The sequence below is a fragment of the Mobula birostris genome, chromosome 4, assembly GCF_030028105.1.
Source record: "Mobula birostris isolate sMobBir1 chromosome 4, sMobBir1.hap1, whole genome shotgun sequence".
Classification (NCBI taxonomy): domain Eukaryota; kingdom Metazoa; phylum Chordata; class Chondrichthyes; order Myliobatiformes; family Myliobatidae; genus Mobula; species Mobula birostris.
In genome coordinates this window covers 86,492,636-86,636,814 of record NC_092373.1, presented here as the reverse complement: position 1 = coordinate 86,636,814, position 144,179 = coordinate 86,492,636, and the positions used below count along the sequence as shown (strand labels likewise).

Below are 144,179 nucleotides of genomic sequence, written 5' to 3'. Positions count from 1 at the left end.
ATATCAAAACCCATCATTTGTGGTAACTTCTCATAAATTTTACCACTTATTTTCACACTTAGGGCAATTTATCATGGCTAATTAACAAAAAAACATGCAAGCTTTGGGGAATGTGGAAGAAAATGGAGTATCCAAGGAGATTCACAAATTCACAGTAAGAGTATGCAGACTCTGCACAGGCAAAGTACATTCATTGGAATTATGAGACAGCAGCAGTTATAGTTGTGATCTCAACTTCTCCCTCCACATCTGCTGTTTGACTTGCGGGGCATTGCCAGTAACAATTGTGAGTTGTTCATTAAACACTAAACAAATCTTTACCTCCACTCACCCCTCTCTCTGCTTTCTGCAGTGATCACTCCCTCCGTGATTCCCGAGTCCGTTCATCCCTTCCCACTAATTTCCCTCCTGGCACTTATCCAAGTAGGCGGCCTAAGTGCTACACCTGCCTATTCACCTCCTCCCTCACCTCCATTCAGGACCCAGAAGTCCTTCCAGGTGAGTCAACAATTCACTTGTAAATCTACTGGGGTCATCTATGCATCCGGAGCTCCCAGCTTTGAGCAAAGCTAAAAGCACTTAATTATGGGACATGCGGGATTTCCCACTCCCTGTCTGTTTATCCAACTTCCTTACCAGGTTTTATGCACCCTCTTCTACCCACTCTAAACTGTGCAATATATTTATAGGACGACCAACAGCTGGTGCTATTAAAGACAGCACTATTCATTTTGTTTGGTGGCACCGCTACCCTCACCACATGTCCTATCATTCTAAAAGTTAATTCCACATCCTCTGACGGGCTACCACTATCACGGTATAATTCTGAAATAAGAGCCCACTGGCATAGAACTTTACTGCCCCTCTCTACTGTACTCTATTCTTCTTGAGGTTTTAAATTCCATTCATTAAGAGAGGGATACCGAAACTAACCGCTGCCATTACTCAATACCATAGTGATACGTTATGTTGGGATGAGAAACTCATTAAAGCACCTCTCTCTCTGTTCGATAGGCTCACTCTAGTACCTCCTTCATCCCATATCCTCAATAACCATGTGGCCAGAGACTCCGCAGGCTATTCTCTGAACCTATCCCCTGAACTCACCAATTTCTTCGCAGAGAATCCCCTTATCTCTGTTGCCTCGAAGGGCCATTGCACTATCCCCACATATTGCTGATTCTCCTCCCCTCCTCCTACTGAGAGGAAGAAGCCACGGTCCTATGCTCCCCATGGCAGGCATGGGAGCGGATGATCACCGGCCTGGCCATTACTCTTTCAGGTACCCATTGAAGAGCGTGATCATTGAAAGGGAATTCCAGAACTTCACTTTATTCCCTCTTCCCCATCCTCACCTTCTAGCCAGAACTCTCCATCTCCCAGCCCCAGAGTAGGATCATCACCCCGCCTCATTAAAGATTAAACCTTAACAAGGTCGGGCTGCCAACCAGCTTGGCAGTGTCTAAGTGTTGTTGCTTCATTAGCTGACAAGCTAGCTCGATATTCTTAGCCTCTAACTTTGCAGCTTAAGTCTGGGCCATCAATAATGATGAGGTCCTCGACCTCATTCTTCAGAGATGTTCTCATTTTATACTAATTCCTTACAATCCCTGCAAGGAGCCAGAGAGCATCCTGCTGCTATCCTTTCTCCTGAGAAAATCCAATGATTAAAATATGGAAACAATGTGATGTCCCATTTCAACCCTGGCAAAATTTAACTGGTCTGACCAATCCACTGGCATTCCATAACCCATCAGTAAGTTAGCAAGACTTCCGAAGCCTGTCCACCCTGGGTCTCTGTGTCTCTCATATGGGAGGGTGTTCTCTTTTGAATAGCCTTTTAAAGAAATGTGTTGCTGCTCAAAGAATGTAACCATGAATCAGGTCTGCGGGTCTGGCAAGACAGAAAACACTGACTGCAAATAATTATATTAATCATTTATTTCTAAACAGCAAAACTTCACCCAAACAACAATGTTCCCCCAAGTTACAGAAACTACAAAGCTGAATATTCAACAAACATATTTAGTTAAAAGTGCACGCACAGCATATCTACCCAATGGTTATGTGCACCTCTTGCCTTAAACAAAGGAGAAGACAGCAAGCCTCCCCCACGTGCTAATTTATACCCGGGATATTTGAAACTTGACACCAGGTGGCCAACCAATGGGAAAAGCAGCTGCTGTTTCCAAACCATCCAATCATGGCGGAAGCAGCTTTCGACAAAGAGAATAAGCCACGCCCCCACAGGAGAGTAGCCTCCAGCCTAATGGTGTGACTTTTGATTTTTCCTTCTGGTAACAAAAAATTCCCTCCCTTTCCCTTCGTCTTCTGTTCCCCACTCTAGCCTCTTTCCTCTTCTCACCTCCTGTCACTTCCTTTTGGGTCTGCTCTTCCTTTCCTTTTTCCAATTGTCCACTCTCCTCTCCTATTAGATTCCTTTTTCTCCAGTCGCTTACCTTTCCTACCCACTGGCTTTACCTGTAACCTTCCCCTCCCCTGACCCTTTTTATTCTGGCATCTTCCCCCTTCCTTTTCAGTCCTGTAAAAGGGTCTTGGCCTGAAATGTCGACAGTTTATTCATTTCTGTAGTTATTGCCTGACCTACTTTCTCAGCATTTTGTGTGTGTTGCTTTGGATTTCCAGCATCTGCAGACTTTCTCATGTTTATACTTATGAATTTTGTCTTATCAGTCCAGTGTTGTGTTTCCCTTTCTCGTCCCCAATCATCTCATCATATTTGCGCTTGTGCAGCTTGAACAGTTGCAAATAACAAGCCCTCACCACTGGTACCATCTATGTCGTTCCATTCTCAGTCTCCACCAGAACACATTCCTACACTCTTCCTTATTCTCTACAATTTCAAACATTGCTCAAGTTCCCACACTTCTCTCTTCTAATGATGGTTCCCTCCTGGAATCAGCAGTTTGTGATCTCTCCACAGATGAAATGCTAATAAACCAGGCACCAGGTTTAACTGACATATCAACGCTGGCTTCTTCTGTGATCCGGGTGTGACTAAGAACAGAGAAAAAGATGGATCCCTCATGGAATTTGCCACGAGGTCTATCAGTGGCTCGAACTGGGCAGTACAACAGTGAAAACAATGTTCAGTAGTTTCAAGCAAAGTCTGTTGTCAGAGTCAAATTCACTTTTCATTCTTGTTTAATGTAAATCACAACAATATGCTGTGAACCTTTTTAACTATGATTTTTTTAATAAACTCTTTTTCAACACATAACAGCTTTATTTCAGGACTCTTGAACATTCAAATTTCTTCAATACTTTCGGCATGTACTGTAGCACTGAGAAGTCAGGTCGGACGAGTTGTACTTTTTTACAGATTTTAAAGAAAGCTCAGATGTGACAAATAAAATACCTTTTCCTGAAATGGCAAGAAAACTATTACATAACTATAAAGGAAACACAACAGGAAAAAAAGAGGTCAAGGGAATGCATGGTCTCATTTTCTGACGAGGCACACTTCAGTCTTTGTGACTCAGAAGTGAACTCAACAATTTCAGATTACGGTCTGCTTTATGATGTTCTCATTCCTGGAAGTGGAGAAGTATGGCATAGATATGACGTTATCTTACTATCCCCAGCTATTGGCATGCAAATCCCAAATAAATTCTCCAGTGAAACTCCTCTCTTCTCAACTGTCTTCCTTGGTTGCTTGCAGTTCAACCTGAAGCTCAGGTGAGAGTGTGAGCTGCTTCCTTGATTTATTTTAAATTCCAGCGACAACATAACATGGCCACAATGTTTGGCAGAACAACACAGAGCACAACAAAACAGAACATCCCAAGCAATAAAGCAACAACAGAGAAAACAAGCCCATTTCCTTCCTCTCAGCCAACCACATATACGGACGGCCCTCGCAACTCTAAGACAAACCTCCTGCCTCCAGTCTCCAAGCTTCAACATTACAGAGACAAAGGAGTTCAAATACCCCTAAACAACCATTTTAGTTCGCTCTACCAAAGACATTTATTTTGTTCAAGCACTTGCACTTTCCCTCCCTTTCTGCTGCTTTCACTGACCTATTTCTCTTCAGCAGTTTTAATGGAGGATGCTAGACCCGAAATGTTATCTGTTTCTCTTTCCAAAGCTGATGCTTGACCTGCTGAGTTTTCCAGGACTTTTTATTCTTTTATTTAATGCTGTGTACATTTCCTGTTTTCCTCCCAAGGACCTGATGAGATTAGATTATTAGATTATTATTATTATTATTAGATTATGAGGACACACAGCCCTCTTTTATTGTCATTTAGGAATGCATGCATTAAGAAATGATACAATATTCCTCCGGTGTGATATCACAAAAACACAGGACAGACCAAGACTGAAAAACTAACAAAATCACATAATTATAACATACAGTTACAACAGTGAAACAATACCATAACTTGATGAAGAACAGTCCGCGGCACAGTAAAAAAGTTCAAAGTTTCTCAAAAGTCCCACATCTCACGCAGACGGGAGAAGGAAGAGAACTCTCCCTGCCATGCCCGACCACAGTCCGACTCTGAGTCGTCCGAAAACTTCGAGCTCTGATCGGCCCTCCGACATCGAGTACCGAGCATCATCTCTATCCGAACGTTTCGACCTCCGCCTCGGTCGCCAGCAGCAGGCAAAGCCGACGATTTTGGGGCCGACCCTCCGGAGATTCTCGATTGCACAGTAACAACAGCAGCGAACCGGCATTTCAGAAATTTCTCCAGATGTTCCTCTGCTTCTCACGTCTGTCTTCATCAGATCAGAATTGTCCACGGCCCCTATTTAACAGATACAATATCATTTCACCGGAGAGCTGCGCGCGATTACCCCAGTTTATTGAAGGAGTCAAGAGATGAGATTACTGGGGTCTTGACCGGTATCCTCCTGTTCTCTCTATCCACAGGCAAAGTCCCAAAGGACTGATAAGTGGCTAATTTTGTGCTTCTAATTAAGAAGGGATCAAAGGAAAATCCTGGGAACTATGGGCCGGTGAGTCTCCGGTCAGTTGTAGAGAAATTGCTGGAGAAAATTCTCAGGGAGAGGAAATGTGAGCATTTAGATACACATGGCCTAATTAGAGAGAGCCAGCATGGCTTGGTGCAGAGAAGGTCATGTCTTACTAACTTGATAGAGATTTTTGTCTGGGTGTTAGATTAATGAGAGTGGTCAGTAGATGTTGTCTACCACCCCACCAGCCTCTGTTTCCAGCACAAGTATCTCTGTAACTTCTGCCATCTCCAACGGGATCCCATTACCAAGCACATCCTTCCCTTCCCACCTCCCCCTACTTTCTGTTTTCTGCAAGGATCGCTCCTTATGTGATTCCCTTGTCCGTTCGTCCCTCCTCACTGATCTCCCTCCTGGCACTTATCCTGGCATCGGAACAGGTTCTACACCTGCCCCTACACCACCTCCCTCACTACCATTTAGGGCCCCAAACAGTCCTTCCAGGTGAGGCGACACTTCACCTGTGAGCCTGTTGGGGTCATCTACCGTATCTGGTGCTCCCGGTGTTGCCTCCTGTACACCGGTAAGAACAGATGTAGATGTGGCGGAGACGGAGGAATTGAAAGAAGGGGATGGCATTTTTACCAGTAACTGGGTGAGAAGAGGAATAGTCAAGGTAGCTGTGAGAGTCAGTGAGTTTATAATAAACGTCAGTAGATAAGCTGTCTTCGGAGACAGAGATGGAGAGATCGAGAAAGGAGAGGGAGGTGTCAGAAATAGAAATAGACTAGGTAAACTTGAGGGCAGGGTGGAAGTTGGAGGCAAAGTTGATGAAGTCAACGAGTTCCGCATGGGTGCAGGAAGCGGCACCAATGCAGTCGTCAATGTAGCATGGGGAGTGATGCCATGATACCTTTGAGAATGAGGGGCTGAGTGGCCTTTTCCTGTAATTGTTATGATCTTATGTTGAATGAATTATTTTCTGAAAGGAATACACTTTGTGCACCTGGGAGAAATCCGATACAAAAACAGTAAATGTTGGAAATAACCAGTAGGTTAGGTAGCATCTGTGTGCAAAGGGAAATGATTTACAATGTTTCATGTTGATGAACTTCTGCTTGAACTGGGATAGAACTACAACTGAACAGTTGTAGAGAAAGTGGAGAGGGGAATGAGAGGGCAAACAGAACAAAAGGAATGGGCCTTCCACTTGTACTGCCAATCCATAAACTAATGGTTGAGATTATAGTCTCCCTCTCCTGCACCAGGAAACCGTGTCTTCCTTCATTCACTATTTACATTTCTATTGATTCATCCTGAATTATGTTTCAGCAGAGTCTTCACAGCCATACTTGGCAGAAAATCCCAAGGATTCAGCATCCTCTCAATGGAGAGATTTCTTCTCAGTTCTGTCCCAATCTATTATCTTGAGGTAGCAATCACCTTGTTCTAGATACACAAGTCATCTTCATATCTACCCTGTCAAGCACTGCGTTAATCCTGGACATGTCAGGAAGATCACCTCTGGATTTTCTAAACTCAGATGAGTTTAGGCCCAGTCAAATCTGCAGCAAGCTCTCCATGTTGGGAACCAATTGGGATAGATGTTATTCTTTCTTGTGTGCCTGTAAGCTATTGTGTTTCGCGGGCTTTGGAGCAGAAGGCGGATGGGGACAGAGAGAGGAGATGCAATGCTGTAAGCTGGGTGGTGGGACTGACCCTGAGCGGGAGTCTGAGACTCAGGGTTTTGGGGAGGAGAACCAAAAAGGCCTGGACATGCTGGACGCGCTCTGTTCAACCACCATGGTTGGACCCAAGCGACGGGTCGAGGGGGCCAGAGGGGATCGAATGGTGGAAAGAAGACTCCATTAATTGAGCTCCAACAGTGTGCACAAAGTGGTTGAACTTTGATAAGTTTGGCACCTTTTATTTTCCTTTTATATTTTATCTCCATTAACTACATAGTTCCAGTAAGATGTATAAGGTGTAATCATTTAATCGCATATGGTGTACTGTCTGTTATTTGGCGGGGTGGGGTACATCACACAGCATCCACACAAACTTGATTACCCAGTTTGGCGGGGCCGAAGGCTGCTCCCCCAGATGGAACGAGCTGAGTGAGCCTGAGGCTTACCAGAGGGCTACATTTGGGGGCTTCGTCTGAGATTTGATTCAGTGGTGTGCTGTGTGATTGCCCTGTATAAATCAGTGCTGCTGTGTCTCTGTGGGATTGCGGTTAGTAATGTGTGTCTCTGTGGGATTGCTGGTTATTACTGCATGCGTGTTGGGTGGGGTGGCTGTTGGTACCCCGGAGGTCTTTGTTCGAGTTCAGACTAGCGCTGACGAGTTGGTGGTGAGACTGCCGGTGTCTATTGGTGCCCCGGGTGAGGCGGGACCATGGGCTGTCCATACTGTTAGGAGAGAGAGGATAGAGTGGTCTGATTCGGAGGTAGTGTCTGCGAATAAATGTTCCAGCTATGGCAGGCTCTGCCTGGCTTTTGGGATATTGTCCACCCCTAAAGGGGTGGAGACGTACGAGACATGGGCGGGGCAGATCTCTCAGTTGTCAGATGAGTGGCAGTGCTCGGATGATGGTGAGCGACAGGGATTGGTTGAAAGTTTGAGTAGGCGGCTGTTGACGTTGTTAGAACTGTCAGGGTCAATTACCCTATAGTGACAGCTGCCAGTTATCTGAAAGCGGGGGAAAATGCATCTGGTTCGACTGGAAGTAAAATGCAGCGGCTGGGGGGGCTTTCCATACCTGTGTCAGGAGATGGGGAAAAGCTTTCAGTGTATCTTCTCTGGCTAGGGGGGCAGCTAAATTGCTTGCAGTGCCAGGGGGATCATATAAGGGGATCAGCCCCTCCCTCACTTGTTCAGCTGATCAGAGAGGTGTCGAGAAACTTAGTGGAGGCCCAGTGGGGGGAACGGCTTGCAGTCTTTCGGGGAGCATGTTCCCAGCAATGTACCAAGGAACTTCCGAAAGGAAAAGACCCTATTCCTGAAGGCTTAGAGGGAGTTGTTACGGATAGATGGAAGCTATGCTAAAGCTATGCTCGACACCGGGGCACAGGTCAAGTTATTGTACAGTTCATTTTACAGCCGGTTTCTGAAGCATTTATCCTTGACAACATTAAGGGCACTGGAGATTTGGGGTACCAGTGCCAGTGATTATCCAGAAGAGGATTATTGGTCAGTGAAACTGGAGTTCATGGGGGCATTGTCTGTGCACCCAGTGTTTCGAGCTGCTTGTGAGGATGTGTGTAGCAGCCTTGGGCCAATACCGAATTTAGACGAGAGTTAATTGTGGTACAGCCTGGGGGAAGTATCTGAGGTTGAGACCCTCTTAGTAGACGCTCCGAAATACCATGAGGGAAGGGAGTTCACTGCTAAAGACACCTCGGTGAGAGAGGGGTCGCGACGACTGGACCCTGTAGTCGTGGAAGGCGTAGGCAGCATGTGTGTGGATTATAGGACTCTGAACAGGCGCGCTGTCATTGACCAGAATACGGCCCTGAGGGCCGAAGATGATATGGTCTGTTTGTGTGGTGCAACGTGGTTTAATGTGCTGGATCTGAGGAGTGGATGTTGCCAGATCCCAATGAGTGAAGTCGACAAGGAGAAGTCGGCTGTTATATGTCCCCTAGGATTCTTTCTGTCTGAAAAGATGCCACAGGGCATATCCGGAGCCCCTGCAACCTTCCCGTGGGGCATGAGGAAGACCATGGGGGATGTGGAGGTGTTTGGAGTTTTGGCGTATGTGGATCATTGCCTAGGGTTTGGATTCGCCTTGGCGGACTATGATGTGAGGCAAGTGCTGGAGCCCGGGACAACCATTGAAGAATTGGAGCTCACGCTCGTCAAAGTGGAGACGGGGAAACGTAATTCATAGATAGATAGATAGATATACTTTATTAATCCCCAGGGAAATTGGGTTGCATTATAGCCACACCAACCAAGAATAGAGCGTAAATATAGCAATACAAAAACCACAAACAATCAAACACCAAAATGCAAACTATGCCAGCTGTAAGATAAGTCCAGGACCAGTCTATTGGCTCAGGGTGTCTGACCCTCCACGGGAGGAGCTGCATGTTCGATGACCACAGGCAGGAACAACCTCCCGTGCCGCCCAGTGTTGTATCTCGGTGGAATGCGGCCGAAGTCCAACAGTAAAAAGTTCAATATCCAGTCTACAAACACGTTCCGAGCCACGACTACGGTCATGTACAGATGAATTAATCCAGAGAGACGAAACAATGACCGACCTTCAAAAGGTTGAGCAGAACGCAAGAAATCGATCCAGAATAAATTGGAAGAAGCTGGTGGTGTGAGGTCACGTGATGTCGTGCCATTGATCGGGAGCTTCCCTGAATAACTCCGACAAAAACTTCTTTACAACCTGTTTATAAGGCTCTCATATAACTTTAATAAAAGCAATGGTTAAAAGGAGAAATCGTGGAAATCCTACTGGCGTTATCGCTGCCGGCCTTGCATTTCTGGGAGCGTCTGGAGTTGAGGGACACAGGAGCAATGGTGATGAGGCCTGCTCGTCGGATAGTTCTTCTGAGCCTGTGGAAAGTCTGAGGATGTCGGCAGCGCGACGTGGTGACGGCTCGGGTAGTGACCTCGCGGCCGTGATTCATGAGTTGGCCGATCCAGTCCTGACATTAACTGGTAGGGTGGACAAATTCGAGAGTCACTTAGACCTTATCATGCAAGAATCTAAGGAAATGAAGCAGATTTTGGAATCTTTAAATTTGCGAACCCAGGATTTAGAAAATAAGTGAAGGAAATTGTGAATAGATTACAAAGCCTGGAAAAAGAAAAAGATCCCTGGAGAACTGAGAAAGTAAAAATAATGTATAAACTGGACTCCCTTGAAAACGATAGCAGAAGAAATAATATCAGAATAGTGGGTTTAAAAGAGGGATTGGAAGGAAGATACGCAGTAACTTTCTTTCAAGAATGGATCCCCAAAGTTATGGGGAAAAAGCATTTTAACAAAGAATTAATTATTGAAACAGCCTACAGGACTTTAATCCCCCGACCACCTCCAGAGCAAAGGCTGCGCTCTATACTTATACGCTCTTTGAAGTATCAAGATGAACAAAAAGTATTACGAGCTGCAGCAATAGAGGCCAGAGAGAGAAATGGCCTACTAGAATTTGAAGGGAGAAAGATATTCTTCTTTCCAGATATTAGTGTGGCCTTGTTAAGAAAAAGGAAAGACTTTGACATAACAAGGAGGTTATTAAAGAGTGAAGGTCTTCAATATTCTTTATTATATCCAGCAAAGCTGAGAATTACTCTGTCGGATGGAGGGAGGAAATTTTTTACTTACCCCCAGGAGGCGATAAATTTTATTAAAAAATATCTGAGACATCATGATTCAGAATATTCTTCTGGAATAAGAGGCCTAGAAAGATGTATTTTGGACAAAATATATGAAGAAAATTATTTGGTTTTCTTTATTAATATACATTAATTTTAACAACATTATAATCTTGAACTTTGAATCTATATGATTGTGGATGAAGACTATTATGATTTAAAATATTGATTATGGATGGTCTTTTTGAATTATACTACTTAAGAACTATATAGTTCATCTAATTTTGTTATAACTAGTATGAATAGCTTTGATTATATAGATGTTATCTTCTGATATGTTTAATTTTTGGTATGCTGGATATGCGTTGAGTTACAATATTTAGGGTTATATTTAGTAAGTTTCTTTAAATTCTCTTCTTTATTGGGATATATTGCTATATTAGAGATATTTACTTTCAACATTATAGATTTTGTTAGATATTTAGTAATTACGGGTGTTGAATATAATTTATTTTTACAGATGTTTAATTAAGGATTTATTGGGGCAGTGGATAACTTTTTTGTCTCTTTTTTTAAAAAAAATGATTAATTATGTTATATGTTAAAGAATGTCCATCTTTGGTGCGATGTTTATCAGACCCCACAGTAAGAGGGGTTAAGACGCCGTGGACTTGGAGCGCCAGTTGGGAGGGTTTTTCTCCCTTTCTTTTTCTTTTTTCTCTTTTATTTTCTTTCCTCTTTGGTTTCCTTTCTATTTCCATACTCTATTGAGAATGGCACCAAATATCTCAGAGTCACTCAAAGAAGTGGGATTAATTTATACGTTTTTTGTGGGAAGGATTTATCAACCAATAAAATCTGATAACTATGAATAGAGCAATTACATTTTTAAGTCTTAATGTTAATGGGATAAATGGACTGATAAAAAGGAAAAAGGTCCTGGCATATCTTTAAAAAAATCATATTGATATTACCTTTCTTCAAGAAACTCATCTTACAGTGACAGAACATAACAAATTAAAGAGAGGATGGGTTGGTCAAGTAATAGCGTCCTGCTTTAATTCTAAAGCCAGAGGAGTGGCAGTAATGATAGGGAAGAATTTGCCAGTGAAGTGGGAGGATACTATCATAGATCCGGCCGGGAGATTTGTTATGGTCAATTGTCAAATATATTTAGAATCCTGGACACTTCTGAATTTCTATGCCCCCAATTATGACAATGAGAAATTTATCCAAAATATTTTTTTGGAAGTTGTTCAAGGACATGAAAATATCTTAATTGTAGGAGATTTCACTTTTTGTCTGGATCCAACTTCAGATAGATCAGTTAAAAAAGTCGAGAAGGTCAGGGCAGCAAAAACCACCCTGGCCTTCATGAAGGACTTGAATATAATAGATGCTTGGAGATGGCAGCATCCAAGGGAAAGAGACCACTCTTTCTATTCAAAACAATATGATTCCTACTCTGGAATTGACTGAGTTCCAATATCAGCTAAATTAGGAAGTAGGATCATTCAAACAGAATATGCCGCTAGACTACTATCTGACCTTTCATTTTATCAATTGAAATGCCTGATAAACAAAAAATATTATATAGATGGCATTTTAATCCTTTTACAATAGACAATAGACAATAGGTGCAGGAGTAGGCCATTCAGCCCTTCAAGCCAGCACTGCCATTCACTGTGATCATGGCTGATCATCCACAATCAGTATCCAGTTCCTGCCTTATCCCCATAACCTTTGATTCTACTGTCTTTCTTGAAAGCATCCAGAGACTTGGCCTCCACAGCCTTCTGGGGCAGAGCATTCCATATATCCACCACTCTCTGGGTGAAAAAGTTTTTCCTCAACTCCATTCTAAATGGCCTACCCTTTATTCTTAAACTGTGGCCTCTGGTTCTGGACTCACCCATCAGCGGGAACATGCTTCCTGCCTCCAGCGTGTCCAATCCCTTAATAATCTTATATTTTTCAATAAGATCCCCTCTAAGCCTTCTAAGTTCCAGAGTATACAAGCCCAGTCGTTCCAATCTTTCGACATATGACAGTCCCGCCATCCAGGGAATTAACCTTGTGAACCTACGCTGCACTCCCTCAATAGCAAGGATGTCCTTCCTCAAATTTGAGACCAAAACTGCACACAGTACTCCAGGTATGGTCTCACCAGGGCCCTGTACAGCTGCAGAAGGACCTCTTTGCTCTTATACTCAATTCCCCTTGTTATGAAGGCCAGCATGCCATTAGCTTTCTTCACTGCCTGCTGTACTTGCATGCTTGCTTTCAGTGACTGATGTACAAGAACAGTTAGATCTCATTGTGCTTCCCCTTTTCCTAACTTGACTCCATTTAGATAATAATCTGCCTTCCTGTTCTTACCACCAAAGTGGATAACTTCACATTTATCCACATTAAACTGCATCTGCCATGCATCTGCCCACTCACCCAGCCCCTGTCCAAGTCCCCCTGCATTCTCATAACATCCTCCTCACATTTCACACTATCACCCAGCTTTTTGTCATGGGCAAATTTGCTAATGCTACTTTTAATTCCCTCATCTAAATCACTAATATATATTGTAAACAGCTGCGGTCCCAGCACTGAACCCTGCGTTACCCCACTGGTCACCACTTGCCATTCCGAAAGGGACCCGTTAATCGCTACTCTTTGTTTTCTGTCAGCCAGCCAATTTTCAATCCATGTCAGTACTCTGGCCCCAATACCATGTGCCCTAATTTTGCCCACTAATCTCCTATGTGGGACTTTATCAAAGGCTTTCTGAAAGTCTGCGTATTACCTTTTTAGTAACCTTCTGTTGCTCTTTAAAAGTTTCCCAATCCTCTGGCTTCCCACTCGTCTTTGCTATGTTATACTTCTTCTCTTTTATTTTTATGCTGTCCATTACTTCCCTTGTCAGCAATTGCCTCCCCTTACTCCCCTTAGGATCTTTCTTCCTTTTTGGAATGAACTGATCCTGCACCTTCTGCATTATTCCCAGAAACACTTGCCATTGGTGTTCCACTGTCATCCCTGCTAGGGTATTGTTTCTTTGAATTTTGGCCAGCTCCTCCCTCATAGCACCATAGTTCCCTTTTTTCAACTGTAATACTGACACTTCTGAGTTTCCCTTCGCCCTCTCAAATTGTAGATTAAAACTTATCATATTATGGTCACTACCTCCTAATGGCTCCTTTACCTCAAGGCCCCTGATCAAATCCGGTTCATTGCACAACACTAAATCTAGAATTGCGTTCTCTCTGGTAGGCTCCAGTACATTGTTCTAAGAATCCATCTTGGAGGAAATCCACAAACTCCCTTTCTTGGGGTCCAGTACGAACCTGATTCCTCCAGTCTACCTGCATGTTGAAATCCCCCATAACAACTGTAGCATTACCTTTGCAACATGTCAATTTTAACTCTTGATTCAACTTACACCCTACATCCAGACTACTGTTTGGGGGCCTGTGGATAACTCCCATTAGGGTCTTTCTACCCTTAGAATTTATCAGTTCTATCCATACTGACTCTACGTCTCCTGATTCTATGTCCCTCCTCACAAGGGACTGAATATCATTCCTCACCAACAGAGCCACCCCACCCCCTCTGCCCATCAGTCTGTCCTTTCAATAGGACGTATATCCTTGAATATTCATTTCCCAGGCCCTGTCCGCTTGAAGCCATGTCTCTGTTATTCCCACAACATCATACTTACCAATTTCCAGCTGAGCCTCAAGCTCATCTACTTCATGTCTTATACTCCGTGCATTCATATATTATACTTTTAATTCATTACTCCCCTCACCTCCCATATCAATTCCTATTTCACTTGGCCATACTGCATGATCCCTTCTTGAGCTTTCTGCTCTGTTGATTCTGCTGTCTTTCTTAACTTTTCTTATTCTCACTTTCCCTTTATCTCCATCCTTATGTTTCCAGTTCATCCCCTCCCCCCCACTACTTAGTTTAAACATACCCGTGTTGCAGAGGCAAACCTGCCTGCCAGAATGCTGATGCCCCGCTTATTAAGGTGCAACCCGTCCCGTTTGTACAATTCATCCTTACCCCGAAACATACCCCAGTGGTCCAAGAATGTAAATTCTTGCTTCCTGCACCAGTTCCTCAGCCACACATTCAGATCCATTATCTCCCTGTTCTTGCCCACTCCAGCACGGGGAACTGGAAGCAAACCGGAGATAACCACCCTGGAATCCTGCTTTTCAGCCTTCCGAGTTCTCTGAAGTCACGCTGTAGAATGTCTTTCCTCTTCTTCCCCACGTCATTTGTGCCGACATGTACCACCACTTCCGGATGTTCACCTTCACTCTTGAGGATTCCCTGCAATCGGTCCGTGACATCCTGGATACCGGCACCAGGGAGGCAACACACCATCCTTAAATCTCACCTGTTGCCACAGAAACCCCTTTCTGTACCTCTCACTTTGCTGTTGAAAAGACCAGAGTTTTGCAGTTTTATGAGAGCTCAAATAGAATTGTTCTGTGAGAAGAACTCACCCTCTACTGACAATAATTTCTTATTATAGGACACATTAAAAGCATGCTTAAGAGGACAGATAATTGGATATATTAAGGGTATAAATAATAAATATGCAACAGAATTAAATGAATTGGAGAAAGAAATAACACAATTAGAAAAAGACTGCCAGAATTTAACAAGTGGAAAATTATAAAAAAATATTAAATAAAAAATTAGAGTATAACACAAAACAAACCTATAGAATAGAAAAAATGATACTAAAATCAAAACAACAATATTATGAATTAAGAGAGAGAACCCATAAAGTACTATCTTGGCAATTGAGGGTGGAAGAAACCTCCAGAACAATAAATGCAATTCAAACAGGGGAAAGTAAGATTTTATATAAGCCAAAAGAAAGAAATGATACTTTTAAGCAGTTCTATTCGGAACTATATGAATCAGAATCAGTGGGTGACTCACTGAAAATTGATGATTTCTTGTCTAATTTACAACTTCCCAAATCGAGTCAACAAAATCAGGAAGAATTGAATGCCCCTTTTTCTAGGGATAAAATTGAAAGAGCCCAAGGCTTATTACAGGCTAATAAATCACCAGGAGATGATGGTTTACCTCCCTGAATTTTATGGAGAATTTAAGGATCATATGAGGGTTGTGACTCAGGCTGAGGAGACCCATACTCTACCAGAATCCTTTTCAACAGCAATTATTACATTAATTCTTAAGAAGGATAAGGATCTGCTAAAACCCACATCTTATAGACCTATCTCACTTTTAAATACAGACTATAAAATTATAGCAAATGCATTGGCTAATAGATTAGCTTGATATCCGCCAAAATTGATTAAATCCGATCTAACAGGATTTATTAAAAATAGACAATTATCTGATAATATTGGCAGGCTATTGACTATGTTACATTTAGCTAGGACGAAGGTGGACCCGACTGTAGCAGTGGCTTTAGATGCTGAAAAGGCCTTTGATAGACTTGAATGGGATTTTTTTATTTAAAACAATGGAAAAATTTGGTCTCTGCCAAATATTCATAAATTGGACAAGAGCACTTTACCATCAGTCTAAGGCCAAAATAATTATCAACAGGCAGATTTCACCAATTTCCCATCTACATAGATCTAGTAGACAAGGTTGCCCACTATCTCCAGCTCTATTTGTTCTGGCAATAAAGCCATTGGCTGAGGCTGTTGGACGGGATCCAGACATAAAGGGGTTTAAAGTGGCCCAGGAAGAATATAAAATTAATTTATTTGCTGATGACATTTTAGTATATTTTGCTGACCCGGCCGGCTCTTTGGTAAGACTTAGGGCCTTGCTGGATAATTATGGTATAGTCTCAGGATATAAAATAAATTGGAATAAAAGTGAAATTTTACCTTTAAGTAGAGGAGACTATGCCCAATATCAATTTGGCACTCAGTTTAGATGGGTTAAATTTGACATGAAATATCTGGGGATTAAGTTTAATTGTAATTTGGATGACCTTTAAAAACTTAATTATCTCCCCTTGCTGCGGAATGTCAAGGAGGGCCTACATAGGTGGATAAATCTTCCCATCACACTGATGGGCACGGTAAGCTGTATAAAAATGAAGATAGTGCCCAGACTTCAGTATTTTTTTCAGTCTTTACCTATCCCATTATCCAATAATTTTTTAAGATTCTCAATGGACGTATTCGTCTATTTTTATGGTTGGGTAAAATATCTAGAATCTCCATGGAAAAATTGACCTGGGACTATAAATTAGGAGGGTTAAAATTCCCATATTTTTAAAAATATTATTTAGCTGCACAAGCACGATTTATTGCTTCTTTTTTTGATGAGACAACTATTCCTTCTTGGGTTACAATTGGCTTACATATGGTAAGAGAAGAGGTGGCAGAAGAATTTATATATAAATGGGACTCCAAATTAATTAAAAAGAAAACAAACCATCCTCTACTGAGACATGTAATTTATATCTGGGAAAAATTAATCAATTTATGGGTCTAAATAAAGGAATATCCTCAAAGACACCTCTAACTCAGAACAGATTAATACCTATGACTCTGGGTAATAAATTTCTAGTCACCTGGTATCAACACGGTATCAGGTGCATTGAAGACTGTTATAATCAGTAGAAGCAATTTATGTCTTTTCAGGGACTTAAAAATAAATATAATTTATCTAATAACACATTCTTCTGCTATCTCCAATTACGATCTTTTTTGAGGGACTGTTTGGGTCCATCACTGGCCCTACCAAGGTGCTCAGACATGGAGATTCTAATTCGAAAGGGGAATACAACTAAGTTTATTTCTAATATGTATTCTTTATTCCAAGACCAATACCCAAAGCTTGGTGGATACAGATCGAGGGAGAGATGGGAGTCGGATTTGGGCATTGTAATTGATCATCAATGTTGGTCACATCTATGTTTGGATAGTGTTATCACTCTTATCAACTCTAGATACAGAATGATACATTTCAATTTTTACATCAGTTGTATCTCACACCTGAAGAAATACATAAAAATAAACCAGAAATTTCTGACCAGTGTTTCAGGTGTGGCATAGATGCTGGTACCTTTTTGCATTCCACCTGGCTATGTATGAAACTGAAACAACAGGAATTCTGCAGATGCTGGAAATTCAAGCAACACACATCAAAGTTGCTGGTGAACGCAGCAGGCCAAGCAGCATCTGTAGGAAGAGGTGCAGTCGACGTTTCAGGCCGAGACTCTTCGTCAGGACTAACTGAAGGAAGAGTGAGTAAGGGATTTGAAAGTTGGACGGGGAGGGGGAGATCCAAAATGATAGGAGAAGACAGGAGGGGGAGAGATAGAGCCAAGAGCTGGACAGGTGATAGGCAAAAGGGGATACGAGAGGATCATGGGACAGGAGGTCCGGGAAGAAAGACAAGGAGGGGGGACCCAGAGGATGGGCAAGAGGTATATTCAGAGGGACAGAGGGAGAAAAAGGAGAGTGAGAGAAAGAATGTGTGCATAAAAATAAGTAACAGATGGGGTATGAGGTGGAGGTGGGGCCTAGCGGAAGTTAGAGAGGTCGATGTTCATGCCATCAGGTTGGAGGCTACCCAGACGGAATATAAGGTGTTGTTCCTCCAACCCGAGTGTGGCTTCATCTTTACAGTAAAGGAGGCCGTGGATAGACATGTCAGAATGGGAATGGGATGTGGAATTAAAATGTGTGGCCACTGGGAGATCCTGCTTTCTCTGGCAGACAGAGCATAGGTGTTCAGCAAAGCGGTCTCCCAGTCTGCGTTGGGTCTCGCCAATATATAAAAGGCCACATCGGGAGCACCGGACGCAGTATATCACCTCAACCGACTCACAGGTGAAGTGTCGCCTCACCTGGAAGGACTGTTTGGGGCCCTGAATGGTGGTAAGGGAAGAAGTGTAAGGGCATGTGTAGCACTTGTTCCGCTTACACGGCCTCCTCTACTCTAATCTATCCACGGCCTCCTCTACTCTAACGACGCAGACTGGGAGACCGCTTTGCTGAACACCTACGCTCTGTCCGCCAGAGAAAGCAGGATCTCCCAGTGGCCACACATTTTAATTCCACATCCCATTCCCATTCTGACATGTCTATACACGGCCTCCTCTACTGTAAAGATGAAGCCACACTCAGGTTGGAGGAGCAACACCTTATATTCCATCTGGGTAGCCTCCAACCTGATAGCATGAACATTGACTTCTCTAACTTCCGCTAGGCCCCACCTCCCCCTCGTGCCCCATCTGTTACTTATTTTTATGCACACATTCTTTCTCTCACTCTCCTTTTTCTCCCTCTGTCCCTCTGAATATACCTCTTGCCCATCCTTTGGGTCCCCCCCCCTTTGTCTTTCTTCCCGGACCTCCTGTCCCATGATCCTCTCGTATCCCCTTTTACCTATCACCTGTCCAGCTCTTGGCTCTATCCCTCCCCCTCCTGTCTTCTCCTATCATTTTGGATTTCCCCCTCCTCCTCCAACTTTCAAATCCCTTACTCACTCTTCCTTCAGTTAGTCCTGACGAAGGGTCTCGGCCTGAAACGTCGACTGCACCTCTTCCTACAGATGCTGCTTGGCCTGCTGCGTTCACCAGCAACTTTGATGTGTGATGTATGAAACTGAGATCTTTTTGGATAGATCTGGGGGAGGTACTGGGAAAGATTCTGTGGATGGATTTCCCTCTAGACCCAGAATTGTTTCTTCTGGGGAACTTAGCTGTTTTGAAAGTTAACCTCCTGACAAATAAATCCAAATTTATTAAAATTGCATTGTCAGTAGCCAGGAAATACATAGCGGTAACATGGAAATCCGTTTCCCTTGTACATATTGATCGTTGGAATAAAGAAATGCAAAGTTGTATACCCCTTGAGAAGATTACTTATACCCTTAGGAATGGATACACTATGTTCATTGAGATTTGGCAACCATATTTGGATTACTTAAATGCCCAGATTGTTTAATCTATTTATTTTAATTTTTTTTAATTAATATTATAAGCTAGTTTCTTTAATTTGTATTTTAAACTGACTCTGAGAGCTGTACAACATATCCTCCACAATCTCCATCAGCACAGGTGCACCTCAAGGCTGCGTGCTTAGTCCTCTGTTCTACATGCCTTAAGATTATGACTGTGTGGCTAAGCATAGCACAAATGCCATATTTAAGTTCACTGATGACACCACTGTTGTTGGTCAAATCTAAAGTGGCAATGAATCAGCATAAATGAGGGAAATTGAAAATCTGGCTGAGTGGTGATACAGCAACAACTTCTCACTCAATGTCAGCAAGGCCTACCGTGGCAGCTGATTGTTGACCTCAGGAGGGGGAACTGTACATTCCTGAGCTAGTCCTCATTGGGGGATCAGATGTGGAGAGGATCAGCAACATTAAATTCCTCAGTATTATCAATTCAGTGTGGCTCTCCTGGGCCCAGCACGTAAGTGTAATTATAAATGTCACACCCTGGGAAAGGTTTCACGGCTAATGTAATGGTCTTTCTGTAGAAGTAGTGTTTGGGTTATGGTTAGAGATAACGGGTGCTTTGGAATGTGAACCATCCAATGACGGGAGCGTGTTTTCGTGTTGTGTGCCTGACAACAGGGTGAGCTGAGTCCTTTTATTTGGCAGGAGATAAAGGGGGAAGATGGCAGAGAGAAGAGATCGTAGGACTAGACCTGGAGCGGAGCCATGATTCGACAAAGCCCTGGGAGATCGAAGGAGGATCGGCGAAAGGGAAACCGTGAGCTCCAACTTGTGCACATTAGATTGTTTCTTTAAAATGAGTCCTCTTCTTTTTTTTTTGCTTTTTATTTACTAACCCTGTAGTCAAATTAAGAATCACAAAGCCAAATCGTTTAATTGTACGTGGTGTACTGTCTGTGATTTCATGGTACTTATTTATAACAAGGTAGTGAATTTCACAGCATCCACACAAACAGATGATTTCAGGGTGAGCTCACCCCTCAATCTTACATGTTTAGTGGGCCAGAGATTGTCTTCCCGAGACTCAGACCCAGAGTGCTTCATGAAGAAAACACAGCCTCTACTTGCTCAGCAGTATGTTAAAATTCAGCATTGTTATGTTATCTTAATATATTTGTTCACGGTAATGGCTGTAGCTGAACACAATCTCACGCGAACAGCTCATGGTTTCAGCCCAACCCGAGCATGTGAGATCACTTCACCAATGTCACTTCTGGTTCCGGGGTGAAGAGCAAACATTGGATGCTGGGAACAGAAATTCTTTATTATGTGCGTTCATATCTTCCTCCTTAAAGAAAGCAAACACAATACTATGCCCTCATAAACCTGCAAGAATCAATAATGCTTTCCAACAAACGTTGCTGACATTAACTTCAATTGTAATGAGATTTGCAATGCAGATATTTACATTAACTTCAACCGTGATGAGCAAATACAGTTCTTTATTCACTCACAAATCTCAATCAGTCTCTAAGGTGGTTTGATGATCCTTTTTGGTCTGCTATTTGTGTCCACAGATGTACTGCCATAATATTAGTGTCTTTTTGAGAACTCTGATCAACATGTTCACTTCTTTCACATCCATCTGCCAAGATCCTGTCTGTTTATATCTGTCCTTGTTCTTGCTTGGTAACCATAATTCACTCCACTTGCCTCATAATCGAGCCCTGGACCTCATCCATGTGATCAGTGAGTCTTTGCACAAGTTCCACTTGATCCTGTCTCAATCAACAAAGCTCCTTTTCTTGACTGCATATCATAGATAGCAACTCCTCCTGTTGGTTTATGTTGAACTGTTGTTGTTATTCTGACCTTGGGGTCTGTGTGGTCTCCCCATCTTCCTTTTTATTTTCCTCTTCAACTTCAGAGAGGATCACGGAGACATTTTTGATTTCTAGTCTTTAACTGGAGGTCGATGAGGGACAGATTTTGAACCAAAGGTGCATGACTGGCAACAGCTTCATCATGATCGCTCTGTTTAGCACTGGCATCCTGATTGTCATGCCGGTGTAGCTGGTACCGATGTCTACGGAAGATGGACTTCTTGTGTTTCTCTGGCATAAACTCTCTGGAGCTCTCATGGATGCTGTTACAAGTTTTGCAAGTTGAATCAGGTCAGCTTCTGAGCCCCTCAAAGACATCTGCATACTGGTTCATGTGTGAAGTGTGGTCATCTTTGGTCTGTGAAGCCACAACAAAAACCTTTTTCACCAGGTTGAGCTTTTCACATGCACTCAGAACTAATGTTGGCTATATTCCTTTCTTCTACAATCAGTAACTGTGCCTTTAGGTGCTGTTCCCTGTGCTTAAAAGTCACTAGACAACTCCGTTTTACTGAAATGTTCTCTCCAGTGTATCCGGTCACTTTTAATCTCACTGGGTATTTCTGACCATTAACTTTGAGAGTCTTGCAATCATCACTCAATAACAGATTCACCCAAGCTCTGGTGTCAAGCTTGAGTGGAATTACTGTCTCATTCACAGTCACTGGAACGATCCATCCTGTCTTACCAGCATCCACAGTCTGTAAAGAATTACAAGGACTTCCTCCATTTCTTCAGCAACAGTGTGCAACTTTCTCTTGGTATTCCAGCACTTTGCAAAAATGATCCTTCTTCCTACAATTATTGCAAAACTATCTATAAGCCAGATACGTCTTTGGGATGTGCCTCCCTTCACATTCACTGCATTTGCTTTTTGAGTCTACCTCTCTTCTATGTGGTTGCTTTGAGAACCATCTTGTGTTCAGCACTTTTTTTTCACACTGTGCCCTATTGTTGCACCCCTGTGCCGCTCCTTAGCTTGAGATTGTGTGTTCTCCACTGCCCTACATATATTCACAGCCTTTTGCAGCATTAATTCTTCTTCACAGAGCAATCTTGCTCTGAGAACATTATTTGGGATTCCACCAACTATTTTGTCTCTAACTGGTGAGTCTCTCAAATCTCCAAACTCACAGAACTTACTCAGTGTATGAAGCTCAGCTCAGTATTAGTCAAAGCTAATACCTTGTTTCTGGTCACAGGAAAATAGCTTACATCTTTTAAACATGGTGTTTTCACTTGGGGCAGAATACTCCTCGAATATCGTCATCAGAGCATCCAATGTCAAAGCTGTCTCATCAATTTGAAAGCTGTTGTAGATATCCAAAGCAGTTTTGTTGATTACATGTAGAAATATTGATGCTTTCAATTTTTCATCTGCCCCCCCTTCACCTCCTCGGCTTTACTTACTGCTAAACATATATTGAATTGCTGTTTGAAGTGTTTCCAATTATCAGTTAGATTGTCGGTAAACTTCATAGGTGCGGGAGAACTCAGCTAATCCATGACCGAATTTTCTAGCTCTCACCTGAATCTCTCTTGATGAATTCAGTGAACAACAGCAGTTTCGGGGCGCAATGTGCCCTCTGGCAGGTAGCTTCTCTCTGTTGGAATCTAGTGTCTCTTTCCCAATCGCTAGCGGTATACTTACTCTCCATGTTTCATCCTCACGTTGACTTCTGTCACCGTGTTATGTTTGTTCTTAATAAAGACAAACAGCAAGGGTAAAGACACTAACACATGAAGGCGGAGCTTAGGAGGAATGATGGCGCCTAATGGCGTTTCCTTTGCTTGCATCTCCGGAAATAGCTTTATTTCTACCTTTAATATCTTTATTTTTCCCTTTCAGGGCTCTTTTGAAGTCCCTGACCTGGAGTTACAAGCAGGCTTCGGTTCTTTGTGGGAATGAGACCTGTTCTTGGTGTTCCACGACTGGCTGCTACTCGGCATGCCAAGGGTTTGGCCTGAAATTCTCGATCGTGTTTGGAAGCCTAAGATCTCGGAGCTCTGGAGACAGGCAGATCGAGGGTTGGTGTCACAGCCGGAGACTCGTGTCTTGTTGGAGAAGCTGGAAAATCTTTTGCAAAGACCTGAGGTCTTTGCGATCTTTGGACAGAGAGCTTGAAAAAAGCGACAATACTGACTTTTAACATCGTAAACCAGTGATCTGTTGTTATGTCTTCTGCTCGCTATGAAAATGGGGACACCTCCTTCTCCCTTGCCAGGGACAGAGAGAGAACCTGTGGGTTGTCGAATTTTGGATGAAATGCAAAGCCTTTGGGGTAACTTTGGTCTGTGTCTTTGCTATCGCTTAGCTCACGTTTGAGTGCTTGGTCGTGGGTGTGCCTGTTTTTTGGCGGTGGGGGGAAGGGGATTGTTGCTTGTCACCGCTTACACAGGGTGGGGTAGCTGGGGGGGGGTACTTTGAGGTTCTCACGTTTAACTGTCATTGGTTCCTTGGGACAGTTCTCTGTTTTTGTGGATGTTTGTGACGAAAAAGCATTTCAGGGTATACTGTATATTGTATACATTTCTCTGACATTAAATTTGACCTTTGAGCCTTGAACGTTTGAACATATTTTATCTACTGGACACTCCAGTCATGGTTTCAGCTCAACACGAGCACATGCGATCAACTCGCTCACGTCACTTCCAGTTCCAGTGTGAGCAGCACAGGGAAATGAAGTTCTTTATTATGTACACACATAATACCACCAGCATGACATCTAAAACTGACAAACTTCTATTGATGTGTGGTGCAAAGTATATTGACTGGTTGCATCATGGCCTAGTATGGAAACACCAATGGCCTTGAATGGAAAATCCTCCAAAAAGTAATTGTCCTGTGATTTGCCCAGGATTAAATTGCTGGGCGTGGCTTAAATGACCAGAGGCCCTTTTGCACACTATATCTCAATAAATAAATAAACAAAAACAAATCTCAGGGTTATTGTTAGTGACATGTATGTACTTTAATAATAAATTCATTTTGAAATTTGAATTGTGAACTTTTGAACTTTGAAAGAATAGATATTTAACTGAGAGTTAGAGGGATTGTTGCAAAATCCTGAGAACAACAGATTACAGATGCTTAGTCAACAGATCAATGCACATGCACAGACCACAGATCAAAACGCATGCATGGATAACAGATCATACACAGTGCGAAGGGGAGTCATTACTCAAGAAGTAATAAAATCCATATATTACTCTACCCCCACTTTAGATTAATGCAACATGAAACAGTATACATACGAAAGATTCAACTATTTCCCTTTTACAAACCATATTCAAATAAACATGCTTTCCATAACTAACTTCACTATACGAAAGGTTCAGTCTTTTGTGTGGCACTTTGCTTCTTTCCAGATAGCGCCCCTGGATCTGTGGGGTGGCATCAGGTTTGGCAGGTGTCTTGTCAACAGTAACATTCTCACAGTGTCTCTGGAACTGTGGGGTGGCATCAGGTTTGGCAGGTGTCTTGTCTAAGACGATGTTCTCAGTTGCCGGCGTCACGTTTCGGTCAGTGACATCATAACTGAGAGGCAAGTCCGGTGGCTGTCATTTGTCCTACTTTTTCGGATGAAATCAACTCAGGTGTGTTCTTCAGTTGAGCATCCTGTATCTGGTCCACATGACATCTCCATGTATGATCTCCAACATTCACTGTGTACATCAGTGTTCCAGTTCTTGTAGCTATGCTACTGGGTGCCCTCTTGTCTTCCTGTCCAATCTTGAAGTTCCTTGCTGCTTCACTTGACAACTGGCTGATCTGTTTATTCTTTTGTTCCCCAGACCTGGAATACCTGGTGCTGCTGTGCAGACCCTACTGGTTGCCTAGGGAGTTCACGGCTGTTATCATCACAGCGGTGCACATTCCGCTGCAGGCTGATACTGACCTGCCTCTCAAGGAACTGTACGAGATCATCAATACACTGGAGACTGCACACCCAGAGGCTGCTTCATCATCGCAGGTGACTTTAATCGAGTGTCGCTGACAAAAGTCTCTCCGAAGTTTTGTCAGCACATCCAGGTGAGCACTCGTGGTGATAAGACACTTGACCACTGCTACACTCCCTTCCACAATGCTTACAAAGCTCTCCTTCACCCAGCTTTTGGAAAACCAGATCATTCTTCGATCCTGCTTTTGCCAATGTACAGGCAGAGACTAAAACACGGGGTAGCCATAGTTAAAAGTGTTCACTGTTGGTCCGACCATTCGGCGTCCATGCTGCAGGACTGCTTCGATGCCATCGACTGGAATGTCTTCCATGATGAGGATGCCTCCGAGTTCACTGATAGAGTCACGTGCTTCATCTGGAAGTGCATCGACGATGTTGTCCCCCAGATGTTGGTCAGGGTCTTCCCAAACCAGAAACCCTGGATCAATATTTCCATGCAAGCAGCACTTATCGCGCGACACTGAGCTGACACTGCCGGCAATCAGCAGGAACTCAAGAAAAGCAGCTGCGATCCGTGCAAAGCTATCAAGGCTGCAAAACAACAATACAGGGACAAGATTGGGTCAAGATTCACAATGAATAGCATGTGTGACTTGTGGCGAGTGTTGCATACTATCGCAGACGTCAAAGCCAAACGTTGTGGTGCCGCCAACATTGTGGCCTCTCTCCCAGATGAGCTCAATAGCTTTTACACTCAGTTCGATGTCGCTAACTCTGAGCCTCCGAGGAAAGCCACCGCTACAACCTGCAACCTGGTCATCTCTGAGGCTGAGGTATGCAGACGTTTCCAAAGAGTGGACAGTCGCAAGGCAGCGGGACCAGACGGCACCCCAGGATGAGTACTCAGGATGTGTGCAGCACAACTGACAGGTGTGTTTACTGATATTTTTAATCTCCCCCTCTCCCTCTCCCAGTGTAGAGTGCCCTCCCGCTTCAAATTATCCACCATTGTCCCTGTACCAAAAAAGACCAAGGTAACATGCCTGAATGACTGGCGTCCTGTTGCACTCACCTTAATAATAAGCAAATGCTTTGAGAGGCTGGTCAAGGATTACGTCTGCAGCTTGCTACCACCCAAGCTGGACCCCTTACAATTCACCTACCAACACAACCCATCAACAGACAATGCAACAGCCACTGCTCTAAATACCGTCCTTACACATCCGGAGCAGAAGGATGCTTATGTGAGAATGCTGTTCTTGGACTACAGTTCAGCATTCAATACCATAATTCCATCCAAGCTCGACAGGAAGCTCAGAGACCTTGGCCTTGACCCTGTCTTGTGCAGCTGCATCCTGGACTTCCTGTCAGATCGCTGGCAAGTGGTAAGAATGGGCTCCCTCACCTCTGCCCCTCTGACCCTCAACACAGGCTCCTCAGGGCTGTGCACTAAGTCCACTCCTTTACTCCCTGTATACCCATGACTGTGTCGCCACCCACAGCTCTAATCTGCTAATTAAATTTGCCAACAACACTACATTGATCGACCTAATATCAAACAATAATGAGGTGGCCTACAGGGAAGAAGTCATCTCTCTGACACAGTGGTGTCAAGAGAACAGCCTCTCCCTCAATGTCGCAAAAATAAAGGAGCCGGTTATGGATTACAGGAAAAATGGATATGGGCTGACCCCTATTGACATCAATCGATCTGGGGTTGAGAGGGTAAACAGCTTTAAGTTCCTCGGCATCCATATCACCAAGGACCTCCTGTGGTCTGTACACACCAGCCGTGTGGTTAAATAGGCACAACAGCGCCTCTTTCACCTCAGGCAGTTGAGGAAGTTTGGTATGGGCCCCCAAATCCTGAGAACTTTATACAGGAGCACAGTTGAGAGCATCCTGACTGGCTGCATCACTGCCTGGTATGGGAGCTGTACCTCCCTTAATTGCAGGATTCTTCAGAGTAGTGAGGACAGCCCAGTGCATCAATAGTTATTAACTTCCCTTGATTCAGGACATTTACAAGGACAGGTGTGTTAAAAGGCGCAAAAGATCATTGGGGACCCGAGTCACCCAACCACAATCTATTCCAGCTGCTACCATCCGGGAAATGGTACCACAGCATAACAGCCAGGACCAACAGGATCTGTGACAGCTTCTTCCACCTGGCCATCAGACTGATTAACTCATGCTGATTTGAGTCTATTTCTATGTTGACTGTTCTATTTATTATAAATTATTATAAATTACTATGACTGCACATTGTAACATAAAGATTTTTACCCCTCATATATGTGAAGGATGTAAGGAATAAAGTCAATTCAATTCATTTCAATTCTGCACTTCCCTCCATAGATCTGGATTGAGGAGGTCAATGCGAGATCTCAGATTCCTTCTCATGAACAGCATTGCAGGTGTTTGATTTGTCATTGCATGAACAGAGTTCTGATACACTCAAAGGAAGTTATACACATTGTGCTGTAGAGCAACATCCTCCTTGTCCATTGCTTTAATGGACTTCTTGAATCTTTGGATAAACCTTTCAAATAACTCATTCAAATGTGATGTTTTTACTAGGGACAAAATGCTCTTCAAATTTGTCATCAGAGTGTCCAATGTAAAGGCTGTCCATCAGTTTGAAAGCTGTCATAGATGTCCAAAGCACCTTCACATGCCAAAAGATAGATGCCTTCCTGGATAATACTATTAAACAAGTTTTTATTCCTGCCACTGTCCATCAATGGATTACCCAAAACACTAAAATTAATGAAAGTAGTTGTTGCCCCCTGTCAATCTGGTTCAGCCTCATTGACAATTGATATGTTACTTACATCTTGGAGCTCTGACCAGAAACCATTTGGCATTTTGGGAACTCTGACCAGTGACCATTCTGGACATCAGAAGTTTGAGAGGAGGGGATGTCACTTAGATCCACTGACCGAGCAGAAAAATGCAGCAGTGGATCACAGCAGCTTATTTGAGCTCTGACCAGTGGCCAATCAGTGTTTGAGATTGATTAGTGAGAGCAAATTAAAAGAACACAGGAGCATGCACAGCAGCCATCTTTGGAGTGGACAGAATTAGAGTGGTGAGCCTTTAGCTCTTCAAGACTTCAGGGAAGAGAGGCTTTAGTCCCAAAAGGCAAAAAAGTTAAGCTCTAGGTAACCTTGTCCCGGAAGCGTTGTAGTACATTCATGTGGTCTATTGCGAATTAGGACATGTAGTGATGTTTTTTTTTTGAATTGTAGTGGTTTCCACTGTGGTATCCTTCCAACGAACACCATTCTTGTTCACTGTTTTTCTTGTAGTGGAATCGTGACCAGAGACTTTAGCAAGTTCTAGAGATTTTTCCAAGTCTTGATGTTACCCTTGGGTACTTTTTCACCTCTTTCATCATTGCATATTGTGCTCGAGGTGTGATCTTTGCAGGACACCCACTCCTAGGGAGAGTAGCAACAGTACTGAGTTTCTTCCTTTTGTAAACAATTTCTTTTACTGTGGACTGGTGAACATTCAGGTCTTAAGGTCTTTAGAAATGCTTCTGTAGCCTCTTCCAGCTGCATGCATCTCTACAATTCTTCTTCTAAGGTCCTCTGAAAGTTGTTTTGATCGAGGTATGGTGCACATTAGCAGATCTTTCTTAAGAGCAGGCTCTGTCAGTAGCCTGACTTTGTGTGTCTTTTTTATAGGGCAGGGCACCACTACAACGCACACCTCCAATCACATTTCATTGATTGGAATACCTGACCCCAGGCAGCTTTTGTAGAAGATTCACATACTTTTTCCAACAAGTACATGTAAAACTGGATCATTTTTCTCAATAAATAAATGAACAAGTGTAATGTTTTTGTGTTATTTATTTCATTGGTTTCTCTTTTTTCTAGTTTTGGGACTTATGTGAAGATCTGATCACATTTTAGGTCATGCTTATGCAGAAGTAGAGAAAATTCTACAAGGTTCACAAAGTTTCTCGCAAGAAGGATTGTAGGAAACAGTGAAACAGCACACCCTAACACTTTCACCATCGTTTTGGGAGATTTTAACCAGGTCACTCTGAAAAAATCACTGCAATTACCATCAAAATCACTTGCAATTCCAGAGGAAACAACACACTGGACCATTGTTACAGCACCATCAAGAATGCCTACCGTGCTATTCCACACCCTCTCTTTGGGAAGTTTGATTACCTGGCTGTACTTCTACTCCCTGAGTATAGACAACAGGTGCAGGAGTAGGCCATTCGGCCCTTCAAGCCAGCACCGCCATTCATTGTGATCATGGTTGATCATCCACAATCAGTACCTCGTTCCTGCCTTCTCCCCATATACCTTGACTCCGCTAACTTTAAGAGCTCTATCTCACTCTTTCTTGAAAGCATTCAGAGAATTGGCCTCCACTGCCTTCTGAGGCAGAGCATTCCACAGATCCATGGCTCTCTGGGTGAAAAAGTTTTACCTCAACTCCATTCTAAATGGCCTACCCCTTATTCTCAAATTGTTGCCTCTGGTTCTGGACACCCCCAACATCGGGAACATGTTTCCTGCCTCTAGCGTGTCCAATCCCTTAATAATCTTATATGTTTTAATCAGATCCCCTCTCATCCTTCTAAATTCCACTGTATACAAACCCAGTTGCTCCAATCTTTCAACATATGACAGTCCCGCCATCCCAGGAATTAACCTCGTGAACCTTGTATCGGCAGAGACTGAAGGCTGCAGCACTAGTGGTGAGGACCAAGAAGGTCTGGACAAGGGAAGCACAGGAGCGATTACAGGACAGCTTTGAATCGGTGGACTGGACTGTATTCAGGGATTCATCTTCGAATTTGGATGAGTATGCTGCAGTTGTTACCGACTTCATTAAAATCTGTGTAGACGAGTGTGTGCCCACAAAGACGTACTGTACATTCCAAACCAAAAGCAATGGATGAACCAGGAGGTACGTCATCTGCTGAAGGCTAGATCTGTGGCATTCAAGCCTGGCAACGCAGGCCTGTAACAGAAAACCAGGTATGTTTTGCGGAGGGCTATTTTAAGGGCGAAGAGACAATTTTGAATGAGGTTGGAGGTGACATCAGATGATTGACAACTCTGGCAGGGACTGCAAGACATTACTACCTACAAAGCAAAACCCAATAGCATGAATGGCAGTGATGCTTCTCTGCCAGATGAACACAAAGCCTTCTATGCCCACTTTGAAAGGGAGAATAAAGCTACAGCTGTGAAGATCCCTGCTGCACCTGATGACCCTGTGATCTCTGTCTCAGAGGCTGATGTTAGACTGTCTTTAAAGAGAGTGAACCTTCGCAAGGTGGAAAGTCCTGATGAAGTACATGGTAAGGCTCTGAAAACCTGAGCCAACCAACTGGCAGGAGTATTCAAGAACATTTTCAAACTCTCATTGCTACGGGTGGAAGTTCTCACTTGCTTCAAAAAGGCAACAATTATACCAGCGCCTAAGAAGAATTATCTGAGCTGCTTTAATGACTATTGTCTAGTAGCACTCACATCTACAGTGATGAAATGCTTTGGTTGGTCATGACTAGACTTAACTCCTCACAACACACTGGAGGAACTCAGTAGGATGGGCAGCATCCGTGGAAATAGATGGGTCGACGTTTCGGGCCGGATCCCTTTGTCAGGACTGTAGGGGGAAGGGGCAGAGGCCCTATAAAGAAGGTGGGGGGAGGGTGGGAAGGAGAAGGCTGGTAGGTTCCAGGTGAAAAACCAGTAAGGGCAGAGTTAAAGGGGTGGGGGAAGGGAGGCAGGGAGGTGATAGGCAGGAAAGGTGAAGAAAGAATAAGAGAAAACACAATGGGTAGTAGAAGGAGGCGGATCCAAGATGGAGGTAGTAGGCACCTGGGGGAGTGGGCACAGTGGCATAGGGATAGGGGAAGAGGAGGGAATTACCAGAAGTTGGAGAATTCTATGTTCATACCAAGGGGATAGAGGCTACTTAGATGGTATATGAGGTGTTGCTTCTCCAACCCGGGTTTAGCCTCATCATGGCAGTAGAGGAGGCCATGTATGGACGTATCTGAATGGGAGTGGGAAGCAGAGTTGAATTGGGTGGCTACTGGGAGATCCTGTCTATTTTGGCGGACGGAGTGGAGGTGCTGGACGAAGCAGTCCCCCAATCTGCATTGGGTTTCACCGATGTAGAGGAGGCCGCACCGGGAGCACCGGATGCAACAGATGACCCCAACAGACTCACAAGTGAAGTGTTGCCTCACTTGGAAGTATTGTTTGGGGCCCTGAATGGTGGCAAGACAGGAGGTGTAGGGACAGGTGTAGCACTTGCGCTTACAGGGATAAGACTTAACTCCTGCCTCAGCAAGGACCTGGACCCATTGCAGTTTGCCTATTGCCACAGTAGGTCAACGGCAGATGAAATCTCAGTGGCTCTTCACACGGCTTTAGACCACCTGGACACCGCAAGCACCTATGTCAGACTGCTGTTCATTGACTATAGCTCAGCATTTAATACCATCAGTCCCACAATCCTGATTGAGAAGTTGCAAAACTTGGGCCTTTGTACCTCCCTCTGCAATTGGATCCTCAACTTCCTAACTGGAAGACCACAATCTGTGTGGATTGGTGATAACATATCCTCCTCACTGACGATCAACTCTGGCTCACCTAAGGGGTGTGTGCTTAGCCCACTGCTCTCTCTATACCCGTGACTGTGTGTCTAGGCATAGCTCAAATACCATCTATAAATTTGCTGATGATACATCCAGTGTTGGTAAAATCTCAGATGGTGATGAGAAATCACACAGGAGCGAGATATGCCAACTAGTGGAGTGGTGTTGCAGCAATAACCTGGCACTCAATATCAGTAAGATGAAAGAGCTGATTGTGGACTTCACCAAGGGTAAGATGAAGGAACACATACCAATCTTCATAGAGGGATCAGAAGTGGATAGGGTGAGCAGTTTCAAGTTCCTGGGTGTCAATATCTCTGAGGATCTAACCTGGTCCCAACATATTGATGTAGTTATAAAGAAGGCAAGACAGTGGCTGTATTTTATTAGGAGTTTGTAGAGATTTGGCATGTCAACAAATACAGTCAAAAACTTCTATAGATGTACCGTGGAGAGCATTCTGACAGGCTGCGTCACTGTCTGGTATGGCGGGGGGGGGCGCTACTGCACAAGACCTAAAGAAGCTGCTGAGGGTTGTAAATTTAGTTGGCTCCATCTTGGGTATTATCCTACAAAGTACCCAGGACATCTTCAAGGAGCAGTGTCTCAGAAAGGCAGTGTCCATTATTAAGGCCTTCCAGCACCCAAGGCATGTTCTTTTCGATCCATAAAACCATAGAACACTACAGAACGGAAAACAGGCCATTCAGCCCTTCTGGTCTGTCCCAAAACATTACTCCGCTAGTCCCATTGACCTGCATCCAGTCCGTAACCTTCCAGACCTCACCCATCCATGTACCTATACAATTCATTCTTAACACTTAAGAGTGAGCCCACATTTACCACGTCAGACGGCAACTCGTATTTATCACTCCTAATCTAAGTGGAAAGAGCCTATTCACATTTACTCTGTCCATACCTGGGATTCCTGGGATGTCCGGACTGTCTTACGCAGAAAGCTTAGAGAGACTGGGCTTGTACAGGCTGGAATTAAGGAGATTGAGGGGGGATCAGATTGAGGGGGGATCAGATTGAGACATACAAGATTTTTAAGGGATTGGACAAGATAGAGGCAGGAAATATGTTCCAGATGCTGGGAGAGTCCAGTACCAGAGGGCATGGTTTAAGAATAAGGGGTAGGTCATTTAGGACAGAGTTGAGGAGGAACTTCTTCTCCCAGAGAGTTGTGGAGGTGTGGAATGTGTTGCCTCAGAAGGCAGTAGAGGCCAATTCTCTGGATGCTTTCAAGAAGGAGCTAGATAGGTATCTTATGGATAGGGGAATCAAGGGTGATGGGGACAAGGCAGGAACCAGGTATTGATAGCAGATGATCAGCCATGATCTCAGAATGGCGGTGCAGGCTCGAAGGGCTGAATGGTGTACTTCTGCACCTATTGTCTATTGTCATACCCCTCATAATTTTGTAAACCTCAATCAAATCTCCCCTCATTCTTCAATGCTGCAAGGAATAAAGTCCTAACCTGTTCAATCTTTCCCTGTAACTCAATTCCTGAAGACTTGGCAACATCCTAGTAAATCTTCTCTGCACTCTTTCAATCTTACTGCTATCCTTCCTATAGTTAGGTGACCAGAACTGTACACAATACTCCAAATTTGGCCTCACCGATGTCTTATACAACCTCCCCATAACATCCCAACTCCTATACTCAATACTTTTTTTTATGAATCCCAGGATGCCAAAAGCCTTCTTTTCAACCCTGTCTACCTGTGACGCCACTTTCAGGGAATAATGTAGCTGAACTCCCAGATTTCTTTGTTCCTTCACATTCCTCAGTGCCCTACCATTTACTGTGTATATCCTACCATGATTTGTCCTTCCAAAATGCAACATCTCACACTTGCCTGCATTAAATTCCATCTGCCATTTTCTGGCCAATTTTTCTAGTTGGTCCAGATTGCTCTGCAAACCTTGAAAGCCTTCCTCGCTGCCCACAACGCATCCAATCTTAGTGTCATCAGCAAACTTGCTGATCCAATTTACCACATTATTATCTAGATCATTGATAAAGACAACAAACAACAATGGTCCCAGCACAGATCCTTGAGGCACACCACTAGTCACAGCCTGATAAGCAATCATCCGCTACCACTCTCTGTCTTCTCTCACACAGCCAATTTCGAATCCAGTTTACAACCTCTCCATGGATACCTAGTGTCTGAACCCTCTGAACTAACCTCCCATGTGGGACCTTGTCAAAGGCCTTACTAAAGTCCATGTAGACAACATCCACAGCCTTTCCTTTGTCTCTTTTCTTGGTAACCTCCTCGAAAAACTCTACGAGGTTTGTTAAACATGATCTAACACGCACAAAGCCATGCTGACTATCCTTAATCAGTCTTTGGCTGTCCAAATACTTGTATATTCAATTTCTCAGAACACCTTCCAATAATTTACCTACTACTGATGTCAGGCTCACTGGCCTGTAATTACCTGGTTTACTTTTGCAGCCTTTTTTAAACAATGGAACAACATGAGCTACCCTATAATCCTCCAACACCATACTTGGCTAAGGACATTTTAAATATTTCTGTCAGGGCCCCTGCAATTTCTGTACTAGTCTCTCTCAAGGTCCGAGGAAATATCATGTCAGGCCTGGGGGATTTATCTACCTTTATTCGCTGTAAGGCAGCAAGCACCTCCTTCTCTTTAATCTCTATATGTTCCATGACACTGCTGCTTGTTTCCCTTCCTTCCATATACTCTATGTCAGCTTCCTGAGTAAATACTGATGCAAAAAAATTACTTAAGATCTCCCCATCTCGTGATGCTCCACACATAGACGACAACTTTGATCTTCTCGGGGACCAATTTTGTCCCTAACTACCCTTTTGCTCTTAATATACTTGCAGAAGCCCTTCTGGTTTACCTTCACATCATCTGCCAAAGCAACCTCATGTTTTCTTTTTGCCTTCATGATTTCCTTTTTAGTATTATCTTACATTTTCTATACTCTTCAAGTACCTCATTTGTTCCTTGTTGCCTATACCTGCTGTACACCTCTCTCTTTTTCTTAACCAGATCACCAATATCCCTTGAAAACCAAGGATCCCTATGCCTGTTAACTTTGCCTTGAATCCTGGCAGGAACATGCAAACTCTGCACTCTCAAAATTTCGCCTTTGAATGCCCTCCACATACTAAACACATCCTTGCCAGAAAACAAATTATCCCAATTCACTCTTCCTGGATCCTTACTCATTTCATCAAAATTGGCCCTTCTCCAATTTAGACCCTTAACTTGAGGACCAGACCTATCCTTATACATAATTAACTTGAAACTAATGACATTATGGTCACTGGACCCAAAATATTTGCCTACACATATTTCTGTCACCTAGTGTCTGAACCATCTTTTGAACCATATGAACCATACTTTTCTCACTGTTACCATCAGGTAGGAGGTACAGAAGCCTGAAGACACACACTCAGCAATTCAGAAACAGCTTCTTCTTCTCTGCCATCCGATTCCTAAATGGACATTGAACCCTTACACACTATCTCAATTTTTTAATGTATATTATTTCTGTTTTTGCACAATTTTTAATCTATTCAATAGATGTATAATGTTATCTATTTGTTTATTTAATTATTTATTTATTGTTATTTTATTTTGTTTTTTTCTTCTATATTATGTATTGCATTGAACTGCTGCTGCTAAGTTAACAAATTTCATGACACATGCCAGTGATAATAAACCTGATTCTGATTTGGAAAGATGAGTGAGCTAAGGGCACGGATAAGCACCTGGAATTATAATGTTGTAGCTGGGTGGGATTAAAGGAGAAGGGCTGACGTTACTAGTCAGCGAAAACGTTAGAGCTGCTCTCTGTCAGGACAGACTGGAGAACTCAACTAGTGAGGCGTTATAGGGGGAACTGAGGAAATAAAATGTATGACCACATTAATGGGACCATATTATAGACAATCCAACGGTCTGTGGGATTTCAAGGAACAAATATGTAGAGAGCGCAGGCTGTTTCAAGAAACATAGGGTTGTTATCGTCGGTGATTCTAACTTTCCACTTATTGACTGGGACTCCCTTACTGTAAAAGGAGTAGTTTGTCAAACGTGTTCAGGAAGTTCTCCTCGATTAAAATGTAGTAGTCCCAATGAGACAGTGTGCAATACTTGATCTGCTACAGAGTAGGTGACAGAAATTTGTGTAAGGAAATACTTTGAATCTAGTGATCATAATGCCATAAGTTCCAAAGTAAATATGGAACAGCCACTAGGACTCTGAGCCATGCAATTACAAGCCAGTTCTCCAGTGATAACCCATCCTTCTCATCTGTCCGTCAGTTGCTTGAAGTTCAACCTGTAGCTCTGATGAGGTTATGATCTGCTTCCTCAATTAATTTTAAACGATCATAATAATGTACTGAATTTCTTTTTCTCGATAAAATGCTTTTGATGGTTTTTTTGTTTTGTTTGGGCATCAACACACACAATTGATATTTCAGTATTGCTGATTGCCAAAATGTTTTTCTTTGCTAAACATTGTGAAAACTAATCAGATACTTGTTCAACTTTGAATCTATCCACAGTTTGCTCACTGGTTAATGGGATCAAAAGAGATCATTGATGAAAAATTAAAACACATTTTTCTCAAAATAAAAAGCAAATCCCAACATAATTACAAAGAAAATGTATTAAAATTGACTGGCACCTCCCTATCACATGGGATTCAGTCATACCTGCTTGTCTGTCTGAAAGGATGTTCCAGGATTTCATCTTGTCTGTACACCATTATTGTAATCTGTGGGTGACACGCCCAAGGTGCTCTGCCATTAATTAGGTATGCTGAACCCAGCTAAGGGTGGAAAATGAAAATCATAAATAAAGCAACTCACGCAAAATACTAGAGGAACTCAGCAGGTCAGGCAGCATCTATGGAAACGAACAAAACAGTTGGTATTTCGGGCCGAGGTCCTTCTTCTGGACTGGAAAGGAAAGGGGAAAATGCCAGAATAAAAAAGTGAGGGTGGGAGGAATGGGACTAGCTGGAAGGTGATGGGTGAAGCCGGCTGGGTAGGAAAGATAAAGGGCTGGAGGGGATGGTATCTGATTGGATAGGAGATTAGACTATAGGAGAAATGGAAGGAGGAAGGGGGACCAGTTGGATGTCATAGGAGCAAAGAGGCCAGACTAGAGAATAGAAGAAGAGGGGAGGCAGAGGGAAATTTTTTCACCAGAAGGAGAAGTTGATTTTCATGCCATCAGGCCGGAGACTTCCCAGATGTAATATAAGATGTTGCTAGCAGCTCAGAGAATAACAGTTCAGGTCAACAGAATTGAATGAGAATGAGGAATGTCAGAATAGTCAATGGAAAAACAGAAACAGGAATTGGGGATGTGAAAACAGCAAATGGCAATGTAAGACTGCTTATTCCTCTTCACAGATACCAGACATCACAAACACAAGAAAATCTGCTGATGCTGGAAATCCAAGAAACACACATAAAATACTGGAGGAATTTAGTAGGCCAGGCAGTAAACAGTTTATGTATTGGACCGAGACCCTTCATCAGGACCGGAAAAAATGATGGGAAGTCAGATTAAGAAGGTGTTAGGTGATAGGTGAAGGTTGAAACCGAGAGGGGGATGGGGGGAAGTAAAGAGCTGGAGAGTTGATTGGTGAAAGAGATAAAGGCTGGAGAAGGAGGAATCTGAGAGGAGATAGTGGAAGACCATGAAGAAAGGGAAGGTGGAAGAGCACTAGGAGGAGGTGATGGTCAGATAAGGAGATAATGTGAAAGAGGGAAATGGGAATGGGAAATGGTGAAGGAGGGGAGGGTGTGGCAATTACTGGAAGTTTAAGAAATCTTATGTTCATGCCATCAGGTTGGAGGCCACCCAGAAGGAATATATGGTGTTGTTCCTCCAGCCTAAGTCTGGCCTCATTGCATCAGCAGACGTGCGCAATATAGAAGAAATGCAGGTAAGAGCAGCTTTGATGGTGAAGGAAGGAGGATATCTCATTAGTGAGCCTCTTGACTTTCCAAACATGGGACTTACTCAGTGTGTAAAGCTCAGCTAAGTATTGGTCAAAGCTGACACCTTGCTTCTGTTCACAGGAAAATAACTTATCTCATTCAAATGTGATGCTTTTACTTTGGACAAAGTACTCCTTAAGTTTTGTCATCAGGGAGTCCAATGTAAAGGCTGTCTATCAATTTGAAAGATGCTGTAGATGTCCATAGCACCTTCACTGATCACATGTCAAAAGATAGATGCTTTCCCCAATGATATTATTAAAATCATTTTTATTCCCACCATTGTCCATCGATGGATTATCCAAAACACTAAAATCCACAAAAATATTTGTTGCCCCCTGTCAATCTGGTTCAGCCTCATCGACAATTGATAAGTTACCTATATCTTGGAGCTCTGACCAGCGACCATTTGGCATTTGGGAATTCTGATCAGTGACCATTCGTACATCAGAAGTTTGAGAGAAGGGGATTTAACTCAGGACTACTGACCAAGTAGAACAAGATAGCAGTGGATCACAGCAGCTTATTTCAGCTGTGATCAGTGACCAACAGTGTTTGGCATTGATCTGCAAGAGCAAATTAAAAGAACGTAGGAGCATGCACAGCAGTCATCCTTGGACTGGACACAGCTAGAGAAATCTTTGAGACTTCAGTGAACAGAAGCTTTAGTCAGAGAAAGCAAAAAAGATAAGCTCTCGGTAAAGTTATTTTTCCTTCTCTTCTCTACATCTGCTCAGTTAGGACAGTAGAGATGCGAGGCAGGATAGTTGAATGCTCATCTTGTGGGATGTGGGAAAGCAGGGAGATCTCCAGTGTCCCTAACTACAACAACTGTGAGAAGAGCATCCAGCTGCAACTTCTAAAAATCCGTGTTATGGAGTTGGAGCTGGAACTGGGTGAACTACAGATTATTCGGGAGGCTGAAGGAGTGATAGATGGGACATACAGAGAGGTAGTTCTACCCAAAGTGCTTGACACAGTTAACTGGATGACAATTAGGAAGGGGCAATGGGTTAAGGAGCCAGTGCAGGGTACCCCTGTGGCCATCCCCTCAACAAAAATTTATTATTTTGAATATAATTAGAGGGGAATGACCTATCAGAAGAATATCATAGCAGTTTGGTCTCTGGCATTAAGTCTACCTCGAAAGGGAAAAAGAGAGAAAAGGCATTAGATTAGTTTACATTAGATTAGATTATGAGGACACAGTCCTCGTTTATTGTCATTTAAAAATGCATGCATTAAAAAATGATACAATGTTCCTCCAGTATGATATCACAGAAACACAAGACAGACCAAGACTAAAACTGACAAAATCCACATAATTATAACATATAGTTACAACAGTGCAAAGCAATACCGTAATTTGATAAGAGCAGACCAGGGGCACAGTAAAAAAAAGTCTCAAAGTCCCAATAGCCCCAACATCTCACGCAGACGGTAGAAGGGAGAAACTCTCCCTGCCATGAACTTCCAGCGCCACAAACTTGCCGATGCAGCACTCTGGAAGCACCCGACCACAGTCCAACTCTGAGTCCGTCCAAAAACTTCGAGCCTCCGTCCAGCCCTCCAACACCGAGCACCGAGCACCATCTCTGCCGAGCGCTTCAACCCCAGCCCCGGCCGCCAAGCAACAGGCAAAGCCGAGGATTCGGGGCCTTCCTCTCCGGAGATTCTGGATCACACAGTAGCAGCGGCAGCGAAACAGGCATTTCAGAAGTTTTACCAGATGTTCCTCCGTGCTGTCACATCTGCCTCCATCAAATCAGAATTGTGCACGGCCTCCTACTTGACAAATAACAGATATTCATGCTGTGGTCAGAGGGGATTCATTAGATAAGAGAACGGATAGGAGGCTTTGTTGGTAAGAACGAGATTCCAGGATGGTATGTTGCCTCTCGGGTGCCAGGGGCCGGAATATCTTGGGTGGAGTCCTCAGTATTCTAAAGTGGGAGGGTGAACACCCAGACAATGTGGTCCACATAGGTACCAATGATATGACTGGGATGATTGACAAGGTTCTGCGCAGAGAGTTCAGGGCATTAGGTGCTAGCTTAAAGGGCAGCACCTCCATGGTTGTGATCTCAGAATTGCTACCTGTGCCACGAGCTAGTGAGGCTAGAACTAGGAAGATTGTACAGTTTAACATGTGGCTAAGGACTTGATGTAGTAGAAAGGGCATAAAAGTTTTGGATCATTCGGCTCTCTTCCAGGGAAGGTGGAACCTGTAGAGAATGGACAATTTCCACCTGAACTGGAGGCAGACTAATATCCTAGCAGGATGGTTTAAACTAGAGTTTCAGGGGGATGGGAACCAGAGTGTCAGAACAGTTAGTGGAGAGGTTGTGGAGACAGATGTTGAGAAGACCATAGACAAAGTCAGGAATCGAAAAGTTGAGCATGGTGCAACTGGTGTCCTGAGCTGTGTATATTTCAATCGTAGAACAGATGGGTAAGCTAAGAGCATGGATCAACCTGGAATTATGACATTGCGGCCACTGGTGAGAATCGGTTGCAGGAAGGGCAGAACTGGCAGTTCAATATTATGGGGTTCCAGTTCTGTTGTTATAGACGTGACAGAACGAGTGGAATTAAAGGAGCCAGTGTGTTGTTACCAGTCAGGGAAAATGTCATTGCAGTGCTCCGTCAGGACAGTCTGGAGAACTCGAGTAGTGAAGCGTTATAGGGGGAACTGAGAAATAATAAAGGTATGACCACAGTAATGGGGCCATTTTATAGACAACCCAACAGTCCGTGAGATTGCCGACTGCTGCAAGAAACATAAGGTTGTTATACTAGGTGATTCTAACTTTCCATGTATTGACAGGGGCTCCCATTTTGTAAAAGGAGTAGATGAGATAAAATTGTCACGTGTTCAGGAAATTCTTCTCAATTAAAATGTAGAAGTCCAATGAGGGAGTGTACAATACTTGATCTGCTACAGAGTAGGTGACAGAAGTTTGTGCAGGGAAACATTTTGCATCTAGTGATTATAATGCCATTAGTTCCAAAGTAAATATGGAACAGCCACTAGGATCCCGAGACTTCAATGGACTCATCATTCCTGACAGACATGAGAAGTTTTATTTAGTTATTTTTAATCAGTTGATAGAAACTGGGCAGTGCTTTCATAATGTGTGACTTTTCCATGAACAGAGCTGTAAAAATATTAGTGAGTGAGATTATCCCCAGGTGGGCCATGCTGGTGCAGATTGACAGTGAGAATAGAACACATTTCCCTGTAAGATAATGAAAGAAACTTGTTAACTGTTGGGAGTCAGACAGGAGGACCAAATTCCCCTTCAGCCACAGAGCTCAGGAACTGGAGAGAAAGAACCGTACGGTAAAGCAGGTGCTTTACAACTCCAAAGGAAAGAATACTGTACTGAGTTGAATGAGAAGATAGAACATAGAAGATACAGTACTGGAACAGGCCATTCTGCCTCAACCATTAGACACCTGAACAAAAGGGAAAAGCTTCACTCATTTGCCCATCCATTGAGATGTTTCCCAATATCTGTTTCCCAGGGTGGAAATGTTCTATTACCAAACAGCATGCAACTGAAGGTGAGAGGGGGTAGGTTCAAAGGGAATTTGAGGAGTAAATCTTTTACTCGGAGAGTGGTGGATGCCTGGTATAGTGGTAGAGGCAAATACATTAAAGGCTTTTAAGAGATGCTTGGATAGGCAATGGGTGTAAAGAAAATGGAGGGATATGGATATTGTGTAGGTAGGGGGACTAATGTTTAGGTGGTTTTGATTTGCTTTTTTGCGGCTTCAGTTCTTCAACCTGCTGGAGTTAAGAGAGTTGTTGAAATACGACAGAGAAGAACAGATTACATACAGAGAACACCAATTTCTGTATGAAAATATGCCACTGTTCCCTGTTTTGGAGAGCAGATAATAGGCCAGGGGATTGATTGGAAATGATTGGGTCTCCTTTGGAAACGACATATGAGGGTTTATTTACAGCTCTAACATGTTTGTTTAAAAGATGCAACTGGGGAGACATGGAGACCTTGATTGTAGATTAAGGTGTATGATATGAAACACCCATTGGCACCTCTCACTAACAGAATGTACCGCTCCAGAAATTAACAAATTAGACCTGGCCATGCTCCATTTTCCCCTGAGAACAAAGTTGATAAGCTGAACAACACTCTGGGTTGCTGTGCCATTGATCCTACAAATGATGGGAGATGACAGAGGATATTTTCTTGTAAGAGTAGACAGAACACAGATCACACTTGTTGGATAAGGCTTGCAAGCTACGGGTGGACCAAGCAAAATGGAATTAATCATGTATATAGCAGCTTTGAAGATTTATTACTTTTGCTGAAGGATTTATGATTCAATTACGATGGCTGATCCTCGATTTGGAATTGAATTAAGAGGTGGCAAAAGTCTTCCCGAAGCTGAACAAACAAAGAAATCAGAGGAAGCCTCTACTTCAGAAAGAATGCTGTCTTTAATAGAAGCCATAGATGCTAAGATCGGTATGGGGGACAACAAAATCGATAAGCTGACGTACGCTAATGAAAAGCTTGAAGAAACGCTTTTTGCTGTTCAGGCATCTTTGAAGAATCTGGAAGATAAATATCAGATGCTTAAACAGAGCACTCATAGAATTGAAAGAGAACAGGAGTCAATGAGTCAAACTATTAAAGAACAAGAACTGAAGCTATCTTCCATGGAAAAGAAAATTAATGAGTTTACTTTGGTGTTATCAGGAATTAAGAAGAAAACGATAGATCTGGAAAGCAGACGTCACAGGATGAACATCAAAGTTGCTGGTGAACGCAGCAGGCCAGGCAGCATCTCTAGGAAAAGGTACAGTCGACGTTTCAGGCCGAGACCCTTCATGAGGCTACGAGGGAGATGTCCTCCTTTTTTAAAGAAAGGGGCTTCCCTTCCTCCACTATCAACTCTGCTCTTATCATCTCCCCCATTTCACGTACATCTGCTCTCACTCCATCCTCCTGCCACCCCACTAGGAATTGGGTTCCCCTGGTCCTCACCTACCACCCCACCAACCTCCGGGTCCAACATATTATTCTCCGTAACTTCCGCCACCTCCAACGGGATCCCACTGCTAAGCACGTCTTTCCCTCCCCGCCGCTCTCTGCTTTCCGCAGGGATCGCTCCCTACACGACTCCCTTGTCCATTCGTCCCCCCCATCCCTCCCCACTCATCTCCCTCCTGGCACTTATCCTTGTAAGCGGAACAAGTGCTACACATGCCCTTACACTTCCTCCCTTACCACCATTCAGGGCCCCAGACAGTCCTTCCAGGTGAGGCGACACTTCACCTGTGAGTCGGCTGGGGTGAAATACTGCATCCGGTGCTCCCGATGTGGCCTTCTATATATTGGCCAGATCCGATGCAGACTGGGAGACCGCTTTGCTGAACATCTACGCTCTGTCCGCCAGAGAAAGCAGGATCTCCCAGTGGCCACACATTTTAATTCCACATCCCATTCCCATTCTGACATGTCTATCCACGGCCTCCTCTACTGTAAAGATGAAGCCACACTCAGGTTGGAGGAACAACACTTATATTCCATCTGGGTAGCCTCCAACCTGATGGCATGAACATCGACTTCTCTAACTTCTGCTAATGCCCCACCTCCCCCTCATACCCCATCTGTTATTTATTTTTATACACACATTCTTTCTCTCACTCTCCTTTTTCTCCCTCTGTTCCTCTGACTATACCCCTTGCCCATCCTCTGGTTCCCCGCCCCCCCTTGTCTTTCTTCCCGGACCTCCTGTCCCATGATCCTCTCGTATCCTCTTTGCCAATCACCTGTCCAGTTCTTGGCTGCATCCCTCCCCCTCCTGTCTTCTCCTATCATTTTGGATCTCCCCCTCCCCGTCCCACTTTCAAATCTCTTACTAACTCTTCCTTCAGTTAGTCCTGACGAAGGGTCTCGGCCTGAAACGTCGACTGTACCTCTTCCTGGAGATGCTGCCTGGCCTGCTGCGTTCACCAGCAACTTTGATGTGTGTTGCTTGAATTTTCAGCATCTGCAGAGTTCCTGTTGTTTGCGTCACAGGATGAATTACGTTTACTGGGTTTGCCTGAAAATACGGAAACCGGTGAGCCAATAAAGTTCTTTTCGAACATGTTATATTCACATTTTAGTGAGATTCTTGAAGCCTGTCCGCTACTGGACAGAGCTCACTGAATTCGACGTCCCAAGCTTTCAGCTGAAATGAAACCTTGTCCTTTTTATAGTATGTCTGCATTATTTTACAACTAAAGAAGCTATTCTTCGGGATGCGAGGAAAAGGGATAAGCTAATTTATGACGGAGCAAAGATTCGTATAGTTGAAGATTTTACCACAGAGATTTATGCTGAAAGAATTAAACATTGGGAAATCATGGCTGAACTCTATAAGATTAACTGTCGTCCCTCTCTGTGTTATCCGGCTCGTCTGATAATTACTTCACCAAATTCTCATTCAAAACGGATTGACTCCCCAGAAGATGGTCGGAAATTTATAAAGGAGTTTAAGTCCATTTCATAAGCAATTTGAATAGTTAATCCTTAGCTGGGAGCTGTTTGTACCGGCTTTGATGAAAGTCCACTCTATGTTTTATGAATGCCCAGATATGGAGTTAGCTGATTTACTCAGATCCGTTGTTGTTTGCTTTAATAGCTAATATAGTTTTGGACTTAATATACGTATAAATACGTATTCTTTCTTTGATTTGTCAGTCTTTAACATTAGTTGTAGTTTATTAGTTGGATGGATTTATCTTTTTTGAATACATGGTTATGTATTTTAAATAAATCTAAGATAGCCGTCGTTAGTTCGGTGTTAACTATTGTTAGACATAATATGAAAATATTTGGAATTTGTTACTTATGTACCTTTCGTTATGTCTTCCTAGTGGTGGCAATGTATTACTTTGTAAGCAAAGGCTGCTAACTGCAGACAGGGGTCAAGGGTCATTAGAGCAGCATGCCATCTATCTATTGGACAATTTCCGGGCCTTTGGGGGAGGAAGGTGGGTCTAAAAGATTAGTTTTTTCTTTCCAACTGGGCAGTCCTGTGAGTTTTTTTTGTCAATTATCTTGTTTTTCTTTCTAATCGAGTCATGCTTTGTCCTTTCTTTGGATTTAGTTAACGCCTGCGCATTAGCTTACTTTATAAAAATTTTAAATTAAATTTTAAATATGGATTTTAATAAAATTAATATAATATCATGGAATCTGAATGGTATGAAGCAACCTATTAAGTGCAGAAAGATTTTTAAGAAATTAAAAACACTTCATGCCGATATTATTTTTATGCAGGAGACTCATATCCGTAGGCAGGATGAAAATCGTTCCTTTTAATTTTGGAAGGGACCCTTATTTCATTCTTTATCAGTAAATAAAATAAGAGGGGTATCTATTTTTATTAATTCTAAAATCCCTTTTGTACATTTAGAACATAGAACATAGAACATAGAATAGTACAGCACATTACAGGCCCTTCGGCCCACAATGTTGTGCTGACCCTCAAACCCTGCCTCCCATATAAGCCCCCACCTTAAATTCCTCCATATACCTGTCTAGTAGTCTCTTAAACTTCACAAGTGTATCTGCCTCCACCACTGACTGAGGTAGTGCATTCCACGCACCAACCACTCTCTGAGTAAAAAACCTTCCTCTAATATCCCCCTTCAGCTTGCCACCCCTTACCTTAAAGCCATATCCTCTTGTATTAAGCAGTGGTGCCCTGGGGAAGAGGCACTGGTTATCCACTCTACCTATTCCTCTTATTATCTTGTACACCTCTATCATGTCTCCTCTCATCCTCCTTCTCTCCAAAGAGTAAAGCCCTAGCTCCCTTAATCTCTGATCATAATACATACTCTCTAAACCAGACAGCATCCTGGTAAATCTCCTCTGTACCCTTTCCAATGCTTCCACAACCTTCCTATAGTGAGGCGACCAGAACTGGACACAGTATTCCAAGTGTGGCCTAACCAGAGTTTTATCGAACTGCATCATTACATCACAACTCTTAAACTCTATCCCTCAACTTATGAAAGCTAACACCCCATAAGCTTTCTTAACTACCCTATCTACCTGTGAGGCAACTTTCAGGGATCTGTGGACATGTACCCCGAGATCCCTCTGCTCCTCCACACTACCAAGTATCCTGCTATTTACTTTGTACTCTGCCTTGGAGTTCGTCCTTCCAAGTGTACCAAATCACACTTCTCCGGGTTGAACTCCATCTGCCACTTCTCAGTCCACTTCTGCATCCTATCAATGTCTCTCTGCAATCTTCGGCAATCCTCTACACTATCTACAACACCGCCAACCTTTGTGTCGTCTGCAAACTTGCCAACCCACACTTCTAACCCCACGTCCAGGTCGTTAATAAAAATAATGAGAAATAGAAGTCCCAGAACAGATCCTTGTGGGACATCACTAGTCACAATCCTCCAATCTGAATGTACTCCCTCCATCACAACCCTCTGCATTCTGCAAGCAAGCTAATTCTGAATCCACCTGGCCAAACTTCCCTGGATCCTATGCCTTCTAACTTTCTGAATAAGCCTACTGTGTGGAACCTTGTCAAATGCCTTACTAAAATCCATATAGATGACATCCAGTGCACTACCCTCACCTATATGCCTGGTCACCTCCTCAGAGAACTCTATCAGGCTTGTTAGACACGATCTGCCCTTCAGAAAGCCATGCTGACTGTCCCTGATCAGATCATGATTCTCTAAATGCCCGTAGATCCTATCTCTAAGAATCTTTTCCAACAGCTTTTCCACCACAGATGTAAGGCTTACTGGTCTATAATTACCTGGACTATCCCTACTACATTTTTTGAACATTCGTCTCCCTCCAGCATGGTACCTGATTTAATTGTCACTGATCTGTTATGTGGACAAAAGGTAACTTTGGAGTGTGTTTATGTACCTAATATAGATAGCCCTGAATTTTTTAAGAATCTATTTTCTGTTGCAGATTTTAAATGAATATAAGTTGATTGACAAATCGTCCACCAATATATCGCTTCCTAATAAAGCTGTGACTTGTATTAATTCATTTTTAATAGAATACGGTCTAGTCGATATGTGGACATTTATGTACCCTAAAGCTAAGGATTTTTCTTTTTTTTCACTTGTATACCATAAATACTCAAGAATTGATTATTTTTTGTTGGACACGTGTTTGATGCCCTCTGTTGCTGATCGTGCGTACGATGTCATTGCGTTGTCGGATCATGAAATTAACTTTGAAGTTTTCTGATAATATACTGAAGGTACCTTAGTGGAGACTTAATGCTACATTGCTACAAGATTCAACCTTTGTAAGTTTTATGAAAGAGGAAATTTCTCTATTTTTTGAATTAAATGCAACCGAGGAAATGTCAAATTTAGTTATTTGGGACACGATGAAATCTTTTCTTAGGGGACAAGTAATTTCATACTCAATAGGTTTAAGAAGGAAAACTAAGGCAGAACTTTTAGTGATTGCTAATAGGATTAAAGAAATAGACAAAGTTTATAAAGTAAAGACTGGTGAAGATCTCTATAAGGAAAGGGTGGAACTCCAAACACAGCATGATTTGCTTTTGACTTTTCCCATTGAGCAGCAACTTCTGAAATCTAAAAGCCAATTTTATGTACATGGGGACAGGTCAGGCAAATTATTGGCTGGTCAATTAAAAGCAACTATGGCTAGAAGACAGATCTTGAAAATTTGAAGACCTGATAGAACCGAAACGGTAGATCTTTATGAAATTAATAAGGTATTTATGGATTTCTACTCTAACCTTTATAAATCTGAATTTTCAGAAAATGTTACTTTTATGAATAGATTTTTGCAAAAATTGAATATACCTAAAATTTCTATCAAAGATATGAACACATTAGATGCACCTATTAAACAAGAGGAAATAGCAAGGGATATATCCTCTTCCCAACCAGTCAAGGCTCTGGGACTGGATGGATATACAGTGGAATTTGATAAGACTTTCACTAAACACTTACACCTTATTTATGTCAAATTTTCACTGATTCTATATCCTCTGGGAATCTCCCGAAAACTTTTTATGAAGCATCAATCTCACTAATTCCTAAAAAAGAAAATGATTTATCTGAATGCATTTCCTATAGACCAATCTCTTCACTGAAGGTGGATTTTAAAATTCTTTCTAAGATTTTGGCTATTAGATTTGAGAGTATCTTACCTAGTGTTATTTCCAATGATCAAAATGGATTTATTAAAATAGGTATTCACATTTTAACATTCAAAGATTGTTAAACATTATTCACTCCTCTCCAACTAAAGAATCTGAATGTGTTGTTTCTCTTGATGCGGAGAAAGCTTTTGATAGGGTGGAGTGGTTTTACTTATTTGGGGTTTCGGAAAGATTTAATTTTGGTCCGGGATTTATTTCCTGGATCAAATTGATCTATCAAGCTCCTATGGCTGCGGTTATAACTAATAATAAAAAATCTCCTTACTTTACATGATACAGAGATATTTGGCAGGGATGTCCTCTTAGCCCTTTAGTATTTAACTTGGCTTTACAGCCCCTTGCTATTGCTCTTAGAGATTCTAATACTGTTCAGGGTATTAAGAGAGGGAACTAAGTACACAAGGTTTCGTTGTATGCAGATGACCTGTTAGTTTATATTTCAGATCCTAGAAAATCTCTTCCTTTTATTTTTTAGTAAAGTCTGTCCCAAGCCTTGTGGTTTGGTGCTTATGCCGGTTTCAGTGGCGTGAAGCAACAGAAAGTACAAAATTCCCCCCCTGGATAGGATCACGAGGTTAACCCCCAGCATTTGCCAATACCCATTTTCACCTGGGTGGAATGGAGCAGTGTGTGGTTAAGTGCCTTGCTCAAAGACACAACACGCTGCCTTGGCCAAGACTCGAACCCACGACCTTCAGATCGTGAGCCCAACGCCCTAACCATTTGGCCACACACCACTATTCCTTCTATGCTATCTATATTTTCTGAATTCAGTAGTTTTCCAGGATATAAATTAAATTTATATAAAAGTAAGTTATTTTCCATTAATAATTACTCGGATCGATATCATCAAGTACATTTTAGTTTTGCTAAAAATTACTTTCACTTATCTTGGTATTAAAATTACAAAAATTTTTAAGGACCCAAATAAATATAATTTTCTCCCATTAATTGATTACACCCAACAAATGCTTTCTAAATTGTCACCTATGACTTCATCATTAATAGGTCGAATTAATGTTATTAAAATGATAGTTCTACCAAAATTCTTACATATATTTCAGACAGTTCCTACCTTTGTTCCTAAAACATATTTTGATAGAATAGATTCGATAACCTTATCTTATATTTGGAATAATAAAAAACCTAGATTGAGTAAACCTTTATTACAGAAAAGGATGGTGGTATGGCTTTGCCAAATTTTAGAATGTATTATTGGGCAATTAATATTTGATATATTACTTTTTGGATTCATTACTCAGACATACATGAATGTCCTTTGTGGTTGGATTTGGAGGAAAACTCGGTGAAGGGGTTCTCTTTGGCCTCTTTACTGGGAGCTCCTATTCCCTTTTTGTTTTCTAAGATTATTTGACAAGACTTTAATCCTTTAAGAATTTACTTTAAGAATTTGGTTTCAGTTTCATAGATTTTTTGAGTTAAATAATTTTGTTCTTTCTAGTAATATCCATTTTAATTATTTTTTTAAACCAGCAACTTTGGGCAAGACCTTTTTAATTTGGAAAACCAAGGGACTAACAATTTTTTTCAGATTTGTTTTTAAGGGACCGTTTAATGTCTTTTTTCAGTTAGTTCTTAAATACGGTTTACCTAATGCACACTTCTTTAGATATTTACAAATGAGGAATTTTTTACGTGGTTTGCTGCCAAATTAACCCTTCTGCTTATCTACCTAATATGACAGATGCTCTTTTTCAGCTTAAACCACTTCCAAAAGGGTTGATAGTTATAATTTATAAATGGATATTGAATTTATGAATGATATCTAACAATAAAATGAAACGTGCTTGGGAATTGGAAGTTTAAGGGTCATTTCCAGATAATCAATGGAGTAAAATTCTTCATTTGGTTAATAACTCATCTATTTGTGCCCCTTATTCCTTGATACAGTTCAAGCTAGTAAATCGGGCCCGTATGTCAAAGGATAAACTAGCACGTATTTTTTGCAACATCAATCCTATCTGTGACAGATGTAATATTGAGGTGGCCACTTTAACTCATATGGTTTGGTCTTGTATAAAGCTAGACCATTTTTGGAGAGATGTTTTTAAATCATCATCAAAAGTCTTGGATCTGGACCTACAACCTAATTTACTTATGGCAATATTTGTGATTACCCCACCGAAACCAGGAAATATTCCTGTTTCTGCTCAACGTATGATAGCCTTTTCAACTTTATTGGCTAGGAGAGCCATTTTACTGAAGTGGAAGGATTCTAATCCACCTACTGTCTTTTATTGGCTTTCCTCCATTATGTACTGCTTAAGTTTAGAGGAAATAAGAAGTCGGACATTTGATACATCCATTAAATTTGATCAAATCTGGCATTCTTTTATTCGATATTTTTATTTAATGTGATTTATTACTCTTCCAATGTTTTTTTCAAAGTTTAATATTTGATCAGAAAGTTTTTCTTTTTTTTTGGTCGTATCATCAGAATGGACTGCCCAGTCCCTTTCTTTTCCTTTTTTTTGTGTAGTGTAGTGGTCTTTTTTCATTTAAAATTCAAAGTTTTTTTCTTTCCTCTTCATGAACTGATGAGGAGAATTGCTGTTTTCTTTTTTTATTATATATTATATGCTAGCTTAACACTATGTATGACTTTGATAATGACTATTTCAATATCTGTTTGTATTGTTATTGATATATATATTTGAGATAATTCTCCTCTTGTTTGTATTTATGTTCCTTTTAAACCAATATACAGATTAATAAAGAAAGAAAGATGATGAGAGGCATTGATTGTGGGGATAGTCAGAGATCTTTTCCCAAGGCTGAAATGGTTAGCACAAAAGGACACAGTTTTAAAGTGCTTGGAAGTAGGTACAGAGGAGATATTGGGGTAAGGTTTTTACACGGAGAATGGAGAGTGCGTGGAATGGGCTGCTGGTGACTGTGGTGGAGGCAGATAGGTTAGTGTCTTTTAAGAGATTCCTGTCAGGTATATGGAGGTCAAAAAAATAGAGGGCTATGGGTAACACTAGGTAGCTTCTCAGGTAAGGACATGTTCAGCACAGCTTTGTGGGCCGAAGGGTCTGTACTGTACCGAAGGTTTTCTATGTTTCTATGTTGCCAGCTGGGTGCTGTGGTCTGAGACCAACAAGATATCCTCCTTTTTGATTTCAGGGAGTTATGTCCTAAGTTAAAGGGCAGGATCTCCAGGTTTGTGTTTTCAGGGATGTCCCCTGTGCCATGTGCTTGTGAGGCCAGTAAAAGGAATATTACACAATTTGACACATGTCTAAGCAGTTGGTGTTAGAGGGATGGCGTGAGTTTTTTTAGATCATTGGACTCTCTTCCAGGGAAGCTGGGTCCTGTAAGAAGAGACATTTGTCATCTGAACTGGAGGGGGACTAATATCCAAGCAGGAAGGTTTGCTAGTGCGGCATGGATGGATGAACTAGAATGCCAGGGTATATAGTTGAGCGCTTATGGAGACAGATGTTGTTAAGATATCAGGAAATAAAGTCCAGAGCTGCATAGATTTCAATGGAAGACATTTTGTAGGAAAGGCAGAAGATCTCAGGGTGTGGATCAACACATGGAATTATGATATTGTAGCCATTGTGAGATTTGGTTTAGGAGGGACAGGACTCGCAGTTCAATATTCCAGGGTTCCATTGCTTTAGGTGTGACAGAGAGGGGTCAGATGGATTAAAGGATGAGAGGTGGTGTTAATAGTCAGCAAAATGTCACGGCAGTGCTCAGCCAGGATAGATTCTATCTTGCCGTGTACTGACTGAGTCCCCCATACTGTAAAAGGACTAGATGGGATAGAGTGTGTCAAATGTGTTCAGGAAAGTTTCCTTAATTAGTATGTAGAAAGCCCAGTGAGAGAGTCTGTGTGATACTTGATCCACAGATCAAGGATGAGACAGGGCAGGTGACAGAAGTTTGTGCAGGGAAACACTTTACATCTAGTGATCATAATGATCAAAGTAACAACGGAAAAAGATAATTCTGATCAGTGGGTTGAAATTTCTAAATTGACGAAAAGCCAGTTTTGATGATATCAGAAAAGATCTGCAAGTGAGGATTAGGACAGGCTGTTTTTTTGGCAAATGTGTACTTGTTAAGTGGAAGGCCTTCAAAAGTAACATTTGAGAGTATAAGGTTTGTATGTGCCTCACAAGCCTGAATGAATTATTTGAGGATGTGACAAAACATTGATGAAGACAGAGCAGTGGATGTGATGTATATAGATTTTAGTAAGGACTTTGACGAAGTGTTCCATGGTAGGCTCATTCAGAAAATCAGAAGTAATGGCTCCAGAGAAAGCTGACTGTGTGGATTGAAAATTGGCTTGTGCACAGAATGCGAAGGGCAGTGTTTGATGGAGCACAATCTGCCCAGTGTGCTCCACAGGGATCTTGGTGATTTTTATGAATGACTTGGGTAAGGATTGGAAAGTGTGGGTTAGTGAGTTTTCAATGACACCCTGAGCTCTTCAAGTTATCACTTCCCTTCACTGTATTCCATCTGCCACTTCTTTGTCCCTTCTCCTCAATCTATCAATCTATCCAAGGCTTCTGCTTCCTCAACAGCTTCCTGACACAAACTTGGCAACAAACCCTTCATTTACATAATCCAGTTGATCAAAACATTAATTCAAAGCTAGCAGTTCCAAATCCAACTCTTACATACCACCACTCATCACTGGCAACTGTGTGAAGTCATTCATTTTGGAAGGACAAACTTGAAAAGCAGAACACAGCATTAATGATAGGATTCCTGACAGTAAGGAAGGACAAAAGGAACTTGGGTTTTTAAGAAGGCGTATGGTGTGTCGGTCTTCATTGTTCAGGGGTTGATTTCAAAAGCCAGGAGGTAATGTTGCAGGTCTATTAAGGTCTGTTTTGCCAGCACTTGGAGTATTGTGTTCATTCCTGCTCGCTGCATTATCAGAAGGACATGAAAGCTTTAGGGAGAGTGGAGGGGAGATTTACCACAATGATGCCAGAATTAGAAAAGATGTCTTATGAGGATAGGTTGAGTGAGTTAAGTCTTTTTTTTAAACAGATAGAGAAAGAGAGGTGACTTGATAGAGTTAGACAAGAAGTTAAGAGGAATAGATCAAGTAGACATTCGGAGACTTTTGCTCAGGGTGGACATGGCCAGTACAAGGGGCCATTTCTTTAATATATTGGGGGAAAGTCAGAGACATGTTTTCTATATAGAAAGTGGCAGATGCATTGAACACACTGGAGATCTGTTGGTAGAGGCAGATACATTATGGGCATTTAAGAGATTCTTAGATAGGCACATGGAGGAAAGAAAAATGAAGGACTATGTGAGAGAGAAGGGTTAAATTGTTCTTCAAGAAGGTTAAATGATTGAAACAACATTTGGGCCAAATGGCCTAAATTGTGTTCTATAGTTTTATTTCAATGTTCTATGCTCTAAATCAACAAGGTATGATATAATGTGACACCCTGATCCAACTAGGCCTTGAGGAAACATGGAGGTGAACAAGGAAGACAGATATTACTGGAAGATCCACCAGAGGCCGTAGGAGATGACTAATGCTTGTATGGCAATTAAATTGTACAATAATGTTACAAATTAAATTTAGAAGTTACATTAATCAAAAATTACAACCTGTAGTAAAAATAAACAGATGTTCTACAGAAACTCACACTGGTTTTCAAGCAGGTCGACAATATATAAGTAATCTTCATCAATGTCACTGAGACTTTCACTGCAATCAGTACTTCTGACCAGATGGTGTAGAGAACTTTGAATTACCCATTATTTTCATACACTGCACACAAACTGCTATTCGGACAATCTGTCAAGTTTGGAAAATCTGCCAAGTTAATTATGTCACTCATTGTGCAATATCAGGTCTTAAATCAGGATCTGCTATTGCTGGATTGAATTAAGTTTTTGTATGTAGTTGGACAATGTAACTGGAAAAAATGTTCAAGTAATGATCCACTTCCAGCAACAACTTTGCTTTTCTTCTGTTTATTCATAAAGTTCCAGACATGCACACCATACGAATCTGAAAAGGCCCGTTCTATATGCTCTTTTTCCCAGTGAACATAATACCTCCCCCATGCTTGATATGGGATTGGATAGAAACGATTTGTGATCCATATAGAGATGCCATTGCACTCCTTGCCAATGAAGGTGGCTAGATTATTAATGTTGCACCATCTCTTCAGCATACGGGTAATCAGTCGAGGACCCTGTTGACCCCAAAGATCTCCATTATAACGGGCCACAAAATCTTCCATGCAATTCCACAAAAAGGTATGGTGCTTATAATGGAAACCGAGTGCTGCATTATTGAGAGTTCCTGGGCTCTCCGGACATGTAAAGTTCGCAAACGGTATAGACCTCAGTGATATAATGTCAGTATCCAGGTAGATTCCTCCATATTTCCAGATCAACGCTAACCTGCAGCTATCAGCAAGCACGTGAGTCCAATACCTCTCCTTTTTTGGATTTACCTGTAGTATAAATGACAAGGAGAAGTTTCATGCATTAACCTAATTTCCTTTCCTGCTAAACATCATTTCTCTGTCTCTACATCTATATGATCAGTGGGTCTTTGCATTAGTTCCAACTGAAATGTCTTGTGCTGTGCCCCTCCGTTTCCACATCTTGCAGTTTTTTTCTGCACTGAGTAGCTCCTTAGCTCGTGCTCATGGTCTCCACCGCCCTACACATACTCATGGCTTTTTCCAGCATCAAATCTTTGTCACGGAGCAAGCTTTCTCTGAGAACATCATCTGCCATTCCACAAACTATTTTGTCTCCAACTAGTGAGTCTCTCAACTCTCCAAACTCACGGGACTTACTCAGTGTGGGAAGCTCAGCTAAGTATTGGTCAAAGCTGACACCTTGCTTCTGTTCACAGGAAAATAACTTCTCATTCGAATGTGATGTTTTTACTTGGGACAAAATACTCCTTAAATTTTGTCATCAGAGTGTCCAATGTAAAGACTGTCCATCAATTTGAAAGATGTCGTAGATGTCCAAAGCACCTTCATCGATTACATGTCAAAAGATAGATGCTTTCCCCAATAACACTATTAAAATCATTTTTATTCCCACCATTGTTCATCGATGGATTATCCAAAACACTAAAGTCAACAAAAATATTTGTTGCCCCTTGTCAATCTGGTTCAGTCTCATTGACAATTGATATGTTACCTCTATCTTGGAGCTCTGACCAGCGACCATTTAGCATTTGGGAATATTGACCAGTGACGATTCGTACATCAGAAGTTTGAGAGGAAGAGATTTCAACCAGGTCCACTGACCAAGTAGAAAAAGGCAGCAGTGGATCACCGCAGCTTATTTGAGCTCTGACCAGTGACCGATCAGTGTCTGGGTTTGATTAGCAAGAGCAAATTAAAAGAATGCAGAAGCATGTGCAGCAGTCGTCTTTGGAGTGGACAGAGTTAGAGAAATCTTCAAGGCTTCAGTGAAGAGAGGCTTTAATCAGAGAAGGCAAAAATACAAAGCTCTAGGTAAAGTTTTTTTTTCCTTCCCTTCTTTACATCTGCTCAGTTAGAACAGTAGAGATACCAGGCAGGTTGTTGAATGCTTATCTTGCAGGATGTGAGAAAGCAGGGAGATCTCCAGTGTCCCTGACTACGACAACTGTGTGAAGTGTATCCAGCTGCAGCCTCTAAAAATCTGTGTTACCGAGTTCGAGCTGGAACTGGGTGAACGACAGATTTTTGGGAGGCTGAAGGCGTGATAGATGGGACATATAGAGATGTAGTTATAACCAAAGTGCTTGGCACAGGAAACTGGGTAAGAGTTAGGAAGGGAAAATGAGTTAGGAACAAATGCAGGGTACCCCTGTGGCCATCTAGCTCAACAACAGTTTATTAATTTGAATATTGTTTGGGGGCGATGGCCTAACAGAGGAAAATCTCAGCAGTTCGGTCTATGGTATTGAGACTACCTCAAAAGGGAAAAGGGGAGAAGAGGTGTGCTGTGGTAAAAGGGGATTTATTAGTTAAGGGAATGGGTAGGAGGCTCTGTTGGCGATAACAAGATTCCAGGATGGTACATTGCCTCCTGGGTGCCAGGGTCTGGAATATCTTGGGTTGAGTCCTCAGCATTCTTAAGTGGGAGGGTGAACACTCAGACAATGTGGTCCACGTAAGTACCAATGACTTGGCTGGGACAATTGATGAGGTTCTGCACAGAGAGTTCAGGACATTAGGTGGGAGCTTAAAGGGCAGGACCTTCATGGTTGTGACCTCAGAATTGTTACCTGTGCCATGTGCTAGTGAGGGAAGAACTAGGAAGGTTGTACAGTTGAACATGTGGCTGAGGAGTTGATGTAGTAGAGAGGACATAAAATATTTGGATCATTTGGCTCTCCTCCAGATAAGGGGGGACCTGTAACCTGTACAGAATGGACAGTTTACACCTGAACTGGAGGGGCACTAATATCCTAGTATGAAGGTTTAAACTAGAGTTTCAGGGGGATGGAAACCAGAGTGCCAGAACAGTTAGTGGAGAGGTTGTGGAGACAGATATTGGTAAGCCCACAGACAAAGTCAGGAATCAAAATGTTGAGCATGATGCAACTGGTGTCCTGAGCTGTGTGTATTTCAGTTGTAGACAGGCAGGTAAGCTCAGAGCATGGATCAACCTGGAATTATGACATTGCAGCCACTAGTGAGAATTGGCCTGCAGGAAGGGCAGAACTGGCAGTTCAATATTCCGGGGTTCAGGTTCCGTTCATGGAGCACGTGGGATTAAAGGAGGAGGGGTGTCATTAATAGTCAGGGAAAATGTCATGGCAGTGCTCTGTCAGGACAGACTGTAGAACTTGACTAGTGAGCCATTATAGGGGGAACTGACAAACAAGAAAGGTCTGACCTCATTAATGGGGCCACTTTACAGACAACCCAACAGGCCGTAGGATTTCAAGGAACAAATATGCAGAGATTGCAGACTGTTGCAAGAAGCATAAGGTTGTTATACTAGGTGATTCCTAACTTTCCATGTAGTGACAGGGGCTTTCATTTTGTAAAATGAGTAGATGAAATAAAATTTGTCACATGTGTTCAGGAAATTCTTCTCAATTAAAATGTAGAAGTCCAATGAGGGAGTGTGCAATACTTGATCTGCTACAGAGTAGGTGACAAAAGTTTGTGCAGGGAAACACTTTGCATCTAGTGATTATAATGTCATTAGTTCCAAAGTAAATATGGAACAGCCACTAGGATCCTGAGACTGCAATGGACGCATCATTCCTGACAGACAAAAGAAGTTTTATTTAGTTATTGTTAATCAGTTGATAGAAACTGGGCAGTGACTTTCATAATGGAAATCTTTACTTTAGACATTTTCCCTGACTAGGGAAATACTTTACATCTATTGATTATAATGATCAAAGATAAAAGATAGTTCTGATTCGTGGGTTGAGATTTCTAAATTGATGAAAAACCAGTTTTAATGATATCAGAAAGGATCTGGCAAGTGAGGATTGGGACAGGCTGTTTTCTGGCAAATGTGTACTTGTTAAGTGGGAGGCCTTCAAAAGTGACATTTGAGAGTATAAAATTTGTATGTGCCTCACATGCCTGATTGAATTATTTGAGGATGTGACAAACATTGATGAAGGCAGAGCAGTGGGTGTGATGTACGTATATTTTAGTAAGGACCTTGACAAGGTGTTCCATGGTAGGGTAATTCAGAAAATCAGAAGTAATGGCTTCAGAGAAAGCTGACTGTATGGATTGAAAATTGGCTTGTGCAGAAAATGCGAAGGGCAGTGTTTGATGGAACACAATCTGCCCCGTGTGTTCCACAGGGATCTTGGTGATTTTTATGAATGACTTGGGTAAGGATGTGAAAATATGGGTTAGTGAATTTCCAGATGACATCATTAGCCCAGCAAGTCTGCACTTCCCTTCACCGTATTCCACCTGCCACTTCTTTGTCCATTCTCCTCAATCTTTCCAAGGCTTCTGCTTCCTCAACAGAACCTGTGCCACAAACTTGGTAACAAACCCTTCATTTACTTAATCCAGTTGATCAACACATTCATTGAAAAGTAGCAGATCCAAATCCAACTCTTACATACCACCACGACTCACTGACAGCCCTGTGAAGTGATTCAGTTTGGGAAGTCAAACTTGAAAAGGCAGAATACAGGATTAATGACAGGATTCCTAACAGTGAGGATGAACAAAAGGAACTTGGGACCCAAGTCCATAGATCCCTCAAAGTTGCATCACAGGTTGATCGTGTTGTCGAGAAGGCATATGGTGTATTGCTCTTCATTACTCATGGGTTAATTTCAAAAGCTGGGAGGTAATGTTGCAGGTCTGTAAAGGTCTGCTTTGCCAGCACTTGGAGTATTGTGTTCATTTCTGTTTGCCTCATTATTGGAAAGATATGAAAGCTTCAGGGAGTTTGGAGGTGAGATTCATCACAATGATGCCAGGATTTTTAAAAGATGTCTTATGGGAATAGCTTGAGTGAGTTAGGCCTTTTCTCTTTGGACAGAAGGAGAATGAGAATTGACTTGATAAGAGTCGTACAAGATGATAAGAGGCATCAATCAAATAGACAGCCAGGGACTTTTGCTCAGGGTGGACACGGCCAGTACAAGGCGACATAACTTTAACGTACTGGGAGGAAAGTATATGGTGGAAAGTTAGAGGCAGGTTCTCTATGCAGAAAATGGCATATATATTGGACATATCGCTAGGTGTGGTGGTGGAGGCTGATTTTTTAAGGATATTTAAGAGAATCTTAGATAGGCGCATGGAGGAAAGAAAAACGAAGGACTATGTGGGAGGGAAGGGTTAAATTGTTCTTCAAGTAGGTTAAAGGATTGGAACAACATTGGGGCCAAATGGCATATATTGTGCTGTATTGTTTTATTTCAATGCTCTATGTTCTAAATCGACAAGGTAAGATGCAATGTGACACCCTGATCCAATTAGGCCTTGAAGAAACGTGGAGGTGAACAAGGAAGACAGATATTACTGGAAGATCCACCAGAGGCCACGTGAGATGATCAATGATGATCAATCACATGAGATGATCAATGCTTGTATGGCAACTAAATTCTACATTAATGTTAAAAATTAAAGTTAGAAATTAAATTAATCAAAAGTTAGAGCCTACATAAAAATACGATGGCCTACAAAAATTCACACTGGCTTTCAAATTGGTCAACACAATGTAAGGAATCTCTATCAATGTCTCTGGAACTTTCACTGCACTTAGTATCTCTGACCAGATGGTGTAGAGAACTTTGAATTTCTCATTATTTTCACACACTACATGCAAACTGCTATTTGGACAATCTATCAAGTTTGGAAAATCTGCTAAGTTAATTATGTCACTCATTGTGCAATATCAGGTCCTAAATATTAGGATCTACTGTTGCTGGATTTAATTAAGTTTTTGCATGTAGTTGCACAAGGCTGAAGTGAGAGCAATAAAGCAATACAGCTGTTGTCTTTGGTCACTCAAGGATGAGCTTCCTGCAATCAACATTTGGAGTTTAAATTCTGCCGCTGTCTGCAAGAAGTTTGTATGCTCTCCCCCAGGACCACTTACAGTTAGGGTCAGTGAGTTGTGGACATGGTATGTTGGTCCCAGAAGCGTGGCAACCTTTGTAGGCTTCCCCCTACACAAATCTCCTTAATTTGAATTGACACAATGATGTCACTGTATGTTTCAATTTGACAAAGAAATCTAATCTTTATCTTTAAGTGAATCACTTGAATGTTTCAGGATTGAATTCCAGCTGCAGTCACTCTGCCAACTTTCCAACTGATCTACAACTTGCTGTAGCCTCAGACAACCCTCCTCAGTATCACTGATATCCCTAACCACTCCAGTCTTATGTATCATACTGTTGATCTGATATTTATATCAAAGTCATTGATGTTAATCAGCAGAAGTCCCAGAATCAATCTTTTTCACACACATCTAATCAGAGAAGCAACCCTCCACTTCTACCCTTTGCTTCCTAACACACAGCCAGTTGTAAATCCACTTTAGCACGAAGGACCTTCACCATCTGGGACATGCTTCTTTTCCTCATTATTACCATCAGGGATAACAAGAACCGGAGGACCCCAAATCAATGTATTTGGAATATCTTCATTTCTTCTGCCATCAGATATCTTGCACTGTACTGTTGCCACAAAACAAATTTCACAACATATGTCAGTGATAATAAAGCTGATTCTCATTCTGACCCTCTCCCTGCTCCAATCTGAGGTTCCTACCTGCATTAAGACCACTACAGGAAAGTAAGTCCTTCCTTAAGAGGTAAGTAAAATGGGAACCACGAGAGTGCCGAGAGTCGACAGCACGTGATACTGTATAATACTGTCATGGTCCGGTCCGTGAAGTCCGTATTCAGGTTCACGGTCCAGTCCATCGACTCTTGCTCCAGGTTTTCCTGTCTACCCTGTTTCTGTTCTTGTTGAGCTCTAATTGAGGCAGCTGATGCTCGTGGGGGCTGGCTGCATAAATACTTTCAGAGACCAGGGTATGGCTGCTGGATTGTTCTTGTCCTTACTCCTTGTATCCCTTCCTCTGCCTTCTGTTTCCTCGTCTGAAGCCCTGCCTTGTCTTGCCGGTAACTCTCGCCTCACCTGAAGTTCTCGTTTCGCCTTGCATTGCCTGAAGCCTTGCCTTATTTTGCCGGTAACTCTCGCCTCGCCTGAAGTTCTCGTTTCGCCTTTCAGTGCCTGAAGCCTTGCCTGGTCTTGCTGGTAACTCTCGCCTCGTCTCGCCTGCAGTCTTGTCCTGATGCCACCCCGTACCTAGCTCCCTTCCTAACCCTTGCTTCCGTCGGGTAAGCCAGGCCGTCTTGCCATTACCTGCGGTTGGTTCTGTCCCTTCCTGTCCCTTGCCTCCGTCGGATAGTGATCCGCACCCTGCCCAGGAGCACCGCGCCCTGCCCAGGAGAAGACCCTATGACAAGCTAGAGTCTTGACATCACAAACTACCTCGTTATGATCTTGCTCATTATAATTTCTCAGTACTGCACATTCTCTGTAGCTGTTATGCCTTTTTCTGTATTGATATTCTTTTACCTTGATATACCTCAATTTCCCCAGCTATGGGTAATTAGCCCCATTGCTTCTGGGCAGCCTCAGGAGAGACAAAGTCTACGGGAGTAAACGAGACAGAAAAGCTGGAGTGGAGGTCCTCAGGCAGCTGGATGTCATTGAACATCCTTCCGGAAGTCCCTGCAGCCAAGCTGATGCCAATCATATTGCTTCATAAGCTTTCCTTTGGTCTGCATTGGTGAGGCCGAGAGGGAGATCTTGACGACTGGGCATCTCAGAATCTGCATATCTTCGTCCAGGCTTGTGATGATGAGGATCATCACCCGTTGTCCTTCGAGACAGACAGATGCCAACAAACACGCCTCAATACACTGATAATATTTTCACCTTTATGTACAGTATACAAGACAGCCTCTTCTCTGTTTATGGTATAAATCACAAATAAAAACCAATTCCAGTACCATTAGCAATTAAGTTTAATGATGCAGGGAAGAAGCTTTATTGAGTGTGGGACTTCAGGCGTCTGTACGTTGTTTTATCGCTGATTGGTCAATGGTTTTCAGCCTGCATTTGTCAGACAGAGGTGGCTAGGAACGGACCCGAGTGCAAGACACAGACACTGAAGTACTAGGGATAGGACGAGGATACATGGTGAGGGGCAAGGACATGGATACAAAAACCGGGAACCTGGAACAGGACTGGACAAGAGAGCTAGGAGCCTGGGCTTGGACTCCGAGCCAGAGACTGGACAAGGACCCAGTACCTAGGTCTTGCCTCTGGCTCAGTTCCCAGAACTAGGCAAGGATGAGGCTTGGCTGGCAGGCAGGACGAGGCTGGAGTCTTAAGGCTTGAGGCTCGAGACTAGAGGCGAGGCTTGGCTGGAGTCTTCAGGCTTGAGGCTAGAGGCTGTAGACTTGAGGCGAGGCTTGGCAGGAGGCTGGAGGCTGGAGACTTGAGGCGAAGCTTGGCAGGAGGCTGGAGGTGGGAAACTTTTAATAGTCTTATTGCAGTAGATAGAATTTTGCACTCAGCCTGCTGGTTCAAGCCTTCATGGTTTATACCTTCTGCATGAGGAGAGAGGGTAGAATGGTGAATATTGGGCTGGCTGCTTTGATTATGCTAACTACTTTACTGAGGCAGTGAGAAGTATAGCAATGTCCATGGAAGGGAGGCTGGTTTCCATAATGTGCTGAGCTGTGTCCACAACTCCCTGCAGTTTCTTGCAGTCACACGTAAAGCTGTTTCCATGTGAAGCCATTATGCATCTTGATAGAATGTTTTCTCTGATGCAGCAGTAGAAATTCATAACAGTTGATGGGGTATGCCAAATTTTAACAGCTTCTTCATATAGACATTGCTGGGCTCTCTTGGTCATGGTGTCTACGTGGTTGGGTAGGACAGGCTATTGGAGATGTTCACTTGTAGGAACTTGAAGCTTTTAACACATCCAACCTCAGCAAAATGTTCCACAGATACATTAAACTCATTGGGGAAAGGACATGTTGCTGTTGGCAAAGTTTTTTTGTGAGATGAAGTGGAATGACTTGGAAGATTTTCAGAAAAGATCACCTGAGATAAATGAAGAATTATGTGTAATTGTTAATGAACTGTGAAGAAAGGAGTTTGAAATGGTTGATGTTTGGGAGACTTAAACCAAATGGCTAAGGCAGATGGACGTTATTTCCCGCCACTGATGGTGTCTTCGAGGGTTGACCCCTGAAGGCCAATGTTATTTTTTTTATTAATTATTCATCATGTAATTGTTCTGCTTGCCTTGATCTTAAGACCCTAGTTGAAAACTGAGTAAGAAAGGAAACTGAAATTTGGAAGCTAATAAGGATTAATTAACTTGCTTGGCCCCATCCCTCTCTCTCCTCTCCTGACCTACTCAGGCCCTCTCACACACCAACTTCATTCCAAACCATCTCCCGCTCTCCATCTCAATGTCACCCAGTTAATGTCCACTCCCTCACCTCCTTCATCTGCCCATCACCTACACACTGGGTCGTTTACCCACCTTCACACCACAAGTCACGTCTATTCACTGTCCATCATTTATTTGTTTCTGCGCATCGCCTCCCTTTTTTACCTATCTCTGTTACTATCCTCTAACACCTATTCCCACCAGTAATCATTTGCCATCTCACAGCACCTTTGCATGTACATAGAGGAAAAATGTCTGCACTTTGGTCATGTGAGAAGGGAAATCATTAATTATAGAAGTTCCTTATCTATCTTCAATGTGCCCAATTACTCCTTCCAGGTCAAACAACAAATTATCTGTACTTCTACCAATTTTAGTGCACTGCATCAGGATTCTTGTGCTTTCTACACTGGAGAATCCAAAGCCAGGTTAGGCAGGTGACTGTTGTACAGGTATTTCTGTTCAGTCTGCAGTTGAGACCCAGAGTGTCCAGTTTAAATTTTTAGTCATTTATTTTTAGTCCCCTTCCTCTGTACAGCACTACCTTGTCTCAAAATACACCCCCTTCCTTTCCCTTTGGTGTCTATGAGCGTGTCTGCCCTGCCTCCAACATCTGGCCTGTAGTAACATCTGCTCAGAAACAACACACTGGTACAAAAGTACACAATAGGGAAGCAATGCTTGTCGACGTGGCAATGCCTTTCACTGCATTCAGTGTTTCTGATCTGGATATTGTATTTCCCAGCATTCCCACAGATACAGTACATTCATTTAAAAACACTTAATTTGTGTCAGACACTGAGTTTACCAATATAAATCATATATTTCTGTTGATTACCTTTTGGTACCAGCCTTTCAATGGAGTGTCTTCAAACAGTTCAGCGACATTCAAGGGTAGAATGGTGACATTCCTCACTGAGGCGAGCAAAGGGATTCCTTTGTACGCAGGCTGTGGATACTGGCTCAAGTTGCCACTGAATCCCTTCATGAAGTAATAGATTGGTTTGTCTGGGTTTCCTAGAGCTGCAGACTCCACTGAACACACCGCTAATGGTGTTGGCTCTACGTTGTCAGTCGACTCCACAAACACAATCCCAGGTTCTATGTTTGGGACTGGAGGATCAGAAACATTTATCCCAGAATTGTTTTTCACTGGGGATATTCCAAAAATGTAACTTTGAATGAAATAGTAGCCATCCATATCCCAGCCCCTGTACAACGCACCTACAACTGCAAATAGTAAGACAAAGAAACATCCTTTCTGCCAGGACATCATGGTGTGGAGCTGAGATGTTTTGTCAAAAGTCACTGCAAAACAAAGATGTATGTTCTGTTTTCAATATTGACCACATGAACTAAAATATATTTAGATGTATAAAAAAGAAACACAAATAAATCCCATTATTAATGCCAACAATTTTTCTTTAACAAAACATGTTAAAAAGAAACTGGAAAATAATGAATGCTCAGTATTTACTGTTCTGAAGTTATGCACCCAATGACAAAGTTATCATGAAAGTTATCAGAAATAGGATTTGTAACGTAAAAGTAGGCAATGCCAGAAACACCCAGCAGGTCACGCGGCATCTGTGGAAACAGAGTTCAAGGTCCATGTTGAAAACTCTTTGTCAGAGATTCAGTGAGAAAAAAGAAATTAGTTTGAAGTTTCAGAAAGTGCAAGAGTGGGGTTCATGGATTGGAGAATGGAAACAACTTTCCTGAAAAAAATATGTGGGGCCAAGATATTGATCCTTCCTCTCTCACTTTGACCTACTCCTTCCAGAAACTGCAGTCTTCCTCTCACAAAGAATACCAATGAAATCATCCTTTTGCTGACAAGGTGCCTCAGTTCCAGTTCAGTGAACTGTTTGCTGATTTGCAGAAACCAGGTGTCAGCTCTCAAACATTACACATTCATTGGATCATGACACAACCAAATCATCAATCCATTGTTCACAATCGCCAAGGACACTTCTTGCTTGCTCTCTCTCTATTTCTTGCTCTCCTCTTTCTCCTTTCTCTCTCTCTTTCTCGTAATCGCTCTTTGTGTGTGTGTGTGTGTGTGTGTGTGTGTGTGTGCGCGCGCGCGCGCGTGTGTGTGTGTGTGTGTGTGTGTGTGTATGCCTGTGTCTGTGTATGTTGTGTGTGTGTGTGTGTGTGTGTGTGTGTATGCCCATGTTTCTGTGCAAGTCCGTGTTTCTGTGTGTGTTGTAGCCGTGTCCATTATAAGATTGTAAATGTGATCTCTGATTCTGTCAGTGCATTAACTGTGATGAGTGCAATGACATTGTGGATTTTTCTTGAACTGCTCCCAGATGCAGGATGCATCACTGGCAGAGACTTCAACAGTCACTAATTGCCGTCCTGTCCTGATCTCGAATCTGTTGATCGTGCTGACAGTCCATGTGCAGAGGAAATACCTTCTCATTTCAACTTTTCCAATGTGACAGGAAACTGTCTTAAGGACAACCCTTTCTCACAGTTAGCACTACACTGAAAATAACACACAAAACTCCAGCTGAGCCATGGCATAAGGGACAATTCTGCTGAAGATTTGCTGTCATGATGCCACAAATGGCTGGCATTGGGTCTCTATCCATCACCCCATGAGATTACCAAGGCGAAACATGACTTTATGCTGGTGAGAAGTCGAGTACCACTCCCAACCTGCACTGGCAAGAAATGACTTGTTAACTGTGAGGAGTGTGTTTGGTGCTTGAAAGGCAAAAGAGTGCAGATGATGAAAATCTGAAATAAATCATAACGTACTAGGGGAACATGGGTCAGGCAGTACAAGTAGAGAGGAAACCAGAAATTAATGATCCAATTCAAAGAAGCATCACTGAACTCAGAGAAGATCAAAAACAGAGATGTTTCAAGTTGCAGAGCTGAGTGAGGAGTGGAGAAGACAAAGTGAGTGATAGTGATAGGGTGGAGACCAACAGAGACAGAGCTACATGAACTGTGGCGGTGTGAGCTGAGAGGGTGTTGGTGGCTGGTTAATCACAGTTGATCTCTGTGAGGACGTGTAAATAGAAGAAGAGGAGAGAGATGGGGAAGAGGGGAAAGTGTGCAGGAACGAGGAGACACAGAACACCACAGTTACTGGATTGTGTCAGGAAAGAGAATGTAAGGGAACGTTGCAAATACACTGTGTGTACAGCAGCAGTGTAGGGAGAGGATCTGAGTTAATATAATGGGCGGATGATCTTTCATCAGAAATGCCAATCTCTGCCACAAAACACAAAACTGTTCGACTGAAATTTTAATTCAATGTTGCATCAATATTACTTCAATACTCCTGATCTTTCTAATTACTTTAATAATTTTAATGAGAAACACCGTGAAAGGAAAACCATAGCTACGTCTGAATTATATTAATATAATGAAATTTTTTTCTTAATGAAATGTTTTTTTCTGTGCTTTTTGTTTTTGTGATGTCTGGGCATCAACACTCAAAATTGATATTTTACTGTTCCTGATTGCCAAAATGTTTTTGTTTGCCAAGTGTTGTGAAAACAGGTCAAATAATCATTTAGATTTGAATCTATCCACAGACTACTCACTGCTTGATGGTATCCAAAGGGATCAGTGATGAGAAATGAAACACATTTTCCCGAAATTGAAACAAATCCCAACATAATTTCAAAGAAAAAACGTTAAAATTCGTTGGCACCTACCTGTCTTAAATGGGATTCACTCACAACACTTTGTGTGATGAAAAAGTGTTCTGGGAGTTGTTTGAATTTATACCTGAAGTTTGATCTTGTTTGCATTGCAAATTTGACACACCCAGTGTGCTCTGTTGTAACTCAGGTGAGGTGAAACCAGTAAATGGTGGAAGATGAAAATCATAAACAAAGCAGCAGACACAAAATGCTGATATACTCAGCAGGTCAGGCAGTATCTATGGAAATGAAAAAAAAACTGTTGATGTTTCAGCCTGAGGCCCTTCTTCAGGACTGGCAAGGAAGGGCCGAAGATACTGGAATAAAAAGGTGGGGGGAGGGGAATGAGGCTAGCTAGAATGTAATAGGCAAAACTAGGTAGGTAGGAATGATAAAGGGCTGGAAAGGAAGGAATCTGATGTGATAGGAGAGAGGACCACAGGAGAAAACGAAGGAAGAGGTTACAGGCAGCTGAGAGGAGGAAAGGGGACAGAGTGGAGAATAGAAGAAGGAGAGAGGTGGAGAGATTTTTTTTACCAGAAGAAGAAGATGATATTCATGTCATTGGGTTGGAGGCTACCCAGATGGAATATAAGGTGTTGCTAGCAGCTCAGACAACATTTCCAATCAACAGAATTTAATGAGAACTGGGAATGTGAAAATAGAAAATGGGAAAACAGAAACAGGATTTGGGAATGAGAAAGCAGAAAATGGTGATGCAAGACCAGTTACTCCTCTCCACAGATGCTGCCTGACACATTGGTTCCTGCAGTATTTAGTGTGTTTCCATAGTGATAAAAAGTCATTGATCAGAAACACTAACTCTGTTCCACTCTACACAAAAGCTGCCAAACTTGCTGAAGATTTCCAGCATTATCTCTTTTATTTCGGATTTCCTGCATTTCAAGTTTTTCAGGTTGATGATCACATATAGACTGTTTTTGAAAAATGCCAATCATTTGGGTAGATTGGAGCCGAGTGTTCGAGATGTTCATACCCCATCCCTTGAGTTTATTTATCTAGTCTTGTCTGGAACACGCAATCCAGGGTTTGATCCGAGCACCAAGATACTTTTCTATATGACCTGGACTATGATATTTCATCTCCATTAAAAATGACAGTATTAAATAGGGATGTTTTCACCTTGAATTCCATATAAAGTCCATCAGTCTTATTGAGATTAACCTCACGGCCAGTCTTCGTACAGTTTTCCAAGACTGAGGATCCTGACCAAGCCCTTGTGAGAATCTCTTGGAGGTGCAACATCATCAGCAAAGGCTAGAGCTGTACATGACATATTGACAGCTAGATGGAACCAGACCCATCCCTATCTGATGAACATAAAAGAATGTCCAAAACTATGTTCAATAATATTGGGGAAAGTGGGTCTCCTTGATCTACTCACCTTAGAATAAGGATGGGTCAGTCCCAGCTTTGCCAATCTCAACAAGAAAACTGGAACCTGTATGTAGGCCACGCAGCATCTCTAGGAAGAGGTACAGTCGACGTTTCGGGCCGAGACCCTTCGTCAGGACTAACTGAAAGAAGAGCTAGTAAGAGATTTGAAAGTGGGAGGGGGAGGGGGAGATTCAAAATGATAGGAGAAAACAGGAGGAGGAGGGATGGAGCCAAGAGCTGGACAGGTGATAGGCAAAAGGGATATCAGAGGATCATGGGACAGGAGGCCTAGGGAGAAAGAAAAGGGGGCAGGGGGGAACCCAGAGGATGGGCAAGGGGTATAGTGAGAGGGACAGAGGGAGAAAAAGGAGAGAGAGAAAAAGAATATGTGTATATAAATAAATAACAGATGGGGTACGAGGGGGAGGTTGGGCATTAGCGGAAGTTTGAGAAGTCAATGTTCATGTCATCAGGTTGGATGCTACCCAGACGGAAATTAAGGTGTTGTTCCTCCAACCTGAGTGTGGCTTCATCTTTACAGTAGAGGAGGCCGTGGATAGACATATCAGAATGGGAATGGTACGTGGAATTAAAATGTGTGGCTACTGGGAGATCCTGCTTTCTCTGGCAGACAGAGCGTAGGTGTTCAGCGAAACGATCTCTGGTGGACAGAGCGTAACTCTTCCTAGAGGTGCTGCCTGGCCTGCTGCGTTCACCAGCGACTTTGATGTGTGTTGCTTGAATTTCCTGCATCTGCAGAATTCCTCGTGTGCACCTGTACTTAGGTCTGTGATGAGGTCCACAAAGTGGTACAAACCCCCATCCGGCCCGAAGCATTAATGATAAAGTTATGGCTGATGGAATCAGAAGCCTTCAGAAGGTCAATAAAAACTGCAGCTGGAGTCTAATGGTTCCTCTTGGTCCGCTTCATTAAATTGCTTAAAGTAACAATATTTTCATTAAAGCTGGGTGTTGCTGGAATGAATCCCTTCTGATGACAGTGAAGGACAACTGTGTCTGTCAAACACTACATAGGTCAAAGGTACATTTAATGTCAGAGAAATGTATAGAATATACATCCTAAAATGCTTTTCCTTTGCAACCATCCATGAAAAACAGAGGAATGCCCCAAAAAATGTATGACAGCTAAATGTTAGAACCCCAAAGTAGCCCCAGCTGCCCTCCCTCCACCGAAAGAAAAGCATCAGCACCCGTCACCGAACCCTCAAGCATGAGCAAAGCAACAGCAAAGATGTCGACTTGCGGTCCTCCAAAGACTGTTCATTCACCCGGTATTCGATGTACCACAGACTCTCTCTCTCCCTAATAAGGGAGAAAGAGATGTCTCCATTTCACAGCGAGAGGGGAGACATAATAAGCAACTCACTGCTTTCCAACATTAAAAGTCCGTTGCGTTGCTTTTTCCGAGCTCTGTGCCCAAAGGTCTCGGGTCTCTGGGCACACAGCCTTAGATCTTCTATCTTCCATGACACACTGATCTCCTGCTCAGACACTGACCTCTGATCCCCCCAACTCCAGAGCTACGAAATCTCAGAGGGCGAGCAGAGCTCTTACGCCGTAGCCTTGGCGTGCCGAATAATGGCCAGTCGTGAAACCCCGAGAGCGGATCCCATTCCCACAAAGAACCGTATTCAGCATGTAACTCTAGGTCAGGGTCTTCAAAAGAACCCTGAAAGGGAAAAGTAGAGATATTAAAGATGGACATAGAGCTGTTTCCGAAGATGCAAGCAAAGGAGTTGCCATTAGGTGCCATTGTCTCCTTCTAAGCTTGGCCAGAATCTTCAAGGATAATCTGAAAAGAATGGGACCACTTATTACAGGATGCTAGTTTTCAACAGATTTTAATTTTTCACTGAGTCGGACTTTGGAAGAAAATGTTGCTCTATTTTATTCGGGTGGGTACACTCTCCATTTAAGTCCAAGAGGAAAACATGATAGATCATTGGTGCCCCTCCTTCTGAACAAACCCAACAACCTGTATGGAAGTAATGGCATCTAACAGGTTAAAATCCGAAGCCTGATCAACACAAGAACTGAAGCCCCTCAAGTCTGCCTTATTGTTTGGTTTTGTAAAAAATAGACATAAAATAACTTTCTAAACCTTTAGTCCCAATGGGACAGTCAATCTCTGTCAGAACTCTGTTAAGTTCTCTCGTCTTTCATTTACATTTCTCTGGCACAATATCAAAAATAACCTTTCCCCTCAGCTTATCATCTCTTAGTGTTTGAGTTATCATCTCTTAGTGCTATAGTTGGAGTTTCCCACCTGCTTCGAAAGGGTGCCAATCATGCCAGTGCCCAAGAAGAGCAGGGTGAGGTAACCCAGTGACTATCACCCACTTGAACTCACATCCAATGTGATGAAGTGACTTGAAAGGGTGATCATGGCTAGAATTAACTCCTGTCTAAGCAAGGACCTGGACCCACTGCAATTTGACCACTGCCACAATAGTTCTACAGCAGGTGCAATCTCATTGGCTCTTTATTCGACTTTGGAGTACCAAGACAACAGCAATACCTGCATCAGGCTGCTGTTTATTGATTACCCCTCAGCTTTCAACAGCATCATCCCCTCAGCACTAACCAACAAACTTCAAAACCTGGGCCCGTTTACTTCTGTCTGCAAATGAATCCTTGCCTCCTCATTGGGAGACCGTAGTTGGAGTGGATTGGAAGTAACATCTTCTCTTCACTGTCGATCATCATCAGTGCACCTCAAAGATGTGTGTTTAGCCTGCTGCTCTACTCTGTCTACACCCATGACTGTGAGGCTAGGCACAGGTCAAACACTATCTATAAATTTTCCAATGATGATACAGCTGTTGATGGCAGAATCTCAGATGGTTTAATGTCACCAGCATACATCATGAAATTTGTTAACTTAGCAGTAGTAGTATAATGCAATGCATGATAAAATAGAAAAATAAATAAGTCAATTACAGTAAGTATATATATGTATACTAAATAGTTAAATTAAAAATAGTACTAAAAACAGAAATAATTTTTAAAAAGTGAAGTAGTGCTCATGGCTTCAATGTCCATTTAGGAATTGGATAACAGAGGGGACAAAGCTGTTCCTGAATTGCTGAGTGTGCCTCTTTCCTGATGGTAACAATGAGAAGAGGGCATGCCCTGAGTGATGATGGCCCTTAATAATGGACACTGCCTTTCTGAGGTACCACTCCTTGAAGATGTCCTGGATAATACGGAGGCTGGCACTCGTGGTGGAGCTGACTAATTTTACAACTTTCTGTAGCTTCTTTCAATCTTGTGCACTGGCCACCCCCATCCCCCCCGTACCAGACAGTGATACAGCCTGTCAGCAAGCTCTCCACGTAGGAGTTTTTGAGTGTTTTCGGGGACAAACCAAATCTCCTCAAACTCCTAATGAAATACAGCCGCTGTCTTGCTTTCTTTATAGCTGCATCAGTACGTTGGAACCAGGTTAGATGCTCAGAGGTAATGACACCAGGAACTTGAAATTGTTCAATCTCTCCACTTCTGATCTCTCTATGAGAATTGGTTTATGTTCCCTTATCTTACCCACCTACTCAGGAAGCGAGCCGAATGAGTCATAAATGTAAAGTCTTTCTTCTTGCACCTTTACGACATATTTAATGGCTCTATGTATCTATTTATCACTTCACTAGCACATTGCATGGTAGGAACCCTGAGATTACAACCCTGCTATTTATCTTTTTACCTAGCTCCCAAAAATCATTTTGCAGAACCCATCCATACTCCTGTCTATGTCATTAACACCTAAAGGGACCTCAGCTCCCAGGTGCTCTCCCTCTTTTCTCAGAATGTTCACTAGCCGCTGTGTGACCTGACACCAGGGAGGCAACACACCATTCTGGCATCTCGACTGAAATCCCCTGATTGGCAATTATGCACAGGCTTCCTAGTTGTATACTGGATGTAGCGGACGTTATACCCCAGGAGACAGAAAAGGCATATAGGAAAGCAATGTCACAGTGATCTTGGGGAACTTCAATACACAGGTAGATCAGTAACAGAAATCCTGCAGCACAATACTGGCCCTTCGGCCCACAAAGCTGTGCTATCCGGTCTGGAGCAGAACACAGGAAAACAAACTTGTGGGATGGGATGGCTTTTCAGAGCAGCTTGAGGTAGAGCCCAGTAGGGAACAAGCATTTCTGGATTTGGTGTTGTGAAATAAACAGACACGAATAGGAAGATTCAGGTCAAGGAAAAAGTCTTATCCTGTTTATCATCCATATCCTTCCATTCCTTTCATGTTCTCTACTTATCCAAAATCTTCTTCAACTTAATTGCTGAATTCATTACTAACCCTGGCAACTCCTTCCAGACACCTCCCACTCTCTATGTAAACAACTTGCCCCCACATCCCCTTAAATTTCTCCCATTTAATCTTAAAAGTACATCCTCTGATATTTGAAATTTCTACCACTCGGGAAGAGTTTCGGACTTCTACCCTAGCTCTATCTCTTATAAGTTTAAAAACCTCATTCAGATTTCCACTTAGCCTTAACATTTCCAGGAAAACAATGCAAATTGTCCATATACAGTATAATGCCATCTAATTCCCTCTCATCCAGGCACTATCCTGTCAACCTCTTCGGAGCCATTTCCACAATCCCCACATCCTTCCTATAATGGAGTAATCAGATCTGTACACAATACTCCAAGTGGGGTATGACTACAATTTATAAAGCTGCAGCGTGACTTCTTTACTTTTATACGCAACACCCTGACAATGAAGATAAGCATGCCTTACTCTTCTTTACTGCTTTATCCACTTTTGTAGCCACATTCAGTGAAACCCCAAGATCTTTCTGTGCTTCAGTGCTATTAAGGGGTCTACCAGTAAGTGTATGCTTTCTCCTTTCATGTGATCTTCCAAAGTACAACACTTCATACTGATTGGAATTAAACTCATCTACCACTTCTCTGCCCATAACTATAACTGATATATATCCTGTTATATTATCTGATAGTCCTTTACATGACCATAATGTCACCTTGATACAGTCCCAAATTTCCAAATCCATCCATTTACATTTTCATCCAAATCGCCGATAATTATCACAAGTAACAGAATCCTTGTAGAACACCACTGGTTGCTGACTTCCAGCCAGAAAAGCAAACTTCCACCCCTACGCACTGTCCACTGTGGTCAAACCAGCTCTGAACGCAAAGGTGCAATTTACTCTGGATACCAGGTACCTTTATCTTCTGAATCAACCTACCATGAGGGACCTTTCATAAACATGCTCTGAATCAGCTGAAAAAAAATCCATACACTCCTGGGCAAATATTTGCCTTTGTACATGCAAGTTATAATCGGAGCTTCTCATGACTCATATATCACATATTCACTGAAGAATTACACTGCAAAAGGAATACCTCACACTGTGTATACACAGCACATGCAGGGTTGATATTGGGGGGAGTGTAGACAAGCAATAGTCTATGTAAAATGAAAACTTCAGATTGGGGACCATTGGTTCCAGAACAGGTGACTCCCCTGATGATGCCAGCTTTTAATAAAGGGAAAGTTTGTTCTGATGGTAACCCTGAAATTCATGTTAATTTTTGTTTGTCTCCAAGGTATAGAATGATAAGTCCATGAGTAAAAGATCCCAGAAGATGAGAAAATGCAGACCAGGATGTAATGGGCTGATTAAATCAATGAACTTCTAATTAGGACAACTAAGCCTTGAGAGAAAATGGAGGTGAATGCGAAAGACGGACATTCATTGAGGATCCACCAGAGATCAAAAGAGATTTTGATCTTGCATGAAAGCCAACTGAATTCTATAATAACATTAAAAAATTGATTAAAGTCCAAACTGCAGTAATCAAAAGTTACATCTTATTAAGCCCTACAGTATAAGAAAGGTCCCTAGAAAATTCACAGTTTTTTTAAAGTCAACAAAAAGGTAAGCAAGCTTTGTCAATACGGCTGAGACTCACACTGCAATCAGTGCAGTGATGTAGATGTAGATGTGACGTAGAGAGCATTGCATTTCTCATCATTTCCACAGACACACGATATGGATAGTGCCATTTACAAAAGATTAGTGAGGTCAATCATACCACCTTTTTAAGAACTGACTTTGAACAGTTCAGCGGACTTAAGGGAGAATGCTACACTGTGGAGAGCAAAGAGATCCAGGCTCTGGATTCTGCTTCAAGTTGCCACTGAATTGTTTCATAATGTTACAGATTGGTTTGTCTGGATGAAGGAGAGCAGTTGACTCCAGTGAACTAACCATCTATGGCATCAGCTTCACATTACCAGACAACTCCACCAAATAATCCTATATTCAGAGTTATATGTACACGTACATAGGCACCGTAGCTATATGGTTCCATGTTTCCTTGTTTCTTGGCTGTTGTGGGGAGGATGAATATTAGGGTTGTATACTGCATACATGCTTTGAAAATAAATGTACTTTGGATCTTTGAATTTATATGACGTGCTGTAGCAAGAACCAGCTACCCAGGTCACGACATCTAATCAATATCCATTCGGACCTCAGCGGAGTATATAAGCTGGCATTCTGAGGAGACAACACTCTCATCTGCCTACTGATGATGGCTTCTTGACTGGAGTTGAAATGTCTGCAAACATTTTACCAAATTTGGCCAAATTAGAAACCAAACTTCCTCATAGCCAACCTGAGCTACCAATATTCCACAATATTTCAAGCAAGTAAGTCGTTTTGTTCATCAGAGATCCGCACCTCCAGGCCATGCCATCTTCATATTGGAGATATAGAAGCCACGGAGGTACATTCAGTGGGAGGTACAGAAACCTCAGCACCAAGTTCAAGAATACTGTAGCTGTGTACCTCCATCCATTTGCTTCTTAAAACAACCTGCACAATCCTACCTCAGTGTAGCAACACTATGACCTCTTCAACCACTTAGAATTTTTTTGTTCTGCTTGTGTGTTTTTCTTATAAAATTGTGTATAATTTATGTTTTAATTGTCAATATTGTGTTGCTAATACAACGTGCTGTGATGTAGCAGCAGGTAAGATTTTCATTACACCTGTGCATACATGTACTTGTGCAAATGGGAACATGTGTTTGCCCCCTCTTTAGCCACCTCTTTCAGAGTCCTGGGGTGTACACCATCTTGTCCAGGTGACCTATCTACCTTCAGACCTTTCAGTTTCCCAAGACCTCTTCTTTAGTAATGGTAACTTCACACTCTTTATTCCCCCTGACATGTAGAACTTTTGCCATACTGCTAGTGTCTTCCACAGTGAAGACCGATTTGTCTTCCATTTCCTTGTCCCCCATTACTACCTCTCTACCATTGTTTTCCAGTGGTCTGATATCCACTCCCTCCTCTCTTTTACACTTTATGTATTGAAGAAACTTTTGGTATTCTCTTCAATAATATTGGCTAGCTTACTTCCATTTTTACCTTCTTAATTACTTTTCTGTGGCCTTCTGTTGGTTTTTAAACGCTTCTCAATCCTCTAACTTCCCACTAATTTTAACTCTATTATGTACCCTTTCTTTGCCTTTTATGTTGGCCTTGACTTCTTTTGTTTGCCATGGTTATGTCATCCTTCCTTTAGAATACTTCTTCCTCTTTGGGATGTATATATCCCGTGACTTCTGAATTACTTTCAGAAATTCCAGCCATTGGTGCTCTGCCATAATCCCTTCCACTGTTCCTTTCCAATTAATTCCAGCCAACTCCTCTCTCATGCCTCTGTAATTCCCTTTACTCCACTGTAATACTGTTACATCTAACTTTATCTTCTCCTTCTCAAATTTCAAGGTGAATTCAATCATATTGTGACCACCCATCCCAAGGGAACTTTTACCTTACGCTCTCTAATCAATTCTGATTCTTTACACAACACCCAAATCAGCAAACTGATCCCCTAGTAGGTTTAATGATGAGCTGGTCTAAACAGACATCTTGTAGGCACTCCAAAAATTCCACCTCCAGGAATATTAGTCCCCCTCCAGTTCAGGTGCAAACTGTCCCTTCTCTACATGTCCCAACTACCTGGGAAGAGAGTCCAATAATCCAAAAATATTATGCCTTCCTTCCTACACCAACACCTTAGCCACATATTAAACTATATATAGAACATAGAATAGTACAGCACATTACAGGCCCTTCAGCCCACAATGTTGTGCCAACCCTCAAACCCTGCCTCCCATATAACACACCACCTTAAATTCCTCCATATAATCTTACTAGTTCTGGCCTCACCAGCACGTGGCACAGGAAGCAATCCTGAGATCACAACCCTGGAGGTCCTGCCCTTTAACTTAGCACCTAACTCCCTGAACTCCCTATGCAGAACCTCGTCACTCATCCAACTCATGTCATTGGTACCCACATAGACCACAACTTCTGGCTGTTCACCATCCTACTTAAAAATGCTGAGAATGTGATCTGAACTATCCCAGACCCTGGCTCCTGGGAGGCAACATTCTATTGGGAAGTTTGTTCTCGCCCACAGAACCTCCTGGCCATTCCCCTAACTAATCAATCCCTTATCACTACAGTGTGTCTATTGCTATGAACATTCATCCACAGATAGTCACTTTCAAAGGCAAGGAGTGAGAAGAAAGGAATTTGTTTTTAGGTTTTAAATTCCTTGATCTCAGATGTCCCAAGTGATTGCAGTAGTGAGCTGTTGTGAAATATGGTCCTTGATGACTGCACGAATGCAGAATAAGGTTCCAGAACAAACTCTGTCCCTCTCACAAAGTTGAGAGCATGAAGGACTGAGTGAAGGCTGATACTTAATTTGTACCAACAACTACCAAAGTTTGAGGAATGTGATTTTCTCAGTGACAACAAACTGAATGTGAAAATGTTGCTGTGCAATATTTTCTGTTTTCTAGCCCAGATTAACTTAATAATATCTTGAACTCAAAATCTGAAGTAAGTTCGAAGTAAAATTTATTATCAGAGTACATACACATCACCACATAAAACCCTGAGATTCTTTTTCTGCAGGCATACTTAGCACAGTAACTGTAAACATGAGGAACTGTGAACTGTAGACAAACTGTGCAAATGCAGATATAAATAAATGGCAATTAATAATAAGCAAGAAATAACAATATAACGGAGTGTCTAAATGAGTGTAGTTCAAGGGACTGGTGGTTGAGGGGTAGTAACTACTCTTGAACCTGGTGGTGCAAGTCCGGCAGCTTTTGTACCTTCTACCTGATTGCAGCAAGGAGAAAAGTGCATGGCCTGTGTGGTGAGGATCCTTGATGATGGATGCTGCTTTCCTATGGCAACGTTTCAAGTTGATGTGCTCGGCAACTGGGAGGGTTTTACCTGTGATGTACTGGGCTGAATCCATTCCTTTTTGTAGGATTTTCTGCTCAAAGGCATTGACGTTCCCATACCAGACCGTAATGCAGCCAGTCAGCACACTTTCCAGCACACATCTATAGGTTTTTCATGACATGCCAAACCTCCCAAGGAAGTAGAGGTGCTGTCTTGCTTTCTTTGCAAATTTATTTATATGATGGGTCCAGGACAAGTCCTCTGAAATAGAGACACCCAGGAATTTAAAGTTACTGACCTTCTTCACCTCTGATCCTCTGATGATTCCTGGCTCATGGACCTCTGGTTTTCTTCTGAGGTCTACGACAGTTATTGACATTGAGTGGGAGGTTGTTGTTATTACATCACTCAGACAAGTTTTCAATCTCCCTCCTGTATATTGATTCATCACCCCCCTTGATACAACCCACAACAGTGGTGTTGACAGCAAACTGGTGTTGGAACTGTACTTAGTCATAATATCATAGGTGTAAAATGAGTAGAGCAGGGGGTAAGTACACATCTCGATTCTGAAATGGTTCCACAAGACGGGAAAATTGCAAATGTCACTGCACTCTTCAAGAAGGGAGAGAGGCAGAAGAAAGAAACTATAGGCCAGTTAGTCTGGCCTCAGTGGTTGGGAAGATGTTGGAGTTGATTATTAAGGATGAGATCTCAGGGTATTTGGAGGCACACAATAAAATAGGCTGAAGTCAGCGTGGTTTTCTCATCTGTTATAATTCTTTGAAGAAATTACAAGTAGGATAGACAAAAGAGAATCAGTTGATGTCACGTACTTGAATTCTCAGAAGGCCATTGACATGGTGCCACACATGAGGCTTCTTAAAAAGCTACGAGCCCATGGTATTACAGGAAAGATTCCAGCATGGATAAAGCAGTGGTTGATTGGCAGGAGGTAAAGAGTGGGGATAAAGTGAGCCTTTTTTGGTTGGCTGCCAGTGACTAGTGGTGTTCCACAGGGGTCTGTGTCGGGACCAGTTCTTTTTACATTACATGTCAATAATTTGGATGATATAATGGACGGCTTTGTTGCAAAGTCTGGAAATGATATAGAAACATAGAAAATAGGTGCAGGAGTAGGCCATTCGGCCCTTCGAGTCTGCACCGCCATTTATTATGATCATGGCTGATCATCCGACTCAGAACTATTAGAACTATGAACATAGATGAATGGACAAAGAAATGGCAGATGGAATCCAGTTTAGGGAAGTGTATGGTCATGCACTTAGGTAGAAGAATTGAAAGGGTTGACTATTTTCTAAATGGAGAGAAAATACGAAAAACTGAGGCAGAATAAGACATGAGCGTCCTTGTCCAGGGTTCTCTTAAGATTAATGTTGAGCTTGTGGTGTGACGAGAATACACATAGATTAAGATGTTAGCTGTCCTGTGCTGGCACCAGTGGGATCAGCAGTTGGTCTGCCACCTGTCTTCAGGAGAGAGAGAGATAAGGAAAACAATGGCGCAGCATTTGGAGATGTTAATGAAGGGACGGGAGAGTCTAACGGAAGGAGAGCTGTCAAGATCGGCTCACCCATTGAACCCTGAACTGTTTGAAGTGATGGACAGGCGATACCCCAGCAGGGAAATAAAAAGGGACAGGTTCGCTAAGGCAGGACACACATGACACCTCGAGGTAACGAGACCCTGGAAGCGGTGCGTCTCTCACAAGTAGGTGGGAAGTTTTGGACGGCTGGTCGCGGGACAAGCCATAGACGCGCAGGGTGGAAAGGCACGATCGGCGGGAACCTGGTGTGTGTCCACCCTTGCCTGGGTGCCAGGTTCACCGCAGAGAAACGATCCTATCGGGAAACGGAGGGGTCACGGTCGGTGACCTCAGATGACATCACAAAGGACTCGCCCGAAAGCTGACTGCGAAGGTCTGTGTGGAAGCCGTTTTGAATATTCATTTGTTTTGCTCTCTCTCTCCTTCCCCCCACTGTCCATTGCCACGGTAGCGATTACTGCGAACTGAACTGAACTAAATTGAACTGAACTTTGCATCACTTTGAAACTGGTCATTTACCCCTAGACAACGATAGAGCTAGATCGATCCTGTTATCTTAATTCTGTGTACATGTATGTTTATCATTGCTGAACTGTTGCATTCATTATCCTTTTGATTAGAGTACTGTGTTGCTTGTTTCTTTAATAAAACTTTCTTAGTTATAGTAATCCAGACTCCAACTGAGTGATCCATTTCTGCTGGTTTGGCAACCCAGTTACGGGGTACGTAACAGTGGTGAGGAAGGCAAATGCAATATTGGCATTCATTTCATGAGGACTAGAATATAAAAGCAAAGATGTAATGTAGAGACATTTATAAAGCATTGGTGATGCCTCAGTTGAAGTATTGTGAACAATTTTGGGCCCCTTACAAAGGATGTGCTGAAACTGGATGTGCTAAGGGCTCAAAGGAGGTTCACAAAAATTATTGCAGGACTAAATGGCTTGTCATATGAAAAGCGTTTGGTGGCTCTGGGCCTGTATTCACTAGAATTCAGAAGAATGAGGGGCGAGCTCATTGAAACCTATCAAATGATGAAATGCCTGAATAGAGTGGATATGGAGAGGATGTTTGCTATGGTAAGACATTTTAAGACTAGAGGGCACAGCCTCAGAATAGAGGACTGTAAATTTAGAATGGAGATGAGGAGTTTTGTAGATATCTATGTTCTATTAATGAGAACGTGGAAAGTTGGATAACTTCAGTATAATTCTCAACAGCATTCATGAGGAAGAATGCTCCCTAGTGTTTGTTCTTTAGGACACAGATGCTGACTAAACAAAAATATCAACAGTAATAGTTTTTCACAGATTGCTCTAGTCCATAAAGTCCTTTCAACATCTGACACATCATGCAATAACTGTACTGGTTCATCATTATCATTTGGAAAGTATTGTCGGTCTGATTACACTGGGGTGCTGTGTGACCATAAAGATCTGCTGTTGCTGCCTCATCAATGGAGTCAGCTTGTCTGTTCCACCCTACCCATTAGTGCAGATAAATAGATTGATACTTCATAGATCCCAAAGGAAATTACAGTGCTGCAGTGACATTACAAGTGCACAGATATACAAATATTAGAAGAGCAGTAAGAAAGAATAAAAAATAAGTTGCCTCAGTCTAACAGGAGGGGCTCAACACTTCCCCAGCTATAGGTTGACTCATTAAAGAGACAAATGGCCAAGATGAAGAATGACCTCATGTCGCTCTTTAAGCAGTGCAGTTGTCTTAGCCTATTACGAAAAGTGCTCCTCTGTTCAGCCAAGGTAGCATGCTGAGGATGAGAATTGCCAGGATTGTCCAGAATTTCCAATATTTTCTGTATGAGCTGCATTTTTTAACAACAATTGCAGTAAGAATTAAGAAGCATAAAAAGTTCATATTTAGTTCACTGTGTTTCATCAGAGTTCACAAGAGGTGAAAAAGCCATGTAGTTTTTTGAATTGTCCGTCATTATGTGCTACTCCTATGGCAGAACAAGATTCAGTGCACTGGCTGCAGGGATGCTGGCTTTTGTTACGGCCAAGAGGTTCAGCTGCTTGAGCAGAACAAGAGAGAAGCTAGCTCTGCCACTTCAGCTGTTATATGATGTACAGACACTGCATATCCACTGAAATTTTCCACTAATTTTCTTCCCAGTACCAGATAGGAAAGAAAAGCCGTCAAAGAAAAATTACATGTGGGCTTACATCAAATGGCATTTTACAACAAGCAGAATTAAAATCATACAATTTCTTAAGTTTAGTTTGGGAATGGATTATTTAAGCTCTGTAATCTATGATGCTGGTGGTGGTGGAGGTGGATACTGTTATCAAAGTTGCCTTGACCTGAGGGCATCTTCGAGCCCAGTGGCCAGGCTGTCTGCAAACGATAATATATCCCTCGTGGACATCCCCATGTTTACCCCTGCAGTGTTCACTGCCCATTTCCATGTTTGTCAGGATGAAAGAACTGTATTTTGAATTTATTTCACATTTAGAATAATATTATCTGAACAACTATGCTGCTCAAAATAAAAGCTACTAGTCACATAACCAATATGTGTATAAAGTAGGTAACGTTAAAAGTTGAAGTTTACTATGAAATTTTAAGAAAAAGGTAATGATCAGCCAAATTGTGGTCACTGTAAATTTCATTAAATATAAAACAAAGCTATAAATTAAAATAGTATTCATATTGTATAGGAGAGCTGTCACAATACCATTAGAACAATGTACAATATTGCCCAGAGGCTCTATGGAGCAGTGTGGAACTCTCACACAATTATTGTTCCCATTCCCCTTAATATCTTGATGTTGTAATTATTTTTGCAATGTTGTAAAGCATTCTCAATTTCATTTAACTCTCTTATCTCACGCAAATAACAATATATTTAATCTAGGTTGTATTACATTTATTAAGGCGGGGTCCCAGCTTGTAGTTAATCCAGATACTTTTGAAAATACTTATGCGCACTCCTACATATTCATTAACATCCTCGTCTTCTGTCTGACACACAGTTTTTATGGCAATCTCTGATTTTTTATGAATCTCATCGAGCTGTTTTTACATTTCACCTCTACATTGAACAATCACAGGTCACCCTGCGGTCTTCGCACGTTTTCCTTTCTCTAACAACTTGTCTGCAGATACTAACCTTGTCTATTCCACCACACACACAACACCTCCACGCTTTTCACCAGAACCAGAAGTTCCTGGTAGCCAAACATTTTAATTCCGACATGTCAGCGCATGGCTTCCTCTTGTGTTACAATGATGCTAGCTGCAGGATAGAGGAGCAACACCTGATATTCTGCCTGTGTAGCCTCCAACCTGATAGTATGAATACAAATTTATCCTTTTTCCTTTCCAGTCCTGAAGAGGTGTCTTGGCCTGAAATGTCAACTGTTTAATCATTTCCATAGATGTTGCCTGACCTGCAAAGTTCCTCCTGCATTTTGTGTGTGTTGCTTTAGATTACCAGTATCTGCAGAATTTCTCCTGTATACAGTATACTCTCAATACATTTAATGCTTTCTGGTCCATCATGTACAAACAGGCACGTTAGCACAGTCCTTTCGAGGTCCGGGGCAGAGGACTTTCATGTTAATATTCAGACACACACACACACACACACACAGACACACACACACTTTGGAATTCCTTTACTTTAATAACACACTTACCAAATTTTCCTATGCTTCATATGGGATTCCAACCCTGCTACCAGCAACACCATATTCGGGAATCCAAACTGGGCCCATGGCAGCACCACATGTGGGATTTCCACCCAACACACAGCAACACCTCATGCAAGACTCCAAACTAGCACTCAGATACCTCATCTCTTTTTTAATGCTGCAGATTTCCTCTGTCGGTGACTAAGGTGGTGTAACTTGACGTCTCCTCACAGGGGTAAATTTGTGTACCACCAGCAGACTCAGTCCCTTGCTCAAATATATGAGCAGCCTAGGATTTCGGGCAATCAGTTACGGGGCTGAATTCCTTTCTCCCAATTAACAAAGCCAAAGGTTAGCCATCTCTGTAGAACCTCCAACTGTCAAAGTAACTGCTGCCGCTGATAGTAAGATAAAATAATTGAACGCAGTGCACACGGAGTCTTGTGACTCCAATAGACTTTTTATTTACTTGTGTACAAGGAGAACAGCATGGCCCCTGTCACTCACACGGTTCTGAAGACTGAACAGAAGTCTGCTATTTTTATACAGAATTGGCTTATCAGTTACAGATGCTGATCATTGTAAATTATATATGTTTGAATTTCTTACTCGCAAGATCAATTTCCTTTCACAATAGAGATGTTAAAGTGAATTGAAATAGTGGGATAGAAGCTGAACTTGAACCTGTGGTTTTGGTCTCCAGCTATTGTATCTCCTGCCCAAGGGGAGAAGAGAGAATGACTGGGTTGGGAGGAGTCCTTTGTAATGCTCAATACTTTCCTGTGGTAGTAGGAAGTTTGGACAGACTCAGTAGAGGGGAAGCTGGTTTTCATGATCGTCTGGGCTAACTCGCTGCAATTTCTTGCGGTCATGGGCTGAGTTGTTTCCATACCAAGCTGTCGTACAACCGGAATGAATGCTTTCCATGGAGCATCGATTAAAAACTCTGAGAGTCACGGGGATATGCTAAAATTCTTAGCCTTGTGAGGAAGTAGAGGTGCAGGTGTGCTTTTGTGAACATGGTATCCATCTAACTGGGCCAGGACAAGTTTTTGCTGATATTTTGAGATGGCATTGGGGTTGCTGATGGTGAAGTTCTAAACTCAAATGAACATAAGCCCTATCAAATATAAATAGCCATATGTATCCTCACTAATTGCTGTCTGCCTGCCAAACTGTGTCTCACGTTTGCGTAGATACTGCATAATGCACCCTGGCACAACCCACAACATAAAATATCAGGCAGCACGTAATGTACGTTTAAACAATTACACTTTATAAATTTTACTGTGACTATGGGGTTAGTAGAGAAACAAAAATATAAAATAAAGCAGGCACCAAGAATAGGGATTATACAGTTCATGCACAACGTTGGAGTTCACGCAATATCACTAATCTACCATTCGATTTCCTCTGAACTCCATGACCCTCGGAATGGGACCAACCACGGGGGTCTACCAGAGCGTTTCCCACACGTCCTTCCTCTTCGCCTCTCCTCGCCGATCTCCCGCGCACTCACCCAGGTTCCCACACATACAGATAGAATAACGAGTTCCCTTCGTTAGTTTCCCCGTTATCTATAATTATAACCCAAGCATTTCAACTACAAAGTACATTATCTCATAGTTAACATGAAAGAGAAGCCATTTCATTTTTCTGTAACACTACAGAGAAGCCATTTTATTATTAGCAGTTAACAGTTACCATTACAGTTAATATTACTGAGAACCCTGCGTTCTCCCCTCACCGAACTTAGTCATGTTCTCATGACATTCAGATAATTCTCCAGCCCTTCCTGCAGAACACGAAGCCCAATCCAAGTGCAGAATACAGTGACATTACTCCCCAAACCAATAAAGATCACACCCTGCTCCCCAGGCGCTACATAGGCCAACCTCTCCGTGGGAGTTCTTAATCCTCTGAGAACTCCGTACCCCCTCTTCTAGATCCTCCGGCTCAGACACTAGTGGGGACACTAGGGCTACCTGGCAAAACTTCCCGCGATCTGTCACTCAAACGCCTCTGTGACTCGGAGCCCCTGTCTCGGGTTCGGGCCTCCCTCCCTCTCCTCCAGAGACTGGCTGCACTCCCTGTTATGCACCAATAACCCCCCTCACCTCACCTGACGCAGCAGGAGAAGGGCCTGGAGTCTCTTCTTCTGTCACGGGGAAGTTAGCAAACGGCAGCGTGTACCACTCATCCGAATCATCATCTTCCGAATCAGTATTCCTTTCCGGGGCTGGGTCCAGCCCAGTCTCTTTCACGGTGGGCTCTTCCCTCACCCTGTGTCTCCGCAGAGTCCTCATACTAGGCGTAGACTCCAAGTCGGGCTCTTGCTCTACCTGCATCTCTCGTCCCGGGGCAACAGGTGGTTCTGATGGAGAATCTTGACAGGCCCCTTCCCGTCCTCTGGCTTCACCCGGAAAACCAGTAGGTTTGGCATCTGATTCCACATAGGGTGTGGCATCTGTGGCATCTGGCCACATAAGGTGTGGCCGCCCAGCAGTCAGTCAACTTTTGATTTCCAGGTAATCCCAAATTCCTTATAAGGACTCGGTCTCCCACAGGAGCTGGGAGAACTTCACTTTCTGGTCATACCTCCTCTTATTTCCCCGATTCTGCTTGGCAGACTCCACCCCAGCCAATTCTTAAGCCCTTTTCAGCTCTCTCCTCATATCAGACACATACTTCAGATAAGGCTTTGCCTGTACGTCACCAGCGTCAGTCCTGAAACAGAGGTCAATGGGCAACCTCACCTCCTGCCCAAACGTCAGATAATAGGGCGAGTACCCTGTAGCTTCTTTGTGTGTACAGTTGTAACAGTGAACCAGATGCCCAATATGCTGACTCTATCTGCTCTTTTTGCTGATCTCTAGAGTCCCGAGCATGTCTAGCAAGGTCTGATTAAACCTCTCTGGCTGGGGATCACCCTGCGAATGATAGGGCGTGGTCCTCGATTTCTCAACCCCCAGCATGCCCAGTAATTCATAGATGAGCTTACTCTCAAAGTCCCGTCCCTGGTCACTATGTATCTGCCAGGGAAGGCCATAATGCACAAAATACTTCACCCACAACACTTTTGCCATCGTAGTTGCCCTCTGGTCCTTGGTAGGAAAAGCCTGAGCATATCTAGTGTAGTGGTCCGTGATGACTAAGACATTCGCCGTGTTGCTGGCATTAGGTTCCATGGACAGAAAATCCATACACACCAGGTCCAGGTGCCTGGTACTGCAAGTGTGATAGAGGACCAGCCTGCACAGGCAGTGTCTTCCAGCGGATGCAGCGAATGCACGACTTGCAGTACTCTTCAACCTCCGACTTCATTCTGGGCCAGTAAAAGCTGTCTTTGAGCAGTCCATCGGTTTTCTCCACCCTGAGATGTCCAGACTCATCGTGCAGTGACTTCAACACAATCTTTCGATACTTCTCAGGCAGGACCAACTGCCAACACCGAGGTCGGTCCAGGGGTGACGTTACCCGGTATAGAATTTAGTTCCTCAACTTCAGCCGAGGCCATTCCCTGAGTAATGGAGTAACCTAAGCGTGTTTCGTCTTCTCCGCCCATGCCATATCCCTCTTCTCCACTGAATACCAGACAGTGCCAATGCCTGGGTCATCTCGCTGAGCAGCTACCACTTCTGCAGGACTTAATTCCGGCTGCTGCCTGGTCTTCAGAGCAGTCAGGTCACAGTAAACTGGGGGTAGGGCATCGTCAGAAGCCCCCAGTGGGTCCACTGCGTGATCCAGCCTCCCCTTTTCCTCGGTCTTTACAGTGATAGCAAACTGACACATGGCCTTCACCCCAGGGGCAGGAACGCTCTCCCACTCCTCGTTCCCATCCAGTTCCTCATGCATCCGTCGGGACAAATCGTCTGTATTGACATTCTGGCTCCCTGGCCGATACTTCAGGCTGAGATTATATACCAACAATGCCGCCAACCACCAATGGCCAGTAGCATCCAGTTTTGCCGAGGTCAGAATGTAAGTGAGTGGGTTGTTGATCATCCTCATCTCAAACTTGGCCCCGTAGTAATAGTCACTCAGTTGATCCTCCACCGCCCATTTCAACACCAGGAACTCCAGCTTGTGGGTGGGTTAGTTTCTCTCAGAGGGCAACAAACTTCAGCTGACAAATGCTATCGACCTCAACCCGGTGCTCTGATCCTAATACAGGACGGCCCCTAAGCCCTCTCGGCTGGCATCGATGTATAGTACGTAGGGCAATGGGGGTCCGCAAAAGCCTGGGTCAGCAACTCTTTCAGCGATTTAAAAGCCTCCTCATATTTTGCATACCACCTCTGTCTGAAGTGCTCCGACGGGTTGAGATATTCTCCAATCTCCTGTCCCCTTTTCCCTTTGTTCCCCAAGGGAGGGTAACCACGCAGAAGCTGGTGCAAGGGGTGACTCAGTTTGGCGTAGCCCTTCATGAATCTCTGATAATAAGCACAGAACTCCAAGAACGAACACAGAGCGCACACAGTCTGGGGCCTTGGCCACATGCTCACCGTTTTTATCTCAGCTGGGTCTGTAGCTACTCCATACAGAGAGATTATGTGCCCAACATAACTAACAGACGTCTTGCAGAACTGGCATTTGTCCAGGGAAAGTTTTAACCCTTCCTCCTTCGGTCGACTTAATAACTTCAGCAGCTTTGTTTCGTGTTCTTCCAAGGTAGATCCAAATACTATCAAGTCATCCAAATACACCAACACTTCGAGCAAATTCATATCCCCCACCATCTTCTCCATGACCCTCTGGAAGGTGGCAGGGGCTCCCGATATGACCTGGGGCATCCTTTCAAACTGGAAAAATCCAGAGGGCATATAAATGCCGTTTTCTCTTTGTCAGCCTCACTCATTGGGATGTGGTAATATCCACTCCTTCCCTTCATCACTCAGTACCAAGAGATTTTGTACCCTAAGATCCCCTCCCTCATCCGCTGGCGACTCAGCATGAGTTCCTCCCCGACAATTTGCAGACGCCATGGTCCCGCCTCTCCTGGGACACCACTCTCCTCTGGCAACTCCGCCCCTCTCATGTCCCCACTTGTTTGCACTAACACAATGTTTGTACCTGTCTCAAAATCAAAGTTGCACGATACAATCTCCACTTTGCCAACAGCTTTCGCCCCACTCAAACCTCAAAGTAACACTTCATCCGGTAGACTAGTCTCCACCCCCCTCAACATGCACACATTGCTCTCTGCCACCCTCGCGGCCACACACCATCACCGAAACACAGCTGTCACCATCACAACTGTACTTTAAGCCGAGTGATAACACAGCATCTGTAGCATTCAATCCCAGACGAGGGCCCCACATATGTAACACTCAGCTCTATCACCTCACATTCGTCTAGGGAAACTGCTGTCTGCCCATCAAACTGTGTCCCACGTTTGTGTAGATGCTGCGTAATGCACACCGGCAAAACCCACAACGTAAATTATCAGTCAGTGCACAATGTACGTTTAAATGATTACAGTTTATAAATTTTACTGTGACTATGGGGTTAGTAGAGAAACAAAAATATAAAATAAAAAAGGCACCAAGAATCGGGTTTATACAGTTCGTGCACAACATTGGAGCTCACTCAATATCCTCGATCCAGCATTCGATTTCCTCTGAACTCCATGACCCTCGGACTGGGACCAACCATGGTGGTCACCAGAGCACTTCCCACACGTCGTCCTCTTCGCCTCCCCTTGCTGATCTCCCACGCACTCACCCAGGTTCCCACACATACAGATAGAATAACATGACTTCCCTTCGTTAGTTACATACACCTGCTTCCCATCAGAAACTGCAGGATAAAGACCCTGTGATCTCAACAAGGAGTTGCCAGTTCATTAGTCGGCTCATGTATGAGTAATCTCGTTCCATGGTTCTTAGGACTATCAGTTCCAAGTCTAGCATCGTTCCTGAATTTGCTACTAAAACCAAAACTCCTGGTAAAGACTCTCTTGGACACCAATTCCACACTCGCTATGACTGTAACGCCTCCCGACTCGGCCTCTGTGCCCGTGTTCTGCACTTGGTTCCTTCCACCGCCACGTCCTTGCAACAGAATGACTGGCCACGATGAACGCAGCAGACACGGGTCCCGTACAACAGGCCCTGGCCAGCCAGGGCTACCTATTGTGTGCCCACGACCAACTACTTCGGGAGATCATGGAAAAACTTCAGACACTATCCACGAATGTGCAGAAGGTCAGCGAACAAGTGGACTGGGTCTTCGCTTCCTTTTCTCCATCCCCTTCTAGAACCCCAGCTACCCAAACGGCACCGCTCGGGACGGCCTCGCCCCTGGAATCAGCAGCACCATCCCCTCGAAAGCCATATGTACACGAGCCTGAACCCTACGCCGGGAACCTAGGTAGGTGCCGGGTCTTACTGTTACAATGCTCCCTAGTCTTTCAGCTGCAGCCACGTACCTACAATTCCAATAAGTCAAAGATTGCATACATCATGGGGCTGATATAAGGAGATGCCTTGGCTTAGGCAACTGCGATATGGGATAACAAACCAGAAGTCTGTTCCTCTTACTCCTCCTTTGTCCCTGAAATGAGGAAAGCCTTCGTACAATCCATTCGCGGTAAGGGCACCATGAAACGGTTGCTTACTTTTCGTCAGGCTTCACGAAGTGTGGCCAGGTATTCCATTAAGTTCTGGACCTTAGCCGCAGACTCCGGGTGGAATGACTAGGCCCTACAGAAGGTGTTTCAACAGGGCCTCTTGGACAAGATAAAGGATGAGTTGGCCGCGAGAGATGACACGGACTGTCTGGACTCTCTGATCTCACTAGCCATTCGATTAGATTATCGAATTCAGGAGCATCAGAGAGAGAGAACCTGGGGGCTCCTCGGGAAAGCCCACAGTCTCAGTCAGCCCCACTTCCCCAGCCGCTCCTAGTGTGGCTCCTGCTCCGACCATCCCCAACACCCAGGGGGTGGAACCGATGCAGCTGGGATGGAACCTTCTCTCCCCGGCCGAATGACTTCGGAGGTGGAGAGCTGGGGATTGCTACTATTGTGGCCAGCCAGGACATTTCCAGGATACCTGCCCTCAGTGGCCAAAAGGGAGGGCTCACCAGTGAGACAGGGAGTTCTGGTGAGCCAAATGATACTCCCTTCAGCACCCCAGACCCAGATGCAGATTCTGGCAACCGTGAATTACCGACAACATTCCCTGTCCCTATCCGCTTTAGTGGATTCCGGTGCCGAGGGCAATCTGCTGGACAAAGAAATAGCCACTCAGGCCGGAATACCTCACGAGCTGCTAACCACCCCCCTGGAGGCCCAGGCCCTGAACGGAAAACTGCTGGCTCGGGTGATCCTCTGTACGCCGCCCCGACCTTGATCCTATCCAGCAACCATCCGGAGGAGGTACCATTCAGTCTCATTCATTCACCTCAAGCCCCGGTAGTTCTAGAGTATCCATGGCTGACCCAATACAATCCTCATATCGACTGGTCTACCGGGAGGATAGCCGAATGAAGCCCGTCTTGCCATGCCAACTGTCTGTGGTCAGCCCCATCTCCCAGAGAAGCTACCGCGACCCCGCCTGTGTTGGAACCCCTCGACTTGTCTCACATCCCCACAGAGTACCATGACTTGGGACAGGAGTTCAGTAAACAACGGGCCCTTTCCCTGCCTCCACACTGCCCATATGATTCTGACATCGACCTTCTCCCCGGGGCCCCGCTACCCACCAGACGCCTTTTTAACCTATCCCGACCAGAGAGAGAGCCAATGGAAAAATACATTAACGAGTCCCTCACGGCGGGCATTATCAGGCCTTCATCCTCCCCGGTAGGCACCGGTTTCATTTTTGTAGAAAAGAAGGACGGGACGCTTCGCCCTTGTATCGACTACCGAGCCATAAATAATATGACAGTTTAGAACAATTACCCTCTACCCCTCATTAGTTTGGCATTTGAACCCCTGCATGGAGCCACCATCTTCTCAAAGCTGGACATTTTGCAACGCCTACCATTTAGTCAGGGTGAGGGAGGGGGACGAATGGAAGACGGCCTTCAATACGCCTCTGGGCCACTTTGAATATTTGGTCATGCCGTTTGGCCTCATCAATGCTCCCGCCGTTTTCCAAACCCTGATTAATGATGTACTGAAGGACTTTATCACTCGGTTCATATTTGTTCACCTTGGTAATCCAGATATTTTCTAGCAGCGCCCAAGAACACGTACACCATGTCCGTCAAGTCCTCTAGAGACTGTGGGAAAACCAGTTGCTTGCTAAGGCGGAGAAATGTGAGTTCCACGTTCCTTCAGTCAGCTTCCTAGGCTATATCATTGAAAGCGGGCAGGGAAAAGCAGATCCCGAGAAGATCTGGGCAGTGGAGGAATGGCCTAGACCCACGACACGCAAACAGTTTTAACGATTCCTGGGGTTTGCAAACTTCGACCACCGATTCATCAGAGACTACAGTCGAGTGGCGGCCCCCACTTACGCGGCTTACCTTGCCTACCACACCGTTTTGCTGGGACTCCGAAGCGGACTCAGCATTCACCGACCTGAAGAGGCGTTTCACCACGGCTCCCATTCTAGTCCATCCAGACCCATCATGCCAATTCATTGTTGAGGCGGACGCCTCTGACTCCGAGGTAGGAGCCGTCCTATCCCAACAGTCAAGTTTGGACAAAAAGCTTCACCCCTGCGCCTTCTACTCTTGCCGAGCAGAATTACGATGAGGGGAATCGGGAACTCCCGGCGGTCAAACTAGCACTGGAAGAATGGGAGCACTGGTTGGAGGGGGCAGAACACCCATTTGTGAAGTGGACTGATCATATGAACCTGGGGTATATTCAGACCGCTAAATGATTGAACTCGCACCAGGCCCGTTGGGCATTGTTTTTTTGGAAGGTTCAAGTTTATCGTCACGTACCATCCAGGATCCAAGAACGGGAAGCCGGACGCGCTATCCCGCCAGCATGACTCCAGGGTTGACACCTCCAGTCCCGAGACTATCCTCCCACCATCCTGAGTGGTTGCTACCCTCACCTGGGAGATCGAGGCTAAAGTAAAGGAAGCCCAGCGAGACGACCCGGACCCTGGCAATGGACCCAGCGATCGCCCATACGTGCCCATCTCCATCAGGTCTCAGGTTCTCCAATGGGGGGGGGGGGCACACATCCCGGTTTGCCTGTCACCCCAGGAGTGATTGGACCCTGGCTCTCCTGAGGAAGCACTTTTGGTGGCTGCCCATGGAGGGGGACACCCATTCTTATATCTCAGCTTGTTCCACCTGTGCCCGGGGAAAGGTCTCTCATTGACCACCTGCAGCTCTACTTTGTTCTCTACCTGTCTCTGGTCGTCCCTGGTCACACATCGCCCTAGACTTCGTCACTGGTCTACCCCCTTCCCGCAGAAACACCACTGTCCTCACCAGGGTAGACCAATTCCCAAAGGTGGTGCACTTTGTGGCCCTCCCTAAACTACCTTCCTCTCAAGAAACCACAGATCTTCTCGTCCACCACATCTTCTGCCTCCATGGAATCCCTGCGGACATCATCTCCGATCAAGGTCCCCAATTCATCTCGCAGGTATGGAAGGCCTTCTGTCAAGCCTTAGGTGAATCGGTCAGCCTGTCATCTGGCTTCCACCCCCAGATGAATGGGCAGATGGAACGGGTCAACCAAGACCTGGAGGCGACACTACGTTGCATAACGGCAACAAACCGTTGACCTGGAGCGACCACCTCTCATGGGTTGAGTACGCCCACAACTCTCTGGTGAGCTCTGCCATTGGAAGGTCTCTGTTCGAGTGCTCCCTTGGGTACCAACCCCCACTGTTCCCCGCTCAAGAAGAGGAGATTGTGGTACCGTCGGTTCAGGACCATATCGATTGGTGTCTTAAGATTTGAGAGGAGACACGCCGGAGTACCAACCTGGGCAGATGGTGTGGCTTTCCTCCAAGGACATCCCGCTCAAAAACGAACTTAGAAAACTCGCCCCTCGCTTCCTGGGACCATTCAAGGTTGAAAGGGTTATCAGTCCCACAGCGGTCCACCTAAAGCTGCCAAGATCCATGCGCATCCATCCAACTTTTCATGTCTCTCAGTTACAGCCAGTTTCTGTCAGCCCCTTGTGTCCCCCAGCTGAGTCTCCCCCACCTGACCATATCAACGACAACCATCCGGCATACACTGTCTGATGACTACTAGATGTGTGCCGTCGGGGCAGGGGTTTCCAATATCTGGTTGGACTGGGAAGGGTATGGTCCAGAAGAGCGTTCCTGGGTCCCCAGCTCCTTCATCCTAGACGCTTCCCCCATTCAGGACTTTCATTGGGACCATCCAGACAGGCCCGGAGGATTGCCCGGAGGCTCCCGTTGAGGTGGGGAACTGTCATGGTCCCTTCTGGCAATCCCTTGCTATTTACCACAGGAACTGGGCCTCAATCACCTCATTTAATTTCCAATCATTCCCAGGATCCACAAACTACACACACCTGCTTCCCATCAGAAACTGCAGGATAAAGACCCTATGATCTCAACAAGAAGCTACCAGTTCGTTGGTCGACTCGTGTGTGAGTAACCTCGTTCCATGTTTCTTAGGACTATCAGTTCTAAGTCTAGCATCGTTCTTGAATTTGCTACTAAAACCAAGACTCCTGGTAAAGACTCTCTTGGACACCAATTCCACGCTCGCGACGACCGTAACGCCTCCCGACTTGGCCTCCACGCCCTTGGGTTCGTTCCACCGCCACGTCCTTGCAACAAATGAAATACCTCAAGAGGCGCAAGCTGAAGGTTTTGCCATGGTCCTCACAGTCCCTTGACCTAAACATCATCGAAAATCTGTGGATAGACCTCAAAATGGCAGTACATGCAAGACGGCCCAAGAATCTCACAGAACTAGAAGCCTTTTGCAAGGAAGAATGGGCAAAAATCCCCCAAATGAGAATTGAAAGACTCTTAGCTGGCTACAGAAAGCATTAATCCTAACCTTATTATTAAACCGGCCGATAAGGGGGGTGCTGTTGTAGTCTGGCGTACTGACATCTACCTTGCAGAGGCACAGCGACAACTGGCGGATACCTCCTCTTACTTACCCCTCGATCGTGACCCCACTAAGGCCATTGTCTCCCACACCATCACCGACTTTATCCGCTCAGGGGATCTCCCACCCACTGCTACCAACCTTATAGTTCCCGCTTCTACCTCCTACCCAAGATCCACAAACCTGCCTGTCCTGGCAGACCTATTGTCTCAGCTTGCTCCTGCCCCACCGAACTTGTTTCTGCATACCTCGACACGGTTCCATCCCCCCTTGTTCAATCCCTTCCTACCTATGTTTGTGACACTTCTCACGCTCTTAAACTTTTTGATGATTTTAAGTTCCCTGGCCCCCACTGCTTTATTTTCACCATGGATGTCCAGTCCCTATATACTTCCATCCCCATCAGGAAGGTCTCAAAGCTCTCCGCTTCTTTTTGGATTCCAGACCCAATCAGTTCCCCTCTACCACCACTCTGCTCCGTCTAGCGGAATTAGTCCTTACCCTTAATAATTTCTCCTTTGGCTCCTCCCACTTCCTCCAAACTAAAGGTGTTTCTATGGGCACCCGTATGGGTCCTAGCTAAGCCTGCCTTTTTGTTGGCTTTGTGGAAAAAATCTATGTTCCGTGCCTATTCTGGTATCTGTCCCTCACTTTTCCTTCGCTACATCGATGACTGCATTGGCGCTGCTTCCTGCACGCATGCTGAGCTCATTGACTTCATTAACTTTGTCTCCAACTTTCACCCTGCCCTCAAATTTACCTGGTCCATTTCCGACACCTCCTTCCCCTTTCTAGATCTTTCTGTCTCTGTCTCTGGAGACAGCTTATCCACTGATGTCTACTATAAGCCTACTGAATCTCACAGCTATCTGGACTATTCCTCTTCATACCCCGTCTCTTGCAAAAATGCCATCCCCTTCTCGCAATTCCTCCGTCTCCGCCGCATCTGCTCTCAGGATGAGGCTTTTCATTCCAGGACGAGGGAGGTGTCTTCCTTTTTTAAAGAAAGGAGCTTCCCTTCCTCCACTATCAACTCTGCTCTCAAACGCATCTCCCCCATTTCACGCACATCTGCTGTCACTCCATCCTCCCGCCACCCCACTAGGAATAGGGTTCCCCTGGTCCTCACCTGCCACCCCACCAGCCTCCGGGTCCAACATATTATTCTCCGTAACTTCCGCCACCTCCAACTTGATCCCACCACTAAGCGCACCTTTCCCTCCCCCTCTCTCTCTGCTTTCCGCAGGGATCGCTTCCTACGCAACTCCCTTGTCCATTGGTCCCCCCCATTCCTCCCTACTGATCTCCCTCCTGGCACTTATCCTTGTAAACGGAACAAGTGCTACACATGCCCTTACACTTTACAGGGGAAGGTAAAGGCAGAACTGCACAGATCACATGGCACGTATGTACACTGCACAAAGCTTACTTCATCCTACGTAAACACGGTGCATAGGGATAGTTGGGATGAGGGGGGAAGGATGTAATAAAAGTTTGGATTTGGGATCATTTGTTCCAGGATGTGTGATCCCTGTTGATGCCAACTTGTAATAAAAAGGAATTTGTATAACACACACGAAGTGATGGAGGAACTTAGAAGGTCAGGCAGCAGCTATGGAGAGGAATAGTTGATGTTTTGAGCTGAGAATCTTCATCGGGACTAGAAAGGACAGGGGAAGAAGTGAGATGGGGATGAGAAGGAATTCAAGCTGAAAGTTAATAGGAGAGACCAGCTGTCAATTGGTGGGGGGGGGCAGATGGTAAATGAAGTATTAAGCTGGGAGGTGATCGGTGGAAGAGGTAAAGGGCTGAAGAAGGAATTTACTAGGAGTGAACAGGGAACCATGAAGAAAGCAAAGGAGGAAGGGCACCAGTGGGTGATGGGCAGTGCAGGAGAAGGGGTGAGAGGGGAACCAGAATGGGGAATGGAAAAGAGAAAAGAGAGAGGAGAGAGAAATTTCTGGAAGTTGGAGAAATTAATGTTCATGTCATCAGGTTGGAGGCTACCAAGATGAAATTTGAGCTGTAACACCCCGAAGCTGAGAGTGGCCTCAATATGACCACAGGAAAGGTCACAGACTGACATGTCGGAATGGGAATGCAAAGTTGAATTGAAATGGGTGTCACAGGGAAATCCCTCTTTTTGCAGCATATCGGAATCTGAAACAGAATCAGGTTTATTATCACCGGCATGTGTTGTGAACTTTGTTAACTTGGCGGCAGCAGTACAATGCAATACAAAATAATACAGAAAAAATAAACCGATTATGGTAAGTATATATATGTATATTAAATAGTTAAATTAAAAATAGTGCAAAAACAGAAATGATATGAAAATAGTGAGTTAGTGTTCGTGGGTTCAATGTCCATTTAGAAATCAGATGGCAGAGGGGAAGAAGCTGTTCCTGAATCACTGAGTGTGTTCCTTCAGGCTTCTGTACCTCCTTCCTGACGGTATCAATGAGAAGAGGACACGTCCTGGGTGATGGGGTTCCTTAATGATAGATGCTGCCTTTCTGAGGCACCGTTCCTTGAAGATGTCTTGCATACCGCTATGGACTTGTAGTGAAAGTGCCCAGTCTCTGTCATGTCTCACTAATGTAGAGGAGACTGCACTGGGAATTCTGGATACAGTGGATGACCCCAGCAGATTTGTAGGTGAAGTGTCACTTCACCTGAAAGGACTGTTTGGGCCCTAGAATGATGTTGATAGCAGATGTGTATGGGCAGGTGTAGCACCTGTCCCACTTACAGGTACAAGTGCCAGGATGGAGGTCACTGGGGAGGGATGAGTGAACAAGGGACTCATGTAGACTGCGATCCCTGTGGAAATTGGAGTATGTGGGAGTGGGAAGGTGATGAGAAAGAATGTGCGTAGAGGTAGGATACCATGTGGAGAATGATGTGTTGAGTACAGAGTCTAAGGGGGTGATAGGTACATACAAAGGGATCCCCTCCCTTTTATGGCAGCATTAAAATAGGGGGGAAGGCAGATGTGCAAGAAATAGAGGAGTTGCAGGTGAGGACGGTCGTGATGATGGTGAAAGAGAAAGCCCATTCTTTGAAGAGGACATCTCAGATGTTGTAGAGTGGAAAGCTTCATCCTGGGCACAGATACCACAGAGACAGAAGAATTGAGAAAGTGGAATAGCATTTTTACAAGCGATAGGGTGAGAAGAGGTTTAGACGAGACAGATGTGAGAGTCAGTAGGTTTCATAAAAATATCAGTAGATAGTATAACTCTGATGTGGAGGCAAAGAGATAAGAAAGGGAAGAGAGGCCATAGATGGACCAAGTGAATTTAAGGGCCGGGAGAAAGTCGAAGGCAAAACTGAAGGTGTTGATGAACTCGGCATGGGTGCAGGAAGCAGCCCACATGCAGACATTGATGTAGAGTAGAAAGATTTGGAGAGTATTATTGTTGTGTCCTTGGAACATGGACTGTTCAACATAGTCAATGAAAAGGCAATCATAGCTGGGTCCCAGGCATGTGTCCATGGCTACAACTGATATTTGGAAGAAGAGGTGGAAGCTGAATGATTAATTATTGAAGTTGAGAACCAGTTCCTCCAGTTGGAGGATTGTGGTTGTGGGGGTTGGGGGTGGTGGTGAAGGGACTGTTTAGGCCTTAAATACAAGAGATTCTACAGATGCTGGAGATCCAGAGCAACATATATAAAATGCTGGAGGATCTCAGCAGGTCAGACAGTATTTATGGGAATGAATAAATAGCCAATGTTTCAGGCCAAGGCCCTTCATCTGGACTCCTGATGAAGAATTTCAGCCCAAAACGTCAACTATTTAAGTCTGATCCATAGCAACACACACAAAATGCTGGAAGGAACCCAACTGGTCAGGCAGCATCCATAGAAATGAATAAACAGGTGACATTTCAGCCAAGAACCTTCAACAGGACTGGAAAGGAAGGGGGAGACACCAGAATTAAAAAGGTGGGCAGAAGTTCTAAGGTGATTGGTGAAGTTTCTGCATCCAACTCATTCTCTGAAATATCCATCATCCTTAAAGGGATCCTACCACCAAATACAACTTTATCTCCTCCATTCATTGCATTCCACAGGGATTGCTCCCTTCATCATCCCTTGTCCATTCATAGATGCTGCCGGACCTGGCTAACAAAATTCCTCCTCATCTGTATTCTGAAGGGACGTTCTTGTATTCTGAGGCTGTGTTCTCTGGTACCAGACTTGACAACTACAGGAAATATCCTCTCTACATCTACTCGTTCCAGGCCTTTCAATGCTCAACTGGTTTCAATGAGATCTCTTCTCATTCTTCTAAAGCTCTGTGAGCACAGGCTCAGAGAGATATAACACTCTCATACACTAAGCATTTCACGCCCAGAATTACTCTTGTGAATGTCCTCTGGACTCTCTACTATGGTGCATATCCTTTCCTGATTGTGGAGAATGAGCACGAGATTTAAAAAGTGAGCGGGACCTGTCAGAATGGATCCAGAATCAGTGATGTGTTCGTCATGCCAGATGTGGGATATCTGGATGAACTCCAGTCACTCTGATAACTCTATCTGCCTAAATCCAACTGCAAATCCTTACAGACCATGTCAGAGAACTTGAGCTACAGCTGGTTTACCTAAGGCTCAGTCTGGAGAATGAGGATGTGATAGATAGAAGTTACAGGGAGGTAGTTGCTCCTAAGTTGCAGGAGGCAGGTACCTGAGTGACTTCAGACAAGGGAAAGGGCATGGACAGGCAGTGCCGAGTACACATGGCCATTCCCCTCCAATAGCAGGTATATATCAGTTTGGACACTGTTCGGGGGTGGGGGGGGGGAATGGGGGGGAGGGGACGTGACCTACTGGAGGGAAGTCTCGACAAACAGGTCTCTCACTGAGCCTGGCTCTGCAGCTTTGAAGGGAAGGGTGGGGGTTGGGGGAGTAGAAGAGAGCAGTGGTGATAGGGCTTCCAATAGTTAACAGAACAGATCGGAAAATTGGGATGTCTTCTGGGGAGGGTATGACCTGAACAAAAAGGGTGAGTTACACCTGAACTCAAAGGAGAACCAATATCCTTGTGGGCAGTTTGTCAGGAATATGGCAACTAGAATCGACTCTGGATATTCGGGTTCAATGCAGTATGATTTGAAAAGAATGGGAAGGGAAGTAAAAAAGGTGTGTAGAGACATTGTTAATCAGCAATAGTATCACAACTGAAGAAACTGTCTCCTGAATCTGTGTGGGTGGAAGACAGAAACAGGAAGGGAGCTATCACTCTTTTGGGGTTATGCAGAGAGGGCAGCAGAATGGGGTTGGGAGGGATAATGAATCAGCCATGATTGTGTAGGGTTCTCAGTAATAATAGACGGACTGTTAACTGTTAATCGTTTATTACCAAAATGGCTTCTCTGAGGTGTTATATTAAAATGGCTTCTTGTACTGTTAACTGCTGAGCAAGGGGTTCTCTGTAACAGCAATGTTTGGGTTATACAATGTGATAATGGAAGCTGTATTCATTTGTTAGCCAACAGAAGTCATGTTCTGTTATCTTGTGTATGTGTGTTGAGTTGAGGAGCGCGGGCTTTTTCGGGAGGCAAGCAGAGAGGACGGACGTGTGAGGAGTTGACAGTGGGTCCAGGGCGGCGGATACCGGACCTTGGGGGTTCGGAGGGTGGCCAGAGTCTCGGAAGGACATTGTGGATGGAATCGGAGGCATGAGCTCCAACGTATTAAAATATTATGTGCACAAGACTGATAAGTTACTTATGTGGTGCCTTTTCTTTTAGTTGTTGCTACTAACCCATCATCAAAATTTGCTATAAAGTATAATTCTTTTACTCGCACTTTGTATATTGTTTCACATTTGTGTCGTGGCTGATCATTGGGTGACTCACATCTTATCCACACCAAAGCATTTGCACTGTTTGGCGGGGTCGACTACTATGCACCCTAGGCAACGGGAGTCAGTGGGGCAAAGGCTGTTACAATTGAATGATGGTGCAGGCTCAATGGGCCAAATCACTTAATTCTTCTCCTTTATTTGGTTTGGTATGTTGATGGAGAAGATCCTGAGAGGCAGGATTTATGAACATTTGGAGAGGCATAATATGATTAGGAATAGTCAGCATGGCTTTTTCAAAGGCAGGTCGTGCCTTACGAGCCTGAATGAATTTTTTGAGGATGTGACTAAACAAGCTGATGGAGGTAGAGCAGTAGGTGTAGTGTATATGGTTTTCAGCAAGGCATTTGATAAGGTACCCCATGCAAGGCTTATTGAAAAACTAAGGCACTATGGGATCCAAGGAGACCTTGCTTTGTGGATCCAGAACTGATTTGCCCACAAAAAGCAAAGAGTGGTTGTAGATGGGCCATACTCTGTATGGAGGTTGGTGACCAGTGATGTGCCTTAGAGATCTGTTCTGGGACCCCTACTCTTAATGATTTTTATAAATGACCTAGATATTGAAGTGGAGGGATGTGTTGGTAAATTGGCTGATGACACAAAGGTTGGGGATGTTGTGGATAGTGTGGAGGGCTGTCAGAGGTTACAGCAGGACATCGATAGGATGCAAAACTGGGCTGAGACGTGGCAGATGGAGTTCAACCCAGATAAGTGTGGGGTGGTTCATTTTGGTAGGTTAAATATGATGGCAGAAAATAGTACTAATGGTAAGACTCTTGGCAGTGTGAAGGATCAGAGAGACTTTGGCATCCATGTCCATAGGACACTCAAAGCTGCTACGTAGGTTGACTCCGTGGTTAAGAAGGCATACAGTGCATTGACCTTCATCAGTCGTAGGATTGAGTTCAAGAGCCGAGAGGTAATGTTGCAGCTGTATAGAACTCTGGTCAGACCCCACTTGGAGTACTGTGCTCAGTTCTGGTCACCTCACTAAGCGAAGGACCTGGGAACTATAAAAAGGGTGCAGAGGCGATTTACAAGGATTGGGGCACATCCCTTATAAGAATAGGTTGAGTGAACTTGGCTTTTTCTCCTTGGAGCGATAAAGGATGAGAGGTGACCTGTTAGATGTGTATAGGAAGCTTTTGCCGAATTAACCTATTTTTCAAAGATGAGCTTACTTCCCTGTGCAGTCTCTATGGTGAGGTTTCGCTGGCTAGTGGTGGTTTCCCTTCCTTACCGAGGAGGAGATACTTCCAGCTAACAAAGTAGTTCAAGCACAGTTTATGTTATTTTCAATGATACGCGTTTATATTTAGACAAATAGTTCATAACACGGATTCAAAGCTCACAGAGAATTTCTGATTTATTAAAGAATGCTGTATTTGGAAAAATTTATAAACCGAGAAGGATATCCAAACACATGCCGACTATCCCTAATTAGTCCCTGTCTATTCAAATATATACGGACCCTTAGAATACTTTCCAATAACTTTCCCACTGCTGATATCAGGGTCACTGGCTTATAATTTCATCGTTTATTTTGACAGCCTTTCTCAAATTGCAGAACAACATCAGCTATCCTCCAATTCTTTGGTACCTCTCCTGTCACTAAGGATAAATTAAATATCACTGATAGAGTCCCTGGAATTTGTGCACTTGCCTCACATAGGGTCCGAGGGAACAACTGTCAGGCCCTAAGGCCTGATTTGCCTCAAGATAGCAAACACCTCCTCCTCTGTAATCTGTATAGCGTCCATGATGTTGCTGCTGATTTGCCTCATTTCTATGGACTGTATCTGTCTCCTGAGCAAATAAAGATGCAAAAAATCTTTTTAAGATCTCCTCCATCTCTTTTGGCTCTACACATAGATTAAGAATCTGATCATCCAGAGAACCAATTTTCTTCCTTGCAATCTATTTGCTCTTAACATATCTGTAGAATCCCTTAGGATTCTCCTTCACCTTGTCTATTAGAGAAACCTCATGCCTTCTCTTAGCCCACCGAATTTCCTTCTTAAAGTTTCTCTTGCATTTCTTATACTCCATAAGTACCTCATTTATTCCTACCTGCCCAAACCTGCTATGCACCCCCTTTTGTTTTCTGAACCAGGGCCTCAATATCTCTTAAAAACCAAGGTATACAAACTTTGTATTCTCAAAATTTCACCTCAGCAGGACTGCTGAAGGGTTTTGGCTTGAACCTTCGACTGTACTTTTTTTTTCTATAGATGCTGCCTGGCTTACTGAGTTCCACCAACATTTTGTGTGCATTTATACCATTCTTATTCCTCAGTTCCACCCATAAACCCTCACCAGATAAGTTCTCCAGTATGTCCTGTCTGAACTCTGCCATGACAATTTTCCTTCACTTGTGACTCCACCCCACTCCCTTTAATCCCTTGTACTCTGTCATGTCTAATACAATGGAACTGCCAGTCCTGCCTCTTCTGCAACCAAGTCTCACTAATGGCTATGTTACATACCTCAAGGAGATCTTGTGACTTTCTTATGAGAATGATATAATGGTCTTTTGGAGGTCACCTGATGTAATTTTCCCTCCGATGTGAGATCATGTGATGACATGTTCACCAAGGGTATAAAAGGGAAGACCCCTGATGACGCAGTTAGGTTTTCCAGTTGGAACGTCAATGAGATACTCTGCTCCGCTGCTTATTTGCATTATGACGCAGCTTTTATTTTAAACAGAGTTTTATGTTCTAATGTAAGGTACAGAAGGCTGAGCCGGTAGTTTGACCAATCGCTGCCAGGTTTGTTAATGTATCTTTTCAGTAACATTGGAGAGTGAAGACGGGACCCTGAAGGAGATGTTCGATGGGTTTGGAAAGGATCGACCATTATTGAATTTGTTCAAGAAAGTTTGATCTGCATGAGATAGCCTCTGCTAAAAAGGAAGCAGAAAAGGCTGTGCAGGATCTTTTCTATGGAGGAAGGTCTATGTCTTTAAAACTGTGTTATTTCTGTCATCGTGAATCCTGTGGACAAGACAGGATCCGACTGGGAGTAGCAGTGACGTCGTGTCTTCAAGGAATTCGTTACTTCATGGAAGTCTCTCCTAATTGACTATATAAACCTCATGGACTTTAAAATTTACCATTCGAAGAACTGCGTTTGAATTTAGCACTTTAAGACCTGGTTTTGCATGTATCGCTTTAAGGACTAGTACTGAGTAGCGGTTTACTGAATGGCCGCATAGCCGTTTACTTCTGGTTAGGGTTTTTGTTTGTTTTTTTTCATTGTTTATCAGGGTTTAATAATTGTTTTGTTTGTTTGTTTATAAATTCTGACTCGATATATTCATTGTTGCCGATCACGATACATTAATTGGGGGTTCGTATGGGATATGTTCCGATTTTGAGTTTATGTGCTTGTTTAATTATCAAACCTGATTTGGAAAAGGGAATATACCTGATTCTTTTGTTTGATTGGGGTGTGAGTGGTATTCGGCAGCAATGGATGTTGATGAGTTTATGGAAACGCCAAACCCAGAGGTTTTAGTGAATGCGAGAAAACCTGAGTTTTAGTGAATGCGAGAAAACCTGAAGTGTCGGAGATTGCTAAAAGGTTGAACCTTAAAGGTATTACAAAGGGTACAACTAAGCCCATAATTCAGAGAAAAATCACAAACAATTATGTAAGTTTGGGGGAGTTTGATGAGGAGGTGTTAGGGAGGTTTCCAATGAGTACACTGGAAATGCAGTTGCATCTTGAACAGATAATGTTTGAGTAATTTAAAGCGAAAATGTCTGCAAGAGAAGTTGAAAACCTGAGGAAATTTGAGCTGGAGATGGAGGAATTAAAGATGGAAAATCGATTTTCTGGTTCTAGGAAACAGTTTGTAGCAAGTCGTGAGGTTATTTTGGCTCCTCCATTTAATGAGACAGAAGTGGACAAATATTTCCAGCATTTTGAAACTGTGCTCTGAGTTTCGAGTGGCTGAAACAGAAATGGTCAGTAATGTTACAAAGTGTAATTAGAGGAAAGGCACAACAAGTTTATGCTGCTTTAAATGCTGAGCAAGCACTTGATTGTGATATTGTGAAGCAGCATATATTAAAGGCATATGAGCTGGTTCCAGAAGAATACAGAGAAAGATTCAGAAATTTGAAGAAACCAGTGGAAATAACGAATGTGGAATTTGCCTACGAGAAATGTGTGTATTTTGAGAGATGGGTTTCCTCTAATAATGTGAATGGGGAGTATAATAAATTAAAAGAGGTGATTTTGCAGGAGGAATTTAAAAGAAGCATTCCTGTTGAAGTGAGGACATATTTAAATGAAAGGGACACCTCTACATTGCAGGAGATTGTGAAATTGGCTGATGAGTATATTTTAATTCATAAGAGTAAATTTTCTCCAGGTAAAACCTTTAAAAGAGAAAATAGCACAGAGAGTCAAATTAAACCAGAAATTAAATCTGAAGTTAGTGAGAAAGGTAAGGATGAAGGGAGACATGTGAAGGAAAGACATTTTGGTACTATTTGTAATTATTGTGAGAAACCTGGTCACGTAATAGCTAACTGCTTTCGATTGAGAAAGAAAGAGAAGGAAGTAGTCCTAGATGCATGTGTGCAGCATATTGAAACACCTGTAAATTCACAGAATTTGATAAATACTAATGAAGATTTGTCAGAGTCTGGCCAAGTTAAGAGGGGATATGAAAACTTTATAACAGAAGGATTTGTATCCTTGAAAGGAGGATCCAATTCATTACCAATAAGAATACTTAGAGATACTGGAGCTTCTTAATCACGAATATTAGACAGTGTGCTAAAGTTTAGTGATGTGTCTGACATTGCTGAGGTAAATTATATAAGAGGCGTTGAGAGCGCCCTTATACTGGTACATTTACATAGAGTTAATTGAAGGTTAGTTACAGGGCCTGCTAAAGTAGGACTACAACCCAATTTACCTGTGAATGATGTTGCACTGTTGTTAGGGAATGACTTAGCTAATGGACAAGTTTTTCCTGATGTACGTTTGACAATAAAGCCTATTTCTGAGGAACCACAGAGGGATTCTAACACGGATGCTTCCTGTGTTGTAAGCCGAGCTATGGCTAAAAAGACTGATGTACAGGATGAGGTTGTTACCCAGGACAGTTCAACTTGGGATGCAAATTTTGAGGATGTGTCAGAAACTTTCCTACCTTCATTATATGATCAAGGTTCTTACGATAAGTCTGACCATGAAGATTTGTCTTTACCTTGGAAGGAAATGATAGGAGAGCAGGGTAGAGATCTTGAGATAGCTAAATTAAAGGAACAAGCTCTTCCAGATAGTGAAATTGAGAAGGTGCCAGTCGGATATTATTTTGAAAAGGGAGAACTAATGAGGAAGTGGAGATCACCTAGAATTCCTGCAAGTGAAGAATAGGAAGTTAATCACAAGGTAGCAGTTCCTAAAGTTTATCAAAATGAGATTTTAACTATGGTTCATAATATTCCTTCGGGTGGCCATTTAGGGGTAAAGGAAACTATAAACAAGATTTCTAAACATCCTTACTGGCTTAGTTTAAGAAAAGATGTAGCGACATTTGGTAGAACGTGTCATACGTGTCAAATTGTGGGTAAACCTAATCAGGTTACTCCAGTGGCCCCACTGCAACCAATTCCAGTATTTGGTGATCCGTTCTCAAAAATCATTGTAGACTGTGTAGATCCTTTGCCAAAAACTAAAACTGGACATCAATATTTGTTAACTATTATGTGCACAGCGTCTAGGTTTCCAGAGGCAGTACCTCTTAGGAATATAACAGCCAAAACTGTGACAAGAGCTCTTATAAAATTCTTTACTTATTTTGGGTTGCCTAAGGAAATACAATCGAAGCAAGGAAGTAATTTTATGTCTGGACTGTTTCAGCAGATAGTTTATAAACAGGGAGCAAAACAGATTACCTCATCTGCATATCATCCAGAATCACAAGGAGTCTTGGAGAGATTTCATTCTACCCTTAAAAATATGATTAGGACATATTGTGCGGAAAATGAAAAGGATTGGGATGAAGACATACATTTACTAATTTTTGCAGTACGAGAGGCAGTGCAGGAATCATTACGTTTTAGTCCTTTTGAACTTGTGTTTGGGCATAGAGTTCGAGGACCTTTGGTTTTGTTGAAGGAACAGTGGATTAATAAAGAGGTACACACTAATTTGCTGGATTATGTTTTAAAATTTAAAGAAAGATTACATAAATCTTGTAGCTTGGCCAAAAAATATTTAAAATCAGCTCAAGAAATGATGAAGACTTGGTATGATAAGGAAGCTTGAATGAGGTCTTTTAAGCCTGCAGATAAAGTGCTGGTTCTTTTCCCAGTGCAAACAACCCCATTACAAGATAAATTTCATGGTCCTTATGAGATTAAATCCGAAGTAAATGATGTGGATTACGTGATAAAAACTCCAGATCAAAGAAAGCCAGCTTAGCTGTGTCATATAAATATGATAAAACCATATTATGAGAAACAAAATGCTACTATGACTGCTAAGGAAAATGGTTAAGGAAATAAATTAAACTCCAATTTAGCCACAAAGTTTAATGTTACAGGAGTACAATTTTTTGATCCCTCATATTAAAGGTAAAGATAATGTGATAGCTGATTATCTAACTAGATGTTAAATGTACAATGAAAATTTTTTTGTGGAGTGTTATTTTAACATTTCCAACACTCCTACTGTATATTAGTTTGTAAAGTGCTGGAAGATAATACTGTGTATATTGTGTATGTTGTAAATTTTATACCTTTGTATTTTTTTGTAAATTGTTAATTGTTAAAATTTTGTTCCTTAAGAGACCAATTTTTTTTTTTGAGGGAGGTGTTACATACCTCAAGGAGATCTTGTGACCTTCTTGTGAGAATGATGTAATGGTCTTTTGGAGGTCACCTGATGTAATTTTCCCGCTGATGTGAGGTCACGTGATGACATGTTCACCAAAGGTATAAAAGGGAAGACCCCTGGTGATGCAGTTAGGTTTTCCAGTTAGAACGTCAACAAAATACTTCGCTCCACCGCTTATTTGCATTATGATGCAGTTTTGATTTTAAACAGAGTTTTATGTTCTAATGTAAGGTACAGAAGGCTGAGCCAGCAGTTTGACCAATCGCTGCCAGGTTTGTTAATGTATCTTTTCAGTAACATTGGAGAGTGAAGACGGGACCCTGAAGGAAACATTCGATGGGTTTGGAAAGGATCGACCATTATTGAATTTGTTCAAGAAAGAGTGATCTGCATGAGATAGCCTCTGCTAAAAAGGAAGCAGAAAAGACTGTGCAGGATCTATTTTACAGAGGAAGGTCAGTGCCCTTAAAACTGTTTTATTTCCGTTGTCGTGAATCCTGTGGACAAGGCAGGATCCGACTGGGAGTGGCAGTGGTGTCGTGTCTTCGAGGAATTCGTTACTTTATGAAAGTCTCTCCTAATTGACTATGTAAATCTCTTGGACTTTAAAACTTACCATTCGAAGAACTGTGTTTGAATTTATCGCTTTAAGAACAGGTTTTGCATTTATCACTTAAAGAACTGGTACTGAGTAGCAGTTTACTGAATGACCGTATAGCCGTTTACTTCCGGTTAGGGATTTGCTTATGTTTTTTTTTCATTGTTTATCAGGGTTTGGTAACTGTTTGTTTGTTTAAAAATTCTGACTCGATATATTCAATTGTTGCCAATCACATGACAGCTACAATATCATAATTCCAGGTGTTGGTCAATGCCCTGAGCTTTATGTATGCAATGTACTGTTTCCTACAATTCTTCTTGCATTGAAATATACGCAGCTGAGGACTGTAGTCACAACATGCTTAACTCTTTGGTTCCTGACTTTGTCTGACTCATAACAACATCTGTCTCCACAACGACTCCACTATCTGTTCTGGAACTCTGGTTCCCCTCTCCCTGCAACTCTAGTTTAACTGCACCGGCGACATCTCCCACTCCCCGCTGCACAGCACCAGCAAATCTTCCCGTTAGTTCCCCTCCAGTTCAGCTGCAAACCATCACTTTTGTCCAGGCCCCGATTTCCCTTTGAAGGTTCAGGAATAGATTCAAGTTCTTGTTGTCACCCCCTCTTTCTGTCATTCTCCTTCTCATTCTTAACAATCCCCAGCACTTTCTAACATTTATACCAGTTGACATGGAATATGTTTCAGATACCTTTGCAGGCACAAAGTAATTCACACAGATGGTCTTAAATCTTTTGGGGACAGAGATTCCAGACAAGTAAAATTAATGAGGGCTGACTCTCTGAGTACAAAAATATCCCAACTATTGATTGATCGACTATGCCTGTGATCATGTTTGATATGTCCAATGACAACATCAGTCTGGTCTGCAAACTTCCTTGAAATAAATAACTTAACTGTGTTTGCCTGGTTGGATGTAGGCCAATTATCAAAACCACGTTCTCTTACATAGATTAAACATCAGCCTGTAGAAGCTCATTTTTTATTTGTTTACAACAAGAAACTGAGCAAAAAATTCTGGTTAGAAGTTTAACTTTGTCACAAATGACTTTGACCTCTGGAAAGTCATGTTGCTGTGTGAGAAAGTTGAGGTTAGCAGATAAATCTCTTGAGATCTGAAAGGTGAATATTGATCACACTAGGCAATTAACCAGGTCAGGTTCCATATCTCTCAGTGGGTGAGCAATTTGGAGACAGTGACCACAAATCAGAATCAGAATCAGATTTAAAATCACTGGCATATGTTGTGAAATTAGTTGTTTTGTGGCAACAGTGCATTGCAGACATAAAGATAAAAACTGTAAATTACAGTAAGTATATATATGTTTATTTATTTATTAAAAAGTTAAATTAAGTATGTGGTACTAAAATTAGTGCATTATTTTGTGTGGTGGTGGGGTGGAGCTACGTCTCTACCAAAGGAGATGTAAGCTGGTCTTTCCTCCGCTAGTTGCAGGTCGCCCTTAGTAAGCTGTAACATCTGCTTGCTCTCCTGATCAGGGACACGTGAAGCCATAGGAGCAGGTGCTGGATGGTCGTATGAGCAGCTGGTATATATCACAAATCCTGGTTATCTATCAACTGACACCAGCAGATAATCTCTGAAGAATATTGATAATTGCTGGGGTCACCCATCTTGTATAGACGCAGCCCAGAAGAAGGTAATGACAAACCACTTCTGTAGAAAATTTGCCAAGAACAATCATGGTAATGAGACCATGAACGCCTATGACATACGACACAGAACATAATGAGGATAATTGGAAAAAATGAAAAATGTCATGAGGTAGTGTTCATGGATTCAATGTCCATTTGCAAATTAGATAGCAGAGGGAAAGAAGCTGTTCCTGAATCATTAAGTGTGTGTATTCAGGTTCCTGTACCTGCTCCCTGATGGTAGGAATGAGAAGTGGGCAAGGCCTGGGTGATGGGGTCCTTAATAATGGTTGCCAACTTTTCGATATATCACTCCTTGAAGATCTTGTGTATTCTGAGGAAGGTAGTGCCCATGGTGAGTTTACAACTTCCTGCAGCTTATTTCAGTCCTGTGCAGTGCATCCCACCCACCTCGTAACAGACTGTGATGCAGCCAATTAGAATGCTTTCATGGTATATCTGTAGAAATTTGTGAACATCTTTAGCAGCATACCAAATCTCAGCCAACTTCTAATGAAATATAACCACTGCTGTGCCTTCTTTGTAACTGCATCAAGATGCTGGGTCCAGGATAGATCCTCAGAGATGTTGACATGCAGGAACATGAAATTGCTCACCCTTTCCACCAATGATCCCCCAGTGAGGACCAGTGTGTGTTCCTTTGCCTTACCCTTTCTGAATCCAAAACCAGTTCCTTGGTCTTACTGACACTGACTGCAAGGTTTTTCCTGCAACACCACTCAACGACGTGATCTATCTTGGCCCTGCAGACCTTCTCGTCACCATCTGAAATTCTGCCAACAGTAGTTGTGTTGTCAGCAAATCTATCGGTGACATTTGAGCTATGGCTGGCCACACAGTCATGGGTGTGGAGAGAGTAGCGCAGTGGGCTAAGCACACATCCCCGAGGTGTGGCAGTGTTCATTATCAGCAAGGTGGAGATGTTATTTATGATCTGCACCGACTATGGTCATCCAGTGAGGAAGTTAATGATCCAGTTGCAGAGGGAAGTACAGCAGCCCAGGTTATGTAAGCTTTTTTGATCAGATCTGTAGGAATGATTGTGTCAAACACTGAGTTGTAGTCAGTAAACAGCAGCCTGACATAAGCCCAAGTATTGTCCAGGTGATTGAAGGCCACGTGAAGAGCCAATAATGTTATAGATCCAGCCCTCTGCAGATTACAGATCTTCTGTATGTGCCTGTATGTTCTTGTAGGCACATACAGGTTTTAGTGAAGTCAGTGGGTGGGTTATTGTGGATTTTCTTTTGAAGCACATGGTGGAAAGTTACCTCTCTCCCTCCACTCTTTATATACCCTTGAAACAACAATACCTGTGAGTCTTAAATTTTGTTAATACAGTGGATTAATACATGGGAAAACAGAATCCCTATCATGGACAGCAAAACTGAGGAAGAAAGCTCTATCGTGAACACCGATTGACAATGGCAGGTCCTAAAGAAACTTTATCTAGTCAGGAAATGCAAATGTTTTAGAGAAAACTATCATGCAGACTGGAGGTGCTTTCTGAAGGAGCATTCAATATGCGTCCAGTGTTGTGTTTCAACAGCACACCAAGCCGAAGCCTGTAATGTTACCATCACTGCACTGAGTGCAAACGTGACCGGTACCTTTCAGCACTTCATTCAGGGCCAGCACCTTGAGGTACTACTGGTTCTAGCACACGCACAACAGAGCACGATGGGGAGCCAGCTGAGCATTCATCAGATGTAGTTACCTACTCACGCACAGAGGTATGTGCGAAAGTGCTCCAAGGCAAATCCTACTCTAAAACGACTCACTAACATCTACCCGAAAGGACATTCTGAGCAAAAAAGAAAGGCTTGTATGATATCAGATGATCAGAGCAACATGTCCTTGGCAAAATCAACTTTCTTTGCCACATTCAGTATTCAAAGTTCTGTTTCCCCAGACACTCAAAAGACATGTTCTGGTACATCAGAAGTTGTTGGAAGAAGATTGCAACCAATTCTAAATATAAACTTTGCGTATCTGTGCAGATATATGTACGTGTGCCCATGACAATAAACTTGATTTGAAGGAAGAGCGGAAATGTGGAGTGCAGGGTAGACGGGGTAGGTTTGGTGGTGTTGGTGAAGGAACTGTAAGCAGGGAGAGGTCAAGAACATTGCCGATCACATTTTCTCATAAGGCACATTTCAGCTTTGCTACGCAACGGTGAATTCAACAATTTCAGTTGCTCAGTCATTTATATTGTATCAGAGATGTTACTTCTGGTGCAAGATTATAACATTATTTTGTTGTTCCAATTTCTGTAGATGCTACCTGACTTGTCAGGCATTTTCAGCAATGTGTGCTTTGTACCTCGCAGCTTCAGTTTTTCCCCTTACACTCCTCTCCCTCAATTTACTCCTCCTCCAGACAGATTCATTATGATTAACAGCGGACTGTACCATTGAGAGCATACTCAACAACCGCATCTCAGTGTGGTATGGCAATTGTCCCGTATCAGAGCGCAAAGCACTCCAGCATGTGGTGAAAACTGTCCAGTGGATTATCAGTACAAAATTGCCCACCATTGAGAACATCGACCAAAAACACTGCCTGGGCACGGCGAAAAGCATTATCTGTCACAGGGAGGCGGCTGGGAATGGACCCAAGTGCAAGACACAGACACTGAAGTACTAGGGACAGGACTAGGATACAGGGTGAGGGCAAGGTCATGGACAGGAAAACCAGGAACATGGAACAGGACTGGACAAGAGAGCTAGGAGCCCAGGCTTGGGCTCCAAGCCAGAGACTGGACAAGGACCCAGTACCTAGGTCTTGCCTCTGGCTCGGACCCCAGAACTAGGCAAGGATGAGTCTTGGCTGGCAGGCAGGATGGGACTGGAGTCTTAGAGACTTGAGGCGAGGCTTAGCAGGAGGCAGGAGGCCAGAGACTTGAGGCGAGGCTTGGCAGGAGGCCAGAGACTTGAGGCTTGAGGCTTGAGGCTTGGCAAGAGGCAGGCCAGAGACTTGAGGATTGAGGCTTGGCAGGAGGTAGGAGGCCAGAGACTTGAGGCTTGAGGCTAGGTAGTAGGCAGGAGGCCAGAGACTTGAGGCTAGGCAGGAGGCCAGAGTCTTCAGGCTTGATGCTAGGCAGGAGGCCGGAGCCTTCAGGCTTGAGGCTAGGCTGGAGTCTTCGGTCTTGAGGCTAGGCAGCAGGCCGGAGTCTTCAGGCTTGAGGCTAGGCAGGAGGCCGGAGTCTTCAGGCTTGAGGCTAGGCAGGAGGCTGGAGTCTTCAGGCTTGAGGCTAGGCTGGCTCCTCCTGCGCAGGGCGCGGTTCTCCTGGGCAGGGCACGGATCACCTGGGCAGGGCACGGATCTGCATCCAATGGAGGCATGGACCAGGAAGGGACAGAACCAACCACAGGTAATGGCAAGGCGGCCAGGCTACCCGACGGAGGCAAGGGACAGGAAGGGACAGAACCAACTGCAGGTAACGGCAAGACGGCCAGGCTTACCTGGGTGGAGGCAAAGGACAGGAAGGGAGCTAGGTACAGGATGGCTCCAGGACAAGACTGCAGGCGAGACGAGGCGAGAGTTACCTGCAAGACAAGGCAAGGCTTCAGGCAATGCAAGACGAGACGCGAACTTCAGGTGAGGCGAGAGTTACCAGCAAGACAAGGCAAGGCTTCAGGCAATGCAAGACGAGACGCAAACTTCAGGTGAGGCGAGAGTTACCAGCAAGACAAGGCAAGGCTTCAGGCAAGGAAACAGAAGGCAGAGCAAGGGATACCTGGAGTAAGGACAAGAAAAATCCAGCAGCCACACCCTGGTCTCTGAAGGTATTTATGCAGCCAGCCCCTACGAGCATCGGCTGACTCAATTAGAGCTCAACAAGCCAGAAACAGGGTAGCAGGAAAACCTGGAGCAAGGGTTGATGGACCGGACTGTGAACCGGAATACGGACTCCACGGAAAGGACGATGACATAACCAAGCATTATCACCCTAACCATGGACTTTTTACTCTCCTCCAATCCGGTAGGCGCTTCAGGAGCCTCCAATCCTGCATCAGCAGGCACAGAAAGAGCTCCTTCCCTGAGGCTGTGACCCTGCTGAACCTCACTTCAAAGCGCTAAGCAGTATTGCACCCATATTTTACTGTCTCAGTACTTTTATATTTGTGTGCTGCAACACTTACTTTTTATTTGAAGTTATTTTGTATTCTTTGCATTTCTGGTTAGATGCTAACTGCATTTCATGGCTTTGTATCTGTACTCGGCACAATGACAACAAAGTTCAATATAATCTAATCTAATCTAAGACCTGACTCCTGGATTAATGTATGCTGTTCTGTCTCTGTGTCTCCACTGAACTGCAAACATTCCATTAAGTCTTTCTTCCCTCCTAATTCACAGCAATTTCCAACATCTCCAGGCTCAGAAGCGTTGTTCTGAAATCAAACAAAATGGCAAAGTTTCATGTGAAATCCGCGCTGAGATTAGCAATCCTCCCGTTTTAACTAAGGGCCGACATGAACTGGAGAACTTGCATAATTCAGCAATGGGAATATCATTGGAACAATCTAGGCAACAAAAGAGTGAAAACCAAAAATATTTTTCAGCATCAGTTTTACATTCAGTTTGTTGTCAGTGAAGAAGTCAGACCTCTCTGCCTTTCGCAATCATTGGTGTTGAATCAAGTGTCAGACTTTGCTCAGTCTTTTGTGCTCTCAACCCTTGAGTCAGAGGACAAAGTCTGCTTCTGGTACTTTAAAGTTTCCATGCCACCACACTCAGAGCAGTCCTCTGCCTGCAATCACTTGGGACATTGTGAAATCACGGAAGAGACCATTTAAAAACAATTTTCTTTCCACCTCTCTCCTTGCTTTTGATGGTGTCTGTCAGTGAAAGGCATCAAAGGCAGTTGGTACTTGCTTTTTATCTTTGATTCATGGCTAATAGTTTTCTCCAATGGACGCCCTCCTGACCTGCCTCACTCAACTGAATGATATTCACTCGGCAGATCAGATGGGGGAAAGAATTATCTGTGAGATCAAATGAGCTCACATTGTTCTACTCCCATTCAGCTACATGAAATTGAATGAGTTACATTTTTTAGTTGGTTTACATGTAATATGTTTTACTATTTCTGTTCCTGTTCATTTCCTTCACATTTTTATTGATAAGCACATTTGGAGAGATAGAGCTGAAGCTATTTCCATTTTATGTACACCCTCTAGCTGACAGCGTCAAAACAAATCAAGGTGTGACAAACAAAACACGTTTTTTTTCCAAATAATATGAAAACCACAACATAATTACAAAGAGAAGTGTTAAAAAATCAATGCTACCCACCTGAAGTATTTGGCTGAATCTGTGATGCAGTTCTGTGTGTCTGTTCTACAGTCTGCTTGTATGTTCAAGGTGGAGTAACAAATTTACACATTGAACAGTGAATTTATTCTCCAAGCACCAGGGTGCAATACTACCGGGAGAACTGTATAACAATAAGCAGTCACATAAATGACAATCATAAAAGGTTAATGGTTAAACAAGGCTGGTGAGGAAGGAATAAAATAAGCTGATGGAAGATCTGTAACTTGCAACGCTAACTCTATTTCCCTCTCTATGGAAGTTGTCTGACTTGCTGAGGATTTCTAGCAATTTCAATTTTAAATTGGGATTTCTGGTGTCTTCATTTCTTTTTGCGTTTCAAAAAATGGAGACATCACAAGTTCAAAATGTGCTCAAAGGTGATGAACAAAGGCCAAAGACTAGAATAAACACAAGGATGTGATCCCATGGAAATAAGAGTGATTCAAGGTTAAACGAGGAGGATCAGTGTGAATGGAATTAGTAATCATCTGTGCAGTAACAAAACATGAAAATCAAAGTGTGCAGATGCTGTAAACCTGAAACCGAATAGTTAGACTCCATCTGTTGAAAGAGAAACACTCAATACCACCTGCGATTCAGACAACATAGAATATCAATCATTACAGCACTGTACAGGCCCTTCGACCCACAATATTGAGCTGACATTGGTGTTGTTCACAAATTGGTTAATGTTATTGAAGCTGAGCTTAACCACATACTGTGAGAAGTAAAAGACTGACTGAGGCCTGCTGATAAATGTGGTGAACATCGAGCTGTAGTCAATGAACAGCAGCCTGATGTACTTTCATCCAGATGGTCCAGAACAGAGTAGAGAAACAGTAAAATTGTATCTGATATTAACCTGTTGTGGTGATAGGCAATTGAAGTGATTCAAATCTGGAGCTGATCAGTACTATAACCAACCACTTAAAGCCCTTGATTACAGTGGATGTACTGTACCGTGCAAAAGTCTTAAGCACATGGATATAGCTAGGGTACCTTAGTGTTTTGCAAGTACTATATTTGTCAACATGGAGCAGAGATCGAGTTTATAAATCTGGAGCAACAAAGGAATCAATGAAAGATCGCACCAGCTTGAGCGCTCAACTCGTGTGCAAAAGACAACAAGCGGTGCAAATGCAAAATAAGAAAAGAATAAGAATAAATAAACAAGCAATAGATATCGAGAATGTGGAATGAAGAGTACTTGAAAATGAGCTGATAGGTCATGGGAATTTACATTGATGGAACAAGTGAAGTTGAGTGAAATATTTCCGTTTGGTTGAAGGGCCTGATGGATGAGGGGTAATAACTTTCCTGACCTGGTGGTGTAAATTCTGAGGCTCCTGGACCTTTGTCCTGATGACAGCAACAAGAAGATAGCATAACCTAGCTGGTGGGAATCTGTGATGATGGAGGCTGCTTTCCTGCAAAAACACTTTGTGTAGGTATGCTCAATGGAGGGGTGATCTTTCCCCATGATGGACTGGGCCATAGCCACTGCTTTTTTAGTAGGATTTTCCATTCAAGGGCATTGGTGTTTCCATACCAGGCTGTGATACAACCAGTGAATATGCTCTCCACTACATGTTTATAGAAATTTGTCAAAGTTTTAGATGTCATGTGAATCTTCACAAGCTCCTAAGTAAGTAAAGATACTGCCATTCTTTCCTCATAATTATAATTATGTGGTTGGTCCAGGACAGGTCCTTTGAAAGAATAACACAGAGGAATTTAAAGTTGCTGACTCTCATCACCTCTACTGAGGACTGGCTTGTGGACCTCTGGTTCCTTCCTCATGAAGTCAATAATCAGCTGCCAGATCTTGTAGATATCAAGAAGGAGGTTGTTGTTATGGCACGATCCTGCCAGATTTTAAATATGCCTCTTATATACTGTTTCCCGACCACCTTCAATTCAGCCCACAGCAGTGGTGACATCAGCAAACTTGAATATGGCAGTGGGGTTGTACATAGCCACACAGACATAAGTAAAGTGAGTAGAGCTTTACACTTTGTTCTTCACCTCTGGGCCTTTTTTTTTGTGATGTCTCCATTTTTTGTTGGTTACCAATATGAATTGATTGAAGACTGCAAATGAGGAAATCAAGGATTCAATTGCAAAAGGAGGTATTGAGGACATGGTCGAAGCTTACTGATTAGTTTTGAGGGGATAATAATATTGAATACCGAGCTGTAGATCATAAACAGCATTCCGATTCAAAGGATTCGCAGGTTCATTTACGATCAAAGCATACAACTCTGAGATTCTTCTTCTCCAGATAGCCACAAATCCAAGACAAAAAAAGAATGGCAACATAATCATCAACCCCAAAATCCTACCCCACCACACAAAATGCAACAAGAGCATTGGCCCCCAAATACCCCTCTCCCCACAAAAAATTCAAATAAAAATACAAGAAAAGTGACCCCCAAAACCACTCCCCACATGAGACAGAAAAAGATCATCAATCCCCAATCCGCCCCGCACAAAAAAACTAAAAGAATGAAAAACACAGGATATACAAAAATATAAGAGTGAAAAATGCATCCACAAACCACAGTCCAAATCCATATCCATATCCAAAATGCAGAAAAGCTTGATAACATTCTCCAGGCGAACAGTGGAAGCTTTAATCGGCAAATGGAGTCGAACATTGGAGTTGAAGTATCCTCACCTTGAGGCCTGTGCTTGCTGCCTCCTGGAGTCCTCTCAGACTCAAAAAATCACTGCATTACCCAAATGTTCTCCAAAATGCAAATCACAGGCTCCAACAGTTCCAGAAACACATTCAAGATGCAAAAAGTGCAGCTCCAGTTCCCTAACACGGTGTGTAAGGAGCTGCAGCTGTGTGTACTTCAAGCAGATATACAGCAGCTATTAGGATGACTGGAAATCTCCCAGATCTCCCACATCTGGCATTGAGAACACACCACAAACCCTGGATTCATTGTCACAACTCTAGCTCAGCACTAATAGACAAAGACAGAAATAAAGTTTGCATAATCTTACCGTAGCCTACAGCTCTTCTTGCCAAAGTCTCAAGTACTCCATCTAATTTGATACACTCACACAGTGGCTGTTCCATCCAAACTCAGCAAATAGTTTTGAAAGGCCTCATGCATGCTCACTCCCCACAAACAAGCAGCAGCTCAAGGTATCTCAAGCCTACAGTAAAGTTCTGAGAGGTCCCTCTTGGGTCCTAAATCTCTCACTCACTCTCCACAAACATGCGACTGCTCACTGTATCTCACGCCCACTGAAAAGTTCCAAAATTGCCCTCTGGCCTTTCAAATTTTGTGCTCACTCTTAAACAAGTGAGTGCCAAAAATCACCATGGATCCCCACCATCCAGTCCATGCCCCCTTTTCACTCTTACAGAGCATGAAGTCTGATTTCACTTCACCTGATTTAGGAGCATCCACTTTTCTGTACCTTTCATTTCTTGAACCAAGCAGACAGCCCGAACCCTGCCTCAGTGATGGGTACTACAGACTGCTTCTTGTACTCCATAGACCTGTATTTAGTTGAACTTTTTTACCAAATTATGTAAATTTATGCTCTAACTGCTATCAAAATCTATGCTTCTGTGAGTAAATTTTTCATTACATCTGCATTTCAATGTACTTGTGCAATGAAGTGTAATTTAAACACTGCTTGATTTGATTTGACTTTAGTGCCTTCAAAGCATTCAATGGGATTTAACTATAGAATAATGACATTCCTCACTGAGGAGAGCAAAGAGATGCCTCTGTACTCAGGCTGTGGATACCTGTTTAAGTCGCCACTGAACCCCCTCATGAAGTAATAGGTTGGTTTGTCTGGGTTTCAGAGAGTAGCAGACTCCACTGAACAATGTTGTCATCTCTATGTTAGTTCACTCCACAAACATGATATTGAATATTTTTGAAACCTTTGTACCAGTTGTGAATATTACCTGGGGCGGTTTCTAGGTATTGCTGTTATCGGGTTGATAGTGTTTGTAGTATATGTCCTGACTGTTAATGTGAAATGACCAAACCGCCCTCTTACAAGGAAGACATGACCTGGGTTTTAAAAGGTCTACTTCAAGGATCCTGAGAAATTAATTGCAGGATATATTTTCAACCTGGATCACTTTACTCACAGAATTATGTTTTGACAGCTGCAAAGAAAGAGATCAATCATGCATTGTTCCGGTATTGGCTCTTTGTATGAGTAATCCAATCTCTTGCCATCACCACAGAGCCCTGCAACTTCTTCCCCCTCAGTGATTTATCGATCTCCCCACATGTGCTGGAGTGGAATCTGTAATATTGATGTGACTCAGACATCGCTGTAGATTGAACAACCACATTTATTCACCAGACTTCCATTTGTGCTTTTCCAGGTCCTGACGTCATACGCACTCTGACGCTACGAATACTCAATACATTACATCCCCCTTCTCAAGATTTTTTTTCTTTTTACAACACTGTGAATTATCAAAACAATGCCTCTAGGTATGCCCTTCCTACAGTGCAACAACCATGACATAAACTAAAAATCTTAACTTCTTGTACTGTATTCTGCATTGTATCTTACAATACTAACAGCAGTGTATTTTCTTTTACTAACATAGACTAATAAACCTTTTATTTCATACCTTGGAACTTATAACATGTGTGACTTTGTCTCAAACTGTGTGAGACTGTAAGTATGTCTAGTCTCTGTTTCTAGCTGGAAGTTTGACTTGTCTCCCAGACCGTGTGTGATACAACTGTGACTGTGCTCGTCCTTCATCAGTGTCAGTCTCTCGAGAGACCTCTGTGTCCTTGCAGTCTGCATCACTCTTGGTGTCGTTTGTTTCCATGTCTGTATGTGTGGAAATGTCCTGTGCATCTGTACGTGGAATTTCCCTCTCTCCTGTCTTCAGCAGATGCTTCCTGTTCCTCCTGCAGACTCTTCCAACCGGTGTGCGAACTATGAAGGATCTTGGTTGCTGATGTCTGTTCACAACCACAGCTGGTTGCCAAGTGTCTCCTCTCTGTATTCTGACATTTTCACCTGTATGTAGATCTGGCAACTGTCTTGTACGTCTGTCATAGTAGCTCTTTTGCTTTATTTGCTTGTACCTTTGCTTGTCATGTACTTGAGCATTACCTTCAGGAGTCAGTAGAGTTGTGCATGTTGGCAGTTTGGACTTCAGACGACGTCCCATCAACAGCTGCGCAGGAGAGAACCCCACACCCTCAATCGGTGTGTTGCGGTATTCAAGCAGAGCAATGTAAGGGTCACCGTTGCTGCTATGTGCCTTCTTGAGCATGTTCTTGACAGTTTGTACAGTTCTCTCTGCTTGTCCATTAGACTGAGCGTGCCCTGGACTGGAAGTAACATGTTGAAATTCCCAGCTTTCTGAGAAACCTCTGAACTCACAACTGACATATTGTGGACCATTGTCACTAACGACAATATCTGGAAAACCATGTCTTGTGAATGTCGACTTCATTGCAGTAATGACACCTCGACTGGACGTGTCACTTAACTTGGTGATCTCCGGATATTTTGAATAGTAGTCCACACAAAGCAGATATTCTGCACCATCGTAGTGAAAGAGATCTATGCCAATCTTCTCCCATGGTCTTCCTGGTAGTGGGTGGGGAAGCAGAGGCTCTCTTGGATTGCTGTTTTTGTTTTCATTACAGACAGCACACTGAGACACAATATCCTCTATCTGAGTTGACATGCCTGGCCAATAGAGAATGTCCCTTGCTCTTTCTTTACATTTCACTATCCCCAGGTGTGACTCATGAATTCTGTTGTGTATTTCCTGTCTCATTTGGTTTGGTACGATGAGTGTTGCCGTTTTGAACATTAGTCCTGATGCATAGCTGATTTTAAGTGTCCAGTATTTCTGCATTTCCTTTGAAATATCTTTTCTTTCTGTTGGCTATCCATTCATTGTAATGTCTCTTAACATTTGCATTTCAGGATCATCTACAGTCACTTTCCTGAACATGTTCAACTTCTCCTCAGAGATGGGCAGCTGAGGTGTAACCCAGTTGACCTCTAGCTCTCTTCCTAGCAACTCTTCCTTTTGCTCTTTGAAGTAAGCACGGCTCAAAGCATTAGCGATGTACAGTTCTTTTCCTGGCTTATAGGTGACTGTGAGAGCGTACCTCTGTAGCCTCAGAAGCATTCTTTGCAACCTCATAGGAGCTTGGTGGCGTGGCTTTTTGAAGATGCTCTCAAGTGGTTTGTGATCACTCTCAACCTGGATTTCTTTGCCGTAGACATATTGGTGGAACTTCTCACGCCCATGAACTATGGCGAGTAATTCCTTCTCGATTTGAGCATATCGGCGTTAACAGTCCGTAAGTGTTCATGATCCATAAGTCACAGGCCTCCCATCCTGCAGTGTAACAGCTCCTATTCCTTCCGAACTGGCATCCACAGACATCGTCACAGGTTTATTGACATCATAGAACTTGAGTACTGGTGCATTGATAACCAACTGCTTCAATGTATCAAAACTTTTCTTTTGTTCGTCTTCCCAATGCCATAGAGTGTTGCTCTCTAGTAGATTTCGGAGTGGAGCGCTGACTTCGGATAAGTTGAGAATGAATTTGGCAAGATACTGTATCATGCCCATGAACCTCAATAGTTCTTGCTTGTCTTTGGGTGGTGGTAGCTGTACCACAGCTCTGACCTTTTCATCATCTAGTTTTAGCCCATCAACGCTGAGTACATGACCTATGTATTTGATCTCTGTAGTTCCAATCTTACATTTACTTTTGTTTAGTTTTAGGTTGTACTCACGTGCTCTCTCCAGGAGCTTCCTCAGTCTCTGACCATGTTGCTCAATTGTGTCACCCCATATCAGCAAATCATCAGTGATGTTGGCCACCCCGTCCAGGCCTTCAATCATTTGTGCCACGGATCTCTGGAATACCTCTGATGCAGAAGAAATCCCAGAGGGTAGACACAGGAAACGATATCTCCCTATGGGCACGTTGAAAGTGCATAATTTAGAACTTTCTTCATCCAGCTTGATCTGCCAGAAACCTTGATTTGTGTCTAATACTGAAGAGTATTACTCATTAGGCATGCGGGAGACAACCTCTTCAACCGTGAGCAGCAGATAGTGCTCTCTTTTGATGGCTTGGTTGAGATCTTGTGGATCCATGCAAATCCTCGCCTTTTTTTCTGTGACCACTGTCACCATACTATTCACCCAGTCGGTGGGTTCTAATTGTCTTGTAAACACAAAATAATCTGCAGATGCTGTTGTCAAAGGAACACTCACAATGCACTGGAGGAAGTCAGCAAGTCAGTCAGCATCAGTTGAAAAGATTAGTCGACGTTTCGGGCCGAAACCCTTCGTCAAGACTGAAGGAAGAACTTTGGGGAGGGTTTGAAGAATGCTGGTAGTTGAAAAAAACAGTAATTTTTAAGACAAAGAGGTGGGGGAGGGGAAGCAGGGAGGTGGTTGGCAGGAGAACAATAGTAGAAGGTGGTGGAACTATGAGGGAGGTGATGCAAAATAGAGATAGAGGAAGGGAGGGGGAGGGAATTACCGGAAGTTGGGAATTCTATGTTCATACCAAGGGGTTGGAGACTACCTAGGCGGTATATGAGGTGTTGCTCCTTCAACCTGAGTTTAGCCTCATCATGGCAGTAGAGGAGGCCATGTATGGACATATCTGAATGCGAACGGGAAGCAGCGCTGAGGTGGGTGGCTACCGGGAGATCCTGTCTGTTGTGGCGGAAGTGGTCCCCCAATCTGCGTCCCTCCTTGCTTCCCCTCCCCCACCCATTTGTCTTAAAAATTACTGTTTTTTTCAACTACCAGCATTCTTCAAACCCTCCCCAAAGTTCTTCCTTCAGTCCTGACGAAGGGTTTCGGCCCGAAACATCGACTGATCTTTTCAACTGATGCTGACTGACTTGCTGAGTTCCTCCAGCGCATTGTGAGTGTTTCTAATTGTCTTGTTATGACTCCCATCTGTTCCATTCTGTGTAGCTCCTCCACTACTTGATCCCTGAGAACTACTGGATCTCTCTCGGGGCATGCACGACTGGTGCAATGGTTGGATCAATCTGGATATAGTGTTTCCCTGGTAAACATCCGAATCCAGAAAACAAGTCATCAAAGTCTTTAAGAATGTCATTTTCTTTTTCAACACCAGAGATTTGCTTCACCAGACCTAGCTTTGTGCATGCTGCTTTGTCCAGTATTGCTGGAACATGTTGCTGTACTATTTCAAACTCAATCTTGTATTGTTGACCTTTGTACACACAGGTGAGTGCTTTTTTGCCCAGTGGTGTTGTCTTGTGGCTGAAATATGCAACAAGCTTGAAGGTGGATTTTTTCAGTCTTCCTCTGATGCCCAGTGAGTTGAATGTTTCTGCTGATATTACATTGCACTTTGCCCCAGTGTCATGCTTAAATGTCACATTCCTCCTGTTTATTATCAGATCTTGAGTCCAATCATCTTCATCCTCCATCTCTGCATTGTCAATAATCTTGATGTATACCTCCTGTTCCACTTCAACTGTGCCAATGAACATGTCACTGTTGCCCTCACTCTGTTCTGCAGCGTGCATTTTCCTTGCGTCCTCCTTCGATTTGCACATCTTTGCAAAGTGATCTCTTTTCTGGCATAACTTGCAAGTCTGACCAAAGGCTGGACATTTTCTGTATCCATGTTTATAACCACATCTGTTGCAGTTAACTTCCTTTTGATCATCCTGTGGAGCTGGCTTTGTCCTACTCTTGTCAGTTTTCACAGTTTTTATTTTGTGCACTTCAATCTCTTCATTGAGCACTTTAACCTGACTTGACGTGATCTTGCTGGCACAACAAACATCAATCACTTTTTCTAATGTAAGATCTGCCTCTCTCAATAGCCTGCCTCTCACTTGATCATCCCGCATGCCGCATACAATCGTATCACGTATTAAAGAGTCATGCAGTTGTCCGAACTCACAGTCTTTTGCCTTGTTCTTCAAATCTGTTACATAGGCGTCTATGGTCTCTATTGGTCCTTGAGCCCTTATGAAAAACTTGTGTCGGATGTACGGTAGGTTTTTTCTCGGTTCGCAGTAATCTTGAAACTTTTTCTTCAACAATTCAATTTTATCTTTCTCATCTTCCTGGAAGACAAACGTGTTGCAAACCTTTATTGCCTTTTTTGCCGCCACATGCAGAAACGTAGCACATTGCACTTTCTCCATCTTTTCAGCTATGCCAGTAGCGGTGCAAAACAGCTCAAACTTCTGGATCCATATTTTCCAGTTCTCAGCAAGATTACCTTGTAGGCTTAAACTTGATGGTGGCTGTAACTGTGACATCTTTTACATGTCTTCTCTTCCTTTTTTTTGCAATTTCTTCTGACACCATGTAATATTGATGTGACACCCGCTGTAGATTGAACAACCATGTTTACTCAAAAGACTTCCATTTTTACTTCTCCACATGCTGACGTCATACGCACTCTGACGCTAAGAATACTCACACAATACATTACAGAATCTACCTCCATGACATCCCTGTCAGTGATTTTCAGACCAGACACTGGAGAAAATGCTTCCTCGTGAATGCAGTTGATAATTGTTCAGAAAGTAATCAGATTTCCACATTGTTATTGAAAGAACATAAAGAATTTCTCCCTGATGTCTACAAAGCTGACTATCATGATGTACAGCGGGATCATAGAATCACAGAGTCATTGGACACTGCAGCAGAAAATCAGGCCATTTGACCCATCTAGTCCATACTGAACTGTTAATCTCCCATTGACCCACACCCAGACCATCGTCCTCCATACCCTTTCCAGCAATGCGCCTATCCAAATTTGTCTTAAAAATTGAATTTGAACCAGCACCCACCACTTCCGATGGTAGCTCGTTCCGCACTCTCACATGGTCACCCTCTGAGTGAAGAGTATCCCCTTCATGTTCCTCTTAAATATTTCATCTTTCACTCTTAACCCATGACATCTAGTTTTATTCTCACCGACCCTCAGTGGAAAAAGCCTGCTTGCATTTACTTTAACTATACACCTCCTAATTTTCTAAACTGTATCAAATCAGTCTCCTATGCTTCAGGAAATAAATCCCAAACCTATTCAACCTTTCCCTAGAACTCAGATCCTCAAGTCCTGGCTACACCCTTGTAAAATTTCTCTGCACTCTCTTAATCTTATTGAAGTTAAGTGACCAAAACTGCACACAATATTTCAAATTAGGTCTCAACAACATCCTGTGCAACTTCAACGTAACATTCCACCTCCTGCACTCAATACTTTAATTTATAAAGGCCACTGTGCCAAAAGCATTCTTAATGACTCTATCTACCAGTGTGCCATTTTCAAGAAGTTATGGACTTGTATTCCCAATCCCTTTGTTCTACAGCTCTCCTCAGTGCCCTACCACTCACCATGTAAGACCTACCTTGGTTCTCCCGCCCAAAGTGTAACACTTATCTGTATTAAATTCCATCTGCTATTTTTTCAGCCTATTTTTCCAGCTGGTGCAGATTCTACTACAAGTTTTTATAGTCTTCCTTGTTGTCCACTGCACCCCTAATCATGGTATCATTAGCAAATATGCTGATCCAGTTGACCACATTATCAGTCAGTCTATTGATACACCGTAGATGACAAATAACAATAGACACAGCATCAATCCCTGCAGCACAGCACTAGTCACAGGACTCCAGTCTGAGAGGCAACAATCTACCATCACTCTTTGTCTTCTCCCATGACACCAATGTCTAATCCAATTTGCTACCTTATCTTAAATGCCAACTGACTAAACTTTCTTGACCAAGTTCCATGAGGGACCCTATGAAAGATCTTGCTAATATCCATGTAGACAATATTCATTGCCTTACTCGGTATTCAAGATACAGTAGTGAATTTGATTACATATCGGCTTTGTGGTAGATGGCTGCCTCTTTGACCAGAGACTTGTGACTTGGGGAGTGCTGGATAGACTGATCAGTGCTGGGTCTGTTGTTCTTTGTCATCTATATCAATGATCTGGAGGATAACATGATCAGCAAATTTGAGGATGCCACCAAGATTGGAGTTGTAGTGCACAGCGAGGCTATTATGGCTTGCAGTGGGATCTGGTACAGTGCACTTCGGTAGGACCATCCAGGGTAGGTGTTACACAGTGAACGGTAGGATTGTCGAACAAAGGGATCTGTGAATATATCAGGTCGCTGGAGCAGGGATCCAATCGTAGACCCAGTACTATGCACACAGTGATATCAATTGAGCAACAAATCCCGAGGTGCAAACAAAGTTGGCGTCAAAGCTCAGGCAGAGATCAAACCATCCAGAAAAATCCAAAAACCAGAATCGAGAAACAGGCAGAGTTGATATTCGGATGGACAAAGTTCAGATACAAATGCTGGAAAGGCTCAGGAAATCTCATTGGCACAATCTGGCAACAAACAGGTGAAAACACAGGACTAAAATATACTGAGCAACAAACAGAGAGGCAGATGATAGGTGGAGCACAATGAGACAGAACTGGCAGCAAAACAGGTAATAATGAGAAATAGGTGAGAGGTGGAGTACTCAGTAATACAGGGCCAGAGTAGAGCAGGAGCAAGGACAGGGGCAAATGAGGCATGAAAACAAACAAGAGCACGTGGCAATACAAAACCACAGACTGACAGCTCGGGGTAAAACACACAGAAAGACAAAGTTCAACTGGAGGTACTGACAGAATACAGGTCGACTATTTATTGAAAGTGGTGTCACAGGGAGATAGGGTTGTAAAGAGAGCTTTTGGCACACTGGATAACTTAAAAATACTGAGTAATGGAGATGGGATGTTATGCTGAAGTGTATAAGACATACATGAGGCCTAATTTGGAGAATTAAGTGCAATTCTGTGTGGTCTGAAATCTCCGGAGGGGAAGGCCCCGAGTCCTTGGCTTTGCTTGTTGCTCGGCGGCCAGGGAAGGGTCGAAGCGCTTGGCAGAGGATGGTGCTCGGTGCTCGGAGGCTCGAAGTTTTCGGACGGACTCAGAGTCCGCTGCGGTCGGGTGCTTCCAATGGTGCTGCATCAGCAAGTTTGCGGCGCTTGGAGGTTCAGGGCAGAGAGAGTTCTTCCTTTTACCATCTGCGTGAGATGATGAGGCTATCGAGACTTTGAGACTTTTTTTTACCGTGCCCATAGTCTGCTCTTTATCAAATTACGGTATTGCTTTGCACTGTTGTAACTATATGTTATAATTATGTGGTTTTGTCAGTTTTAGTCTTGGTTTGTCCTGTGTTTCTTGTGATACCATTCTGGAGGAAGATTGTATCATTTTTTTAATGCATGCATTTCTGGACTTTGCAGCAGGGGACTCATGGAGTGAGCTGTATTTGGGCGTTGCTCTGTACCCTTTACTTTCTTCCATGTAACCACTCTTACCTACCTTACCTATACCTGAACTAAACATTACATTTATATTACTGAACTACGACTTTTACTTATTGAAAATGAACCAGAGCATGAGAAGTTAAAGAGAAAGGTTCCGGCAGGAATGGGAAAAAAAATGGTGATCTTGGAACTTCGAAGGAAACTCCGGTAACTATGGAACTAATGAAGAAACTTTTAGAAGATACAGTTAGTCGAAGACTCACCGCAATTGAAGGAGTGTTAAATTTGAGGAAAGAAGAATCAAGAACTTTCAGACATGAAATCGACCAACATCAAGTCAGAATTTCGGAATTAGATGAAGATGGCCATAAAAGAGAAGAAAGAATTGAAGCGCTTGACAAAAAGTTTAACCGGTAACTCAGCAATTGGAATGCTATCAAGCTAAGACTATCGATCTTGAAAATCGTTCCCGATGACAGAATTTGCGAATTATTGGTTTTCCTGAGGATGTTGAGAAGGGAGATCCTACCAAATATTTTTTAAATTGCTAATCTATGTGTTTGGCTCTGATATATTGGAAGAACCCCGGATATTAGATTGTGTTCATCGTTCATTCCGTTTTAATCCGGAGAAATCGGCCAAACCGAGACCGATCATTATTCGGTTTCATTATGTCCGCAAGAAGGAACGAGTTATCTGATCTGCTTGGAAGAAAGGTATGATCGAATTTTAAGATTTCAAGTTCAGAATTGTTGAAGACTACTCCCAAGACGTACTGAAAAACCGGATGGCTTTTAAACCTCAGATGGCAGAACTTTATCGTAGGGGTTATAAAATAGTGCTAAAGTTTCCAGTCCGTCTGAGAGTGGTTATGTTGGATAACTTGTGTAGCCTGTTTGAAAACCCGATGGAAGCCCAAAGTTTTCTCAATGATCTGCCTCCCTTTACAGAGGATTAATCAATGTATTGTTTGTTTTTTTTTTCTCTCGTCTCTGATTGTATAGTTCGAGGTTTTGTTTTCTCGATCTGGCAGTGTAGGTTCGTTTTACATAGTTAAATGATATTAGGCTTTTCTGTTAGTGATCCTGTATATCTTACTCTTAATACCTTTTGGTAGTTATTTAGTTATAAGTTTTATGCTTGTTTTCTTTTTGAAATGTTACTGAAGTATTATATTTTAAAATGGTGGATTGTTTTCTTCTTCTCCCCAGAGTCCTTGCTGTTTCTCACGTCATTTCCGATCATTTATATTTGAAAAAGTATTATAGTAATCTGATCTAACGTTTGATGTTCTTTGAAATATGAGTAGCAAGGAACTATTCGATGCTTTTAATCATTTTAAGATTTTTTTTTACTGTTATAGCTAGTTTTTACGTTTTTCCATAAGGGTGTTGTCTTTTTCAGATAAACATATTTCTGTTGGGTCGCCTTCCGGAAAGATGGGGTTAGGTTTAGTCTTAGATTTAGCATTGGCCACTATCTGGCTTTTCTCGGTGTTTTTGTGGGAGGTGGGTGGTATTTTTCCTTTTATTCCTTTTTCATTTTTTCTTTTTAAATGGGCTGACCAGAAACTACCAAAATGTCTGAAATGTCGTAACTTCCGGTTCCTCGTTGGACCTTTTTTCCCCTTCCGGGGTCATGAGTGTCTACTCTGGTTAACCCTTTACATACTTTATACTCGAGCTCATTATGATGGATAAGACTATCAATTTAGTTTCTTGGAATACAAATGGTTTAAACCACCCGATTAAACGGAAGAAAATTTTTAAAGTATTCCATAGGATGAATGCTGATATTATTTTTGTACAAGAAACTCATGTCCGGAAAGAGGATAATCAACGTTTCTTTAGATTCTGGAAGGAAAAACTGTATCATGCGAATTCACAGGCTAAAGTAAAAGGCGTTTCTATATTTATAGATTCCTCAATTTCATTTATGCACTGTGAGACGATTTCAGATTCTAATGGCAGTTTAACAAAAAAGTTGCCATGCTCAATGTTTATGCCCCAAATGTTGACTGTCCTGATTTTCTTAAGAATCTCCTCACATCTCTTCCCAACTTAAATGACCATATGCTGATTATGGGTGGTGATTTTAATTCTTGTTTAAATCCTTTGATAGATAAATCCAAGTTTAATCAAGCACTTCCGAACAAATCAGCTACCCTTATTAACTCTTTTATGATCGACTCTGGAATCTCAGAAATTTGGAGATTCTTATATCCGAATGCTAAAGAGTTTTCTTTTTTTTTCACATGTACATCAGCACTATTCAAGAATTGACTACTTTCTTATTGACTCTCAATTAATTCCTTTTGTTACGGGTCGCGAATATGATTCTATTGCTGTTTCTGACCATGCGCCGTTGAAATTATTTATTAACTTAAGGGATATATCTACTAATTCTAGACAATGGAGATTTAATATCTCTTTGCTTCAAGGTTCAGATTTCGTTAGGTTTATTGATGAACAGATTAAGTTTTTCTTTACAACGAATTCCACGGATGATATTTCCAGTGGGATTCTCTGGGATACTTTTAAAGCATATATTCGTGGACAAATTAATTCATGCACTGCTGGACTGAAAAAGCGAACTAATAAGGAAATACTTAAACTAGTCAACAAGCTTAAAGAAGTTGATAAGAAATATTCTATAGCTCCTAATCAAGAACTTTATAAACAGAGAGTTGAACTTCAAATGGAACATAATCTCTTATTATCATCTTCGACTGAAAGTCAATTAATCAAAACTAAGAGTCAATTTTATATACATGGTGATAAAACTGGGAAACTTTTAGCTAATCAATTGAAATTGGCCTCGGTTAAACGATAAATCCTTAAGATTCGTAAACACGATGGCACTTTGACAGTTGACCATGACGAGATTAATAAATCCTTTCAAGAATTTTATACCTCCCTTTATCAATCAGAATTTCCTGATGACTCCACTATAATGTATGAATTTTTTAAGAAACTGAATATTCCAAAATTATCATCTAGTGAATGTTCAAAACTAGATGTACCTATTACAGTAGAGGAAATAAAGAATGCTATTTTTTCAATGAACTCAGGTAAAGCACCTGGTCCAGATCGATTTACAGTAGAATTTTTAAAATTTTTCTCAACTACACTAACTCCTTGGCTTAGTAGTGTTTTTGGGGATGCAGTTTTAATAGGTAAATTACCACTATCTTTCTATCGAGCTTCTATTTCCCTAATTCTTAAAAAAGATAAGGATCCTACTGAATGTGCATCTTATAGACCTATATCTCTGCTGAATGTCGATCCTAAGATTTTTTTCTAAAATATTGGCAACGAGATTGGAGAATGTATTACCCCAAATTATTTCTGCTGATCAAACTGGATTTATTAAAAACCGTTACTCCATTTTTTTAATATTAAGAGATTAATGAATACTGTTTATACGCCTTCACCCAAAATTCCAGAATGTGTCATTTCATTGGATGCTGTAAAAGCTTTTGATAGAGTTGAATGGATATATTTATTCAATACCCTTGAGAAATTTAATTTTAGTCCGATATTCATTTCCTGGATTAAACCTTTGGCCTCGGTATTTACTAACAATCAAAGATCCCCTTTTTATCATTTATTCCGTGGTACTAGGCAGGGTTGCCCTCTTAGTCCGTTAATATTTGATATTGCTTTGGAACCGCTAGCTATTGCCATTCGTGACTCCCCTAATATATTTGGTATTACCCGTGGAAATGAGACTCATAAATTATCACTATATGCAGATGATCTACTGTTACATATTTCTAACCCAGGAAAATCTATTCCGGCAGTATTAACTTTGCTTGCTCAGTTTAGTAGCTTTTCTGGTTATAAACTGAACCTAAGTAAGAGTGAACTCTTTCCATTAAATATGATCACTGATTATTTTACTAATTTGGGAGTTAAAATTACTAAGGGACATAAGGATCTATTCAATTTCAACCTTTTATCATTAATTAATCAGGTTAAACAACTGATTACTAAATGGTCTCCTTTGTCTCTATCACCGTTTGGCTGTATTAATGCTTTTAAAATGATTATTTTACCCAAATTTTTATATTTATTTCAAGCGATACCGATTTTCATCCCTAAATCTTTTTTTGATACTATTGACTCTAAACTTTCCTCTTGGATATGGCAAAATAGAAATCACAGATTAAGTAAAAAATACTTACATAAATCTAAGAAAGAGGGTGGTTTAGCATTGCCTGTCCTAAGGTTTTACAACCGGGCAATTAATATCCGATACTTAATATTTTGGACACAAGATTGGAATATAACTCCAAGCCCACATTGGGTAAATCTTGAAGGCCATTCTGTACAAGGATATTCTTTAGCCTCCATTTTAGGAACTTCACTGCCTTTTGCACTATCTACATTGAATAAACAAATTTTCAACCCTATAGTTAAACATACATTGCGATTATGGTTTCAATTTCGTAAATTTTTTGGCCTGAATGAATCTATGTTATCAAGTCCTATTATATCTAATTTCTTTTTCCAACCCTCGGTAATGGACCAAGCCTTTTTGATATGGAAAATGAAAGGTATAATATGTTTTTGTGATGTATTTCTAGATAACTGCTTTATGTCTTTTGAGCAGTTATCTGAGAAATTTGATTTGCCTAGATCCCATTTTTTTAGATACCTACAAATAAGAAATTTTTTAAATACTATGTTGCCTACCTTTCTGACTTCAAATCCTTCTGGCATTTTTGATAAAATTTTAGGTTTTAATCCTGTGCAGAAGGGATTAATAGCAATAATTTATGATATAATTATGAAATTACAGCCAGATATAGCTGATAAAATTAAAAATGAATGGGAAAGGGAACTTCAACTTTCCCTACCTATAGAGAAATGGGAAAAAAAATTTCAATTAGTTAGTAATTCTTCTATATGTGCTAAACATACATTAATACAATTTAAAGTAGTACACAGAGCTCAAACGTCCAAAGATAAACTAGCTCGCTTTTATTCCCATATAAACCCTACTTGTGATAGATGTCACTCTGAAGTGGCTTCTTTAACTCATATGTTTTGGTCCTGTCCTCTTTTGGAAAAATATTGGAAAGACATTTTTGATATTATTTCAACAGTTCTATGCTTTGATTTAAAACCCCATCCTATTACAGCAATCTTTGGATTGCCAATGGTAGAACATAGATCTTTGTCTTCTTCAGCCTCTTGAATGATAGCTTTTGTTACTTTAATGGCGAGAAGATCTATTTTGTTGAACTGGAAGGAAACTAATCCTCCAACTACATTCCAATGGTTTTCTCAAACCATATTAAATTTAAATATAGAAAAAATTAGAAGTGATATTTTTGACCCTTCGGTTAAATTTGAAGATACTTGGAAACCTTTTATGCAACATTTTCATATGATGTAATCTGACCTTTCCGAATCTTTTTTCTGAAATTATATGATGAGAGGAGCGGAGTTAACGACATTATTGAACGTGTCTGATACAAGCTGTTGGTCTAGCCCTGTTTTGCCTTTTTTTGGGGGATTTGTTTCTCTTTTTTTTTTGTTTACCTAATTTTTTCTTTTTATTTCTTTTTTAATGTTTAATCTCATTATGAGTTTGGAAGTCTTTTATATCTATGTTACTTAAAATTCATTTTATATATGCTGATGAACATTTTTCCAATCTCTTTGTACCAACTTTGTTATTGAGTTTATAATTTTGAAAAATTAATAAAAAGATTTAAAAAGAAAGAAAGCATTTCTAAATGACAATAGACGAGGACTAAGTGTCCTCATAATCTAATCTAATTTTGGTCATCTACCTACAAGAAAGATGTGAATAAGTTTGAAAGAATACAGTGAAAATTTACAAGGATGTTGCTGTGTCTGGAGGACCTGTGTTATAAGGAAAGATTGAATAGGTTAACACTCTATTCCTTGGAATGTGGAAGATTGAGAAGAGATTTGATAGAGGTAAAAGAAAATTATGAGGGCTATAGATAGGGTAAATGCAAACAGGCTTTTTTCCACTGCAGCTGGGGGGAATACAATTAGAACTCATGAGTTCAGTGTAAAAGGTGAAAAGTTTAAGGGGTGTCTAAAACAGACAAGTGTGAGGTATTGCACTTTGGAAGGACAAACTAAGGTAGAACATGCAAGGTAAATGGTAGGGCACTGAGGAGTGCAGTAGAACAGAGGGATCTGGGAATACAGATACAAAATTCTTTAAAAGTGGCGTCACGGGTAGATAGGGTCATAATGAGAGCTTTTGGTACATTGGTCTTTATAAATCTAAGTATTGAGTATAAGAGTTGGAATGTTATGGTGAGGTTGTATGAGGCAATGCTGAGGCCAAATTTGGAGTATTGTGTGCAATTTTGGCCACCAAATTACAGGAAGGATATTAATAAGGTTGAAAGAGTGCAGACAAGGTTTACAAGGATGTTGCCGGGATTTGAGAAACTGAGTTACAGAGAAAGGTTGAATAGGTTAGGACTTTATTTCCTGGAGCATAGAAGAATAAGGGGAGATTTGATAGAGCTATATAAAATTATGATGGGTATAGATAGAGTGAATGCAATCAGGCTTTTTCCACTGAGGCTAGGGGAGAAAAAAAACAGAGGACATGGGTTAAGGATGAAGGGGGAAAAGTTTAAAGGGAACATTAGTGGGGACTTCTTCACACAGAGAGTGGTGGGAGTGTGGAGTGAGCTTCCCGACGAAGTGGTAAATGCAGGCTCACTTTTAACATTTAAGAAAAACTTGGACAGGTACATGGATGAGAGGTGTATGAAGGGATATGGTCCAGATGCCGGTCAGTGGGACGAGGCAGGAAAATGGTTTGGCACAGCCAAGAAGGGCCAAAAGGCCTGTTTCTGTACTGTGATATTCTATGGTTCTATGGGACAGAAGTGGCAGCAAAACAGGTAATAATGAGAAATAGGTGAGAGGTGGAGTACTCAGTAATACAGGGCTGGAGTAGAGCAGGAGCAGGGACAGGGGCAAATGAGGGATGAAAACAAACAAGAGCACGTGGCAATACAAAACCACAGACTGACAGCTCAGGGTAAAACACACAGAAAGACAAAGTTCAACTGGAGGTACTGACAGAATACAGGTCGATTATTCATTGAAAGTGGTGTCACAGGGAGATAGGGTTGTAAGGAAAGCTTTTGGCACACTGGATATCTTAAAAACACTGAGAAATAGAGATAGGATATTATGCTGAAGTTGTATAAGACATACATGAGGCCAAATTTGGAGTGCAATTTTGGTCATCTACCTGCAGGAAAAATGTAAATAAGGTTGAAAAAGTACAGTGAAAATGTACAAGAATGCTGCCTAGTCTGGAACCTGAGTTATAAGGAAAGATTAAATAGGTTAGGACTCTATTCCTTGGAATGTGGAAGATTGAGAAGAGAGTTGATAGAGGTAAAAAAAATTATAGGGGCTATAGATAGGGTAAATGCAAACAGGCTTTTTTCCACTGCAGCTGGAGGGAATACAATTAGAACTCATGACTTCAGTGTAAAAGGTGAAAAGTTTAAGGGGAGCATGAGGGGAAACTTCTTCGTTCAGAGGGCAGTGAGAGTGTGGAACAAGCTGCCAGCACAAGTGGTGCATGTGAGCTCGATATCAACGTTTGAGAAATTTTATAGATGTTTGGATGGTAGGGGTATGATTGGCTATGGTCCTGCTGCAGGTCAATGGGAGAAGGCAGTTTAAATGGTTTGGCACTGACATTGAATTGGGGTTCACTTTAAGAGGCTGGTCTGATACGATGATCTAATTACATAAAGTACACTTAGCATGCTTTGTGTTCAGTGTTTGGAGTATAATAGGTGAGTTGTTATGGTTCGTCTTAGATATCAAATGCCTCTGTCATTATTATTTGCAAATGCCTACACACCTTTATTCTCTTCCCTTTTGAGTCAAAGACTCTTGGAGTTGTACAGCGCAGAAACCACTTTAAACCACTTTGTCCATGCTGACCAACATGCCAATCCGACCTTCTCCCATTTGCCTGTACTTGTACCATATTCTTCTGAACCTTTCCTATCCATATTATTTGCATTAGCTCCACAACCTTCAATAATTCGGCAATTCATCTGTCTAGTTGCCTCTTAAACATTGTGCGAACACCTGCCTACAATACCTTCTCATTCCAGAATGAAAGTATCTTCTAACCTTAAAGCTATGTCCCATTGTCTTAAACATCCCCAACATAGGAGAGGAATTTTTGCTATCTGCCATGATTATCCCAGTTGTATTTTTGTATAACTCTTCACTGACCAAGAGACTGACGTGGGTCTCCTGCTACTGAATCAATGTTACAAGTGCACATAGAGATGTGCTAGGTTTTCTGCTGTGCACTCGGAAACAACATATCAGGCAGGCTGCTCAGCTCCTCCTACAGGTGAAGAACCTCTCAAGCCAGGGGAGATAGCTTGGCTAGAATCTCGGGATCTTCCCTTGAAAGTCCAAAGCCTCAAATTTGCCCAAGACTATATGAGACTATTCGTAGTGGAGAAAGCTAACAACAAGGTTTCATACAGATTGCGCCAACCATCATCAGTGAAGGTTCAATCGGTGTTCCATGCTTCTCAGCTCAAACCAGCCACTACATCCCCTAATGCTCCAGTCACGTCCCAACCCCTTCCTCCCTCTTCAGTGGACGGGTCCCTGGTCTATTCAGTGTGGAGCCTCTCGGCATCTTGCTGGGTGTGGGCCAGGGTCCAGTATTTCCTGGATTGGGAGGGGTACGGCCTGAGAAACATTATTGGATTTAGTCTGGATATCCTGGACAACTCTCTCATCTGGGACTTCCTTCACATACATGAGGAGTACAACTCTTTACATAACGTCCCCGTCTAAATGTGCAATCATAGTAATTTATAATAAATAGATCAGTCAATGTAACATAGAAATACACTCAAATCCGCGTGGGTTAATCAGTCTCATGCCCCGGTGGAAGAAGCTGTCCCGGAGCCTGATAGTCCTGGCTTTTATGCTGCGGTACTGTTTCCCAGATGGTAGCAGCTAGGATAGATTGTGGTTGGGGTGGCCCATGTCCCCAGTGATCCTTTGGGCCCTTTTTTCACACCTGTCTTTGTTGCTGCAGGTAGGTGACCAGAAATGCACATAATACTCCAAATTTGGCTTCACCAACGACTTGTACAACTTCAACATAACATCCCAACTCTTGCACTCTGCTCTGATTTATGAAGGCCAATGTGCCAAAAATAAAGAAAATATTAAATTTAATTCTCACATGTACATGAAACATACAGTGAAATGTGATATTTGAGTCTGCACAGTCTGAGGCTGTTGAGCATGTTGTTCACAGCTTTTGACTTGCTCATCATGAATTCCTTGGGAAAGCAACAGTGCTGCTAGAAAGTTTGTGAACTCTGTAGAATTTTCTCTATTTCTGCCTAAATATGACCTAAAATCAGATCTTCACTTAAGTCCTAAGACTAGATAAAGAGAATCCAATTAAATAAATAACACAAAAAATATTGCACTTGTTCATTTATTGAGCAAAATGATCCAGTATTATGTGTATTTGTTTGAAAAAGCATGTGAACCTCTGGGGTAATTCCTCTACAAAAGCTATTTGGAGTCAGGTGTTCCGATCAATGAGATGAGATTGGAGATAAGCGTTGTAGATGTGCCTTGTCCAATAAAAAAGACATACAAACTCGGGTTACCGGGAGCCTGCTCTTCTCAAGGAAGATCTGTTTATGTGCACCATGCCTCGATCAAAACAACTTTCAGAGGACATTAGAAGAAGAATTGTAGAGATGCATGAAGCTGGAAAAGGATACAAAAGCATTTCTAAAGACCTGAGTGTTCCTCAGTCCACAGTAAGAGAAATTGTCTACAAATGGAGAAAACGCAGTACTGTAGCTACACTCCCGAGGAGTGGACATCCTGCAAAGCTCATACCAAGAGCACAATGTGCAATGCTGAAGGAGATGAAAAAGAACCCAAGGGTAAAAGCAAAAGACCTACAGAAACCTCTTGAACTTGCTCTCGTCTCTATTTATGTGTCCACTATAAGAAAAACAGTGAGCAAGAATGGTGTTCATGGAAGGACACCACAGAGGGAACCACTGCTTTCCAAAACAAAACATTGCTACATGTCTCTAGTTTGCAAAAGACCACCTGGATGTTAAAGAATGCTTCTGGGACAAAGTTCTGTGGACAGGTGAGACAGAAGTTGAACTTTATGGCAGAAATGCACATTGCTATGTTTGGAGGCAAAAGGGCACTGCACACCAACACCAACACCTCATCCCAACTGTGAAGCATGGTGGAAGGAGCATCACGCTTTGGTGCTGCTTTGCTGCCTCAGGGCCTGGACAGCTTGCAATCATTGAGGGAACAATGAATTCAAAACAATAGACCATAAGACCATAAGACATAGGAGCAGAACTAGGTCATCTGGCCCATCGAGTCTTTCAATCAATGAAATTATATCAAGATATTTTCAGGAGAATGTCAGGGTAGCAGTCCATCATCTAAGTTTAATACAAGTTGGATAGTGCAACCAGACAATGGTCTAAGAGGCAAGAGTAAATCAACAACAGAATGGTTTAAAAAGAAGAACATTCGTGTTTTGGAATGACCAAGTCCTGACTTTAATCCTATAGAAATGTTGTGGAAGGACCTGAAGCAAGCAGTTCATGCAAGGGAACCCAGTAACATCCAAGTTGAAGCAGTTTTGTAAGGAGGAATGATGCAAAATTCCTCCAAGCTAACATGCAGGACTGATCAACAGTTATTGGAAATGTTTGGTTGAAGTTGACAAACAAAGGGTTCCACACCAGGTACTGAAAGCAAAGGTTCACATACTTTTTCCAGCAAATACATATAATATTGGGTCACTATTCTCAATAAATAAATGAGCAAGTATCATGTTTTTTGTGCTATTTATTCAGTTGGGTTCTTTTTTATCTACTTTTGGACTTATGTGAAGATCGGATCATATTTTAGGCCATATTTATGCAGAATTGGAGAAAATTCTACAGGGTTCACAAACTGTCTAGCACCACTGTAGTTTTGATGTAGTTTTAACTACCAGACAGGGTTTCTATATCCTAGCAAATAGATATGCAATGGATTTCGAGTTCAGTGTTTCTCCAGCAAAATACCAAAAGGAATCAATGGGCTGTTGCAAATTGATCATGGGAAGGGGTAATAAAAGGGTTTGTTGGAAGAAAATAAGAAAACTAATAAGAGGAAAGTAAAATGTAAACTGCAAGAGTGCCGAGAATCAACAGCAGATGATACTAATTGTAAATAAATACAAGCTGTGAACTATTTATGCACCAGCTATAACAAAAGCTATTGGTCTCTGAATACTGTTCCACGGTGTTTATTTGACTCTGTGCTGAGCTGAGACTGAGGCTATGGCCTGTTCTGGGCTCCATGACTGAGGACCCTGTGTGACGTTTACTCAGCTCTGAGCTGAGCTGAGCTGAAACTATAGCCTATAGCCTGCTCTGGCTGCTCTGGGCTCCATAACTGAGGGCTCTGGGACATTTCATTGGCTCTGCATGGAACCGAGGCTCATGTTGTGCCCTACTCCGACTGCTCCACGCTCTGTGTCTGAGGGCTCTGTGACATTTATTCAGCTCTGTGCTGAACAGAGGCTGAGTTTGTGGCCTGCTCCCATCACTCAGGCTTCATGTTTATTGATAGACTCTTGTTCTGAATGCTATTTGCTTCCTTTTATGGCTTACACTTTTTTTTTACCTCTGCACATTGGATGTTTGACTGTCTACTTTTCGATGGGTTCATTTGGGTTTCTTTGTTTTGTGGCTGCCTGTACAGAGATGAATCTCAAGCTTGTATAACATATATATACTTTAATAATGAATGTACTTTTGAACTCTTGAAATACATACCCATCGAATTAGGAACAGCTTCTTCCCTCCATCATCAGATTCCTGAGGTGGAGAAAGAGAAATTGGAAAATTATGGATGTCTAACATTTACTGTGCTGTAGTTATTCAGATCTGTAACTGAAGACCCCGAGATAGAAAATTATGAAAACTTTGAGCTGATCACAAAGAGTCAAAATGGATTTGTGACATCAATGCACACAATGACAGAAACACTGAGAAAAATAGGTTGAATCAGTGAGAACTAATTTACAAGGATGTTGCTGGGACTGGAGGAGCTGAGTTACAAGGAAAGATTGAATAGGTTAGAACTTTATTCCCAACAACACAGAAGATTGTGGTGAGATCTGAAACAGATATACAAAATTATGAGGGGTATAGATAAAGTAAATATAGGCTTTTCTTGTGAGGTTGGCTAAGACTACAACTAGAGGTCACAGGATAAGGATGAAAGGAGAAATATTTAAGGGGAACATGAGGGGAAGCTTCTACACTCACAGAGGGCTGAGAGTGTGGAATGAGCTGCCAGTGCAAGTGCTAGATGCAAATTTTGGCTTCGATATTTTCGAGATGTTTGGAGAGTTCCACGTTTGCTCGGGTATGAAGGGATGAGGCAGTTGAAATGAGGCACTAGCTGAGCCAAATAGCCTGTTTCTGTGCTATAGGTTTCTATATTTCCACAATGCTCTATGAATTAAAATATATTTAGTTTTATAAAATAAAGGACCACAAGATAATCACATCATTAATGGCAGAAAATAATCAAGGTTGAGGAAGAGAAATCGAAAAATTATGGATGTCTAACATTTACTGCGCTGAAGTTATCAGGATCTGTAATTAAAGATCCCATGATAAAAATGTCATGAAAAATTTGAGCTGAGTACAGAGAGACAAAATAGAGTTGATAAATAAATGCACACAGAATGCCAGAAACACTCAGCAAAAAAGGTTGAATTGGTTAGACAAATATCCCTGTGGGAAGGTTTGTGACTGCTGCATTGGGGTGGGGGCCTTTAGTGCTGCTGATTAAACTAAAGTTGCAGGGGGCTGGAAACCAGGGAGCCAGAAAAGAAAGTGGAGTAGTTGTTAAGTCTACATACCAAGACAGGAATGGAAAGACTAAGCACGGTAGGAATAATGTTCTCAGTTCTGTTCATGTCAATGCAGGTTATATTGTAGGAAAGGCTGTTAGAGCATGGGTCAGCAGATGGAATTATGAACTGTAAGCAGTGTGTGCCACAGGGATCGGTGTTAGGTCCATTGTTGTTTATCATCTATACCAATAATCTGGATGATAATGTGGTAAACTGAATCAGCAAATTTGTGGATGTCACCAAGATTTGGGGCGGGGTGGAGGTGGGGAGGTGATCATAGCTTACAGCGAGGAAGGCTCTCAAAGCTTGCAGTGGAATACAGACCAGCTGGGAAAATAGACTGTGAAATGGTGGATGAAATTTAATGCAGCGAAGTGTGAAATGTTGCACCTTAGGAAGACAAAATAGGATAGGAATTACTTGCAGAACTAGTTTTGATGCAACAATTATTTGTCCTTTAAAATGTTAACTAACATACAGGGTTACCATATGAGGAACTTCTCGAAGCTCTTGGGCTGTATTCCCTGGAGTTCAGGTGAATGAGGGGGGATCTCATAGAAACATTCTGAATGTTAAAAGGCCTGAACAGATTAGATATGGCAAAGTTATTTCCCATGGTAGAGGAGTCTAGGATAAGGGGGCACAACTTCAGGATTGAAGGACGTGAATTTACAACGGAGATGCGTAGAAATTTCTTTAGTTAGAGGGTGGTAAATCCGTGCAATTTGTAATAGATAGGTTCTTGATTAGCCAGGACATCAAAGAGTATGGGGAGAAGACGGGGGAGTGGGGATGACTGGAAGAATTGCATCAGCCCATGATTGAATGGTGGAGCAAACTTGATGGGCCAGATGGCCTTCTTCTGCTCCTATATCTTTTGATCTTATGGTCTTATGGACAGGATTTCTGTCTCTTAGAAAATGTATGTGCAATGGTTCAGAGGGAAGTGTGTCTCGAGTAAAATACAAACACCTCTGAGGGATTTGCAATGTTTGCTCAGCTCTGTGTTGAACTGAGGGTGAGGCTGTGTCCTGCTCTGGCTGCTCTGGTCTTCATGTCTATGAACTCACTTTTTGCTGTATGTTATTTGCTTCCTTTTATTGTTTGTACAATTTTTGTTGTCTCTGTACATTAGGTGTTTGACTGTCTACTTTTTATGGATTCTTTGTTTTGAGGCTGACTGTAAGGAGATGAATCTCAAGTTTGTATAATGCACTGTTATAAGGATCTACCCTTTAGTAATAATGATCAGAGAGACACAGAGAGAATCTGTATTTACCAAGTAACCATTATTGTCTCATATAAAAACACACGTGTTCGCAAACCCACTTGGATTCACTAATCATTCAGAACAGTGAATGAAGACAAAAGTTATTACCCAGGAGAGGAGTCTACGCTGGTCAGGCATTCTTCATGGTCCCGATCTCCACTTTTCCATGGGGTCCTCCTCACGCATGATGGTTGGTCTCTGGTGCAGAAGAGTTATCACTCCCTCATATGTGAAGCTTTTGACTTTTATAGTGTTTCTCATCAGTTCAGCTGATGAATCTCCATCCCATTGGCTCAAGGTAACCTGACTTACCTTAGTTACCTTCTTATTGTCTCTGTTCCAGGGCTACAACCAGCACCTGTTTTTGCTTCTGCCCCCAGCCTTGAGCCTTTGTTCCTTTCAGCTTTGACTGGTTCAATCCAATTAAACAAGGTGATCCAGACACTGAGGCAGCATCCACACTAGACCGGATAATTTTGAAAACGCCGGTTTTGCCTAAAAACGATAGGTGTCCACACCAGGCATTTTTGAAAGTACCACCATCCACATTAAAACAGGTATTTGGGCAAATCTTTTCCTACTGGGCATGCGCAGGACACGTCTACAGAATTCACCTGCTTCGACGAGTACACCTGACTCCGACAGTTTGGACCAAGCAACAGGTGATGGCTGTGACATGTTTGGTGTGGAATCTCCCATGAAAGACTTGGTATGCATTTGCCCAGTTACAGACTAGAAAAACTTAAAAGGAACTTGCCAAACGGCAGACAACTGTTGGCTCTCACACAGGAGGACTTAAAACTAAAAAAATAAATACTGGAATGTATGGAGGCAAACGACAGGGAGTTCACGGACTCGGCTGACGAGGAACATTGAAAAACTGACTAATTCTGTTGCAGAGGGATTTGCAATGATGAAGAATATGATGGCTCCCGCCCCCCCCCCCCCCCAGTACTTAGCACCGCCACAATACCAGCCTCACAGCCACTACAATAGCAACACATACGGACACACAGACCCCGGGTGGCCCCAACAACATCTTCCCCACTCCCACAGAGGGGTCACCCTGAAAACATTTCCTACAGCCATAGTCTCTTTACTGATGAAAGGGACGACAGCTACAACTAAATGCAATAAGGCTTGTTACTGGGCAAAAGTGAAATTTGCTGTAACCTCATTTGCTTGCCTTTACTTTTGCTTTGTGTATCATTTTGCTGTATTTAACATGTGCAATAAAATGAGTTACTGGGCAAAAGTGGTTTTATTTTTACCTGAGTAAAAGTGAAACTTACAATTTTCCTTTTTTGGTTTAACATTTTCATGTCTATGCCAAACATAAGCGACGACTTAAAAATGACATTTTGGAAGTAGTGACAATTGCATCTCTTGAATGTTTGCAAGAGAATATTCTTGCAAACATTAATAAAGAACCTTGTTAAAGGTATAAGACATATCTGCATCAGTGTTATCTTGTATTTCCATACAATGTTACATTAAGCTGTTACACATCTATTGTCAGAGAAGTAATTGCGTAAGTAGGTAAACCACCTCCATACAAGCAAGGACAGAAAACAGGGCAAAGTGAGTATGCTTATTTATTCAGTAATCAGTAAGTTATGGGTCAAAGTATTTGGTGAGTATATTTCTAACTCTTCTGGTTTCAGTTTCATTGCCGTCTGTTCTGAAATTGTTAGGTTGTGTGGGAGGTTGAAATTAACGTAGACAATAAATTAACAACACATGCATGAAGCCATCTGCCATTGTTGTTGTGGTGCTGGAAGTTGTGTTCAAGAAGACAATGAAATGCCACGTTGCTGCCACCATCTGTTCCGGCACGTCATGACAGTGTTTTTAAAATAGCCGGTTACCCCGTACACACTGCACCAACCATTAGGCGTTTTCAGATTTATTCACTCTGGAGACCGTTTTTGAAAAGCTCTGTTTTCGGGAGAGGAAAACACCATTTCAGTGTAGACGGAGGGTCAAAACGAAGAGAAAAAGCTTCAGTTACAGATTTTTCCAGTCTAGTGTGGACATAGTGGATTTATCCTGTCTGGTGTGGACGGTCTAATAAAATTACAGATTGCCTCTCCAGCAAGGCTGCCACTTTACATAACAAATATTCATCTGAGAATGGTCTGAGGTGTAGCAGGTCATTAGCTGAAATTCAATTGCTCTGATTAGATTATCCAGAAGAATGATCAGTTCAGATTTCACAAAATGGAGAGCTGCAAGGACAGTCTCACAAAATGGCCACCTCCATCTCCTTCAAGCATATGGCAAGAACAAAGATAATTGGTTTGCCTACTTCCATTGTCTTTGATTCATCCAAATTCACAGATTTGTAGACTGTAGTTTCTTCTGGCCAATATCTCCCTCCGCTTGATCCAAAAATATTTATCTTAGTTTCATCATCCTCCTCTCATTCAGTTGACTGCTCATAGGACTGCTATGGAACCCAGTAAGTGTGCAACACTTACATTATACAAAGATAAAGGTACCATTTACTTATGAATTCATACACTCAGGATACACACAATCGTCTTCAGTGTATTACAAAATCATCATCTTCTTCCATTTGCACCACTTCAGTGTTCCACCATCCTAGGTGATACACATTAAACAATACCATTATCACTGTACAGAAAATTGATATTACAGCAGCATGCTAAATTATTCTCACATTGAACATTTGTTCCCCAGTTCCACAACTTACTCCAAAAGCCTGAATCACTCAATGTTTCATTTGCCTGACCAGCACGTGTTTTAATTACTTTCATGTGTTTAGTCCATGTATGGATTATCCCCCTTGCTGCCTCCACAACACGTGTCCAGTCTGCAGTCAAGTGAAGAACTGGTGGCAACTCAGAAACAACATAGTCCCACAGACATTGTTCTGCATTAGTGTGTTGGATGTTGAAGTTCTCCTTCATTTCTATGTCGCTTGCTGGTTGAGGCAAAGTTCATCCTCAAATGACCAGATCTAAAGTCACATTCCCGAAATCAACATTGTGACTTTCCAAAGGGTAATGTTTCCATCCCTTGGTATAACTTGAATATTGTAAGAAAGACAGATTATTCATAGGCAGAATAGACAATGACCAATTTTCATAAGTACTGAAACCACAAGGTATAAGTTTCAGCTGTCAGTTCTTCTGGACAAGACCAGTGGTCTCCCCCTTGATGGCATCTTGATAAATCTATTCTGTTCCCAGTACCATTCATAACAATAGCATGTGTTTGTAGGTTAATTAAGGACATATTCTCAAGATATTTACCAACATTGTGAACGCTTTTCAGTTGAATTATTTTCATGTTGAGGAATGTGGTACACTGCACAAAAAATGTTTCTTTTGTAATCATCATAGGTACCTGGTACTCTATTCATTATTGCAAGGATTCTATTAAAATCATAGAGTCATAGAAACAGGCCCTTTCACCCATCTAGTCCATGCCGAAAAACCAATTTGACTGCCTACTCCCTTCAAGCTGCACTGAAATCATATTTCTCCATACACCTTCTAACCATGTACGTAACCAAACTTCTTTTAAACATTGCAATTGACTTCACATGCATTACTTATGCTGGCAGCTCATTACACACTCTCACAACCTTCTGAGGGAAATAGCATGTTCTGCTTAAGCTTCTCAACTTCCACCCAAAACCCATTAAATTTAGTTATAGTCCCACCCAAACACGGTGGAAAAGCTCCTTGATTTACTTTATCTATACCCTCATAATTTTGTATATCTCTATCAAATCTCCTACATTCTAAA

At 42.5% G+C, this 144,179-nt stretch overlaps 1 protein-coding gene across 1 annotated transcript; it reads right to left on the bottom strand.

The window, feature by feature from the left end:
• Positions 1 to 53,553: 53,553 nt before the first annotated feature.
• Positions 53,554 to 113,840, bottom strand: LOC140195975 (alpha-1,4-N-acetylglucosaminyltransferase-like). The gene is made up of 3 exons (XM_072254660.1): positions 113,783 to 113,840; positions 63,679 to 64,148; positions 53,554 to 54,349 (listed from the first exon to the last, which is right to left on the bottom strand). Exons 2-3 carry the CDS (start codon positions 64,114 to 64,116, stop codon positions 53,747 to 53,749), a joined length of 1,041 nt encoding a protein of 346 aa, XP_072110761.1. The 5' UTR covers positions 64,117 to 64,148; positions 113,783 to 113,840; the 3' UTR covers positions 53,554 to 53,746.
• Between the last annotated feature and the right edge of the window lie 30,339 nt (positions 113,841 to 144,179).

Bases quoted from the DNA above. Each gene is read 5' to 3' on its own strand.
- LOC140195975 (XM_072254660.1), bottom strand. From the start codon at position 64,116: ATGATGTCCTGGCAGAAAGGATGTTTCTTTGTCTTACTATTTGCAGTT. The intron at 54,350-63,678 runs GTAATCAACAGA...TTTATACTACAG, and splicing joins TGAAAGGCTGGTACCAAAAG to GTAAATCCAAAAAAGGAGAG.